The 144,179-nt window shown below is 35.4% G+C and overlaps 1 protein-coding gene across 1 annotated transcript; it reads right to left on the bottom strand.

The window, feature by feature from the left end:
• Nucleotides 1-26,347: 26,347 nt before the first annotated feature.
• On the bottom strand, nucleotides 26,348-121,345 carry St8sia4 (ST8 alpha-N-acetyl-neuraminide alpha-2,8-sialyltransferase 4). Its single transcript, XM_057762708.1, has 5 exons — nucleotides 120,929-121,345; nucleotides 114,957-115,088; nucleotides 105,688-105,945; nucleotides 74,796-75,089; nucleotides 26,348-30,604 (listed from the first exon to the last, which is right to left on the bottom strand). The coding sequence occupies exons 1-5, from the start codon at nucleotides 121,039-121,041 to the stop codon at nucleotides 30,322-30,324; spliced, it is 1,080 nt and encodes a 359-aa protein (XP_057618691.1). The 5' UTR covers nucleotides 121,042-121,345; the 3' UTR covers nucleotides 26,348-30,321.
• Nucleotides 121,346-144,179: the final 22,834 nt, after the last annotated feature.

The raw sequence follows: 144,179 nt of genomic DNA, 5'->3' as shown, positions 1-144,179 counted from the left end.
GTCTCCTTGCCATATAATAATCAACATGAAAAACATACAGAATAAAGAAAGAATAGTAAGAGCTGCAAAGGAAAAAGGTCAAGTAACATACAAAGGTAGACCTATCAGAATTACACCCGACTACCCAATGGAAACCATGAAAGCCAGAAGGTCCTGGACAGTTGTGCTGCAGACAACAAGAGACCACGGATGCAAGTCCAGACTACTATACCCAGCAAAGCTTTCAATCACCATCGATGGAGAAAACAAGATATTCTTTACAAAAACAGATTTAAACAACACACATCCACACACCCAGCCCTAAAGAAATTTCTAGAAAGAAACCCCCAATCCTAGGAAGCTGACTGCACCCACAAAAATATAGGCAACTGATAACCCCCCACCAGCAAACCCCAAAGAAGGGAAACACACAAACACTACTACCGAAAAATAACTGGAATTAACAACCACTGGTCAGTAATATCTCTTAACATCAATGGGCTCAATTCACCTGTAAAATGACACAGGCTTAAAGAATGAATACTAAAACAGGATTCAGTCTTCCACTACATACAAGAAACACACCTCAACCTCAAAGACAGACAGTACCTCAGAGTAAAGGGTTGGGAAAAGGTTTTCCAATCAAATGGACCTAAGAAGCAAGCAGGTGTAGCTATCCTAATGTCTAACAAAATAAATTTTAAAGAAAGCTAATTCTATCTTCCCTGTCATTTCTTTAGAATTGAATGTCCCTATGTCCTCACATAAAAATTACATTTCCCACCTTATACTTATATGATTTACTACTTTAGTTTCTACCTTATTCACATCACTTGTTACTGAATAGTGTATTTTCTTAGATGAACTTGCTTTAAAAATTTCTATCCTTGGATGGCCTAAGTCACTTGACTGGAAATGAATAAATATATTGATGTATTACACTGACCATAGTCCTACACTAATGTCACATAGTTACAGTCATTCAAGCTATCATATGATAAAATTATTGATTTTTTTGTTCTCATACTGACTCATTTAACATAGTCTGCACACAGCTTCCAAAACAAACACACAGACTTTATTTTTGCTTCAGATACAAAGTCACTATAATCCGCTCATGACTTACCACACCTTCCATGTCTTTCCTCATATTAACACACAGATTTCTAGTTTCCTCATGTATTTTTATCTATTCCACTATCATGACTGCAATTAGATTGTATCTTCCTTGTCAGTCTCTTTATGTATGTGAAATTCTGTTCTCTTTTAAAATTCTAAGATTTGATTGAATTCTGGTTTACACTCCCCTGTGATCACTACTTGCCCTCAGTTTTTAGTTTCTAAGGAACTGCATAATGGTAAGTGCATATGATTGGTTACACCCACTTTACCAGCAATTGACTCAAAACAGGAAGGACATAATGAAGGAAGGAAGGAGTGTAGCACGAATAATAATAACCCAGAGACAGATATGGGGGTTCAACCTGAAGATCAGAAAAGCAAAGCAGCCAGTCAGGCCGAAATGGCGATCCTGCCTCCACGAATCCTCAGAAAGAAACTGAGCTGGAACCTGTCTCTTCCTGTCTTATATTCTTCTCCAGTGCTGGAATTAAAGGTATGTACCACTATCACCTGGCCTCTATGTCTAACTAGTGTGGTTACTGGGATTAAAGATGTGTGCCACCACTGCCTGATCTGCAAGACTGACCAGTGTGACTGCTTTACTTTATTTATTAGATACATTAAAGTTTTATTTACTAAAATACAAATGAAATATCACTGAAAAAAGGAGGGAGGAAGGAAGGGAAGAAGGAAGAAAAAAAGGAAGGAGTGAGAGTGGGAGAAAGGGAGAGATGAAGGGGGAGGGAGTTAAGGTTAAGGATAGGGATAGGTAAGAATAGAGTTACCTCAAGTTTCTTTCTTAACTGGTAATTATCTCAGAATTGAATCAATGTAACTTAAATTGTATCGTTATCTATAGGACCACCCCTTCAATCTTCAGTCCCGCTTCTCAAAATGCTATTACTCCCATGATAAGAATCTAGTGCTTTTTTTCTTCTCTATTGGAATTAAAAATTTCTTTAGTCAGAGACCATTGATTCATTCACTCAATATTGGTCTGTACTCTAGGGTCTAGGAATAGTGTTGACATCTCAAGTTTCACATCAATTGCTTCCAGTATAAAACATACAAGATATAAGATGTTAGTATTTCTTAATAACCCAAGGGTATGTTCTACTTTTTATTCTAGCACCATTAATAATGCTCTTCAGATACATAAATTCATAAATTCAGCTACAGGAATTTTGTAAAAGTAAACTTTCAGTTGTTTATGTTATAATGCAGGTTCAGGAGATGATAGATAGATAGATAGATAGATAGATAGATAGATAGATAGATAGATAGATAGATAGCACCCTTTCAAAGAAAAATCCACATAAAATATTCAGAGGTACAGCCAGTTTTTAGTACTCTGTAACCTATCATATAAAGTTTAAAATGGATGGCATGTTTAACAGTATACATCATAGAAGGTCACACACTAGTTCAGAAACAAATCAGACACACGTCAGTAATAGTGGGATAAGAGGCATGGTTTTCTTGTAAATGAAAGAGAGGGAACTGAATGGTGCAAATGTTCCCAAAAAAGCTACCTTTCTGAAGCTTGAAAAAGCACTGTAAAAATTTAAGATTTCCTACGGGTGTTCTGAAAGCTCTTTCCCATCCCCTAGTATATGCATATCTTGGAGAGAACAGACAGGTCAATCAATATGTATGATAACAGAGGAGGAGGTCACTATGTCTAGCTAGAGTACTTGGTATAGCTCAGATTGTGGAACTACAAAACTTCCTGAGAAGGATCTCTAGTAGATGAGTCAGTCATCCATGCTTCAGAGGGTTTCATTACTCAACAAAAACAATCAGAGCAGGCAAAACAGTCAGAGCAATGTAGACAATGTTAGAGGAATCAGGAGCGCTGTGTTCATCAATCTGTTCCCAGACAGCTGCTTAAGTAATCTGTCTATTGGGGTCATGGCTGTGTTGATTATACTGTTTATACATAGCCTTACCATCTCTACCTTTCTTTCTCCTTTACTCTGTTACTGTTGCAGAGAAGGAAGTAGTCCAAAAGGTAGGGGTGATGTTTGTGAGGGTCAGGACAGAGTCAGGAAATGTCTGGGCTCTTGTCCACTGGTTCCCACTACAGCATGATTTTTTTTCTTGTCACCATGCCAATCATATGAGAAAGAAAGGCTCAGTCATGGCAAAAATAAAAATACAGACTTTGCACATTAAGCCAACCTCTACCTCAAATATTTAAAGCCAGGCCCAGGAAATGAGAATTCCTTTAGAGACCACACATCCAAAACACTTTCCCAAGGCTGGCCCTGTCTAGATTCCCAGTGACCTACTGAGCCAGAATTTCTCTTTGCTGTCTGCCATCTAGCAATTTCTGCTGACACTTTATTGTACTTCTTCTCTTAGTGATTCCTGATTCTAGCTATGTCTGCTACTATCAACGGTCTGGTCCTTGGAATACCTTATAGTGAGGACTTAGAACACAGTTATCTCAGCTAGTGCCACTGTGACAGTCGGATGTCCTTCTTTGAGTACATCAAAACGCTAAATATTAGTACTGCCAAAGAGAGGGATTGATATTTAGTTTCAAGTGAAATGGACTCCTGTACTTTGATATTTTCAACTCATATAACATAATTTCCCTCTAGTTTTATGGTTTTTAATTGCTTCTTAATTTTATTTCTTATTCGATCTTCACCAAATTATCTAAACTGAAGATTTTTACATACCTATTTAGTCAATCATTTCTAACTAAGTGAAGTAATAATTTAATAGTAAGCTTATTAGTTTTAATGCTGTGTATTATCAATGATTGGACAGACATTTCCAGAAAAACCTATTGCCAGAAATTTAACCCTATATCATTATTACAATAACTATTTCTTATGAGGAGTTCAGTGGATTATCACACATTAATTTTACTTACAATTCACATTACTTTTATGTTAAATGTTTTTAAGTGTTGGAAAAATATTAGCTTCTGGCTTCTCAGGAAACCTGTCAGCTTCTGGTTGACCCTTATGCGGTAGTTACATCCTGAGCATGGGATTGAACCTTTTTACCTAATTATGTGATAAATCTTTCTGGGGACAGAATCACTCCATCCCTAAATCATGACTAAGCAGCCTGCTCTCAGATGCATCCTGTGTTGAAGCTACATTTTCCTCACTGAAATCGCCCAATGAAGCCATAAGTCTCTGATGCTCTAAGGTTTATGGTTAAAATGGTTGATGGCATTCTGCAGCTCAGTGTGTTTTTGTACATTGCAACCTTTGTCATGTTGTAACTTCACATGAAGGGACCAGATGGAGAGTATGTTGACCTCGGCTGTGTTCTCAAAAATGATCAAAACAGTTCTCTCTGTGAGAATCACATCTTGAATTTTCTAATTCTACTGAACCGAGCTACCATATGCGACATACTTCCCAATTACCTTTAGACTTGCAAAAATGCATCGACAGTTGAGAACTAGCAGTAAGAAAAATATGGTGTATGAAAAGAAGTCTTTTTCATACTGCTCCTTATAAAAACCCAGGCTTAAAATAGATTGAAGTAGATTTATCTTTTAATGAAAATCGCTGAGAGTTTGAAGTTAAATGTTCTTATCTTCTCCTCATGCTACCAGTGCAGAGTTGACCTTGCAGTACCATCCCAGTGAGAACTACCATGGCTTTTCAGATTGACTTACTTCACAAACTATACTTGAAAGAGAAACTGAAGCCAGCATGCCTCCTTTAAGGTTGCATTGTCTGGAGCTGTGCATGTTGGCTTTTGCAGAAGTCAGAGGACAGGAAAGTTCAGGCAGAATGTTTAGGGAAATAAATTTCAAAAAGTGAGTTCCTAGGACATTGCTAGGTGACTGGCCTGGCAAGCTCAAGGGTCCCTCTGAGCTACTTATGCGGGTCCTTAGTTGGTATTTTCACCTCCAGGAACTCTCTGAAATCTACAGATTGGGTATGTGTGTGCAATTGACTTCATTATTCTCACTGCCTAAATACAGCCAAGCAGTGATGCAGCAGAACTCACAGAAACATGAATTCTTAGCATGCAAGTCATATAGAAACATTTCTTTATTTTCATAGCAGGCTTGAGACACTTGAGTTGATCTCTCAGAACCTGGAAGTGACACGAGTAATTTCAAAACCAGATTCTCAGTTTAGTGTCTTCTTCCTCTTCCTCCACTTCTTCTTCTCCTTCCTCCTCCTCCTTTTCCTCCTCTTCCTCCTGGTCCTCCTCTTCCCCTAGATCTTTCTCTTTCTCCTCATCCTCCTCTATGTCCTCCTCTTCCGCCAGTGAGGCAATGATAATTGAACCTTTCTTTTTCTTTGTTTTTGGTTCATCCTTGTATATATTTCAAAATCCATAAAAGAGAGAAGAGCTGGTGCTGGAAAAAAAAAACCAATGTGTTAGCAAGAAGTAAAAGGCAAAACAATTAAAAAAAAGAATATGTTCAGCTAGCATTTTATAAACATATGTAAAAGACCACACAGGGAAGATACAGTAATGAGAATTTAATGTCAAAATGATTGTAATTTTATGCTTAAATAGACTCAACACAACCAAGAAATATGTTCACTTTAATTAAAAACAGAGGCATTTTAGGAGCTTTCTCCAAAATTTCATAGACCCTGAAACTAATACCCTTCCTAAGAACAGTAATTGATGAAGAAACATGAACCCCAAAGCAGCAATGATGCTCTTTGAAGCAAGGGATAAAGGTTCTCTTGGATCCTTCCCTCTCCACAAAGGTAGAAAATAATAAAATTCTGTAGTTGTAAGTATATTATACAGTTCTTCCTATATTAAGTCCACATGCAACAGGCTAAGAAAGTCAATTGCCAATAATTTAGGGAAGTATGTTTTATATTTACTCAAATGAAAGTCTTTCTGAAATTGTGCCACATAGTTTTTAAAGATTTTGTAGAACAGTGAAGGAAGCTGTGATGGATTGAATAAGAAATGTTCCCCATACTCACAGCATTTGAACCTTTGTTCTCTACATGGTGGCACTGTTTCAGGAATTGGGGCCTTGTTGAAGAAAGTATGCCACTCGAAGTAGACTGAGAATCTAAAAACTCTTGCCCTTTTTATTTCACTGTCTATGCTCTGTGTTTGCAGTTCAAGATGTAAGCTCTCATACTGCTGTTCCAGCTACCATGCTGGCCACTTGCTCCCTCATTGTCTCTACCACCGTGGACTCTGACCCTCTTGAACCATAAGTCCAAATAAACTCTTTCTCCTGTACGTTATCTTGCTCATAGCGTTTTAACACAGCAACAGTAAAGTGAATAACACAAAAACAGACTTGCCATATAGATATGCATATGCAGGACTCGCTTATTGTATTAAGGTCTTCTTATTATCACTATTTCCTGCATTCGTTTCTCAGTGCTTTACAAAAAAATGTTAGAGGCCATGGGATTTTGCTAAAGCTACATAGTGCTACAGTAGATGAACCTCAAAAATATTTTAATATTAATTGGAACATATAATATGCTTGATCAATTCCACCCCATTCCCCCCTTTCAATTATTCTTCCAATTATCCAATTATTAGTCCCTTACCATATTTCCATTCTAAACTTCATGTGTTGTCTTTCCTTCTTTAATAGTCATTGAGCTTCTTTTGTTTTTTTCCTTTTTCAAAAAAATATATTTTTGATTGTGATGGAGGAAGGTCATTGGCTAATAAAGAAACTGCCTTGGCCCATTTGATTGGCAAGCTTTTAGGTGGGTGGAGTAAACAGAATAGAATGTTGGGAGGAAGAGGAAGTGAGCTCAGATGCAGGGCAGCTCCTCTCAGAGCCAGAAGCGATGAAGCTCCGACCCAGGATGGACGTAGGCTAGAATCTTCCTGGTAAGCGCACCTTGGGGTGCTACACACATGAATAGAAATGGGCCAGGCAGTGTTTAAAAGAATACAGTTTCAGTGTAATTATTTCGGGTATAAAGCTAGCCGTGCAGGAGCCGGGCAGGATGAAAAGCAGGCCCGCAGCTCCTACTACATGATTGAAATAGAATTATATCAGTTTCCACCCTCTCTTTCTTCCCTTTAACCCTTCCCAGCATCTATGACTCAGAGAATACTAAACAGGCAGGAAAAGTCATAGAAACCAGAATATCAAGAAGCATTCTGGGAAATAGTTCCTTCTAGAATTGGCTGCATACATGAGCAGAACACTGACAATATCAATGGACATGCTAACTAATATAAAAAATGGTCAATTTCATGAGGTTCTACCCATAAACATAGAACTAATGACACCTATTTACTACTGGGAGATTTTTATTTGTTCATTTGTTTATGTCTGTTTATATTCATTGAGTTCATTTAGTGTTTCATATTTGTGCATGGCTGTGGAGCCATCAGATGGAATATGGGTAACACTCCTCTGTTGCTGATAGGAATGCAAACTTGTACAACCACTCTGGAAATCAGTATGGCAGTTTCTCAGAAAATTGGGAATCAACCTACTTCAGGACCGAGCAGTACTGCTCTTCAGCATATACCCAAAGTATGCTCAATCATACTACAAGGATTTTTGTTCAACTATGTTCATAGCAGCATTATTTGTAATAACCAGAACCTGGAAACAACCTTGATGTTCCTCAACTGAAGAATGGATAAAGAAAATGTGGTACATTTACTCAATGGAGTACTACCCAGTGTTACAAAAAAAACCAATGAAATTCTGAAATTTTTATGCAAAAAGATGAAACTAAAAAAAAATTCTGAGTCAGGTAAGCCTAGCCCAGAAAGATAAACTCATAAAAACATACAGGTTGAACAATGGAATCTAATTGAAGACTCCAAATTTGATTCACAAACCTATGAACACCTAATTTTAGACAATTAAGCTAAAATTATACAGTGGAAAAAAGAAAGCATCTTCAACAAATGCTGCTGGAATAACTGGATGTCAATATGTAAAAGAATACAAATAGATCTATAATTATCCATGCACAAAACTTAAGTCCAAATGGATCAAGGACCTCAACATAAATCCAGTCACACTGAACATCATTGAAGAGAAAGTAGGAAGTAACCTTGAATGTGTGGGCATAGGAGACCATTTTCTAAATGTAACACCATCAACACAGACACTAAGAGCAACAATTAATCAATGGACACTCCTGAAATTGAGAAGTTTCTGTAAGGCAAAGGACATAATCACTAAGACAAAACAGCAGTCTACTGTTTGGGAAAAGATTGGAAAGTGAACTCTTAGCCACTGAGTCATCTCTCCAGGTAAAGAACATTTTACCATAAAATACAGATCACGTTTGTCTCTTGTGGGAAGCTTTCACCTGATACTTATTGTACTTGATGTACTATAACAGTTTTCCTCTTATCTGCAATTTTCATAGAAAAAGTCAACCTCTTTACTTTCCACCTACAGGTATTCTTGAGGATATGCTGAACACATTGTAGACATTCTAAGGCTTGATTTTGTATTTTCTTTTATATTTAATCTAACCACTGTACATGTTTTAGTGTGAAAATTTAATCAGTTTTCATTTAGTACAATTATTGATCAAAATTTATTAGTTAATTGTTTTTGATTGTTTACACATACCCTTTATACTTCTTTTTTATCTTTGTAATTACTTTATTTCCCATAGCACTCTCTTGATTCATTGCTCTTTATAATCAGAGTATCATTCATTTTATAGCAAACATGAACTTCACTTGAAGTATTCTAAAAATATGGCACTTTTAAATCATAGCAATCTAACTTCATTGTATTAATATCTCTAGTCTTTTAGATTCCCCTTTATAAATTATATTCTACATATTATAGCATTTTATATTAAAAGTTTCTTCAATAACTCATAACTATGTTGGTTTTACTTTTTGATGTTTTACTATCATGTTGGGGACAGGTATGACTTCATAATTATTCTGTGCCACACACAGAATTTAAAGTACAGAGTATAGTTAAATTAATAATTTTAGAGTATTCTGGGTTTGACTGTATGTGTGGTAGTAAATATCATGTTTCTGAATGCTTTTATGTAAGTAATTATTGTCCTTTTTTCTTTATTTCAGAATTCCCTTAAGCATTGCTTGTAAGGTGAATTTAGTAGTAATAAATCTTGCTTATCCCAGATGTCATTGCCACTTAAACTACTTTATATCATGAGATTATATTTATAAATGATCCTGTTTGAAATGTTTTATTTTCTTCATATTAGTCAAATGTGTGGAATCCTTTCATCATACCTGCTTCAAAACTAAAATGATCAAATTAAAACTCAAAAATATATTTACCACAATGATCAGTGCAGGCACTGAAAATTTTGTACCTATACACCTGTAGAATCATATATCATCCTGATCAAATTTAATTTGCCTCTGTTATTCCCTTTAGAAGAAGATCTAGAAAGGGATTACTTTTCTGTGTTATAGGTCTAATATTAGGAAAGAAAGAAAAGAGAATAAGATGAATAATTGTTATTTTGCCTTATTTGTGTAAGGGTCTAAAACTTTGCAAAACCAGAAAGCATGTGACATATTGTTGTTTCTATAAAAGCTTTTGCATGATAAGCAAAACCAACTTCATGGCACCCTAAAAGTGTTAAGGATATTGGTCATCTCATAATCCTGCATGAAAAGCATAATGCATGGGAAAATAAATCAGTTCAATTATAACATAAAATTATGTTAGTGATCACCTGGCAAATGAGTTTTAATTGAATATTTTTATCAATTTCTTAAGTGAATAGTCAATGTTGCAGTAAATTCCAATGCATAAAATCAACAAACTCTACTCATAAGTAGAGGATTTGCGGAGTTAAACGTAAAACACCTAACTACCATTTCAATCAATTTGTCAGTGGTCAAAATTAAGGCTTGAATTTTGTGGTAATCCCGATCCTTGATTTAATTTTTTTCTCTCAAAACTATTATATTTTATTGTTTGTAATGTTGATAGACACTGAAATTCAATGGGTAGTTCAATGAATAAACTCAATCTTTCTCTTCTAAGGGAATTAGACATGAGTAAACTATTATTAATGAAGCTAGTACAGTAATGAGTATTGGGGAATAGTGGGATAAAATGAGAGGGGGTTGTTTAACTTCAACACAGTGTTGAAAAGATTTACTGAGAAGGACATATTTGATCAAAGTACAGAAGATAAAGACATGGACCATGGAGACCTTCAGGGGTGGTACTAAGGAAGACAATAGAAGTTCAAGGGCCCTGTGGCAGAACCCTGACTTTTGAGAAGAATGTTTTGGAAGCCAGTGTGGTGCAGTGAGATAAAGGACAGTATGTGGGAAGCTTAGGAGTGACACTGCATAAGTGACTTAAATAACTCAATCCACAAATCTGTAGATTTCATTTCATGTCAGAGTAACTCATTTGAGAGATTTACTTTTTCAGTAAATTTTCAGCATGAACTCAAAACAAGGGAAAATCCTGGAACTTCCGCTTACTTCTTGAGCAGTGAAGAAAAATGTAGAGTTGTATTTTGTCATCAAACTATCTATATTGCCAACACACATGAAGCAGATAAAAACCAATAGCCGGAAAGTGCTGTAGTTGAGTGCTAAACTATTCTAAAATGCCTAGATGTGATTTTCATCATGAAAAATCTCTCGAGAAGTTTAGGTGTGCAAAAGGCTGATAAGCACAGTGGGAAGCTGAATATGGGAGCCCAATGCCTTATCAGCAGGTCTTAATCTCAGAGCCAGATCTTTAGGAAAACCTACAGGCCAAGGAATAAAACACCCCTTGACAGTAAAACTCAGAACAAGGAGTCTAGCCCTACCAATCCGCTGAGCTATGAGAGTGTGCATTTTGGGACAAAGGCCCATGTCCCATTGCTGCCAAAAGCAGAATTTGGCTTCAAAGGAAGTCTATGTTAGTAATTTCAGATGCAATTATATGTTCTAATCTTTTGTAGGCTATTATGATTCAACACGCATTCAAATACATGCACAGATACACACTAAAAGTTGAAATAGTTTAATTTAAAATACACCATGAAATGTTCTTTTCAACATTGCCTGGGTATCGTGCTCAGATCCTCATTACTTAGGACAATTATTTATCATATTTAATAATTGAGTTTTTAAATGAATAAACACATTGTAGAGACTTTATTATTTTACTACAGAGAAGTATTTCCAGCTTTGATTATATGTTAGAGAAAATATTATCTACTTATACGGACTCTAAAACTTTGACAATACATCTTGTTAACGTTAGTTTGATTTCCTGTTTCAAGATGCAAGATTTCCGGGTTATATTTGCAGATAATTTCTGTTATCAACCTATTTGTATAACTTTGATTAAATTTTAGTTGTGGCAGTTGGCACTATTGAAATTAAACTGAATAAAAAATTCAAATCATTTGTCTTGGGAATAAAGATGAGGTAGAGATGTTTTGGCCAAAAACTACTTCATGATTAATAGTTAATAAATATATTTTCACATTATTATTAAGTTTTTTTTTTTTGATACAGGGTTTCTCTGTAGCTTTGGAGCCTGTCCTGGAACTCCCTTTGTAGACCAGGCTGGCCTCGAACTCACAGAGATCCGCCTGCCTCTGCCTCCCAAGTGCTGGGATTAAAGGCGTGTGCCACCTCCGCCCGGCTCACATTATTATTAAATCCAAAACAAAATAAGCAATACGTAATTCTAAACTTCAAACAATCATTATCATTTACTGTTATTTTTAGGTAAAATTAAGAAAAACCAAAAACTTCAGTTATGTCATTACCAATATTAAACAGCACTCTCTTTATAGAGATGTATAATTTTTAAAATACGTGAGCTTTGGAGCTAATGATTAAATAAATCATTCACCTAAAAGTATCAAGCATTCACCTTATTCTATATGGTTTAATAACTGGTATTTTAGTCACAAAATTTATCCTCATAAAATACAGTTTATATATCTAAACTATGTGCAGGGTTATGAATCAGACAGATAACTGTTAACAATAGGTCTGGACAACATGGTGGGAGAAGAAAAGGTTGATCCTGGAACTAAGACTCAATTGCCACTGTACATCAACTAGACTATATGCTGGGAGTGGGTATCTGGAAGGATGTTCTAACTTAAAGAAATTAACCAGAGGCAATCAAGAGATTGTGGAACACTAAAGATCTTAAAACAGAGAACTATGGACAATACATAATACTCAGATGTGATGAAATTTAGAACAGGTAACTGTGGAGTACTGGGAACGTATGAGAAGGGAGGTCCACTGTCCTTCCTTGAAAGAGATCATAAACCTTTAAGGAACCGTACATTTTTTCCTCTCTAGAAGCAGGCCATGAGTTTCTAATTGAAAGGAATCTTTTCTATTCTTAGACATCTTATCTTTCAAAATATTATGATGAATAAAATAATAATCTGAAAACCTGAGTTGACCAAGTTTCTCCTGTACTCTTTGTAATTACTTGTTGAAGCTTCTCCGTGAATGACCATTCACTCGTCACCAAACCTAAGCATGAAATTCAGTTTTCTTTATTTATCTGAGTCTTTATTTCTAAAGGCTACTATGTCACATGACACATACATTAAATATACTTAATTCATTTTCTCTTGTTAATCTGCCTTTGTTTCAAGGTTCTCCGGTACAAACCTGCTTACAGGAAGCAAAAAGCAACTTATTTCCTTATAGCTCATAAAGTTTAGGCACCAAGAAACACAAGTAAAGAGACCAAAACAAGTTTCTGAGAAGTGATGGGCACAGAGTAACATAAAACTACATTTAGATCTATAATAGCTATCATTTAATACAGTCAGGGTCCTTGTCACGGTGTATTTATCCTTAAGATAGCCAGTTTCCTTTGGAACAAATAGATTTCAATTCTTGCAGGGAGAAAAAAAATGCTTACCTAGAGTTTCAACCTATAATTAACAGAACTTTTTGAGATGTGCAGGTGCATATATGGAGTTCATTTTGACCCACGCAGAGAGATGGGTGTCACATCTGGAAAACTGGTAGCAGGGTATCACCAGAGAAACATTCTCTAATTTGAGTATTCCAACAGAAATACATTTTGAAAAGGTTTATTCATGGACTAGAATATCAAATAATAATTTAAGAATATGAGCAGTCATAGAAATACTATGCAGAAGGATAGTTATAAGAGAAATATCCAATAGTATATGATGAGTCATAATTCTGTTTTTATTCACTGTAAAAACATGCAAAATAAGCCACATATAATTGAAAAAATACAAATGTGCTATTTATTACCAAAAGAAATTGAGGATTCTAAATTCTACCGTGTTTTAATTACATGTTAATATTTCCACATTGTATAGGCTAAGTTATTATAGTTTAATATCTAGTTCTCTCGGTGAAATATAAAACTTTTCTCAACATTAGCATTATATTCTACCAATTATTGAATCTCAGGCTTGTCAAATACTAGATTTTGTGATAGTGTTACAATTTTCTGCAGTCACAGAGGAAGCAGTTGGAGCTAGGAATTTCTGCCAGAGCTTCAGGCATTTGGACTGTTTATCCCCAGTTGGTGCTCTGTGGAGGTTAAAGAACCTTTGTAAAGTAGAGCCTGTGGGAGGAGGGACGCACTGGGCTGCGTTTGAGAGTTGATAACCTTGCTGTGCTTCTGGTTTCTTCTCTGCTTTCAGCCTGTGGATGAAGATATGATTGCTTTGCTAGCTTTCTTCTCTGGCTGTCTGATGTCATGTCTCCTCTGCCGTCATGAACTATTTTTCTGGAACAATAATCCCAAGTTAATCCTTATTTCTATAAATTGCCTTTGTCAGGTTATTTTACCATGGGAACATGAGTTGAAAAAGCTGATTTCAAGGCAGACCTGTGGTCTGTTTCTGTCACTTGCTTATGCACATCTTGGTTATATGTAGTGAAGGTGCTCCACAAGCTACCAAAGAGATCTATGTAGTCCTTAAAACGTGCTGCCCTTAGTTTAACATGAATGTACTTCAGAAAAAATACACAAATTCAATATTTGGGAAGTTAATTCCCTATATATTAGATACTGTATATTTTTCACTTCCAGGACCTAAATTTGATGAAGCAATCTCCTTTGTTAGAAAGTTTTACCTTTTTAAAAAATTGATCTGTTATATAGGTAACTAGGTAATTAGCCTGATATACACATTTTTTGCCATTTTGATATACATACATATATATATTTACACATACACTCATAATCATTTGTAAGTATAATCTATATATACATAATATATAACATCTATCTATCTATATATAATCACCTACATAGCAGTTAGATCAGTTTTTTAAACAGGCAAATTTTCTAACAAAGGTGATTGTTTTTATGAAAATTAGGTCCTGGAAGGTAAAATTATACAAGTATGATTGTATGTTTTATATATATTATATGAAATATATATTATATACAAAATATATTAATATATATAAAATGTGTGTTAATTGAGGTTATTTTGTGGTTGATTTTTAGTGGTATTTTTTGTGTCTCAGCTGTATTTTGTACTTTAACAAGAAAGGCTTTGTATTTCTTTGCACAGTCTCTTTGTTATATTTGTTATCTTTCTTAATATATTAATTGCTGTATTTTCCTTAAGTTTATGATGTTGGATATGAAAAATTTAGACTGCTTATATCATGGGATATTTTTCTTTTTCCCTTAGCTGTGGAGGATAGTTCTGCTGTGTATTTTAATCTATGTTGGCATCATGGTGTCTAGGACTTGGAATGCATTGCTCCTGGCAACTCTGTCTTTCAAAGTCACTTCCACTGACAAATTATGCTCTATTGTGATGGGGTTTCTTTTATATGTAACTTCTTGTGTGTTCTTTCTTTTTCTTAAGGCTTTGTTCTGGATACTTATTATTTTAATCAGAATATACTCTGTGCTTTTCTTGCAAAATCTTGTCTATTTTGTGTTCTGCATGTTTCTTGTGTCTGTAAGGTTGTGTCTTTACTTCAGCTTGGAAAATTTTTCTTTTATATTCTTGTTGACTATCAGGTCTATGTCATTGTCTTTTGTTTGTTTTCTTTCCTTTATGTCTTTACTTTAAAGGTTTGGGCTCGTCAAGTTTCCCATATGTTCTTTTCCTGTGTTCATTTTTAAAATTTCATCTCTTGCTTATTTGTCTAGAACCTGTGTCTCTGAGTCATCTATCTTTTAGTTGATCTATTCTACTAGTAAGACTTACCTCTAAATTTTTCATTTATGATGTTGGACATTTAATTCCATCGTCATTTCAGTAGGAGTTCCCTTCAACCCTTCTATCTCTTCATTGAATTCCATTCTCAAATCCTAAATTAATCTTTGTCATTTTTATCCACTTTAAGTTTGTACTTTCTTGGGCATCACTCGGATATTTATTTTTCTTAAATTCTTCCTCCTTAGTTACATTAGCTGTGTGTGTGTGTGTGTGTGTGTGTGTGTGTGTGCATATGTATGTGTGCTTTCTGAAAATCCCTTGATTTTTTTCATGGAGGTTATGACTGTTCTTCTAATTCCTTATCCTGGGATTAATTTAGGTAATTTTTATTGGCAAATATGTCTATGGAACTGGCATGTTTTGAAAAGAAGACACTATTTTGATAATTGACATTGTATTTTTCCCATGAGAAGTTAACATGTGAATTTTTTTTATTAGTTCTAAGTTTGATATAGATAGAACAGGTTGGAGCAAAAGATCGGATGCGTATGTAATTTGAGAACACAATTTACAAATGGTGTAGGTGGAATTAAGTCAGTGGATAGAAAGGACTAGGCTGGTATACAGGGTGTGTGCCCTCCTCCAATCATGGAGACATAGGTGGAAAGCCTTGATGTGTCATGAGGTAGGAGGCCATCTGTTAGGTAGAGGCAGTGTATGTCCTGGTACAAGCCTAGAGAAAGCTTTCTGGGCAGACAAGGGTGACCAGACTAGGTCTGGACACTGGATATGGTACTGAGGTTAGATATGGCATTTAGGGAGGGTGAATGGATGGGAACTCAGACAGACTCACCTGGTTTGACACAAAAGGATGTATAGGATCTAGATGAATGGAGAGGTTGGATGTGGTGTGGGAGGGGCTTGTTTATCTGGTCAGGCAGAGTGAGTTCTGGTGGAAACCTAGAAGTTCCTTGCAGAGCAGGCAGGGGTGACAGTATTAGGCAAAGGGCACTGGATGGGGGACCCATGCTGGATCTGGTGACTTGGGGAAGGTCAGGTAAACTCACAAGACTAGTTCCTGGAAAAGTAAGTGCAGAATTTTGGGATGTGGGGAGGTTGAATGGGGCATCACAGGACTCTATGAATGAAATTTTTTTTAACAGGTCAATTCTAGTTTATGCCTAGAGATATTTGTGTATCACCTACTAAGAACAATGAAATGGAGCCTCTTTCCTATTAATTAACATTCTTTTGAATTTTATTTCTCATCTACCTACAGCACCAATTGTAATCTAGATTCTTTTGAAGCAGGCATTGCAATCGAGTTTAATGCTAGCTTGATGGGGCGATAATGCCAGTGAACTATAAAAGGAAGAAGAATGACTAGACAGAATGGAGTTCCACACTCTAATGGAGGTTTCAGCTAGTATCACGAAGGTATAAAGAAGCTCAAAATGTATGGAGTCTACTTAAATTAGCTTACATTGACACTGATATAGAGATTACATATTCTAGTCTCAAGCTATTACTGAGTATGGGAGGTCCTGATATTTGGCAAGACATCTCTCTCCAGGTGAGACAAACCTTAAATCACTGACAAATGTACCAGTCCTCTACAATGACAGTTAAGTGGTCCTATTTTCCTCCTTAGGTTCACAGTCATATTAGTCATCCTAATTTTTTCTTCTGAATGCTTAGTGCAATGATGAATCATCATCCTTGCTTCACCTACATCTCTCTCTCTCTTACATCAAAATTTCTATCAAAAACAATTGACGCCAAACTTCTGTTGTGCATCTGCTATCTAACCACATCTCTCCTCAGTTACCAACGGTCCTAACTTCTGTGTGAATAGCACCTCTTAACTGGAGTGGGTACAAGAGTTTTCAAGAGGTCTCACTGGTTTCAAATTTGCTCAACATTGTGTGACCTCAATATTTGTGAGGGCTTATCTTGATTGTCCACTGAACATGTGTGGAAAGAATAGAATTCTTGCCTCCATCATATTTGCTTGTCAGCATGAGCGTGTTACATATTCTTGATTTCTATTTGATTTAGGAGGCTCCAGTTCACTCTGGCCAATACTATCCCTAGGTGAGTGGGACTGAGCTGTATAAGAAAGTAGATTGACATGATTTGAGGAATAAGCCAGTAAGCAATGTTTCCGTATGGTTTCTGCATTCATTTATTGCTTGAGTTCTTCCCTTGGTTTTCTTGATGATGAACTGGTATTTAAAAATATTTGGTTAAATAAGCCTTTTCATCTCCAAGCTGCTTTTGATCAGAGTGTTTGATCATAGCAGCAGGGCACAGAGTAGAACAGCATATTAATTAAAGCATTTATTTGCTTCACAAGAAATTAGAAAAAGGAAAAGAATGAGAAAGGAATAAAAAGAAACAAGTGAGATTCCCAGTGTAACCCAATTATTGTTATGTTTGATCAGGTAATATCAGGCTTCTCTCTATTTTCCCACCCAGTTGCCACGTTCTTAATTTAATATCTCATTATTGTTGCCATTCTTCATTCTGTTCTCACTACTCAGTACCGTTGGTACCGCTTACTGTTACTTTTCCATCATTCACTACAGTCATCTGACTACCAGCTACTCATCTTTTTGCGGTATCAACTAAGATCAGCTAGAAATGTCTTCATCGATAGTTTTAGTTTTTTAATTAACAGCCTCCTTTGCTCTCTCTTCATAAAGAATGAACAAAGTTTCCTTGATCTTATTAATAAAGACACTTAGTTTATTCATGAACTCCTATACTGGTGAGGAGGGAACTATGGATAGATCAAACAGTGAAGGTTCCCTCTTTACTCCCGTTGCTGAATGGTCAAACTGCCAATGGCTCTAATCTGTGTCAGGTTCCCGAAGATGATACAAATACAAATTCAACAACTTAGATGTATGATGGAATGTGTGAGAGTGGATTATATTGGACCATTCATGTTGGAGGAGGTAATAATTAAACCTTATCAGAACTAATGATTCTGAATGCAAATTTTATATATGAACATAATGCAACTGCAGGCTTATCATGCAAGCGCTTACAAAACCTCCAACTCATTGGAAAATGGTTCTATATTTTATTTTCTAACATAAATTGACAGTTTCTTCCAAGCAGGGAGAGGCAAAAGGGTATATTACCTCTGCTGTGGAAAACATTTCTCTCTTAATCAACAAAAAGTGTGCTAGCCTAATGTAATGAAACGAAGTCCTAACTGCTCAGCAGAATGACAGGTCAAGGATGTGCTTTTCAGTTTAAATAAGCATTTTACGATCAGTCTCAATATCTAGTTTCAGTCTTACAAAGTGCATAAAAGTACCGTTTACTTATCTTCTGGCTACTTTTGATAATTACTGAAAGTTCGTTTCTTGCCTTCACAATTCAAACACTATTAGATTGAATGGTCTGATATTTTTTCAAAACACACAATAAATATCTCATTGAAGTTAAATCTAAGATTGCAGCTTCATTAAACTGGGTTTCTTCATGACAGAGAGTCATTAGTCAAGGAAAAAGAGTTCTCATCCTGGCAGAGATAATCGACACTGATGGTAGCAAGAAGGCAGTTTACATTGTGAAATGCTTACAGGGGAGAGTAAGTCTGAATCCCAGAAGGTTCATTTAGTATCTCTTGGTGACTCATTCTAGAAATAAATCTTAGTTCACAGTTGTGGTAATCGATGTCTAGAAAATTAAAATCCAGTAACTGCTCAGACTCTTGAAGAAGTGTGAGATCTCAAGTGTGGGAGAAAAGAACAGAGTGAATAGTAACACATTCGAGATGGTTTGTCGGTAATGGGTTTATCATTTCCAAAAATCCATCTTTAGTGTTCTGTTAGTTTGACATGCTTGTACCAAATTAGAAAGTTGGTTATTAGATTAGATTTGGTAGAAAGAACAAACCTATTGAAAAAAAAAATGCCTTAAATTTATCATTCGGGAGCCTGAATACTGTTTCCTTTCCCCTGACTCACCTGAGATCCAGAAACTGTCTTAACAAACATAAAAGAATAGATGATAAGAACCTCTTAAAATTTACACTGGCAAAATGGCAAGTGAGATATTTAAGGGATTATTGAAAAATATCCAATAAAGGGTGTAGTCTGATGCACAATTTGTTGTCTCATTCCTTGAATCAAAATCTTATCACAAATCTCCTCAACTTATTCAAGTAAGATTGAATCCCAGCATACAGAATCAGACAATTTAAAACATTTATTTATGTGGACTTTATCTCATATCTCTCAGCTTTACCTGACTCCTCATTTCACATTTCAAGGAACATTTGTCAATTAAATTATCTTCCTATAAAATCTTTCATGCTATATTTTAGGTGGAACCTAAAAAATAGAAGCTTATTTATTTATTTGTACATTTTTAATACATTTTATCTTACTTGATTTTGCTCTGGGTAGTCCTTAATCTTTCAAACTTTACAAATTTTTTAGAACTGATAAGATCAATAAAAGGAAAATTATAGCTCAATGAAATCAATAAAAAAATCAATAAAGGTATATAAATAGAAAAAGAAAAAATTAACATGGTCTTCTAACACTTTAGAGAACATATGTAAGAACATCTACATAAGAGAAAGGAACATTGCTTTCCAAGTCAATATTAATAATAACTTACCCCTATTCTATATTCTGAGAGTTGGGGATGTTGGATTTTAAAGCTCAGTGTCTTCATAAAATATCACTTTAAAATTACACCAGAAGGATTAAAAAATTATTAAAAATTTTGTTAGTTAGGACCAAGAAATTTTTTTATCAGTACATTGTTTCAAGTTGGTAGCATAAAATGCATACTAAAATGGTTATGTTGAAACTTGAATAATGGATAATTTCAGTAATGATGGTAATTACTTGTTTTAGATTGGATTTTGATTTTATTTAAACTTAAAATTCAAAAATAAATTTAGGAAAGTAATGTGAGGATGGAATATGTAATTTTTTATAAGGAGAGACTTAATGAGATTGCAGTTCTCCAAAATAGTAGTTATTTCTTTTCCAAACTCTACCACTTATAATAATGGAAAAACATCCACTCTTTTCTTCTGTGTTAACAAAATATCTTTGTCCTTTCTCTAAGATCTTGGCTTCTGCCCTGGCTATCTCAAGCTTCAGAAGTTGTGCAATGCATCTCTCCCAGAAACACGGGTCCTGATGTACTAGTCTTAGATTGTTTCTGAAGGTTCTTAGTTTCTTGATTTCTCAAATCAACTGCCATACTGTAGATGATCAGTATTCTATGTTTCTTGTTATTTCAACAACTAAAGTGACACATATAAAACTATTAAAATGTCGTTATTGACATAATCCACACTTACTGAATCATTGTCATATTAACCCTCACTGAAACAGCACTGGTCAGGAAATACAACTAATGCTTCAGAGAGTATCTCAGAGTATTATTATACCATAAACATTGAATAAATATAATCACTGTATAGAGAAAGTAGCTTTTAAATTTTTATGAAATAAAGATTTACAAATACATGCATTGAAAATTAGCTAATAGCTCTTAGAAGGACTATATGTTAACAGAATCTGTGGAATAAAATAATGCCCAGAAAAATATCTAGCTTTTTGATACTCTAGAGAAAGCTAAATTTAGAATTATTAAAACAGACAAGTGTTAGACTATCACAGAAAAACACAAACATGACTTACACTACTAATGCACAAAAATATAAATAATTATTTTCCTTTAAGTAGGATTTATATTTTGAAGATATTAGTAAATAAGATTTTAAAGTAGCATAAAATTTTATTAAAACAACACAGCAATAATAGACCTCGACCTAAAGGGAAAAACTTTATACAAGTTTTCATGTACTTGTGCCTGATGAATATCAGGTGAACAAGCCTACATCAGCCCTGTTACTGTTCTAGGCCTATGAGTGAAGGATCTGTTTGTATAGAAGGGCCTATGTCCAAGCATAAAGATTAACTAACACAGAAGCCCGACCCGAACAGCACTGATGTTAGTGATCTTTCCCGGAAAACATCTGCTCCCAGCTGAGTGTGTTTGTATCTAGGCAGCACTGGCAGATGTGCTTAGATTCAACCCATCTGTGTGGTGTTGAGAGCCTGGGGCTGAGGAAGCAGCGCTGAACAGAAACTGGAGAGTGAGCGTACTGTAAAACACTAAGTTGTAGAAACTGCGAATTAGCACCTCAGAAACCTAATCTGTCCTGCAATAATACTGTTGCCTTAAGCTTTGTCATATGTGTATCTAAGTTAGCATGAGCAATAGTTGAGAAACAATGCTTAATAATGGGATTCTTCATAAACGGGGCTCAGTCAGGAACAGTTGGTATTTTTCATTTTGTTCTTTTAAAATTTGAAAATGGATTCTTTTCTTATGCAATATATCCTGTTTCTAGTTCTCCCTCCTTCTACTTCTCCCAGTTACTCTTCACTTGCCCACCCCTCCAGGTCCATCCCTTTTCTTTCCTTAATTAGAAAAGAACAAAATTATAAGAGGAAGAAACCAAACATGACAAAACAAAATATAGTAATAACTATCATATCAAAATTGAACTTGATAGTCCAATTGGAGGAAAAGAGTTCCAAAAGAAGGCACAAGAGTCAGAGACCCACTTTTTCTCATAGTTGGGAGTCCCTAAGCTATCAGCTAAAATATATGCTCAGAGGACCTGGTGTAGACCCATGTAGGACCTGTGTTTGCTGCTGCAGGCTCTGAGAGATCATATACATCTTACTTAGTTCATTCAGTGGGTCCTTGTTCTCCTGGTGTCCTCCATCCTTTCTGGCTTTTCCAATCTTTCTGTCTCCTCTTACACGGAATTATCTGAGCTCTGAGGGGGAGGAATTTGATGGAGAGCTCTCATTTAGGCTATCTTTCTGCCAAGACTATCTTTCTGACTGTGGGTCTCTGCATCCGTTCTCATCTGTTACCAGAGGAAGCCTCCCTGATGATGACTGCATAAGGCACTGATCTATGGGTATAGCAGAATATCATTAGGAGTCATTCTATTGATAATTTTGTGTATTTGGTTTAGCATAGATCTTGGGGCTATGTAGTCTCTGGTTCTTAGTAACCCAAGCATTGTCTGTCTTGGGTCTTGAATTCCTTCTTGTGCAGTGTGTCTCAAATCAAATCAGATATTGACTGATAACTTCCTTAAGTTTTGTGCCACAATTTCCCTAGCATACTTTTCAGCAGGACAGATTTTTAGGTCAAAGGTTTTGTCTTTGGCTTGGTGCCCACATTTCTCTCTCAGTAGCCTGTAGAGCAAAGTATCAATTTTTGTGGTTATTTTGTTTTTTGTTAGTTTGTTTTGTTTTGTTTAATGAATGAGAATAATTTATTTTACAAATATAATTTAGATAATAAATTAAAACATTATTAAGAAAATGCCTGGTTTTTGAGAAAGCAAAACACTAAGTTAAACTTCTGGCTAGATGATAATTTAGAGTGTAAAGCGTTTCCCGAGAAAGTATGAGTTTACAGACTTGATACACAGAACACTTGTTATGAAGTTGTGCATGATAAACCTACATTTGTACTTTCAAATCTGGGGAGACATAAACAGGAAGATTCCTAGGACTCTGTGGTCATACAGTCTAACTTAACTTTTGAGCCCAATTCGGTGAGATCCTCTATCTCAAAAAAGCAGAGCATAACCATGAGAAATGACACCTGGAGTTATCTGTTGGACCCCATACTTACGTACACACACTTGTTTATACATAAGCATGTATCTATACCCAAACAAATGTACATACATGTTTTATCTTGTATTAAAATTTAAATGATGATGTTAGAAAAATAATTTCAAAGCTAATATAAATTATTAAATATTACCTGATTCCTGAAACTAAAAATTATGGTTCTCTGTTTTGTAAGATACCAGTTCTTTTACTGTGTTACCAATTCAGAATTTTCTGAGTTTTCTTGGAGAATAATAGCATCATAGAATTGGATTTGGAGAAACACATCATCATGGATTTCTTTAGCTTAATGAATACTTTAGAAATTCAGTATTGGTGATTGTGCCAGAAATCAGCAAACTATCAGAAATCTGTAATCTGAGAGCAAAGAAATAAATTAGCTGTAATTATACCAGCATTCAATATTTTCATTGAATTTATTATTGAATATTTTAGTGACTATTATCTTGAATTTCTTAGAATTAAAAATAGCCTTATGTCTATTAGCTGATGAGTGGGAAATCAAAGTTGGTATTTGTAAAATTTGATATTATTGAAGTATTAAGAAAAATAAAATTGTAAAATTCAGAGTCAAAGGTATAGAAATGGGATTAAAAAAAAGATTCTTTTCTTCCTTCAGTCAGGTCCTACAGACACAGAAGGACATGTATTTATTTATCATTTGCTTATATTAGCTTGGAATCTTCAGATATGTGTGTTATTGGGAATTAGTAAGGAATTACGAAAGCGAAGGATTTTCAAGGAATGGAAGATAGAATGTACTAGTGTTGAAGGAGCTGCAGGCCGCTTCCTGGCACCCAGCTACCAGCCGCCTGGTTAGCTTATGCCCCAAAATAATGACACACACACTGTATTCATATAAGCACTGCCTGGCCCATTATATCTAGCCTCTTTTGGCTAACTCTCATATCTTGTCTTAACCCATATCTAATAATCTGTGTAGCACCAGTCTTACTGGGAAAGATTCAGCATGTCTGACCTGGCTTCTTGTTCTATCGTGTCTGCCCTGGAGAGGAGAGGCATAGTGTCTGTCTGAGGCATCTTACCTCACTTCCTCTTCCTCCCAGCATTCTGTTCTGTTTGCTCCACCCACCTATGTTCTAACCTATCAGGGCCAAGCAGTTTATTTATTAATTAACCAATGACCTTCCTCCATCATACTAGCATAAATAAAACAAAGGAAAGAATTGGAGGGGGATTGTTGAATTTGGTTCAAGGGATAGAAGGCCAGTTTAGAAGAGGACTGGAGGGAGACACAAATAGCGTTAAGGATTTTCAGGGAAGTCATGAGTTAATCTACTGCTGTAGAGTTTCCAAATATATTTATGTGTGTGGGGGACTAGTATTATTTTAAGTGGAGTTTCCCTTAGTTGGGGTGAATATGTTTAATACTATAAACTAACAGAAAAAACCTCAGATAACAGGCTCAGTATAATGAATGAGTTGACTCTTTTGGAGTTGTTCATTGAGGTTCCAAGGACTCCAAACATCATAGATTATAGACCTTTGGTCAAGTTTTGAGAAGGCAATAGAAGAACATATCACTTAAACATCAAATATTTGAGTCAGAGAACATGGAAAATCTAAGCTTGTGCTGATCTAGGCACTTCAAGTCAACCCTCTTCTTCCCTATCCATAAAATTTAACATGCTTTTATTCTCACTCATCAAGTCTAATTTGTACTGATGGCATTTTCTTGGACATGTGGCTTCCCAGTGAACCATGCTCGACTTATTATGAGCTAGACCTTTAGAAGAAACTGATTCTCCCTCAGCCAGCAGCTACCAATCAAGAGTTGCTTGCCTTGGAGTGGGACTTTGGGGTAACATAGTGTCTGAATACTGAACTGTGGTCTAGCTTGAACTTGCATGGATCTTAAGTTTGTTGCCATAATTACTAAGAGTTAATATGAGCAGCTGCCATGCTGTGTCAGAAGCATCCGTTTTCTTGTAGTTGTGCACTGCCTCAGGCCCTAAGATTTCTTTCCTGTCCTCTGACACAATGACCCCGATGCTTTAGGATGAATGACTGTGACACAGATGTCCCATTTATGCCTGAACATTCTGCAGCCTCTTCCTCGCAGCACATTGACTAGTTGTAGGTCTCTGTATAGATCACTGTGTATTGCAGAAAAATAATTTCTAACAAAGGACATCACTGCTAGTGATGAAAAAGCTTTGCTGATGAGAGGAAAGAATCTAGAGTCAAGAGAGAGAGTAGACTGTGGAGTCAGTGAGTTCAAGTCCTGATTCTCTTACTTTTGAGTCCTAGATGACATCACATAATCTATTTAAAAATATATGTCAAATTTGAATATTTGTAGTACCTATGTCTCATACTTTTTCTTCAAGTTCTGTCCATTTAATATGTGTAAACTAGTTGGAACAGTATTTTGTCCGACGAGTGGACAATTTAAGTACTATTAATATAAGATAGGTGAAAGACAAATTGGCCAAATAACTGGTGAGATACTATAAGTGTTTATTCAGTCTGTTTTTCAGTATAAGTATAATCCATTGCAAATTAGTTTAGGTTTTGCTTTAGCTTCCTAGTTCCTCAGAGTATATATCATATTATAATGTTGTATTTTCCTGTGTGCATACTGAAGCTCTGTGAGGGCATGCTGTTCAGTCACTTGCAAAGCTAAACAGCATATGAAATAGAGTGATGATAGGCTGGTTAGCCACAATTTCAGACACTCAAATCTATTGTAAATTAAAACACACGTTAATATTTGACTGTAAAAGTAGTACTTTTTTCAGCATGATGTGCTTTGACCATATCTCAGGAGCACATAGAATAAACATTATTTATGATACTGGAAAATAAATTTAAGTACAAAAGCATGCAGAACAAATAAAGTGACCTCTAAGCTTATCAGGCATCTCTTATGATTCCTTGATGGAGTCCAGCAAAGATTCAAAATTGTAGAATGTTGAAAGGGAAGTCATAAAATTATTTCTAAAGTGTTTTCCAGAAAAGAGAGGCTATGTTTGAAAACATAAATTTGAAAAATGCTTTAAGTAACTAGTCCTTCCAAATCATCTTCAAGAAGTCAATAAGCAAAGGGTCGCGATTTGTAGATGAATTCACAAATCAGCAGGTGGCCCTAGAAACTGTTGTGTGTTCAAGTCAAGCAGCACACTAGCCATGGACATTAAACCACACAGCTATATTTGCTGGTGCAAGTGTAAACCAGAAAGAAATTGCAGTGATCTGTGTTGTGAAATGTTCCAGAGTCAAAACCACACACAAAGTATTCCACCCCAAAACTGTTAAGGACTTCCCAATATTAATGTTGGTATGGCAATTACTCATATATCCGTGAATATTTTTTAAAACGAATGTTTAGATCAATTGTTAATCAGTGAGGCTGAGATGGAGAGGATCCCAGCAGTAGTAAAGACTTCATAAAATCAGCCACCTAAACATTGGCATGTGAAGGGAAATCGAAGGTGCAGATAGCAAAGATTAGAGGAAAAATTGGAAAAAAAAGTAATTTAATTTATTTTACAATTGTACAAATGATAAAGCAAGAATAGCTAATTACTATACACAAATGACAGGGAACAGTGTTGAACAGGATACCTACCGAAGAAGCTTTATCTTCCCATTCCACGGATGGTATAAGAAAGACTCAGTAGCAACGATCCTATGCAGCAGAGCTATCTGTAAACACTTTTTTCCTTCCTGCTATATACATTTAAAACACTTGTGCTTTCAGCTACACAAAGAAACAGTATTTCTTAAAAGGTGCTACGTATTGGAGAAACACATGGCCTAGACCCACAATCAGAAAAATTGCAATTTAAATACATTGCCAGCTTGAAGATATTTTTTTTCTTTACTTTTGTTTGGAGAGATTTGAACATACTAGTCTCTTTACTATTACTCTAGGAAAGAACAAATAATTCAGCTATAAAGTAGGTCTTCCTTAAAGCAGAGTAGTAAATGAAGTCTCAAAAGAACTTCTCTTTTTAAAGTGGTCATGATCTCCAGGGAAGATCACAGTGCAGACCCTGAAGATATGTATAACACATCTAGTTGTGCACATATTACAGACTCAGTGTGTACACACAGATATACATATATAACATGGTATATATGCATCACACATGTCTATTTGTACTATATAGATATATTTATAGCACATATATAATAAAATATCTATTTCTAGAAGGGTTGTATTTGGAGTTTGTTTATCAAATACAAACAATTACCTTTACCTTTTATTAAAACCTTGGTATATTGACAACATTTAATGGGTAAACTTCCAAGCTTGTAGAGATAACAGCTAACTATACACAACGTTTCCCATCCCCCTTCCAAAACTATAGATAGTCCTGACAGTTATCACATGAAAACAACTCTGGGAACCAAATATCACATAATGTGTTTTATGAATAAAGTGTCACAACTAGAAAAAAAAATCACTGCTCACTCCTTCTTCAGTAGTAGCTGAGGAACTTGTATGTACACTACCCTTGGCACTTCTTAAATAAAGCATTTCTGTAAGCATATATGTAGAGGATTTCAACAGCAATCCATATATAGTTCATATGATGTACAATGCATGAAGACATTCGAATGCCCAGCACTTTCCCCCAGAAAGAAAATCTTCCACAGTAATTCCATTATTCCCATGGGCTGCATCACTGGATTGGCCCTGAAAATCTGTTACTGATTCACATTTTCTTCCAGCAACTTGCGATTAAGTACAGATCATACTGAATAATAATAAGAAGAATATTTCTATGGTCTCTTCATGTCAATAGCACAGTAGCAACCATGTGACCTCAATGACTGGGATGTATCGCAGTCATTTGCCTGGGCCTTCCCAGGTGCATGACTAAATCATGAAAAAGGAAAGAAAACAATAAAGCTGTGGGCATATCATATAAAGGAAAACACAGGTACTTCAAGTATATACTTATAATTTGATTCTGTTATGATCCCTCAGGCCATCGTGTGTGTTATATTGTAACTCTTTTCTTCACTTGAACTATTAGCCTTTATCACTCTCTGCCTTTTCCCTGTAAGAAGGCCGTGATGGGGACCGAAGTGTGAGGGCGAATGCAAAGGTATATGTTAGAGAATGAAATTCTCTCACGCGGCATTTCCTCTGTGAGCACTAAATACCTTCAATTGAATCCGCTCTTCTGCATTGAAAGTTCCCTGAGATGAACAAAAGTAGTTTTCTTTCAAATCTGAAGCCCTTTGGATGCTGAACATTTTGCTAACTGGGCAAGTGTTTACAGAACACAAAGCGGGGGTGAAGAATCGATGTGAAGACGTTAAAAAGGCACTACCCAATGCGGCTAAGGGGTAAACAGCGATGCAGGGAATGGTGGATGGTGCGGTCTGCTTACTGGGGACTGAGTGTTGTTTAACCATCTATTTCTTCTTTCTGAAAATGCAGTCAAATGGGTATGTTGCTGCTTTCAAATACATACTTTGAATAAGTGCCAAGTTGGTATATCCTTGTTAAAATATACTTGTGACTTCTAAATTTCTATGGAATTCATGTTAGGTGCTGCTGGGAAGACTTATCTGCACAGAGTTCAAAGTAAATTTTATGTTACCCACTTTTCAATTGTCAAACAAGTTAGACTTTAAATATAGCATTCATATACCATGTATCTAATACTTTCAAATTTTCAAGTAGATAAGGATTTTAATGATAAAAGCATATTGAGATTATTCATAGTATTTAAAAATCTTCCGTATGCACTCAGTTTTGTTTTGTGATAGATACACAGATTCTCAGAAAGTGTTCCTTTTATCCCGAGATTCTGCAGATTTTTAAAAGCAGTAAAAGTTATTATTAAAAATAATTGGTAACTGCAGTACTGTGACAATTCTTTTCCATAGTATGAATACATATATGTATACTATAAATGTATACTTCCCCTACTCTCTTCATTCATTTTGAGATTGCCTGTCCTACAAAAAAACAAAACATTCACAGTTTTCATACTATTTCTGCTTTCTTCAGAGTGCCTTCCCCAAGAAACGAGAAGTCATATGAAGTTGCTGTGGGCCAAAGCAGAAGTGAGACTACATAGCTTCTGCTTTCAGAAGAAACAGAAAACCGGCCCACTGGTAACTTCAGTCATGGATCTAATCATTCTAAATTGCCCCATGAATAACTTTATGTTTCTTTAAAATGCAGTAATAATGGAACTGTCCTTAACTGCAAAACAAAAAAAATCCTTGTCGATTGAATTCATTTTAAGTGCACAATGCTGATATATTATTGTTAAACTGCTTTGAATTAACCATCTCTTCTGAAAACGAATCTCAATTAGTCATGTTACTTTGTAGAGAGAAATCTTAAGATTGTGTTAAGTGGTGCACATTGATCTTTGCATCTGAATAACCAGGATAATATCACAGAACTAGTAGTAACATCTCAGTTACACCAACCAATATTTGTTCTACAGGGCAATGTGTTTCCATGAAGTTATTAGAAAATATCAAAGGTATAAATTAAAAATATTTGAATTTGAAATTTTTTAAATATTTAGAGCCAAGTTTCACAGCAACGATGTGCTCATTTTAATAATGTATCCCTTTAATGTAAGGAGAATGGCATACTGTGTAGGAACATGATTTAATCTTTGGTACCAAGAGCAATTTTGCAATTTTGAAAATATCATTCCTTCACAATAGTTGACTATTATTGAGCGCTATATTTTGGCTGGTACCTGCCACACCGTTGATGCATAATCCAGAGATTTATAGCTGTGCAAAACAAAACAAATAAACAAAAATTTGGTGTGATTGCTGCTTAAAAAGCAAAAGAATTTTTTGAAGGACTGTTTGATGTTTATTTTCCCCATCTATCTGTGTTTCCCACTTCTATACCTCAAATAAATTTCTAAGCACCCTATACCCCAACCAAAATAAGTTTCAGAAGACAAACACAAACACAAGCATAACCTAAACACGATCATCATACTCAGTGTCCTGACTAAAGGTTCCCTCAAGTTGCTTCATCTCGTGGATTTTACTCTTTGAACTCGTTCCTTCTTCAATTTGGTGAGTGAGGATGTTTTAATTTCCCAAGCTCCGAGTCATGCTCCATGGTTCCTCTTCCAGTGTGCTTGGCATTACAGTGGCTGCTCCACAGTGATGAACATATTTGCTTTGTTGATTAATGATGAGTGTACTGTTGGATCTTGTAAACACTACCGAAAATACATTCAAACTGTATTCTTCGTGGAAGTGGCACTTACTAGGACCCTTGCAGTCAGAATATTTGCTAGGTAGAGAGCACTTTGCAGGTATGTCATCAGCTGGTGGTGGGTTCACACGGATTTCCATTTCAGCTATTCAGTCAGTTGGTGGAGGCAGAAACCCAGCCCTGTTTTGGATCCCGTTTCTAAATCTCCAGAAGCATCTTTAGAAAAAAGTTTGCATCCAGGTTTTACCCTTCAAAATGTGCTTTATTGCTTCATGCACTTCCCCGTGGTCAGTTTTAGCGCGCCTCTATTGTGCAGCACATTCAATGTTTTAAATTCTAGTGGCATTCGGTGAGGACTGGCGTTGGAAAAGTATCTATATTTTAAGTCGTCATAGTAATGGTATTTGACAGCTTTTCCGTTCAAATCCTTAGGGAAGGGCCAGAAGCCATACAGGTGAATTTCATCACAGAATCTGGTAGCCAGTGTGTACATAAGGAGGCCTGTGCTGGGTCTCTTGATAGGAACTTTGTTGGTCAGCCAGTAACTAGGGGAAACAAAAACAAAAGTAAAACAGAAGAAAATGTACAGTTGCATATGACATATTCTATAGAAATTACAGCCTATAGCAAACAAAATGCACATTTGTCAGTAAACTTTTCAGTGATTAATGCAAGTAGTATTTATGTACTTAGAAAAATTTATACTTTTATGTTTTCTTTGATATTTATCATCTAACAGATTTTTAAGTCCATAAAAACAGCCAGAGGACTAAAAGCATAGATTAATTCTGTTCTATAATATCCAGTTCTAGATTGATTAGGGATAAACATTTATTCAATATTCAGAGTAGAATCTTCCAAGAAAGGTATAAGTATCACTGCAGAGGCACAGCATTAAAGATCCAACTTTTATTGTCAGCAATAACATTAAGGCCTGGGATGGTATGCAGAGACAGGTGGATTTAGAATGTCACCTATAACTTTGTGAGTCCTGATTGGTGAGCCATGGGGCCCTGGAGTCAAGCTAGAGACATATGAAGAAAAAGAAGAAGAAGAAGAAGAAGAAGAAGAAGAAGAAGAAGAAGAAGAAGAAGAAGAAGAAGAAGAAGAAGAAGAAGAAGAAGAAGAAGAAGAAGAAGAAGAAGGAAGGGAAAGATGGAGAGATGGAGAAAGGGAAAAAGATGTACAGACAGACACACACACACTCTCTCACTCACAGGCACAAACAGAGAAAAAGAGGGGGAAGGGGCATTCTTGAGAAGCAGCACCCACAGTGACCTTCTGCCTCAAACATACACATGAACAGCCTCAACACACAAAAAGAGCCAAATGAACGCTTAACTTGTATTATGTTAACTGACTTTTTCAACTCCAGTCATAAAACCGTATTTTAATCATGGATATTTCTTTACCTCAATCACTCACACACACACACACACACACACACAGAGAGAGAGAGAGAGAGAGAGAGAGAGAGAGATGAGCAATAAAAAATAAATCTAATTTTATAATAAACTAATGAAGAATTCATTCTTTATATAATTTATACTTTCAAATTTTTTTATTGATAAAATATGTTCCCAGACAACTTTTGTTTACTCCTACCCCACCTTTTCATCTTCCCCCACTACTGCCACCTATTATTCCTTCCTACAGGTCCCTTCCCACATTCCTGCCTTTTTGTTTTATTTTTTCACCCTTGGTTTTTAACCAGGACTGCTGTGGGACCATCAGTTTCTTTTTAAATAGGCAAATGCATCTCTACATTGAACATTTTTCATAACATTAACTTGTAACCACAATAAGATGCTTCAGAATGTTCAGATCCATTGTCAAATTTTGCTGGCCGTAAACCCTGCAAATCCGCAGTTAACCATCACCTTTAGTAGGAAGGGAGTTTCCAACGCTCTGGACACACTCATTTCCTTAAAGAAAATGGTGTCATGAGAAAAACAACTAAAAGGGGAAGAATGTGACTGTCTCGTTACTTTAAACTGGTTTTGCTTAAAAACAGTATACTTAATATATGTATGTTTTTAATTATTGTCTTCACCATCATCTCAAACTTTGAGAAATATCCCTGCTTTCCAAATGTAAAGAGGTGATTTTAGATACTGCCCATTGCTTCTTCTACCGTGTTACCTTTGGATTTTATGCATTATCTTCTCTTTTTAGAAGTTTTTATTTAATTTTAAAAGTATTATGAGTGTGTTCATTTATTGTTTTGTTTTGTTTGTTTTTTGCTTGTTTTGCCTGCATGTATGTCTGAGTATTACATGTATTGTATACATCTTTGGTGACAGTGGAGGCCAGGAAAGGGCATCTGAGGCCCAGAAGCTAGGTTACAGACAAGTGTATGCAGCCAGGTGAGTGCTGACAATTGAACACAGATCCTCTTGAGGAGTGGCTCATGCTCTTGACCATGGAGCCATCTGCCTGGGTCTCTTTGCAGACAATTTAATGAAATGGTTCAAAGAAGTTCAAATAAATTTTGAGTACTAACTATGAAAACAATCAAGAGAAATTAAATGCTATTTTACCCCAACAGCTTATCAACATAATTGCTTTCAGAATTGACCCAAAACATGCAAAAAAGGGAAGACATATCAGTCTTGTCAGTCTCTTGACTTTCCTACTTTTTCCTATTTATTTCAAGTACAATTGGTGTGATGGTCAATTATCAGCTCCAACTAACTGCACTTCAAATCCCCGAGGACACTGCTCCAATCCTCTCTGGTCTGTTTGTGAGCATTTCTGGAGCAGACTTCCTACGTCTGGAGAACTCATACCTCAGCTGGTACTGCACCATGGGCTAGCAATCCACAGAGAAAAAGGGGGAAAGGAGAAGATGAGCAGATCTCAGACTTTTCCCTTTCTCTGCTTCCTGAAACCTCATGTCATGAACTGATTTGCTAAGTCCTCCCTACCATGGTGGACCCCTGAAACCATAACTCAAATGAATCTCCCCTGCTTTAAGTTGTTAGAAATCTTTGTCATGCTGACTGAAAAATCGATATAATTGGTCTTACACTTTCTGCTGTTTCTTTGCTGGTGGCATTTAACTCAGAGCCTTAAATGTGGAAGGAGAATATTCTAGCACAATACCCAGTTCATAGAAATTTATGTTTTTTTTTTAATTTTTTTTCATTTGATAAATGCCAACTCTAAACATTTTGAAATATGTAAAATGTGTTGCAAGGTTATATCATTACAACTGTGCATCCCTGTTTTCAAAATATATGAGTTATAAATATTTTTTTAAAGGCAGACTATCTGAATCCTCTTTTGATCAAATAGTAGATAACTGAGTAAAACTCATAGCCTATGTGTTGTTAAATTCATTCAGGAACCAGAGTGAATCTGCTATTAAATGCTAATGTGACCCTTTTGAGAGGCTGGTTATAAGTCTCTGTGTGTTCTAGTAAAGGAGAGGTTTTACACATGGTATAATTATCACAGGAAAGTTTAGATGATTTGAGAATCATCACAGTGGTCAGGTAATGAAATTGGTAGTTTTAAAAAGATGCCTGTGTTATTTACAACTGTCGAAGTTAAGCTTAACAAAGCCAATACAAAGTCAATCTGAGCAAAAATATTCCCATCAATGGTACTGACTGCAAATGTTTGGAAGTATAATAAAAGTTATATAGAATCATTTCTACCATATTACCAGCAGGGAATAATGTAGTAGTTTACTATTTCTGAGAATTCATGTCCTTCTTATCAATAAATATGTTCTATTTTATAAATCATAAGGAATCCTAGAAGTTCTTTAATTATTTTTGGACAAAAATATATGAGAAAAATTATAAGCCACACAATTGTTAAGTGCAATGTCAGCAAAAAATGCTGAAAGAAAATTATCTACCTAAATGGTTCAAAACAGGGTAAGAGGTATAAGAACATCCAAAAATTTTTGACCCATGGGTTTCTTGGTAGGACAAACAGAATATAATTGTAGCAAAAATCCTAAAAGTGTGTTTTATCTGGAAATAGTTTTGGAAACTTGTAATCCAAATAAATCGATTTATGTAGTTAACAATGTAGACTAAATAATTTAGCATTAGCAATGCTAATAGAGAAGCAACTTCATTAGTAAGGCCTGGCTTCCTAATGAAGGCACAGCTATGTCTCCATTTCCTGTCAATTATAAATAGAATAGCAATGAACATGGATGAAGAGCAATGAAGCAGGTATTTATATAATAAGATGGATAATCCTTTGGCCATAATGCCCCAAAGTGCTGTAACTGAATCATGTGTTAGTTCTATTTCAGGGTTCTTTTCAGCAACCTTCATATCACACTGATGTCTATAGTTGCTGTAGCAGTTTTCACTAGCATTGAATGACTGTTCCTTTTTCTCCACATCCATGCCATCATCTGTCCTCATTTGTGGTTTTGATTCATAGCTTTTCATTTTGGTCATTAGGAAAGATGAATTTTCAACGTGGTTTTAGTTTTGTTTTTTGTGAAGACTAAGAATTTTGAACACATCATTTTTTTTTAGCAATCTGTATTTCATCTTTTAAAGCTCTCTGTTTAGCTCTGTGCCCCATTTGTAACTGGATAGTTTCTTTTCTTGATGATTAGTTATTTATAGTCTAGACGCTATCCCTATGTCAGATGTATAAATGATAGTGCTTTCTCCCATTCTGTAGGCTGTCTCTTCACTCAACTGATGGTGTCCAGAGAGAACTAACAAAACAGGAAGGGTTCGTTAAAGAATATGTGGACTGGGAGAACCAGGTAGAGGAGGACATATGTGTTGCGGGAAGTTCTTCCACTCCTCCAGCCAATAGCTGCTGAGATACCAGCCCATTGGGGCGTGGTCTCTCTCCCTTTTAAAAAAGCGGCCACTTCCCTCCTCGCACTCTCTTACTTCCTGCTCTGCTTCCGGCTACTAGACTCCCTTCCTGATTGCACAGAGGGCTGTTGTCTGGGAAGGTGATCTGTAAGTTTTTTCCCCTTTAAATAAATAACCATTATATTAATCATAATTCCAAACTAGCATGGGATTGTTTGTGACTTAAGCCTTCGCCTTCACATATAGAATGGATAAACTAGGTAGAAAAGGAAATATGGGACAGATAAACTAATACTAAAGAATTATTTTAAGCGATATGAAAATCTAATGTTACAAAAGCTTCCTATAATACATATATAAAATATATAAAATAGACTGAGAGAACAAAATAATCCTCTAGTGTGATGACAGTACCCCTACTAGACACAACAGGCCAAGAAATGAAAAGCCCAAGGTGAAGGAATGGGTTACATTTTGGAATTTCTGACTAAAGTGGAAGTGGTTCATAGACCCCCAACATTACAGGTCATTGCCATTGTTCTCTACAACCCACCATAAATTTATAGTAAATACAACTTCTGAAGACCAGTGATGGAACCCAACAATATAAAGCAGTTGTTTCCTTAAAACCTAATCCTACTGGCTAGCTTTCATAGTGCTGTAATAAACTCCATTCACTACCAGAGGGGGATGGTAATTGTCAACCTTACTAAGCTGTGAACCCTAGGAGTTACAATAGCAAGCATCCTGAAAAGACATGCCCAACAAGGCAATAATGACACAATTGTCATGGGAGTATCCAATCAGTTCTTCCTAATTGGATTTAATGTCTGCTTCATAAGATAAAAATTCACACATGGAACCATTATTGGTGCCCAAGACCCATGACGAGATAAATCATAGATCATCAAAAGGAACTTATTATTATTATTCGGCTATAGAGATACAGTATTGAACAATTCATGGCCTATTGCTATACTTATAGATAAGTACACCTCTCAAGCTGCATTGTAGATTTTGCTGTTGTTTTGTTTTGTTTTGACCCCATGTCTAAAACCTGTGCAATCTCAAGTCAGATAAAATTCCACCACGGTGGAAGGGAGGTTGGCAAGAATTCTCACCCCCGAATGAGAAACTATTGACAGCTGCTGATAACACAAATTGGACCCAATTTGGTTTTTGTTTGTTTGTTTCTGTTTTTGTTTGTTTGTTTTTAAATGAGGGCAAAATTTGGGTGATCATGAAAAGCGGTGAGTAGCCTCAGAATACAAAAAATAAAGTTCTCAAAGATTTATCAAAATATGATTAATTTTTAAATGCCGGACACACATTTAGATTCTACTGGCTTACATACTTGTAATGAATATGAAAAACAGAAGATTCCTGCCAACTAATTACCACAATGATATCAAAAAATTTTGAGACTAATATCCTTTCTTTTCCCATCACAAATGGGAGTACGGTGATTGCCCCTTGAAGACAGCAGTCACTCTAGCTGCACAGATCTAGGAACTGGAAGAAAGCATTGCCTCCATCTGTCCTCCCTCTGGGCAGAATTAGATGGCCATCTGTACTGTGGTTTTATATCCCCTAATTTATAGTCCTACTCAGTGCCCAGCTCCTCCATACATTTTGTCACCCAGGTGATCCTTTAGGCTAAATCACCCTATGTGAAATTTCCTACCACCTTCTGAAAGGATTTAAAGACTCTGTTTTGTTTAGGTGGATTTCTTAAGGTGAAATCTGGACCAGTGGTCATTCAGTTCACGATGGTTACCTCTCTTACTTTTACTGTTCCCTATCTCTCCTAATGAAGCTTTTCTCCATCTTTGAAAAGATGCCTCTCCAATCATTTAAGACATCACTCACAGCTCTGACACAAGGTACTATAACTTTCTAAAGATCTCATACCTCAAATTCTGTACAGGGAAAGCTTATCCAGAAGGGTAAGATTGTGATAGCACCTCTCTGGAAACAACCAACATGCTACTCTACTATTTCCAAATTTGGGAAACAGACTGACAAGTGAAGTCGTAAAATCTTTCAATTTACTCCTCACCTAAGCATCCCAGGAAAAATAAAAACAAAACAAAACCCTACATTTGCATATGTACTTGGCTCTTCGTGTAGAATAGAAGACAATGGGCTACTTTCTTTATTGTTGTGCATTTCTATATAAATATTAACCTTATCAAGGCTATCAAGCATTCCAGTACTTGCAACAATCCTGATAAGAAAATTATCTAAGTAAATAATGAGGTCTATGGTAACAGGTCTGTGAAATTAAAAAAAAGTCAGAATCTTAGATAAATGCATATATTAAGTACTATACAAATCTAATGGCATGCTTGAAACTGTATAGACCAATCTAAATTACTGATTTGCTACTTCTCCAGAAGTTAACTTTGTTCCAGAAAGAACAAGCACAGGCATTTTTTAACTCTGTTTGCATGGTCAGCTAGATAATATCTGTCAACTTTGCAATCCATACCCCAAGTACTTCTTTTAAAATCACAGCCATGAGGCGGTAGTGGCGCATGCCTTTAGTCCCAGCCATGAAGTGATGGTGCACGCATTTAATCCCAGCCCTTGGCAAAGGCAGGTAGATCTCCCTGAGCTCAAGAACAGCGTAGTCTACAAAAAATTTTCCAGAACAGACAAGTCGGCTACACACAGAAACCCTGTCTTGACAAAACAAAATGAACAAATAAAATAAGTAAATGAAATCATTTCTGATGTATTTATCCACAAATACACATGATGACACCTAAAAGCAACTTTCTTCCTTCCTCCCTTCTGTTCCTTCACTTTGCTTTTCTACTATTACAATGTAAAGCAAATATGTTTTAATATTGCTGTGCAAAAATTTCATTAGAAAGTTAAATATGACTTCTACATTCTTTCTAAGTAGAGAAACTGTTATAGGTCCGATATAATCCATATAAACATGCCTCATCACTGTTCCATACATGAAATGTCACTTCTTACTAACTAGAGAGCTATTACTCTTCCTCCAATACAGTATTCACATTCTTCAAGTAAACTAAAATCTGGAATACTACGGAAGGCCATATATACATGATTATAAAATCCATTTCCATCAATCCAGGAAGAAGCTGCTTCACCTGTCTGGAATCCAGTTAATAATATTTGGCATGTTGTAAAGAGACAGCAAGTGTGAAGGAATACAACACGGTGATTTGTACATAGTGAACAATATTTGTTGCCTCTCAAGATGACACAAAGGAAGCTATTCTACAATATGATGCACGAAACATCTTGCTTAGAAATTATCTCTTAGAATTACATATTATCCAAACAATTGTGATGATGTCATTTCACCTCAATGCACATGTTTCTTATTCCAAGGACCATAAACATTTTGTTCTGTGCCTTAGGATTTGCTTGCTCTATTAATTTCCACTGCAGAAGAAAATATTTTTCATGAAATTGTGATAAATATCCTAAATATGGTTCCATCTAACCATTTAGTTGTTTCCTTTTTCAAATATAACATCCCAAGTAATGTGTATGATTGATGAATTATTTTGATTTTAAAATGGGTAGTCTTAGATTTTTACATGGTAATTATATCAAATAATAATCACCTGATAAATGAAAATATTCGCTAACTTCAAAGAACAACAATTTCAAGAAAGAAAACAAAAATGTGTTGTTGAATTTTACTTTTTAGTGCTTACCTTCAGCAAATAAGCAAGTTACGAGTAAGAATTTGATTTTGTATTTAAATAAAGAATTTTAAGCATTTTGATATAACAGAGAATAACCTAAAATTCTGTATAATTTTGAAACTGTTAGAACTAAGTTCACTATATTTTTCAGGATTATAAGATGGCTTAAGTTGCCCCCAAAATTACAGTTAATAATAAATCCCTTAAAAAAAAGAAGCAAATGTTCTTGCCTTGCCTCAATGAGAACGATTGAGTCTAGTGTGGATTAATCCTTATTCTTCACCTATGTGGCAGGAATGCATAGATCCTAAACCTGCTTCTACTGCAAGGAAACAAGGAGACAGAAAGGGGGTTTAGCATGATTTACAAAGCTAAGAAAAGTTGATGAGAGGTACCAAAGTACCATTCTATAGAGTTTCTAGAGGAATAGAGACTGTGCTACACTCTCCACATAGGAGTTTCTGAAATTACAAACAGCTTTTATTTCACAGAAGAGACCTCTCAGGCTTAGGGAATTAGGAAAGGCTAAATAAGCAATGTAAGCTCCTGTAGAACGAATGTGGTAGAGTCTGAACTTCCTTTGCATTTACAATGACCTCAATTTCAAATAGCCAGGACTTGGATTCCCCAGATTCTCTAGATCATTCAACTTGGGATAGAATTGATGGAGAAAATGAAAATAAGGCATTATGGTGACTATCAGGTTAATTTTAGCAGTGCTCTGGTTTATGCACGGGGCTGTTGTAAATTACGTCAATAGTAAATAGAACCCAACTTTATCAGTGTGCCCTTTCATGTTAGAAGGCGAGTTTCTAGCCGGGCAGTGGTAGCCTCTGCCTTTAATCCCAGCACTCGGGAGACAGAAGCCAGTGGATTTCTGAGAGTTCAAGCAAGGCCAGTCTGGTCTACAGAAATAGTTCCAGGACAGGCTCCAAAGCTACAGAGATACCCTGTTTCAAAAAAACAAAATAAATAAATAGACAAATAAATAATAAAGGTTACTTTCTGATTTAAGTATGCTAATATTTATTCAACCACACTGTCACTATGAAGAGCATTGTCATTGTACCAGAGGGTTAGAATTTCACAGTGGATCTGAATAATGCTTCTTAAAATATTTTCAAATTTTTATTAAAATGAAAGGACAAATTTTTAATTTCTAGAAGTCACATATTAGTGCCATTTCTTTTGTGTCCTTTCTATGCAAGTTCTTTTTTTTTTTATGAAGGAGGATTTTATTTTAAAAATAAAATATTTTTGTATAGAAGCCCTTCGCATAATTTAGAAAAAGTTGATCAAACTTTAGAAGCATAATTCGTGGCAAGCATAAGGCACTCATGGGATGAGAAAGCATGGCAACATGTTTGAGGCTCAAAGTCTCTACATAATCTTCAAGTAGAGTAGCTCAGAATAATGATGCCAACAAATGGTGTATCCTATGGAATAATCTTTCTTCTGTATTCCATGTGGTCTAAGTATGTTATGGAATGTCCTTCTATATATGTGTTGCTTTTATTGGTTAACGAATAAAGAAGCTGCTTTAGCCTATGACAGGGCAGAATAGCCACAAGAGGAGAAAGAAGCCTGCGTGCTGGTACCCATAAACCATTAGCTTTGTGATAAAATATAAAATAATAGAAATGGATTAATTTAAGATGTAATAGTTAGCTAGAAATATACATAAGCTATTGGCCAAGGAATGTTGTAATTAATACAGTTTCTGTGTGATTATAACAGGTTTGGGTGACTGGGAAACAAATGAGCATTCTCTGTCTACATAAGTTCATGAGTTTGACTTTAAATGCAGTGTTAAGAAACTTTAGATCAGATTATATAGTGTTGCATTTTCTTTTGTGCCTCACGGTTTATTAATAAATGATTATATTAACTACTGGAATTTCATTTCATATTCAGGTTTAAACTGCTACCTGATATTCACAATATCTCATGGTGAATACTACTGTACATGAAAGGCTATCATGAGAGATTAAATTCATGGCTCCAGAAGAAAATATGTCCTGTCTGATCTGTTCAGTTGACAAATTGGCGATGTGTATTCTGTTGAAGATTAAGAGGAGTAGATCAAAGGGAAGAAGAAGCCACTGCTGTCTTGTATATTGTCAGTATCTATGGTGGAAATATTCCTCAGGTTATTTATGTCAAGATAACCTCCTAAGATCATTAAATATTTAACTGGAAAGACATGGTTCAATCATCTCTCAACAACAATACAGTTCAACTTCAGTATATGTTTGCAATACAAGTGCAAGATAAAAATACTTCTCCATATACACAACACTATTAAATCTACATTTCAATAGTAATTAAACAATGCACAAGAATTTCTAAAAAAACAAACTGTTTTCCTTACTTCTCAAGATAGGAATGGATGTAGACGATGTTTTATGCTTCTAAAGGGGAACTAACTGTGTATGGCCACTTTCCTAAACAAGTATAATTCCAAACTGCATTCTAAATACTGATCCTTATGTGCACAATTAGTGTAGCTTTTATCTCGCACATAAGAAGACTTCTTGTCACATCATACAGAGTCTATTACAGAAATCCACAACTAAAAAGTGCGAGGAAAATTGGCCAGGGTGGACCCAGTCCTCAATGTTATATTCACAACACAACCTCTACATCTGAGGATGAGTTAAGATCATAGAATGACGGATCAAGACTTTCGCTGTAAAATTATACCTTCTATAAATGACAGGGAAGTTGCCCCCAGAAGTCTCAACAACATGGCCATGTGAACAGGACCTGAATGTTGACACAAGCTTATATATAACTTGAACAGGAGGAATTCACAGGGCCCCAACTGTAGATGAATATTTATAGACAATCAACAGCTGCTGTGATGGGGGAGAACTAATCTTCACTAGGGATGAGACCTCTTAGTTGTTAAATACCAAGTGGTCAGTCCTAAAAACATATACAGACATGCCACACTAAACAAACTCAGCAGATTTTACACAGACACACTCAATACACTAATATAATATTACACATATTAATGATATGTACATGTATATAATAGAGAGTATTAACTTGATAAACAGTGCTTGGGAGGGAGTGGTGGCAGGGGTAATGATCTAAAGGTATGCTATATGACACTTCAAACATTAACAACAAAATATCCAGAACTACCTAGATATCAAAATTCTGAAAGTAATAATAATGAACTTATTCAAAGCAACATGAATGGCTCAGATCATTACGTCTTGATAGAAAGACATGAATGAAGGGGAGTTTTAAAGAGCAGTTATCTATAGACAGTTTCCAATTGTACTTAAAATCTTTTAGGGCATCTTAAAGATAATACTTGAAATTTGAAACTTGAAATCTATAACACTATTTAGAAAGATGTCATACAATAAAACCATAAGTTTTACAAGCCCTTTACTTTAATCCAATTTTCATCTGGGAAAACCTGAGTACGTAATTGAAACCACACAATGAGGAAGTACTGACATATAAGAAGTGAAATAGTGGACAGAAATGGGACTGTCATTTGAATCATGAGGGAAGAGCAAAATGAGCTTAATACTAAAGTCTCTTCTCAATGACATTTATGGGATCAGTATTGATAAACAAAAGTCACAAAAGCCTTTCCTCCGAAGGCTGAAAAGGAGGAAAATGCAGACACTTATCTTGGGACCTGAAATTAAAAGACAAAAAGGGGGGGGGCGGTATTTGTCAGGAGTTAAGCCACCCAAATATTTAGCAACATTAGGTAGTGGGAAAATGGATAAAAGTGATTATGCAAATGTTTCCTTCACATTAACATTTAGCTCAAGAAACAACTCAGAGACTACACTTTCAGACCTCAGAAGGACTTTCCCAATGAGAGCCAACTTTACTATGAAAACAGAGTAAACAACTCTTAATGGCTTGTGGTTTCTTTTTGACTGCACTGGACTGTGTACAAATGAGCCAACACAGTAAGTTGGGTGACATTAAGCTGCTCACAGGAGCTGAGCTGAAACCTATTTCAAAAAGAACAAGGACCAACAAATGTGATCCTTACTGCTTTCATTCTTGCATATTTTTTACCAGCAAAGTTCATACGTTCTTAAAGGTTTTCCCAACTTTAAAGCTTCCTGTCTAAAAAGGCTCAATTTAAGCACAATTCTCTATTTTTATACTTTCCATAAAGGACTACAAGATGACAGCAATGCTCACTTAGGCAACTTTGCTGTCCGTTGCATTAATGTATCTATAAAGGACTATCTATGAATGTATAGATTGGAGAAAGGGTTTCTATTGAGAGAAAACCCCATGAAGGAGGAACCATGTGGCCATGCCAGGGGTGCAGGCCTTGACATCCGATGCATTTTGCAAAGATACGTAAATCTCTGGGAATGTTATTGCTTCACATTCTACTCTGCAAGATGCATGAAGGGAATCAGCTAGCAGTATTTTACCGCTGCAGTTTTGCCAGGTTATAAGACAGCATCCAACAGTTTTATTCTATCACATGTTAAATTAAAGTACTTTTTCATGTCATTTGCACATCGTCAGTGCTGAGGTGCCAGCCTCGTGGAATCAGCACTCTGTTAGATGGAGTCACTTCATTTACAAGCCGCACACTGTTATAGCTCGTGAAAAGTCAAACCTTGCTATATAGAAATTTGAAAACCATGTTCCTGTGAAGAAAGAAAGCAATAAGAATTGTAGCTGAAAGATAATTGCTACATAGCATAGGCTGTCTTTTGCTATGGAAAGCCACAAAGTAAAAATAGTGCTATAAAGTCAGGCGCTTCTGTGATGAACTGTATACTTGGTATACTCTCATTGTGAGGTTTGTCATAACAGTGGGGCAAAGTATATTATTGAAAGGCAAAAGTTGAATACCTTCACTACCGTATAAAGAAAATTAAGTGACTCAGACTAAAATTTAAGATTTCAAACACTAAAACATTTTGAAATTATTTTTAAATGTTTTTATTATATGTGTGTGTGTGTGTGTGTGTGTGTGTGTGTGTTCAGGTGAGTACAGGCATCAGTGGGGATCATAAAAGGGCAACTGATCAAGAGAAAATAAATAAATGGAAAAAACTCACAAAATATATAAGAAAGCTAAATCACACATCTGGTGATGAACTTTTATCTAAAATACTTAAATATTATCAGCAACTCAATAATGAAATATGAAACAAATTAAAAAATGAATAAGATCCAAATGGATAATTTTCAAAGGAAGATATACAAATGGCCAGTGTGTGCATGAAAATGTTTTGTATCTTTCTCATCGAGGGAATGCTCGTGGAAATCTAAAGAGATAGTAAGTACTGATGATGATGGAGTGCCTTTGTATATTGGTGATGGAAAAGCAAAGTAGTCAAGTCCTTTGGGAAACAGCTTAGAAGTTTCTGAAAAGATTAAACTGCACTGCTACAATATGTAGCAACTGCATTCCAAAGTATATACTTACCAAAATTTGTTCCTTAACAATGCTAAGCTCCCATGAACCTTCTTCTGATGGAAGGCCTACTTCAGATTCCATGTCCATCCTCACAGAGTCTAGCTTCAGCACATATTCCCCAAAACAACAGTGTGTCTCCCTTAGTAAAATTTCCTTCTTCAATATGCTCCCTGGCTATGAAATACCATTTGTCCCTTGCTATATTCAGAAGTCAGCTTACTTATGTTTAAATTTATTTTTCATCTGTTTTTAAACACACTGAATAAAGTCTATTTACTGTTATTTTTAGTCTTCTCTTGAAAGACCAAGAATTAAAAAAAAAAAAAAACTATGTGTCCAAAAATTGTTTACTTTAATGGTCCCAAAATAGATGCAACTCACATTTCATGAATAGACAAAGTATAATATGTTCCACAAGAGAACATGATTTGCCACTTAAAATGAAATGGTGATCCTTGCCATAACATAAACCAATCTTTAAAACAAATATGGTAAGTAAAAGATGGCAATTACAATGAAAGTAATCGACATATGAATCCATTTAAATGAAAAGTACAGGGTGCTGTAGTTCTTTTAAACAGAAAGTTAATTACAGATGGCTGGCCAACAACTGAAGTTGGGAGCACACAGGATTGTGGGGAATGGCTAAAGATACATAAAGATTTTATTTGGGGTGAAGAAAACATCCTAAAATAGGTTGTGATGATGGTAAAGTAATCATATCAAAATAAAAACCATTTGATTTTATTGTTTAAATGTGTCAGTAAAATAAATCCAGAAAAAGCTGATAAGCTGTTATAATAAAAAGGTACCACCGAGTGGTCATACCGGAAGGTTCTGTATCAAACACAGTACTTTCTCACAGTGTCAGAAAATGATCTGCTGCACTCAAGAACCGCATGGGAAATATAATTCTAAAGATACAGAACTGTAACATTTTTATAATGGAGGTTGTATAACTATCAGTACAGTAATCATGTACATGTCTATAAATTGTAGCCAGAGTTCTATGTGTCATGTTTCTCAGACTGAGAGTTTAAAAAGCAAATAACTCAAAAACAAGAGTGAAGTTCAGTGTGATGGCACATACCCGGCAACCCTGGACTTGAGATGTGAAGGCGAGAGGTTCTTAAGTTCAGGTTAGCCTGTACTACATAGGAAGACTCAGTAACTAGTAAAGGGGGGGGGGGGATGATGAAAAAAATGTCCATTTTCTTGAATAAATGGGAAGGTTTTGTTTTGTGTTGTTTTCCTAAGGGGGTCACACCATGTTTCCTTGGACTGCTTGGAACTTGTGGTCCTCCTGTCTCTGGATTTCTGGTATGATAGGTCAGCTTCACATTTAACTTTGGCAGTTGAGTTGCAATGGAAATCAACCCAAGGCAATCTTTAAATGAGGCCCTTATTCCTGGATTTCAGATTCGTGACTTCATGAGGGGTAAATATCTTACTCCAGGAATGCAAAAGGGACTGAACCCTATACTACGAATCATAGTCCAGTGAATTATGAACTTACAGACAAGTGAAATACAATATGCTGTATTTCTATAACTGCATTATGAAGGTTCAACCACATTATTAAGTCCATGCATGCATAACCCCTAAGTGTAAGTCTGAGTTGAGTTTAGCTCCTATTTTTGTTTAGAATATTTAATGAATCCTTGTCTATATTATACAACTAGAGCTTGAAAATTATCTGGCAAAACAAAGCAAAATAAATGATCAAAAAAGTCTATTGTTTGCTTCTTTGAAATTTGCGAAATTTTTAAAAAACTGGGGAAAAAAGTCGTGAGATAGCCATCCATCTTCACTGTGAACTATCCAATTTAACTTAATGTGCCAATCATGAAATTCATGGGGATTTAAATCACTAAGAAAACCACAATCTTCATACCATTTGATTCCTTTTAGCTATACGGATATAGTAAAAGTTCAGCGTAGAGAGTCACAAACTTCTTTTCAACAGACACTTTGAATAAGAATATAAGCTGATGGAGAAAATTAGCTCAGATCTCATAACAATAAAAACTTGAAAAGGGTGAAACAAGGCTCTCTTCACAAAGACAATGTGATTGAAATGGCCTTTTGTTATGATTACTCAAGAAGAATATTTCCATGATAAAGCATCTCTAATTCTTTGTTTAAGATTGATTTTACATGGGGAAAAGAATTTGAAGACAGGCAACAAGGAGGTGTTTCTTTATAAGGACTATGTACAATATTTTTGACTATCTTTGTCTCTGTTACTAGACCATGGAATATTGTTTTGTACGCTGTCTCGAATTCCTTGTATAAAATTCTATAATGCACAAATATGTATCATGTACAGAAAACAATAGATGAATCCTGGTTGTAGAAGGAATTAGAAAATATTTTTGACTGCCACTTAAATATTAAAGGTGAGAAAAGCTTAAAATATTAATAAACCACATATTGAAGCTGTAATACTCTTACTTAATTCATATATCTAAAATGCCTCCATGGTTATTATAAGATCCATTACTGACAGAAATGATAAATGATTCACCACTAATGAAAATCCTTAAAATTTTTGGGAATTCCAGGAATTATACAGAGTCCTTCAGTTATGAAGCTATAATAAAGAGATGGCTCTGATTAAACTCTGTGGGTCACAATATAAATAAATATGATATGAATAAAATATAAAAAGGAGACTGGCAGTAAAAACAGATGATAGGGAAGAAGACAAGAGAGGATGGGGTAAAGAGTAATCAAAGTCATATAGTTGTATAAAATCATTTAAAAAGGTTTTCCTTTGCCTCACGAGTGCTGGGATTAAAGGCGTGCGCCACCACCGATGCAAGCGGATCTCTGGGAGTTCGAGGCCAGCCTGGTCTACAAGAGCTAGTTCCGGGACAGGCATCAAAGCTACAGAGAAACCCTGTCTCGAAAAACCAAAAAAAAAAAAAAAAAAAAAAGTTTTCCTTTTCTGTTATATTGACTGTGAATTAGAGATAACTCAAGAACTCATCTTGGATTTGATGTTGAACCTATATAGATTAACAGAACCTAAGGGATAAAAGGCCAGGAAATGAACAGTCATTTCTTCGTGTGGATTAAACTGTAAAACACACAGAAGTATTTCTTAACATGGCTGTATTCACAAGAGACTGGGGCCTGGGGCGGGGATGTTGAAGATAAGAACATACCCAGCATGTTCAAGATCCTGGGCTCAACCCACAAACAAAAGGCACATAGGTGATCTCATAACATACTATTATTTCTCTGTTATCATGTCAACAAAACTGCCTGTATTTTCAGAGTTGTAGTCTATCTGAAGGACACTATAGCTAAAGAAAAATGAACCTGGATCTTTGGTGGGTACAGAAAAATTTAAAATTTGTATATATGCTTTATATAAACTAAAGAAACTGGGACCACATTGCAATACTACATGGCATTCTATCAGCTGTGGCTGAAGTCTGCAAATATCTTTTTTTTCTTTTTCCTTTTTCCTTTTGGCTCTTAAATGTAAATTTGAGAACTGAGTATATATCCCAGTGTGGGAAACATTACTGCTCTCCAAATAAGTGCTCTACATAAGTTTCAATCTTTAGTTGATTCATCGAAACAAAGCAGGAATATTAAGGGGAAAACTACAAATCGCTTACATCTGTTCAACATAAAATATAATTCCTTATCTGCCAAGGTTGATGGTTAAGTCTTCTAGGGAATATAATACATGCTCAAGCAAAGTGATTCACAGTGCAGTAGGAAATGGTATGTAAAGTTTCAAGGTTATTCCATGGTTCATGGAAGTTTTCACCTAGTTTGAGATACACAATCTATGTTGGCACACACACAAGCTATATGCACTTACCACTGAACAATTGTTCATGGCAAAGTTCAATATGCTGTTAAGTCAATTAGTTAATCAATGACTTCAAGAGTTTCTGAGATGCAGATATAAAATGAATGTTTATATGACAACATAAAGGACATGACATTCAAACTGGTAAAATAAATAAAGGTAAAATACATATCTCAAGCAATGTCTTTCAGATGCTAAAGAACTGATGCACATGTGAACTCTCAGAGACTGTGGCATCATGCACAGGCCTTGCACAGGTCCAAGCCAAATAGGGTTCCAGCACTGAGAAGGGAAGTGAACTTTACACCGCATCTTTAACAAAGGAGGTATTTCAAACTGATAACTGTTCACAAAGTGAAAACCAGTTTTCTCCAATTGAATCTCGCTAGATTTAGAAACCACACTGAAGAGAGTTCCCTTGCCTAGCAGTAGATGACCAAAATGTGGGTGTGTGCACGCGCACGCATGCACACACGCACACACACACACACACACACGTACACACACGAGAGAAAGAGAGTAATGAATAAACAAATAACATTAAATAGACCAGAATGAGCTTTATATAAAGGAATGGATACAAAATCTTTCTATTAAATTTGAAAGACTAAATAGTGAGTGCTGGAGAGATGACTCCGCAGCTAAAATTACTGGTTACTTTTCCTGAGGATGCAAGTATGATTCCCAACACTCAGATGGTGGCTCATAATCACCTCTTGTTGACCTCCGTGGGAACTGTTTACATGTGGTACAGACACACATGCAGGCAAAACAAACATAGGACTATAGTGGTTTTTTTTTTTAAAGTTTAAAATATTAAATCCAAACAGTGAAAAACTCCTTTTCAGATGTTCCAATGAATTGACTCAGAAGTTCTGCAACTATTTTGTGTAGGTCGATGAAAAAACAGTGTTAACTTCAGAGCTTAAATATGCACAGCATCAGATGCTCCCCCTCCCTTTCAAATGACTAAGACAAATCTACTCCCATAAAGTGCCTGGCCATTGGACAGAAAAGGTCCTGGGGTCAGCTCCACTCATCTGCATATGTAATAAACAGCATTCTGTAGGAAAAATGTCACAGTCGAGTTATTTTGCTCTGTACAGTTGTATTCATCCCACGACGGGAAGAGTTTTGAGTGTTTCTCTCTGGGGACGCACGTATCTGTGTGACAGCTGCACTGCCACACTATGCTGAAGAGCCTCAAGTTGACAGGTCACATCCTGGCTCTCACATGCTGAATGGCAGCTGGGAGATGCCAGAGGGTTTTCGCACAGTGGGTCAGCTCGGCATCTCATATTCATCTATTATAGTTCTCTTGGCCTTAGAAACAAAATGGGTTTGTACACATGACTGTAAAAAGCCCAGCTCATATCCTTATCACTCTACTTCTGCACTGAGTACCAGTGACATTCTAGGCAGAAATAACTACACCTCCACAAACACAGCACAGTGCCTTTCAGGATCACCTCACCCTCTGCTTTACTTGATCACTGTTTACTGATGCCAGAAACAGGGTCAGCACTGTGCACACAGCAGCTACCACGGATGAATGCTGGTTAGGAGCACAAGCCTCAGAAATCTCTATATACAGTTATGACTGTATGTTTGTATGTGTGAATGTGTTGTGCATGTATGTGCGTGTGTAAGTGTGTGAGTGAGTGCATGTGTATGTGTATGTGCATACAACACTAAGACAGATATCCTTTGAATGTTTGTATTATTGGTGTCTCTAGTGTACAAGGGTATTCATAAGTACACAGACAGGGCAGACACATGCATAGCCAAGCATAAAATAATCAACTTAAAAAAGAGTTAGGAGATAATTTCTACAGAAAATTCAATATATTATTATAACTGAATTTTAAATCTAATTAAATTAGCTAAAATTTGCATATTTTAATATAAATATTCTTGATTTTTCTTTACCGAGTTCATAATTCTATCAAGCATTTTATTAACTGCTTGTAAAAGTTAGGTCTGGTAATATTTTATGGTGTGGGAGAATTGTCTTTATTCTGTCAATCATGTTTTAAATAAATGTTGATTGACTAGGCAGGAAGTATAGGCGGGAAAACCTAACAGGAAGTAGAATTGATGCAAGGAGAACAGGAGAATTCTGGGAAGGAGGAAGTTGATTCCTCCCACTCCTGCCCAGACCAGCGAAGCAGCAGGATTTGATCTGCCCCACTGAAAAAGGTACTGAACCACATGGCTAACATAGATCAGAAAAATAGGTTAATCAAGATGTGAGAGTTAGCCAGTGAGAGGCTAGAGCTAATGGGCCAATCAGCTTATAATTTATGGGACCTATGTGTGATTTTCTTTGGTGCTAAACAGTTGTAGGGTACTGGGCGGGACAAGAACTCCAACAAACAACCAACTAGGCCCCCTCGTGTTGCAATTTTATGTCTTAAAGTTTAAATTTATAATGTTCAAAATAAATCTATATATAGATATTTAGCTTGTATTTAATATCCACTGATGATTCTCTTCATAAGTATTCATTAAAATGAAGATTGTTGAATAGTCCTGAAGAGATATGTAATAGATAAAGACACTTTCTCACAAGTATGTCAAGCTAATTTCAATGACTGGGGCCCATGTTAAGCTGAAAAGAGAGATTCAACTGCAGGAAGCCGTCCTCTGACCTTTATGTGTGTGTTATGGACACACATACAGTAATAATAAATAGATTTATTTTAAAAAAGATTACTAATTTACTACAGGATTTAGTAACAATATCATTATATTAATCTACATAAGTAATTTTGGAAATAATTTTATTTTCACTTAATTCATGTAGTTGCCAATCAATTACTTAGATTTGAGACTTTTTATTTGACTCTTCTGCCAAATAAACAAAGACCAGGACAAACAGAGTTCATAGCCAATGCTGTTTCATCAGTGAGATTTCTGTAAGCTGTCGGGCATGGACAGAGGAAAAGACTGTGGGTTGTGCTTGAATGTGCCAATAACAACATCCTTCAGAAGGGAGCTAGAATAATGTGAGAATTACAGCTTAAGAAATAAAGCACCTTTTTTAAGTTACCCACTTCCTCTCTTGGGTTTCCATCTGTTTCCTTGTGGCTACTGGACCTCAATTCTTCTCCTCTTAATAGGAGACTCATAAAACCCATTGTTATAACATTTAAATAACAAGTGTACCAATAACAAGTGTATGGTTGATCGGGTTTGTGGCTCACAGTCCTATGATACAGACAGATGGCTCTTCACCATTTCCAATCATCTTGACCCTATGTCATCGTCCATACTCCTTTCTTTCCCTTCTATGTTTTCTTTCCTCACTCGTAAATGCTCCATTGCAGCTGTAGGCCAGTCTAGCTAAACTGTCCCTACAAATTCATGTCTGATCAAGACTCTTAGAATCCAAATAAAAGGTTGTACTTAAAGAACTTTCTCCATGAAACTCTTGGTCTAAATTGTCCACCCTATTTTTTTTGAGCAGTTAGGAATGTATAAACAGGTGGTAGAATATTAGGAAGTAGAGGATTGGTAAGGATGGGTGAAGGATAAAAACAGTGGGGTACAGTGTGACTAGAGTGTATTATAATCATGTACAAAATTTCCAAAAATAAATTAATATTAAAAAAGAAAAAATATGGACATGCCATTATTGTACCACTTCTAAAGAAGATAACGTATGTATTTATCCTTAATCATATTTTATCTAATTGTCAATGATAAAAAAGATTTTTTATCAATAAAATTATATATTCATAATAAAAATTAGGACATAAAGAATCCATAGATTTATGTCAAAAACATATGACTGCATTACTCAAGTCCAGAACCAAAACTGTATTTGAAACATCGACCCTGGGAAATACTTAGGAACAGTTTTTCTTTGAATTCTGCAGAAGATCCCGTTTAGTTTAAATTCTTTTGAAATACTGTTTTAAAAGTCACTGAATGAAAAACAAATAATTAAATGCATTATGTTTATTTAGACTTAATGCGGGAGCTTGGACAAACATCCGTCCATGGTTTAGGATTCATCTACTTTCCCGTTAATTCTCTATGAACCAGTCATTCTTTGTAGGGTCTCGTAAGACATCACAATCCTTGCAATTATCACTGAAATATAAAGGAGTGTATCTGGGGCATATGCCCGAGGGAAGCCTTCCCAAAACCTACAAAAAAAGATTGAAGATATTTCAGTATCACAGATGCTTCCTATTGAAGATATTTCTGTATCACAGATGTTTCATTTTCAAACATGCTTTAGACAACAGAAACTGAAACAAAAATTAGAAAGATTTCCTGTCTCCATCAATGACATAAAGGAAGGAAATCATTCTTATTTTCAGAGTTTGATGATCTTTTTCAGTTTTGTAGGTTTTGCCCTAAAATGTGTTCTGGAATTCTAACTACTCCACATACCTTTAACTAACACCCTACCCCCTGTATTTTCCTTCTGTTTATGTTTTTATTTGTCAAATGTAGATCATCAATGATTTTTGAAAAGTTAAATAAATATTTTTATAGGCACCCAATAAATATTTTTATAGGCTCCAGTTACCCAATAATATGGAAATCTTTTTAAAAGCACAGCTCTGATCTTGTAACTTCTAGCTCAAATATCTTTAATTGCTAACTTTCCATTTTTAAAAAGAATAAAGCTCCCTGATTAGCAAATGGAAATCTTACAGTAGACAAACTGGTAGGATGTTCTCATTGTTCTTGTTTCAACGTCTAAATGTTTTGATGTTTTCATTCATCCTCCCCCACGTCAAGGCTCATTTATGCTTTCATCCTGTATTAGTGAATTACAGCCTGCTCTCCAGGTTCCTAAGTGTCACCTTTTAAAGAAAAACTATTGATTTGCCCTACTAAAACTAATTCTTCCATTTGTACTATTTTGTGGTATTTAATCTGTAGACCCCATTGTACTATAAATTTAAGGTGACTGCAATGAAACCTGTGCCCTCTTATCATATGCTTGTTTCAATTTGTCTGTCTTCCATAAGTATTATATATTATTAGTTATATACATAGCATTGAGTACAAAGTTTTTCAGCAAGTTAAGTCAGAGTTGAGAGCAATGTATCTTTATATCTTTGGTTTCTAGCACAGAACCTTGAATACCAAAGACAATGTTGCTAAAGTCAACTGAATGCCAAATTGTGTTGCTAACTTCTGATTTATGAAGAATGACATGCAGGACTTTACTTATTTGCTTTTTGGTTACTGAATTATTTTATTGATTAAAAGTTGGTATCTATCACAATTTTAATTGCTGTTTTGTGTTGGAAAAGGAAGCCTACTATAATGAATTTATTTTGCATTTCAGTGCCTTTCTAAAACTTTCATACTGAAAATATTGACAATATATATAACAATAATCAAGTATTATGTTACAAAATTATCTTAGGTGTCATATATCCTTTTCTCTGCCTAGATGAACAAAGTTCCCAGTTACTAATTATAACATGCCAATAACTTCATATCTAGTAGTAGATAGAATTTAATTAATTGTACAAACATTATTTTTCCTTAGGTTATCATGTGCTGTTAGTCACTTGCTCACAGAACTATGAGATATTATCACGGTCAAATATCATTAGCTATTTATTTTGAAAAGTAATTGGCTTTTTTCTCAAAAGAAAATGAATTATGTTATACTTACATAAATATAGTCCAATTAACAGAAATACACACCAGATAAACTATTGCTATTTTAATATTCAAATAAATGTGGTCACTTGAAAATTGAAAACATTCCATTCTGCAAAAGATAAACATTCAGCAACCATCTTTTTATAGTACAGTGTTACTACTGGGAGTTGAGATTAGTTTTTCACTAATTTACTCAAAGTCATGGCAATTCTCATCAAAAATTGGCTATCAGTCATGGAAAAGATTTAAGTTGAAATTCAAGATTAAACCAAGCCATAATTGATACTGTGATTAACAATAAATATTTCAGAAAACAACTTGTGTGGAAACTGTCATGGCTCACCAACACCAACACATCACATAGTCATTGAATCTGCTGAGGTTAAAATGGATGCATTCTTCTGGGAAATATTAGGCCAATTTATCTATTATTAACATTTACCAGAGTGGAAAAATAAACACCAGTTGTATGTTTTCAATCCAAATTGAGAGAGATACAGAAATAAAACAGAAAACAATCACAGACATCCCTCTTCTTTCTGAAACCAAGGCAGTTCAAAAGGTATGCTCATTAGGTCTTCCAATCAAGGTCCTCTATATTGATTGCAAGGCACTGTACTAGAAATAAACAATTGAATTTACTGAATCTATTCCAATGACATTTTAATTTGTGCTAAGCCTTCCTTCCTAGTCAGTATGCTCTAGAAATTCTTCCCAGTAACTTGATATCTAACTTGGTGTTGATCTCAGCAAGCCCTTTGAAGTAGGGACTCTAATAGCTGCATATTAGAAATCTGAAGACTGATGAAAAAAACGACAGTCTGAAGTCATTGAGTTGCCAAAATGTGAACTAAGAATTCCCCCAGAGTCTGTGCCCTAAACAACTGTGGAACTAGGTGTCTCTGCATTAATATTAATATAACCGTGTTATTTTCGGTGCATTGTATTATTTCAAAATCAAATACTTAATTCTTTTAATGTAAGGTGTGATAAGTTCTAATTGCAGAATTTTGTGATATTCTAAGATTACTTATCAAATACATTGTCCTAAATGATAAGAAATAAAGATAGCAATAGATATGCTTCTCAAAACCTAAAGCAATAAAGTACTTTCAAAATCAAACGTCGTAAAGGTTAAGTAAATAGTTTTCCTTACTAAGTGTAGCCTGGGCTTTATTAAATTTCACATTTATATGATCAATGTGAAATCTGATATTTATATACTAAAATTGCCAAATCAAAGGTCTTATTTTGAATCTTCAAGAGGAACAACTAATACTTAGAAATAAAAATGATTTAAGCTACTTATTTGAAATATGTGTAATTAGAAAAATACTTAAGAAGGTAACATCATTTCTAGTTTGTATTTTTGCTTAGATTTGACATAGTATGTTACTACTCTGAAAAGGATAAAATTCATCAGAGCAAATTGCTCTTGTTTTATGCTGACATGAAAGGAAAAACTTTGGAGACTCACATTACAGTTTAGAGGTAAAAATAACCCCAGGTCACTCACTATCATTATTGACTTTACTCATAGGAGTTCTAAAGAAAGCTTGGGAATTTTCTCATTAGTGATAACACACACACACGCACACACACACACACACACACACACACACAAATAGGGTCTGAGAGAAATCAAGATTCTGAGAATTGATTCTACTACCCACTTATGAGATCCAAATCTGTCAAAGACGATGTGAGGAAAAAGTAGGGAACTGTTTTGCAAAGAAAGATGTAGGGAGAGTGAGAAGGAAGAGAAACAGGCTATAGGCATGAACACTGCAACTTTGTTCATCAGAGTCTTTATAAATGTTTTCCAGAAATATGCAACCAAATAATATTCTAGTTTGTACCATATTCTTGGTTTCATAGATCAGTTTCAAATTCAGCTTCATAGGCAAATCTAGGACACTGGCATGTAAACTCTAACTCTTATGTCTTTGCCTTTTCTCCTACACTGTGGAATCCAGAGACAAAGTCCTAACCCTTTCTAAATCATGGTCATGGCAGCTGAAACTGAGCAATAATTTTATTTTGTGGATGAGAAATTGTCAACAAAAAACATGGCATTTAACAACTGCTCAAAGTACATATGCACACACACACACACACACACACACACACCTCTTTCATTTTGCAAATATTTCCATAGACAATATGTAAAATAAATCGAGATTCGACGAGTCTTGCTAACAGTAGCAACCTGTTACTATCATTTCCACGGCCATCAACAAGCCCTACCTTTTGTACTTCTCCTAAATCAAATTCTATAGTTTTCAATTATAACCTGGCTTATTGTCAACAGACAGTGCATTAATAGAAACAAATAATGCATATTATTCATCTGTCTGTTAGCTTTAATATTTGAGCAACACAAGGTTAATCTGCTAATAAAAAAGTGATGTACATTAGATGTGAGGGTTGCCATGGACTAGTATTACACAAATATGAAACAGCCAATGTTATTAGCATAGTCCTGAAAAATCATATTTCAGACAAAAATCAATTAATCATATTTTTGTTTTAAGATTAGAACTGACCAATTTGATAAAGGGTAGGGGCCATTGCAGGAGTCAGAGGACAGGAGAAGTTAAGTGATACGGGGTGTTAATGGCTTAAACCCCACAAAATATTAAATTAAACAGCTAATAAAATAGGGATGATAAATAAAGATAATAGGAGTGATATTGAGCTATCTTTGATTTTAAATATTACAGAAAGGAATACGGTTCTAATTCACTTTTTTATGAATAATTTCACTGTGGAATAAGGAAGAAATGCTACTTAATACACAATTTAAAAGTTCCACAAGCAGATGAGAACCATAACTAAACACCACAGTGAAACCAATAATTATTTTCTCCTAAAAATGTTTACCATACGTATTAGACACAAATATCGCTTCCTTCTGGAAATGGAGCTTATAAAATTATCATTAAAGTTCTTAACTTAGAAATAGTTAGATGTATATTGCCTAACTTGTACAGTAATTGTAATATATATGTATATATATGTATATATATAAGTGTTTACATGTGCAAACTATGCTATGAATATTTGTCATTTTAATATGTATTATTATTAATTGAAACATATTTCCTTGTATAGAATTTTATTGAAACTTATTTTTCTCTCAATATACCTAGGTGCAAGCAAAGAAAATGATTTTATTTTCTCAGGTAATTTGTAGCCATATTTATTAGTATATGTGATGTCATACTAAGTCCTTAAGAAATTTAAATTTTCAACTATGTAGGCAAATTTGCATCTTGTGAAAGTTAATGTCACAACAACCATGCTTTCAGAATAAAATATAAAAACATATCCAAAAAATCATCTCTCAAATATTTACAGTGGAATAATTATAATCTGAAGTCTGTGTTTAAGAATGATTATGAATCCTAAGATTTTTATAGCTTATAAATGATTTAATTATTTACAATAGGATTAGAATGACTATCAATTTCTAACAAACACTGTAAGATTTGAAAGCTATTTAAAAGCATGTACCTAGGACAAGCTCAATAGCAGAGGGAAAAAATGTAAGTACCTTTTCTTTGATCAATAGCACTTAAAATCTCCTCTTTAAGGGTTATTACATAAAAACTCCATTATGTATGCTTATATTTGATTATCTTAATAAAATAAAAGACAGGCATTAAGTAAAAGTGACTAAATTTTCATTCCCAGACCTTATTTGGCCAGTGCTTTCGTGCTAGCCAATCTAAACTACGATGGCAGACATAATAAAAGGAAAATATACTACTACATGAAATAGACATTTCCAATAGAGTGCCCAGCATTAGAAATATTTCATTTAGTAACAACATACATTAGTGGATTCAATTTGGCTTCTCCAACACCACTCAAGACTCTGCTTGACATTGATATCTATTCTGGTCCTCTTGCTTGCCTTCATTCATACATAAAGCAGCTGTCAAATTATTGGTAATTTGCAAACTGTTTGGTATTTTGTCCTTAATGTGAAGCCAGATATGCTGAGCATTTGAAGTATGAAGATGAGCTAATATTATAAATCCAGATATTTTTATTTCTGCAGAGAACTCATTGTTGAACAGTCACTGTCATACATTGCTTGAAATAAAATTCCATGGGTGAATGATGATGCCCAATTTTATGTAACCCATTTACCATCATGTTTATTAACTGCAGTTTATTAATTGAAACTTATAGTTTTTGTATATAAGAAGTAGATGATGCCTAACTTTCTGTAAGCTGTTTAAAATCATGTTTCCTACATTTGTGCCCAAATAGATGTACTATAGACAAAGATGTATTCTTTTTTTAATTGATTTTATTGAGCTATACATTTTTTTTCTGCTCCCCTCTCTCCCTCTCTCCTCCCCTTCAACCCTTTCCCATTGTCTTCATGCTCCTAATTTACTCAGGAGATTTTGTCTTTTTCTACTTCCCATGTAGATTAGATCCATGTATGTCTCTCTTAGGGTCCTCATTGTTGTCTAGGTAAAAAGTCACCCACTATCCTAAGGAAAACTTGATGACATTTTTTTAAAAGGCATAATTACAGTACATACAGTCTTTTTTCCTCTAAGAACATGTGAATTAATTATTGTATATACTTATAACTCATTCTAAAGTACCAGAATAATCAAATGCATGGCTAAAGAACTGTCTGAAACCAGAGAACTGGCTGAGCGACTCAGTTGGTATTACAATGGGCCAGGAAGTTGTGTACACCAACACCAAAAAAATATCTTGAAATTTATTGTTTTATCCTGTGTCACTGGTGTCATGAAGATATTCTTATTTTATTAGACTACCTAGAAACTGACATTTCTATTTAAAACTACAGGTTTCTCTAATGTCAATAAATTCATTTCAAATATCTGTGTTGCTAAATGTCTGTAAATGTAATTAAATTGTTAACGATTAATATGTTGTTCTATAAGTAGAAAAAGCAACAGAAATGTCAGTATAAAGTTTCTATGCTTCAGTGAAGGAGATTATATCTTAAACTGCTATCAGCTAGATATATGGTGAGTAGACATTGAATAATATATTTTTAAAGTCTTGATCAGGACTAATAGCTATGCCATAATCAAGTCTAAGCACCTGTTTCTTATAGAGATAGATTAGTGGCAAAAACAAAGAATTCAAATTAGGCACTAAACTAGCTATCCCATCAGTAAAAGAATTTTCTTACAAAAATGTACTTAGCTTAACACAACTTGAAAATAAAGATTATTTTTTTTGTGTGTGTCTCAAAAACTCAGCTCCAAGTCACTGACTTAGATGCTCAAATTGTGGGTATTTACAATACATTCTCTAGGAATTTCCTCAATTATACAATGATGAATATTTGCTTTGAACAGAATACTATATATTTGCAAGAGAAAATAAAATTGTCAGTATGAACAAATATCAACAAATCAAGAAGGTGATAGTTTCCTTATACAATACCATACATATTCAATTCTCCATAAAAATCATTCAACAGGAAAATCACCTAAATTATGTTAAGGCATATGCCACAAACAGAAAATATTTATATACTCCCTTAAATCTTGACTGACTTACGAAGTATAAGAATTGCTATACATTTAATATATAAAATTTACTTGTTCTCTGGCCAAGAACACATGGCAAGCTTCCTTAGTTTGTCTTAAATTTCATTTACAGAAAAATATTTAAAATGTGGGTGGTTTGAGCTTTGCAAATAGCACATCACGCCATCCATCAGATCTCTAAAAGAGAGCTTGATTTCGCTCTGCAGACGTCAGCTGAAAGTCTGAGCAGATAAATGAACTTGGATTTAATGAAACGCTTCGGAATGCAGTGATCAAAATTTTGCTATTTCTTTTACAGTTGGAAAAAATAACCATTGAAATTCTATTTTAGAATTATTTGAAAACTTGGGCTTGTAGTTTGACAGTTCATTTAGTTATTTCTTCTCGACTGTAAAAAAATTACTGTTTAAATCTGTGTCCAACAAGCAAACTCAAGTCATAGATTTAAAACTAGTGTAACTCATATAAATAAAGATGCATTAACTTTTAAAATATTATTTTAACATGATACACAATATTTGCATCAATGGTATTATATGAAAAAAATAAAGAGGAACGATAGAATGGACAATGGCTGTGATGCTAATATGATGCTATATTGTTATGTAAAGGGCTTGGTACAATATAGACCTAGTCCCCTAAACTGAAACTCTGGCAATGCCACTAAATGAGGGTTTGTAGATGGTGAGTCAGGCTTAAAAACCTGGTAATTGAAATAAGAGACTTAATTATATTACCTCAGATTTATTTCTTTAAAACTCCATATAAATTTATTAGCTATGCAAATGAGGTTCTTATAAAGAAACTATTTTCAACTTATCTATAAGTTTAAAACTCCCCATTCTCTATACTGAGCTTTCATGCTGAAAACAACTCATTTAATACCTAAAATAAAATACTGTCTTTGAGTGTGCTCAGATATTCAAATAGTTATGCATTTTTCTTACCTGATATAGTATTTCAAGACATTTTCACTTGTTTTTGTGGAGAACAGTACTTATTTCAGGGCTTTTATAAACTAAGTTTGAAGTAGGAATAGAGAGTATGATTTTTCTGACTGTGTACCCACCGAACGAAACTCACACACATGTGATCAATCCTTGAGCTTTCCTAGGGTAAATGATGGGGGAATTCGAAAGGTTACAAAACTAGTTTCCAATGTATGTTTATAATAAATAACAAGCTATAGGAATGTGCCCTAATATCATTAGCATTAGTCAGTTAGGAAGTCCCATCTCAAAAGGTTGAGATCATTCAGAAGATAGCAAAATTCCCCCAAGCAATTCATGTCATTATGAGTCAAAGTGGTGTTCTAATACAAATTTCTGGAGAGGTTGCTGGATGGTAACACAATATACTCCCCAGTCTTGGAAGCATCAGCTTATAATAAATTTTTGTCTAAATAGATTCTATTCAGTTATGTTGGAAACTTTTCAGAACACTGGGAACTATGTTACTTCAGGGAGTAAAGCCCTAACCTTTGTGAGTGTTCTCATTGTATAAATCCCAGAGAATACAACAAAGGAAAACAGTTTGTCCAGTTTTCCTCTTTACAATGACATCTGCATGTGCTATTCAGGAAGCTCCCTTCCCTTGGCATTGACAATGTTTCTCCTTATCACACTCTGTAACAGCAAGAAATACAAGTACATATTTCCTGAGTCCCCAAAGTTAAATGAGAAAACCAGAATGGGGACATATCAAACCTACCATACCTCACAGCTGAGAGAAAAGAGGCATTCATGAATCTGTCTTGGCCATATTTTTTTCAGCTAGAATTATTTTTTTTATTTTATTCTTTTTTAATTAAAATTTCTGCCTCCTCCCCGTTTCCCATTTTCCTCCCCCTCCTCCCACATATTGCCCCCTCCCCCCTCCCCTCCCCCTTTCCCCACTCTTCTCCTCCCCCCACTCCATTCCCCCTCCCTCTCGATACTGAAGAAGAGTCCAAATTCCCTGCCCTGCGGGAAGACCAAGGGCTAGAATTATTTTTAAAGATGTTCCTTATTTCAGTAGTTGTGTAATCGTTCTTATTGTCTTATTACTCTTTGCACCATAGACTTTAACACATAGAATTATAGAGCTTGGGTCATGAACATTTTAGTAAATTTGGAATTTTAGTAATATGTCTAGTATTCAGTACATTATTATTGGTATTATATTATTAGTGGTATTGTAATTGATATTATTGGTATTATAATTGGTATTATTGGTGTTATTATTGGTATTATTATTGGTATTGTATTATATTATTATTGGTATTATAATTACTTAAAATTTTGGTTTGTACTGCTTTCTACCCTTTAATTCCGGAAACTCCTCTGTGATCCTCTGACTAGTTATAGCTCACACAGCCCTAAGGATGTAACTCAAGTCCTTGCCTGCCCCACATCTGCTCTGTCAGTTGGCAATTCTGTCACTTCTGAAAGCACATAAATTTGTTTTCTTACTTGCAACTAGAGACTATTCGAAGCTCCTTACCAAAGAAGCCATCTGCATCTTCATGGGAAAGGAATGACCATGCTGTATAGCTGGCCTGTTTATTTTCATAATATATGAATGTTTGGAACTCAAGAAATTCTAAGTATTATTCTGCTGCAGTAAATTTTCTTAAAGAAGATGTATTTTGTGTTTTAACAGTCTGTACATTATAGGAATATTTTTGGGAATATAGTATGTGTCAGTTACTTCCCATAAAATAAAAATCTGAGCAAATTTTCTGGTATAGGAATGTTTTCTAGAAAAGAAAAAAATAAAAAAAATGTTACATGAACAAATTAAAAAAGAAAACAATGTTAGCAGTGTTAATTCTTGCTGGTGGGACTTTTCTTAACGATTATTCATGGTGGGCTAGTTGGTCTCAGCATACACCAGTTAACTCCACAAATCTCTAAAAGAAGACTTCCTCTTAACAAATAGAAATTAAAGATTAAGAGTTTTTCCTCGAACATTTATGATTTCTACACAACAGTTTCAAGCACCGATGAGAAACAAATACTTTTGGTGCAAAATCAGTGTGTTGGATGAAGATGTTTTCTATGTGCCCATGAGAGTTCAGTATGCTTGCAGAATTCTACTGAGAGCAGTAAGATCATCCATGGAATACAATGTTGATTAGAAATTTCATGCAGCAAATCATCCTACTTTAAGTAAAATAAACTTGAAAAAAGAAGAATATGTTATTCTCTAGACTAAAATTGGAAAATATTAATAGCAGTAGAAAATGTCAATTGGTAGCATCAACCCTCTAGTTCTGAATGCTGAACTATAACCAGTTACCATGTAGTGTTTCAGTTATTCACCGTGATTCGCCTTTGCAGTTTGAACAAGTACATTTTGAATCTTTAATGACATTATTTGAGTCTAAGCTCAGTTTTAGGTATTAATGTTTAAATAGTTCTCTCGTGTCGTTAAAATTCACTGCCTAAATGTGAACTAAGCAGGGAGACACTAGCAAACATGGTGATCAGAATGGGGAAAACATCCTCAGGAGGCCTCAAACATACAAAAGGAACTACAGGCAATTGAGGAAAATTGGCAACAGGATAGGTAGCCCTCTCCAGGGAGGAACCACTCTAACTGATTGTCCAATAACAATTGTTTGGCCCTGTAAACATACAGGTAATTTTATATGGGCTCAGTAGGTTTATTTATGAATATATATGCATATACAAATGCATATATGCATGTCATAGCATTAATGAAGAAAGGCTGTGACTTTGAAGGAGTATAGAGGAGGGTATTTGGGATGGTTTAAAGAGAAGAAAGGGAATGGAAACATAATTAAAGTACAATCTCAAGAACAAACAAACAAAAGTATTGTTACAATGACCAAGGAATCACTGTCCATACAATTGATTAATGAGAATCTGTTCCAACAAATTCTTAATTACTTCGTGACACTATCTCTTTACACCTTTATGTTCTGCAGAAGAGGGAATGGATCCTTGCGCCGATGTCATCTCTACAACAATGACAAAGAGCAATTTATCTCTATAGCAGCGTGCTTCAAGCAACACAGTCTGCTTTCATTATGAAAACAATCTGACCTTGACAGCGAAAGTCTATACTCTCGGAAACAAAGGCAGTCTACGTTCATAAGAACTGACTAGCAAGAGCGGTACAGTCGGCCTAGACCTTACATAACAGTCGGCTGGAGTCACCCACATGGTTTTTCTGGGACAGTATGGAGGATAGAAGTTGAAACGGGCTTTGTACTTGACAGTTTTGATCACTGGCATTTGATTGATGCTCTCATCATAGACAAAATTCTTAACAATGGGAATAAAGCTAGGCAATGCCATGGCTGTGTTGAAACCACCTGTGGAAATAAAATGCAGCATGTGTTTGCTCAGTTTCTCTGAACAGAGGTCTGATTTATCACCTACGTGCTTTTGGAAGTGAGTCCCATTGTGCTGCCTTTGACACAGTTGTGTGAGGTGGACAGTTTCAGAGCTATTATGAGGAATGGGAATCTGAAGTGCTGGGACCTCATCTTCTTACCCCCCAAGCCACACAAAAACATCCACAAAAGCCTTGGCGATTGCTTTTTGTCTTTTGTGGTTTTTTTTTTTTTGTTGTTGTTGTTGATGTTTTACTCCAACCACTTAATTACTCTTAACTGGGACAATTTATAAGCTATTTACATTTCTCTATGCAAAGAACTCGTTTTTTAATATTGCTCATATATTTTAAGGTACTAATTTCATAATTGAGACTAAAAGACTTCCGAGTTACATATAAGCAAAATATTTTTAGGGTTAGAAATTCATTTCATATAAGAGGTTTCTAACATGTTATACAATATTTACTTTACCCACAAGAATTTTATTATTTTTCTTCTCTGTGTTTTAAGATGCCTATTTGTTTTCTAATGAGAAAAAAATAAGGATATGAATTTGGGTGGGCAGGAAAGTTGGGAGGATCTGGAAGAGTTAGAGGAGTGAAAAAATAATCCAAATATAATGTATGAAAACTAGTTTTTCAATAAAAATAATTTTGGTTCATGACAGGGTCAGAACCTCAATTTATATCTTGAGAATTGTAGTTGTTAGCTATTGGCAATGTAAGCTCTACAATATCAGTAACAATAATAAAAATGGTTGATCATGATCAGTCTCCCAGGAATACCTCTAAAACCTACTATTATCCAACTCAACCGCAGCTAACCCACTTCAGAAACAGAACAAACTATTACCTTCTTTTAGTGTTAAAGGATAAACCAGGGTCTGTGGCAGAGGGGACAAGGACCCTGTCGCTGAGCCATCTGCTAAACTGACACTTTCAAAAGACTTATTGGATGTTTTGAAAAACACTTAGGTAGTGTGTGCACATATTCACTGTGTAAGCACACTGTTTGCTTGAAGTCCATAACGGATGATTTAATGTGCATTATCAATGATCCAAATAAACCAAATATCCATTTCCTTATATATAAATTAGACTGTCTTAGTGCAGATTAGTCCAATTTCAATTAGTATGTAATGTTCCATTTTCATCCTGAAAGTTCAGAGAAACAAAGGAGTTTCTGGAGTTAGTTGTGAACTAGGTACCCTAACTAGAAGAGTGAATTCTATATGGACAAAGATAGATTGGTTTGCTTTCTAAAGAGAGACAGAAAGAAATGGCTGGATTTAGATGAGCCAACTGGAAGGAGTTGGGGGGGATGGGAAACCACAATCACTATACTTATGCTTTTTTTTTCTTCAATTAAAAAGGAAGAGCAAACTGCAGAAATGGAGAAACATGGAATAAAAACCATTGTAATGAATATAACTTATGAACCAAATGCATCTGCTTCCTGTAGCTTTTATATGTACATATATATGTATATATAATATACACTTCTGCTGTGATTACTAAATTGCAGCATGGCATTTGAAAGATTCTTAAAATCAGAGTATTTTCCCATGCGAAAATGTTTAGAGAAATTTTGGAAAGTATCACAATCATAAAATACCATTTTAAATTATTAAATTAATAGAGTAAATAAATTGCTTAAAAATAAAATGTTTAAAAAGACACTGGCAGATAACATGCAAAAGAAAAATAAGTAACTAAATTATATTACTCAGTTGCTTTTCTCCGACCATAAGGCAAATTTGTAATGGTTGGTCTTGATATTCTAATTAATATACTCCAATTGCTATTTTTAAAAACTATGTATATATTTTAGTTTTGAAATTACAATATAATTATATCTTTTCCCCCTTTTTTTTACTCCTTTCAAATTCTCCCATCTATGCCTCTTGCTACTTTACTATGTTACATATTTATGACCTCTTTTTCTGAATGTTGCTATATGTGTATGTATGTGTGTGTGTTTGTCATGTGTGTGTGTGTATACATGTGCATGCATGTGATTGTTCCTCAACACATACATACAAACAACCCACTCCATATGCAAGGTTTTACCTCTGTGTGTGTTTTCAGGGCTGATCATTTGGTGTTGGATAACCAATTGTGCTCTTCACTGAGGAAGGCTATTTCTCCCTCACTCAACCTACCTTAGATGGCTGTAGTTGTTTATCTAGGACTTAGGACTCATGAGCTTTGACCCTTCTGGGTTACCATGTTTATTGGTGTCATTGCTCGGGTCATGTTTACACATATATATTTGTGAGGTTTCAAATGTTGTAGTTTTTGTCATTTTTTAGGAGATATTGTGGAGGTCACTTTTCATCACAATTTGCGCTTAAATTTTATCACTACACTACTATAAGAAGGTGAAATTTAGTAAGTATCTACTTTGCAACCTAGTAGATAATGGGAACAAGCTGATACTTATCTGCTTTATTCTTTTATTGACATAGGATATGTTATAAGGCTGTGTTTTCATTACCTGGATTTGAGCCTCGAGGAACAGCTTTCCTCTTCATCATAATTCCCCAAGGAGAACATAATTTCTAATTAGTATATAATTACCTCACTTTCATTATTTTCTGTGTATTTTCATTTGCTCTACAGACGACTCCTAGCCATACTTTATAGAGCTACTTGTGTGTGTGTTTGACCTTTTTCAAGAGTGCATTTTCCTTTCTGCTCAAATGTGCCCCCATCCAGCAGAACATGTCAAGAGACCTTAGTGCTTCCTATTACGTATGTAGAGATATCAATACATTGATCCTTGCTGTCATGAAAAGTAGGGACACATTTTAACAACTTACAATAGAGAAGCATACGACTTGTGAGAAGAACACAGAGAAACAGAACTCAAGACATTTTTGGAAAAAGAAAACAGAGACAGAACCTGCATGCAACTTGAACTTTTCAACTGAGATTGAGAAAGAAAACGCAAACTGTACACAGACCACAGGGAGAACGCCTGTCCAGGAAGTAACCCAGTAACCCACATTTTAAAATGTGTCATTAGCGTTTCGATTACATTGAATTCACTCATGCGAAAGTCTTGAGTTATGAGCCACCTACATGGTCATATTTCTTAGTATAGTGTAAATAATGAAAGCCGCAAGGAAACAATATTGTGACTAAAGTTTAATTCATTGGCAAAATGATGCTGCCTCGGGTTGCTCATCTGAATATTCTCAGAGACATAGAGAGAAATACTCTTTCAGAAAAAAGTTGCCTTCAATTTGAAACAACTACTATGCTTCATTGTCTTGCTAATCAAAAAGATTAAACTAGGGCACGTGCTTTATAGAGAAATATTGCAGTTGTACTGCACATAGGTCAAAATAGAAGCCATATGGCAATGTTTGAGAACAAGCTGAAATCAAAACAATTAAGCCATCTTCTGATATTACTTGTAATAAATATTTTTCCTTTTCCAAATCTTTCCATTTTGTCCTTTTGAAAACACGAGTTTGAGTTTATTCAGTACTCCAACACAATTTGTTTGAATGACTGTGACAGACGCAATTTCCTCAAGTATACCTGGGAGATATTTCTGCCTATGCTTGACTGGACACTCTGCACTCTGCTGGTATCTGGCCTGAATCACACTTCTGAAGGGTAGTGGTGCACACGTGAAATTTTCCCGAGAGAAATACCTTACATTGACACAGCACTTTATCTGTCTTTGCACACGATTATGTAGGCAGATTTCCACATCTGAATGACAAACTCAATAACTGAAAATTTAAATTTGTATTGTGTCATTAGTAAAATTGAAAAAATGCTTCAATCTATAAAGCATGCAGAATTTTTGTTGTTGTTAAGGTCTATAACTGTCACAGGATCTAGCACACCAAGTACTCTACAGTTTCATTCTTTTTATAGAAACATTTCTGTGTCAAAGTAGAAGTCTACCACACAGAGATACCTCCTGTAGAGAAAAGAGGGCAGAAATTATCCATGTTTAGTTCCTTCTAATTTAATGTATCTCTCCTACCTTAGTTAAGAACTATGCTTTTAGCTGGGCAGTGGTGGCGCACGCCTTTAATCCCAGCACTCGGGAGGCAGAGGCAGGCAGATATCTGTGAGTTCGAGGCCAGCCTGGTCTACAAGAGCTAGTTCCAGGACAGGCACCAAACACTTCAGAGAAACCCTGTCTCAAAAAATCCAAAAAAAAGAAAAAGAAAAAAAAAAAGAACTATGCTCCTGTGGAATCTGTAAAGTAATAATAATACATATAGGTGCTTTTAAGAGTAGATGACAAGAGAATATATCAACTGCTCAGCAAATTTCTGGAAACTTTAGCTCAAAACTGCATTCTTCACCATAGTTTTATTTGAAGGATAATGTAAAACAAGAAAAAAAAATGATGCTATCTACACAACTGTAGAGCAGTTAGGATATTATGTTGTATGCCGGATGGAAGAGACAATGAGAAATTTAGTCACTTGAATAACTAATGCAGAAGAATATGTTTTCAACACAAGGTGAAATTACTAGAATAAATTCAAAAAATACGCATCAAATAACAACATACTTATAAAGTAGGGGATTTTTGTTATATATCTGATAATGACAACATGTCATTTCTGAGAACTGCAAGACATTCCTGGTTTCGTTTGAGTCAGGAATGTATCGAGAGTTAAGGGAATTCACTGTATGTTGAAAGTGTGGTTTGTGTGATTGTTTGTTTAGGTAGAACCACATTTTGTTTCCAGTACAGCCTTATTGTGTAGCACAATTCATCAAGCTGAAGCTCCTTCTACCTCAGTTTTCACAGTGTTGTGATTATAGGCCATATTAAACCCTGGAACTTCATCTCATGTGTGAATAGATAACAAACAGCATGAATGGAATAAAACAGATAATCACTTTTCTGTTATATAAACTACAATTAATGCATGAAATATTAACATATTATATGCACTTGCCAGTATATATTCGTATACTTACTAGCATACCAAGTAAGCAATGCCAATATACACAAATGTATACATGATCATATATAGAATATACATGTTTATGCTATTACCAGCTTATCTTTTACCTGTACATTTACTTTGTGATCATTATATTAGATTTTAAACATTTTGTGGACTTCCAAATATAACATTAGTTATTGTATTTTCTAAAAAACATCAGAGAAAAAGTCCAAAGTAATTCTCTAATATACTTAGTATAATGTGTTATGAAAGCTATACTAGTATACAAGCTTTCTGTGTATATATTATACATAAATAATATATAGGAAGATAAATGAATGTGTATTTAGAACATACATGTGCTTATTGCATTTTAATATCCATGTAAGCCACAAATAGAATATACTTCATGACTTTTCAACAAATTTATATTTATTAAAAAAGATATGTATTTTAGAAAACTTTACTTTTATAGAAGTACTATAAAATTTAGAAGGACTAAATCCAGCATCAACATGTCTATCTATCTGCTTGCCTGCCTGCCTGCCTATCTGTCTATATCTCTATCTATCCATCCACCTATCTACATATTTATTTACTTATCTACCTACTTATCTATTCATCCATGCATCTATATATCAACCCTTACATGCATGCACACAAACACAACTTCGTATACATGTATATGTGCATAAATACATCTCTTTAACTGTGGGGAATAAACATTCAGCTAAGTAGTAATGGTTTTAAAGTGTATGGACATTTTTTTGTTCCAAAATATACTTTAAAGTGGAACATTCATGAAGGATGTGTCTGCTTTCATAGTAAACAAACAAGCAAAAAATTCAGTTAGTTTTTAAGAGACTGTAGACAAGAAACATCTGAGAATATTTAAGTAAACTTAGCACAGAAGTGAGCATTACAGGAGAGTTTTACATATCCTGTGTACACAAATTTACAGTTTTGAATCAGTAAAATTCAGAGGGCAAAGAAATGTAATTGTTATTAATGTCTTAATGTCAACACTCATAGTTTAATGATTAGAAAATGTGGCACATTTACACAATAGAGTACTACACAGCAGAAAAAAATGTTATCTTGAAATTTGCAGGATAATGGATGGATCTAGAAAATACAATATTGTCTGAAGTAACCCAGACCATAATAATACTCATTCACAAGTGACTTTTAGACATAAAGCAAAGAAAAACTAGCCTACAATTTACAATCCCAGAGAACCTAGATAACAAAGAGGACCCTAAGAGAAACATACGTGGATCTAATATACATGAGAAGTACAAAAAGACATGGTCTCCTGAGTAAATTGAGTGTAGGGATCATAGGAGAGGATGCAAAAGGAGGAGGGAGGAAGGAAGGTGATGTGAGATTCCCCTCTCTATTCTATGAATAGGTTTTATTGCCATTGGTTAATAAAGAAACTGCTTTTGGCCAATGGCTTCACAGAATATAGCAAGGCTGGAAGAGATATATAGAGAGAGTGGGCAAAGTCAAGGAGATGCCATGTAGTTTTCAAACCTTGCCGGTAGGCTTCAATCCTGTGGTGATGCACAGATTAATAGAGATCGGTTGATTTAAGATATAAGAGTTAGCTAGCAACACAGTAAGAGATTGACCAAGCAATGTTTTGATTAATACCGTTTCAGTGTGATTATTTTGGGTCTGGGAGGCTGGGAAACAAACAAGCAGCCTCCTCCTACAGGGAGGAAAGTGGACAAAAAATATAGCTGTATAAAGACAATAAAAAATAAATAAACCTGAGATTTAAACCTGTAAATAGTTTTATCCCAAATTAGCACTGCAAATTCCTTAGTAATAAAATTCCTCAAAAATTCTTGCCTCAGTTGAATGTGTCAGGCTTTGCTGATTTCCCATGGGAGACCTTACTTTTTCTGAGGTGTGGATGGGAGGGGGTAAACTGGGGGGAGGTGTGGCAGAGTAAGAGGAGGGAAGAAGGGGCAACTGTGGTTGATATGTAAAAATGAATAGAAAATTTTTAAAATGGGAAAAATTCCAACAAAGAAAAAATCGATAAAAGTTAAATTAAATTTTTTTTAAAAAATCTAAAATAGTCTCTAAAGAAAAGGATCAGCAGACCCAGGGGAAATAGGGACAGCATTAGAACAAGGCAACAGAATTGACCGAATGGGACTCTTGGGGGCTCACAGAGAACAGTGAACCTGTAGGAGCCTAATCCAGGTCCTCTGCTGAGCAGTTTGGTGTTCTTGTGAGATTCCTAACAGTGTAATTGGGGGTTAACTCTGACTTTTGCATGCGTATGGGATCCTTTCCCTCATACTGGGTTGCTTTGTCCAGCCTTGATATGATGGTATGTGCCTGGTATTATTGTTAACATATTATTCCATATACATTGATGTCTCTGGGAGGTCTACTCTTTTTGGAGAAGAGACCAGCTGATGAGGGAGTGGATCTGAGGGAGAGTGGAAGTGTAGAGGAGAGACTGGAGTTAGGAGTTAGGGGAAACTATGATCAGGAAGAAATATATATGAGAAAAAAAATGATACTAAAGAAATTTCATTCAAAAATGTACAATGACTTTAAAAGGCATTAAACAAACTTTATCTCACTATTCAGCATGGACATACGAACTTCTATACATACAACACTATGTTCCCTGGGTAGTGACAATGAAGGAAAGCTGGCAATTGACCAACCCAGCTACCACCCAGGCAAAGAACCAGGGCTATGAGTCGGCCCACTCCAAGATCCACAGAATCTATGAACTGTTGGAGCATGTAAAGGGGACTAACCTAGAGATTTAAAAGTGCAGAATCTCCATGACACAGGACAACAGAATATCCCAAAAGAGCCCCAGTGAGAGCCCATTAGCAGTGGCGTACCAGAAACCAGAAGCCTCTAGACCCACCAATGACTCAAAAATGCTTGCGACTAAGGATGAATGGATGGGATATGAGAGAACGAGGAGAGACGTGGGACCCAACGCATGATGTAAAATCCACAAAGAATCAATAAAAGTTAGAAAAACAGTAGGATAATCATGCAGCCCATGCAGCATAGAATTTGTACTATTTCCTAGGGCTTTCAGAACATAGACAAAAAACCCCACTATGTAAGTTAATAAATGATGATTAAGCCTTAAAATGGAATATCTGAATTCAGTGAGATGTAGGTTATTTTATAGTCAATTTTTCTTATTCTTGCTCCATATTTAGATTTTAAGCCCAAATATTCGCCAGGCGATGGAGGCGCACGCCTTTAATCCCAGCACTTGGGAGGCAGAGGCAGGCAGATCTCTGTGAGTTCGAGACCAGCCTGGTCTACAGAGCTAGTTCCAGGACAGTCTCCAAAGCCACTGAGAAACCCTGTCTCGAAAAACAAAACAAAAAAAAAAAAAAAAAAAAGCCCCAATATTCGTTTTGTATACCAGGTTACCTTTTGCTATTTTACAAGACTTCTCAATTTTTTTCTCTGGTTTCACTTCATATGACTTTCAAAAATAGATCATACATTATGATAAAACCTAAGACTTTCCTGAGTTTGGGGGTTGTTAATTTATTTTTTTAGTGCCAAAAAAAAAAAAAACTAAACTAAAATTAAGTCAGAGTTTAAAGTCAGAAGTTTCATTATTTTCAGATAACATAGTCTGACTGTATGATAGCTTCCAATTGATCCTTATATTCAGCAACCTTGATACCCTTCACTTTGTCAACATTCTGTCTTTGACTGCAGCACTCAGAAAAGCCATCATGTTTCAGCCAGCATCATAGTGGTACTCTATGGAAAATGTGTGTTCTGCTCCCTTAACCTTTCATCATTCAGTCAACACCAGTAACCAATAGAGGACCTGAAACTATTTCGTTAAACTGTTTAACCACAGGTTTTCAGATGAAAGAGCCAGTAGGACTTACCGCTCTAAATATGTAAAACTTATCTTTTAGATTTTGATCTTGTTAATTTCAGATAAGTCTTGTTTTATCATTGCCTTTTAATCTTGTTTTGCCGGTGTTTACAGTTTATTATTCTCTTTTAGGATTCCATCTACAGAGAACATGTTGAAATGACACGACACACTGCCTGTAATGTTAGTTTTATAACTCCTTATATGCATTTGCTTTTTGATACACCATGTCTACAACTTTCAATCTCATTTGAAAGATGATTGGCTACCTCAGAACTATTTTTTATGCATGCCACCTTTCAGGATTCCATCTCTTTACCTTAGAGGAAGCTATACAATTATTTGAGTAAGAATGTTATAATACACCTTCTAGCAAAGTCAAGAATCACTCTGGTCAAAACTACAGAAAACATGGTGACCACAGTTTAACATGTCACACATTATGGCTATTGGATTTATCTCAAAGCTCTTTGTTTTACAGCACTTACTAATTATTGAAATGGTTTTCAAAAAATAATTATGTGAGAAATATAAATAAGATGAAACATAAAATATTGACAAGTGAAGGAAAAATAATTGATTTTGTTTACACTTTTTTACAAGGTGAAATAAATATAACTGTTGACTTAGTTACTATAAAGGCAAGGCAGGCAATTCATTTGAGTGTCCCAGGAGTTAGTTGCCTGCCTGGGAGGGAGCAGATGCTTTCAAGCACAAAAAGAAAACAAAATAAGACATAAAAATGTCTATAAATCTTTCATTAATATTTTGTTAAGTATATTTGTTTCTAACTGGTTAATAACTTCAACTGTACAGTTGAAGTTTCAATTTCATAATTTGTCTTGGTATTTAACTGCAGAATATTAGCTAGAATCTAGTGAACATATATCAGTTCACATATTAAATTTGCTTTATGTTTGTTCTAATCAGGAGTTGAGGATGTGGTTTCTAGTCCTAATCATCTATCTCTGGAGAATATATGTCTAAAATTAGAAAGAGATCTATTTTTAAGAACAATGTGATAGCAATGATATGAGTTTTTAACATAATGCATTCAAACTGTAATCTCTGTTTGGAATATATCATTCTTTTCAGTCAAATTTAATTAAAAGGATACTTGATAATTTAGAAATAAATGCTAAATTAATTATAATCTAAATGAATATGTATATATATGAAACCTCTCATCAAACATAGTAATGAATATTGAATAATTTGATCCAATTATAACACTTAATTGTGAAGAAGATAGTACCACGTAAGAATTTCTGGAGGCTTCAATGAGAAATGGTAAAGATTTTCAGGAAAATGTTTCAATAATAAAACAAAACAAAAAACTTGGAAATAGTTCCTATTCTACAAGGAAACTATTTTAACTCTGGACTTGGATCATTTGTTTTTCTTTTAGGAATTCTATTCCTGTATTTATTTGTTCTCCTAAACCTGGTATTTATGTCCCCATCCACCATGTCTAGCCTATATCTTTTTTTCCCTGTGAGTAAATTAATTAAAATATCTGTTCATGTGCAGGATGTGACATCCCACATTCAGAAATATTATTGTACTTCACGCATAATAAAGGGGATTCCCTCCCAGCAAATTCCCAAATTACTTTCCCAGCCTGTGCTTTAGTATTCACAATGGGCTCGCTCTCTCTCGCTCTCTCTCTCTCTCTCCCTCTCCTCCTCCCCTCTTCCTCCTCTCCTCCAAATCCCATGATATTTGTCACTCCAGTCTGACTTTTATGCACCAATCCGTTCTTTATTAATCATTACAATTATTATTCCCTTTTTAAATCTAGTCAAATAATAAGTCTGCATTTTAAGCTTTTGCGAACTTGAGGAAGAAATTACACATCCCTGCCAGTATGCTCTGCTACAATGTCGCCGAAACATCACATGCCTGTGGGTCCACCATACAGCCTCTGCATTTACCAATGTTTTCTTCATATTTATATGTACAGTATTTAATACTTAAGATACTTTCATAAACAAACAGAAATATTTATCATGAATCAATTTATTTAACACACTTACTATGTGCATAATACCACTGACCTTTCTGTCATTTCTGATTTTTAAGTAATGTATTATTCCTTATACAATTTTTGTTATGAATTCATTTTCTTAAAAGGGAAATGGTACCTTAATTTGTAAAAATGGCAAGTGTGACACTGGTATGAACCATGAAGTTATATAGTCTAGGTTGAACTCCTGTCTTACTGATTGTCCTCTGACATGTAGATAGTTGCTCTTTTAACAAACCTAACACTTGTTTGCCCATCACATTGCCTAGTAGACATTTAGCATGTCATTAGTTTTACCACAAATTCTTATTACCCTCAGTCACAGGAAGAAATAAAAATGAGTACTTTGCTCATGAGCGGGCATCAATGTCAAATTCAACAATTTGCGTTTCCAAAGCAAAAAAAAAAAAAAAAACCTAAGTACACAAATAAAATTCATATTTGAAAATATAGAAAGCACTATAAGATAATGAAAATGTGTTTACTGTGGAGGTCTTCCTGATTCTCCTTCCTGGCTAGAGAAAATCTTTAGTTACGCGTTCCATTGTGCCAAGGACAGACTGGTCCTTTCCAGCCACTTACCCTCTGACAGCATGAATAAGTCTCAGTGATGGATAGGCAGTTCGCACTTTCAGCTTATTCTTAAGGATTAATGCATTAACCCATTCCACGTGCTTCTCTCCTCCTTTGACCATGAAAGCAGGAATCCAAAGGACACTGTCATTCAGCATGGAAAGTCTATGCACAAATTTCTCTCTGTCACTCTCATTCCGAAAGCCTCCAAATGCTCTTTGCACAACTGATGGATTCATGGTAATAAAATCTGATTTAGTCCCCACATCCGCAGCAAACTCCACCACGGGAGCTAGATTACACCTGAGGAAAAATTAATGGAAAAACGAAAAATAAATATGAAAAATTCACTCGTAAAATAATGTGAATGAAAAGAATGAGGAACTAGCATGTTTTTTATCAATAAGCATATCAAAACAAAACAAAAATCTTCCCCAATAAACTTCCTGGCCAAATTACATGTTCAATCAAGCAACAATATTATTAGAAATATAATATTAGAATATTACTTTCAATAAAGAAGTTAACTCCCAGTAGAGCTCCAGTTCATCTAATCTGCTAGATTTTTCTTTTGTTTTCACAAATCTGTATAATAGAGTTTATAACAAATAGACTTATAAGGCTAAATCTACGAGGACTTTGTTGTTATGCAGCAGGAAATCTAAGCAATATGTTGTTCACATAAAGAAAACATAATATACTTTCTGGTCAATTCTGTCCTGTTTATTGGGCTTGAGTCTTTTCAACACCTTTATAATTATTTCTGAATAGTTTGACTGTTTAATACTCTGCGCTAAGGGAGCCTATATCATTTGTGCAATACTGTCCACTACCTTCTATAGACCTATACAGTGAATAAAATAACAAAATAAAATTATCTTTTTTAGCTCGACATTCCGAGATTTTAGATGTGTAGGAGAAATGTCCTCTCTAATCCTTCTTAGGTTACTCTGTAGATTCTTGCATTCCAGGGCCTTCTGCCTGGAATAGGATATGTGTTTCTGATTTTCCCCATGAAATCAAGACGCTTTAGAAAGAACCTACACCTAACTTTATTCATGCAGCATGATCTCATTCTCATATTGAAAGACAATGTAGGAAAGTATCTTCAATACATGCCCAACTGATTTGTGATGCTGTATTGAATATTTTGTATTAATCATGAATCATGAAACCCTTAATACACTTATTTTAGCTTGTTGGCATGCATGTTTCAATTAGTTTGTAACACTTAAATTTTCTTCAAACAAGGCTTTTTATTCTGTAAAAGAAAAATGTCTTTTAAATGCATTCCATCTATGCATTCATGAAAACACACCTGCTTATACCTAAAATACAGCTTCACGCCTTTTTTGTTAATCCTTCGAAAGAATGAATATAGATCTTATAGTTCATTAGTTTTACAAAATTCTTTATTTCTCTTCCATGAATTTGCACATCAATTAAATTCCGAAAAACTTAAATTTTAATTAAAATGGAAATTGTGTATCCTATTGCAGAAACATTGTCTTAGATATAAGTCTATACCTCTCTTAATTAATATATGTTATTTCATAGATCTCTTACAACTTTACCTATAACAATAGATATTTTATATCTTACACTATTAGGTAAAGTCTTTAATATCCAGAGTGAGCTATTAAAAGGGGAAAGGAAAAATATTGACACTTAATATTTGCATATTAGAAATTAAAGGTTATATTTTAACATATATCTTTATGCACGCTGTGTCATGTAACAGAGGTTTTACCTTTTCTTAGTATGTGTCACTAATTTACTAACTATAAGTCACTTCCTTTATAATGTAGACAGTCAGAATAAGAAAGCCCTGAATGGCTGTTGCACTGAGAAACGCAGAAATTTCCAGGATGGTGTACAAAAGAATAGAAAGTATATTTCACCTAATACTCTAATGTGAACCATTGTCAAAAAATCTGTCATGAGAATCATGGCATACTTAAGATCTAACACCTGATATTATTTGTTTGAATTTACTGGGTAACAGGGTCTCCATGTAGCCCAGTTTTTCCTCAAACACCTATAGATAGTTTTAGCCTTATATGTCTACAGTCTACAGGGTAACCATGTGCTCCAGATCCTTCTGCCCCCACCTTTCAACTGCTAAGACATCAAGTGTCCACAGAAACATATGAAATACTAGCACCTGCATTACACCAATATTTAAAATATCTAACACGTTAATCAATCTGATCATAATGTGAATTTGGATCATGTAGGAAAAAGGCTATTCTAAGGGTTATTATTATAGATGCTACTTTGAGTAACATGCAAGATCACAAATTAACAGTAAAGCTGACAAGACCCTGTCAAGATAGATGACACCATACATATCTTACTGCTAAACATAGAAAAAAAAACACCCACAAAACCTCAGCAGATGCTTTCTCTTTGTAGATAGCATCTATACTTCATACCAATAATATAAAAATAATCAGAAACAACTCTGCTGAAGAGAGGGAAAGTTTTTACTGCTGAATCATCTGCTGAGTGAGAAAGAGTTATGATTATTATGTTTATATTCCCTTATAATCCCATAATTCCTTAGCATGCAATATTTTAACATGAACTAAACATAGTTCTGACACAAAATTGTATGGGCATGTACGTGATAAATGAACATAGTATTTAAGTACCTATAAATTCTTACCCATAGACCCACATATTAATGCATCTCTCACCCTCATTGGGGAAGCCTCAATGTGAAGTAGACAGTCATTAACACAGAGACCCACTTTGGGACAAGACACACAGAATTAGAAACTGTGGTATCCTTAGTCCTAATGGATCATGTATTCAGGTATATCACACCCCTCCCTCCAAGTCTTAAGGATCATTTTGAAAGAAAAAAGGCTATAAGGTCTAGAGACGATGGGTAAATATAAGGAGGTTTTGTCCTGCTGATACAGCAGGGCAGATGCAATTATGAAGTTACAGGAATTTTAACAGCATGAATAAGCTCTATGAAAGCTCAAGCCAGATCAAATCCCAGAGGAAGAGTGGGCACAAATTCCTACCCCAGGAGCTATTGCCAATTGATAGCTGCTGGGGGTAGGGGTGGTTAGTTCTTTTAAGAGTATTGCACTTCCTAAGTCTACTGCCCTGCAGTGGAAGACCACATATCCAGGGATGTATGAGGAGCACAAATTGGACTTGATGGGTGGAAATAAAGAACACAAGGTTGGATAGTCACTGAAGGAGGATTAGACCTGTGAGGAGTGGAGAGGGGTCTGAATGATCAAAATTATTGTTCAAAATTCTCAGAGGACTAATAAATAATGAAAATTAAAATTTGGCAGAACCTTAAAATAAGAAGGAAGAGTTAAAAAGAAATTCAATAATTAGAGATCAGTACTAACTGAAGACATTTTTAACTTTGGAAGCATAAAGATTCCTCTATAAAGCTTTTGTTTGTTTGCTTGTTTGAGAATAGGGTTGATCTTAAAGAAAAAACAACATGTTTAATGCAAAAAAATGAAGTTCAACGAGGATGATGATGACATAAAGAACATTGTATCTCCTATGAATGTCAAAAGCTGTATCTATAAATTCTTACTAGCTTGACTGCCAAAGGGCATTTAGACCTGCTAACCTGGGTGGAAGAGAGCTTATCCCATAGAAAGAGCGATAGGAATGCAGAGAGAGAGAGAAAGTGTTCTCTGAAAAGAAGCACTTCAGTTGGTAATCCAGTTCCAAATAGTGAGCTCTGAACACATACATATGAGTACGCATTATACAGACTGAGAAGGTTATATCGAGGAATATATGTGCATATGCATATATGCACATAAAAATTAACAAATAAAATAGGTGTTATGATATGAAAGAAAAATAAGGACGGTTATATGGGAAGGTTTGGAGAGTGGAAAGGAAAGGGTGAAATAATGCCAAATATTATAATCCCCAAAATAAAATTAAGAAAAGAACAACTGGACATGGTAGAATAAAAAATAAATTTAACCATGGTATTTTAACAGCTTGGGCATAGACCAGTCAGGCTTCAAGAAGAATGGTAATAAATATACTGAAAATAAGGAGACAAAAAGATACACCATAAAACGTAGCTTATGTTGGCCATAAAAGGCCATTTTGTCATTGTTGTGGAAGTGAGTAGACTGTTTTTGCCCCCACTGGAAATAAAGAATAGAACCATGACTACATGTAGCTGGCAAATTCCTATACAGTTAAGTCAGATATCTAGTCATATAATTAGGTGAACCTCACATATTCAAGTAAAATATTAAATAGCTACTATAATGAACCAGCAGTGCTTCCCTACCGCAGTGCAGACAACTGGCTAGCCTAGATGCAGTAAGCAGCAATGTTGCTGATAAAGCAAGACTGTAACTGTTTCTCAACATAAATTTTCAGTCTTTCTAAATATCTTCTTTGAAAGTGAAGAATGTGGGGTTAAACAGAGTGTCTCAAAAAGTTACGAAATGCTGTTTGGTTACTCAGTTTCTTTTTAACATTGTAAGACAGAGGTGGCCAATTTCAGAATGATATATCTTTAGAAGCCAAACTAGTGTGAAAATATGAGCAGTTACAGCGATGAATTCCTTTGTCTTTAATCAAATTAATTTTGTATTTTCAAATTATTCTTAACAAATAAAAAATTTAAAAATGCACAAACTTGGAAGCCTTGGCAAGCTTATTCTTAACTTATAAATTCTGTAATTCCACACTATTGACAGAGTTTACAGGAATGAGATGGATCCAACATCAATGAAGTATTGAAATTTCTTTTGTGACCCCATACTGTAAATGATTGTTTTTTTATAATCCTCATGTGAAGTGAAAGTGCTTCTTTTTTTCAAGACTATATAAATTATCTTATAATCCACAAAGAAAGTAATGATTGCTGCGTGTATGAATTCTAAAGGATCATGGAACTCCCAAGCAAGAAATTACTTATTGGATTTATCATCATTCTCAACATTTCTCTTATATTATGTTTCTATATTCTAAATAAATAGGATAGCTCTCATTCATTCATTCATCGAGAACTCACTGTCCAAACAGCACTATTTTCAAAATGCTTCCCTAGCTGTTCTAATGGTCATGTTGTTCTTCAAGGATCTTATTAATCCCAAATATAATGTGGACAGATATTATCAATACTTTCACCAAAACTTGGCCATTCAGTTATTCACTGTTTATTCACTCAAGTGTTTTTTTTTTCAAATTTATACTATATATATACTTATTCACTGAAGACTCTTTGCTGAAACATGATGATCTGTGTATCTGGAGGGTGTTAGTTAAATACTTATACAAGATATATTAGATTAAAAGAAGTGGCTCTGAGTGGGTTGTATTTGGGTATTTTCCATACCTGTGCTTGATATCCAAACAAGCTTCTATATATATATTTTCTGCTCTGACAAAATCCACCTACCTTTCTTTCAGTTAACATTAATCTCTCAGCCATAGCTAGTGTTAGCATTTGTCAAACCATATCTGTCCCATAAAGGAAGCTTTTCAGGCTTTCTGCAATCTTCTATCTTAGTTCTCAACTTGAAGAGTCAAGCAGAAGAACAGAGACAGTCTTCCACCTGTCATATTTTAGACTTTATGTTGATCTCGGTATTGCTGATAACATTGGAATATATGACTTGCCAGCCAACTGCATTTTCTGGGTTGAAGTTCTGAGGCTCCATATAGACGTAATACCAATCAAATCAAATGCATGAAAGCTTTTGAAGAAAATAATTATCATGCATTAGGAAAAATATCATAAACCATCTGATAAAACTTTTTATATATGAAACAGAAATCCACCTACATGCAGGTATTTCAATCTGAAAACACGGTGGAAGAAACAAAACAGGAAAGTCATTTGCTTGTCACAGGGCAGGGTGCCTTGTCCTGTCTTAGGATTGGAGGGGGGAGGGTGGAAGGGTGTGTGGAGGGAGTGGGAGAATGGGAGGGAATGGGAATTTGGACTAGTATTTTTAAAGTAAAAAATAATAATTAAAAAAAGAAGAAACAAGAAATATATGCATTTTTCATAAGGTGTTGCTATACAAACATACAAACACACAGAGATAACTACCACATGTGAATGTTGTTATTGTTACAGGCATTGATGAAATCTTCAACTGGATATAAATGCAGAGATGTCGTCTCATGAAAACACTGATGAGTAAAGACATAAGAGTTTTAAGATTTTTTTTTTTTTTATTTTTACAAACTCAGGATCTTTTGCGTTACTAGAAAGTGTGGAGCGAATAGGGATCTTCAATGTCTAAAGAAATCCCATTCTAAAATGGAAGTTTTATGCACAAAGAAACTTGTTAGACTGCCATTCTTGTACTTGAGTTAAACAAAGAAGGAAATGTTCAGAAGTGCTCCAATCACAAAGATATTCTAGAATGAATGATTTAAGAACCACCTATGAGTGAGTACATGTGATAATTGTCTTTCTGTGTCAGGGTTACCTCACTCAAAATAATATTTTCTAGCTCCGTCTATTTTCCTGTAAAATTTAAGATGTCATTATTTTTTCTGCTGTGTAGTGCTCCACTGTGTAAATGTACCACATTTTCCTTATCCATTCTTCGGTCCAGGGACATTTAGGTTGTTTCCAGGTTCTGGCTATGATTTAAGTCAAATAAAAATGTTAAATACGCCTGACATTTGCCCAGGCTTGTGTTAAACTTGAAGAATTAGCAGTCAGTCAGCATCATTTCTGTTTTCATCTACCTCTACCAGTATACTCTAACTCAAACCTATGTGACTGATGATAAACTATTTTAAGTTTAATTGTTCTCTTTTATATTTTCTCTCTTTGTAGATGTTCAGTTTAGAAACAGAAAACATCCATGAAATTGTATTTATGTGCCTATATATACATATATTCCATTTTGAATAGAAAAAAATATTGTTCAGTAAGCAATAAGGCAAGTTTAAAGGTTCATAGATATGCCTAATTGTACATAAAAGATGCCTAATTGTACATAAAAATGAAAGTACAAATTGAAATATAATAATCAGGAAACCAAAGAGATCACATTGAAACTTAATAACTCATGTATGATAAGTAATTTATTATGATTATAAAAACTATTTATGGACCCTGATTATGTGCCAGAAATCTTATTGTCTTTGCATATAGTATAGTGTGATTCTAAAATAGTCACATAATAGAGACACCCGTGTTAAACATTTCCATTGACATAAAAATTGAATCAAAGAAAAACTGTCCAAGACTTCATGTCCTATAACAAGAACAGGCAAATGTGAAGCTCATGCTCTTTCCACTGTTCTTAGGCAATAGGCAAGTTCTAGAGAGAATTTGGTCACAAGTTTTGTTACAAGTGATGTTGAGAATGACTATGATCGCCATCACACTACTGATTCCAAGTGTGTTGACTAAAGAGGAGTTCTATTTTCCTCACTCTTCTATGTACTCCTTCCCAAAAATCAGGTGATTTTTCAATAAGAGTTGGCTTAGGTGAGAGGGATGTGTTAATCTTATTATGGAGTTTAATGAAAAAATATATATAACAAAATAATTATGTTTCTATTCCTCTCTTGCAAAATTCTATCATATTAAAAGCATGAATATTATTTAAAAAGCACAGGAAAAGGGACTGATGAAAAATAATGAATTAGTTTTGGTATACATGTATTTCTCCGATAAAAGATAATAAAAATGTCAAAATACTCTATAAAATGTATTTAATAAGTATATGTGTAATAAAAAAAATCACATTATCTGGGACTTAAAGGAAGGCACTTTAGAAAGACAAACTATCCAAAATTTTAGATAAGAAAAAAAAGATTCCTTCTTATTATATTAACTACCAATAGACAAGATTTGGAGATCAGGACACCATTATAGAATGTTTCCTTGCAAATTCACAGTTTTAATCAAATTCAAGCTTCATATTTATCAACTTTCTCTTTAGGTTCTGGTTAATATTTAGTGGTGTGGCTAATTCAAGTCAGCATTTGTTTTTCAAGAAAGATTCAAATAAGGGGGATGGGGAAGATTGAAATGCAGCAATAAACGGGGGGGGGGGAAGGTGGGGTAGACACCACATGGACAATGATTGGCAAGGATTATTTTCCTTAACTAAAACCTAACTGTTTAGTAATCAAAGATTGTGTACTAAGCTGTATTGGAGACAAGGAAGAGGTCACTTCCATTTCCTCTGTGTCTTTATATATTTATAGATGAAAATTCTGAAATGTCAACAGACTGCAGAACTCAAATTAGGGCACTACTCATCTGGTTCACAACCTAGTCCTCATTACCTCAGAGTCTCAAGGTATAAACTCAGGGAACATTTAAGCTTTCGTCCCTCGCTTATTAATAGTCATAAGCACACATAACTGCAAGACAATATGTAACAACAAAATACCAAACTGTTAGAATACTCTTCCTAGAAAGTAAGCAACACCTAAATAATCTTTAATGAAGTTGGCTTCCTAGGATGTCTGTGTTTTATAATTCAAGGCTGTCCTTTTTTTTTCTTTCCTTCTTCGACTCTCACCTCTTCTGTTTGTGGAAAGCAGTTAGAAACCAACTCTAAGTAACTAAGATGGGGAGTTCCTTCTCGAATGGATAATAAAATTCCCATAGCTTTCTTAGATCTCTCAAGTCTCCAAAGGTCTCCTGCCAGAGCACTTATAGACATTTGGAAATCTCACTGTATTCAAGCCTTCCTCTCATTGTTTAAGACCACAAATAAGAACATCTGTTTAGATCGCTTGGTCACTGGTCCTTCCTTTGTTGTCAGGGACAGAATTAAAGTAACTGCTTTGTTTTCATTTTACAAATGACAGCAGGCCCTTTGCTCAGTGAGTAGACCTATTCCAGATAAGAAGATTGGTAAGTCAGACTTCAAGCAGTTCCAGAGAGCAACGAACGTCCAATTAGTCACTCAGCATCCATATACAGTGGCTACCAGTTTCTAGAGATTTGTACATGCCTTGCCCCTTAAGTGAGCCCAGTGATGAGTTCTAGCCGTCCAATTTGCACAATATAAAAATTACCACCTATCATGCCTTTTGCGTGAACTCCTGTCTCCTACTGAACTCCTCCTGGGCTGTCTCTGAAACCCTTCAGATATGTATGTACACAGGAAAACACTGTAGAGCTCTCTTCACTCCTCTGAGTCATTTCCTATTTCTTAACTGTTACTCCTGCTGCCCTGACAAAAGCAACATCTTGGAGTCTCTTTCTACTCGTTTGGCCTCCGATGGCGTGTTCTCAATCATTCGTCCATACCCTTTCTTTTTACTCAGCACTTCTCCATCTTGGCTACATCTTGCCTAGATTTTTCCTATAAATTCAGTGAATTTGTAATTTCTAATTTCATCTTCCTCTCATCTTTTGTTAACATTTACTATTTGTGATCATTCTCATTTGCAAGGCTTCACATAAGTGAGATTTTAATACTTATATTCCAGAATTTATCTCAGATTTTTTTATATAAATGACAAATTGATTAGTTAAGATTAAGCATTCATTGGCAGGAGTAGACCTTCAGAAGTAAGTCTCAAATCATAGGGTAAGCAAATATGACGCTTGGACCAGGAGCTCTCTTGCTTTCATTTGAGACAATAGTAACAGTCTCTCTCTCTCTCTCTCTCTCTCTCTCTCTCTCTCTCTCTCTCTCTGTCTCTCTCTCTCATATTATCATTCTGTTTGCTATGTCAGTTTTAGCATTAGACTATGTATTCCTCAGATCGTATCTATTTTTTTCTTTGTGTCATTCACGCTTACCAGTAGTGAAGTAAATAATTTGCAAAAAAAAAAAAGAAAAAAAAAAGGTAGTTAAATAGCTTGCGTGGAGTGTATGAGATTTGAGTTTCATTCGTAAATCCACGTGAAAATACCAAGTGTAATAGTACACATATATGACTATGTGATGTGGAGGCAAAAACACAGGATCTCTGGGGCTTACAAGTCAACCAGTCTAGCCAATTCAGTGTGCCTCAGTCCAATGAGAAGCCCTGTCTAAAGGAAAGGGGTGGTATTTTTGAGGATGCCACTTAAGTTTGTGCTCTGATTTTCATGCACACTTGAACACAATTGCACACAAACAAACACAAAAATGTGCACACATGTACATATACTCATGTAACATATTTGACTAAGTATATGGAAATAGTTGGTATCCGTAGATTCTGAAATTCATTGCAAACACTCAAATATAAATGCAAACATACACATACACAGAACTATAAACATTGAACTTCTCATACACACAACAAAGTACAAAAGTAACGTGATTATAAGTCTACTTCCCTGAGGAGCAGCCTGGGTCACACAGGGGCTCTGAGCAGCCCTTGGTCATTTGTCTCAGAGCCAGAGCAGCAGAGCTGTCAAAGTACCTAATCTACGCTAAAATATGTTTCAGATTTGAAGTAAATAATTAATTAAATACATAGTTATAAAAATATGTGTTCAATTTTATACTCCTTGTTATCAGTGCAGAAATGTACCATTATGTTAATGAATATGACCTTTTTATTCCACCATTTTCATAACTCTCTAAACACTATCATATGACTAACTTTTTGTCTTTTCACAAATGTGAACACACACACACTCCCAAGGCCAGCTTTAACTTGAATCATTATAAATATCATATTCCCTGATGTTACATATAGTCTTAAGACAAAGTGTATCTGCTAAACTCATTCACTGTCTTTGCCTTAAAAATTTATTCATAATTATTTTAAATCAAACACTGCACCTGGACTTTTGCCTGATTCTCAAACTCTGGGGTTCCTACAGATATATAAACTAAACAATAAAGGTCACCTAACTCCCCCCACGCCACACACACACACACACACACACACACACACACACACACACACACTGAGATGTCTGCTATATATGATTTATTTAACACTGTGTCCAGGAAACTCAATATAATTCTCAGAAGATTCAGACAGTCTCTTACTATCTAAGCCTCTAGGACACTATCAGGTTATCAGTGTGTAAGCATAGACATCTCAGGTTCTTATGCCAGAAGAAGGAAAGAACAACTGCACATCATTACATCATTCTTATTCCAATAGCATGTGGCGTGGGTCTTGTCAACAGTCACACGATAACATGACTGAAAGACCTCTGTCCCTCCCATATTCTTCTTGCTCTTCCTACCTCATTTTTCACAAACTTCTCAAAATTCCTTGAAAAAAAAAAAAACAACTTGCCTGAATACATTCTGTCATCTCTAGTCCTATTGATAATTTCTTGGGTGAGGTACCACCACATTCTTTGAACTATTATTGCAATTAATTTCTAATTAATTTCATTAAATAAACTAGATTCATTGGTGAGTCATGAATTAATTTGGGGTCATGAATGAGCAAGCTTGGAAAACTGGAGAATACAGTAGATTAGGATAAAAAAATGAGAGTATTCCCATCACATACTTTATGAAAATTTTGTGTAATCATTTTAATTACTGCTCATGTGTCCAAATACAGCAATTGCAGTGGTAGGAGTGACAGCGGGGGTAGATAATGATGTAAAATGCATTATTTATTATTCACCATTTGAAAAAGTTATTCAAAGTCGTTGCTCGCAAGGACTTTCCACCTTATGTATTCGGCTTTTGCAGGGGCATTCTGTGGTAAAATGCACATTTTATCATGCTGTTCTCGCAACTCAAAATTGAAATGGCTGCAGCCAAGATTCTAACAGTGGCTTTCATTACAGACCTCCTATTTCCCAGAGATTTCTTGTATATGTACTTTCTATACCTTATACTCTAGTGGCATTACCTGACACATGGACCATACAGTTTCTACCACTCTATGAATGCCAATGTGTACATGAACCATTAACTTGAAAATGTCCTGTGTTTTTTTTTCTTAAATAAGGGGTAATACCCATTTACAGTGTTTTAGAGAAAATCGATAGCATTAATTTATTGGCCTACTCTGAAGTATTTATTTATAATAATAAGTATAGTAAATTATGTAGAAGAAATATGTTCAATGAATTAGGAAAACAAAAGAAAATGATGACCATTATCTAATGTACTTTGTATGTGGATGTATGTGTTCATTGAACAATCCACAAATACTCATCTTGAAATTTCAGAGGTACTATCTATGTCCCAAGCCATATCCTAAAAAGTTGAAAAGTTGCAATCATATGTTAGCATACCTCTTATAAAATAGTTTTCCCTAGACTCATGGTTTAAGAGAAACACGTATCTTTGGCATTGTGTTGAGGGCACAGAAAATAATACTACCACATTGTAGGGATTCGTAGAATTTCATTTTACAAACCCTGTAGCAACTCTATTCATTATATACACTATCGCATCACATTTTTAAGATTACTTTTAATTACATGTAGATGTATATGTTTGTACATGGGTATCGGCAGATGCATGCAGGGTCCATGGAGGTCAGGGGTCTCAGAGCTCCTGAACCTGCAGCTACAGACAACAGTGAGCAAGCTGACATGGGTACTGTGTTTTGAACTCAGATCCCCTGGGAGAGAAGCAAGCACTGTTAACCATTGCACCATTTCTCTAGCCTGAGATTCAGGCTTCCTTTTGTTTCCACTGTGTATTTCTGTGCTGTGCAGCCAGGGCGGAGGAAAGCACAAAACGGTGCTCAGAATAGTGTTAAAATAGTCCAACATTCTTCTAAAAGAGCCTAGCACCTGGAATTTGTTTGACTTAAAACAAGAAATAAGGTCTGACAGACCAATGTGCCTATTTGAAGTGACAAGTTGTTTCTATAGGTGTGTGCAGGATCATTCAAAGCAAGTTGGGGAAGCTGTGAGGATGCTGAGGGTTAGTCAAGGCTTTCCCGCGAAATAAAACAAAACAGAAACTCTAAACCAAAATTCGTTTTTAATAAGGGTTGGCCTCAAGTACTCCCAAACACAGTCTAGGTGTGATGATAAGTAGAAAATAAACTGTAGTGTTTAAAGTAAGTCTAAATTTCAGGATTCCGCTTTAATTAAATTACAACAGGTACAATTTATTCTTTTTAAAGGTGAAAGTGCAAATTATCACTTACTCAATAAAGCCTGTGCTGTGCCAAAGACCGGATGTAATCTTGAAATATGGTAAATGTCTATTATATAAGAAATTGTCCAAGACATGGGAATCTTCTTGGCATATGAATAAAGAGGTGAGAAAGAGTTTCAATATAAAGGACATCAAATTGAACATTCCAAATAGGTGTAGTTTTCCTAAGTTGCATATAAAATATTGCATCTTAGGAGTCTAAGAAAATAGAAAGAGACCAAAGCATGTATTTGCAAAGTTAAAATTACAGTAGTTTTGTGATGTTTTTAATAATAAAAACTAAAAGCATTAAAAAGTGTATGTATTTGACAATACTTCATCAACATGGCATGCATGAAGCACAGCAAACAATAGAAACTGAGCTTGTGAAATCAATATCCTTAATTTAAAAATGAGAGCAAGTAGATCACGAAATGTAAGTAATTTGTTTAAATGTCATTTTTTCCTTTTTCTGTCAGAATCACCATCAAGTATGGAACTCTCATTTTTATAATGGATTCCTCTGCCTCATTTCCTATAATCTTCTATTCTTATTTCAATTTTTGGTGTCATGGTATTCATTTATTATTCCTCTATACATATATGACTCTTCCTTTTAAATCTAAACTCTAAATACAACATACCTTTGTTTTTACCTCTATAATAGTGGTACAGTGATCTAGAACTGGGTACCCAGAGGATGTTAGGTAATAGTTCATTCAACAAACAAAACATCACTGAATCAATGTAACAAATGAATAAAATAATTGCCTATATTTTAAACTCAAATATTTCAATATGTTAGCAATATTGAAAAATAATTCTGAAATTCAAATTTCAAATTTTTATTGAATCATTGTACAAAATTTAATTTATTTCATTTTTCAGATATCTTTGTTTTTGATTCATGACTTCATTGTTTAGTCTGATCACATATGTAAGTCACTGAACACAGCGGTATCAATTATTACTTCATACAAGATTGTAAATCTGTGAACTATCTAGATCTTAAAAATCATAAATATGATGAAGAATTAGTAGTAATGTTTTAATAAGGAGGAAAGATGTCCCATTGACATTCAAATCTTAGAAACTGGATTTAGTCTATGTTCTGAATTAAAAGCACTGAATCTAAAACTTATCTCCCAACATTACAATTTTCAATGGTTGTCGGTAATTTAATAATACATTTTTCCTCACAAAAAATAAAAATAATCAATACAGTGTCCATAACAGTGCTATAATCCAAGGATGAATACATAAAATGGTAGTTCATGAAATCTTAAATGTTCAATATTTAATTACAAAGAAGTTCTTTAGACTAGATAAATGAATGGTTCAGAAACTTGTTATTTACCCCGAGGGCAAGTTCAGTTCCCAGAATCAACGCTAGGGGCTCACAAACACCCATATCTCCTGTAATTCCTGAAGGACTCAATGCTTTCTGACCCCTGCTACCACCCCTCCCACACACACACACACACACACACACACACACACACACATATGTACCTACCCCTCACTCTCCCATAAACATATATTTAAATAGAACATAATTTTTAGCAAAAGAAACAGAGCTCACTCTTTCTCTGAAAGTACACTGTTCATATTTTTAATTGAACTTTTCTATTAAAATTAGTAGTTACAATTTTTAAAGTTGAATCCATATTCATTGAATGGAGGTCCATGTATTCATTTTATATGCATAAACACACACACACACACACACACACGAAGCCATGAAAACTCTGAAATCATTCTACCCAAAAGAAGGAAGTTATGTTTTCAAACATAAACTTATTGTAAATGCTGTTAAAAATAATCACTGTTAACATTTGGCATCATGATGGCTATTAATTCAAACTTTATGTTTCTAGTAACAGATGAGTCGATTGGCATTTCAATACAGCATTTTGTCATACCAGGAATTTTGATGGTTGCCAGTAAAGTGGCAGATACAGGAACTAGGTTATACCCCCCAAGAAAAGTGTTAGGGTCTTTTCCCTAGGGCCATCCTGAGTAATGATGACATAGGGATACTACTCTTTCTTTCAGTAATCCTAACAGTTACTTGGTTCTTCTTTGCACACTTCCTATAATCTATGCATTCCCTAGAACCTGATCTCATCACACTAACAGTCCTCTCTGTGAATCATTAAACGTTAGGCTTGTTTTTCTTCAGCTAAACAGATGTGCTCATCTCTTGATTTTACATCTTAGCCAGCTGACTGGCATTCATCAGAAGGAAATCAACAATTTCTGAACCAAAAACCAGATCAGAGAGCCCAGCAATGAGTGTTGGTTTCACAACTTCATTGATGAAAAGAATTTGGTCTATAAACTGTGATAACTAGAGGGTAAAAATTCCCAACAATGTAAGTCCACTGGCCTTGTTCCAAAGACATCCACAAAATCATAGGAAATACAGTTACAGGGTTTAAGAACCAGAGAGGGGTACAAGAGACCGTTGAGCTCAGTTTCCTCGTTAGGCAAATCAGCTGGAGAAAATGAATCCCAAGGTGTATTGTATCATTTGCACAAAGTTAAGTGGCATTTAAGTGCCATACCAACAGTAGAATCCTAAATCCCTTATTGTCAAATGACTGCCTTTTCAACTGTTATTTCCCAGGAGTGGGCATCTCACATAGCGCAAAGGGACAGTTAACTGCAAATGCTAGCATTTTCTGTGTGCATAGCCATAGCTGGGATGCTTACAACACAACTGAACTACATATTACTCCTGAGTCATCAACGGGATATTATATATTTATTGAATAACTGTTCTTAATAACTATATTGTACTACAATTTTGTACTAGAAACCTTTATCTTTCTTTTAAATACAGACAGAATTATTAGACACAAATTATTTCTTCAATGTACTTGAAAATATCTGTGATTTGGTTTGAATGAACGTTAAAGAGGTAGTCCCTGAATACTTGATTTAAAATTTTGTATCATTTTGATTAAGATGATAAGGCACTTAATGTAGTAACTCATGAGTTTCCTTGGTTACTTGTCTTAAAGATACTCAAACATATCTTTTGTTCATAGTAAGAACTTAATTGAAAGAAGTTCTCATAGTATAGACCATAGACCGTAAAAATCTATTCATCCACATACATTTCAGCTTCGTGGTTTTTACTTTGGATTTCCTTGATTTAAAAAAAAAATAGAGTCTTAATGTAAACCTGGAAATTCTTGGTACCTTTGAAAGGTATCAGACATTAAAATGGGATTCTCCCTTTTGCCCTTCATGGTGTCCCTGAAAGTTAGAATATAACTTAAAGATGTCCTTAGTTTTCTAATAAACATTCAGTTAATTCTTCTCAATCTGGAACAACACTGATTTACCTTTACCAGTGAAAGTTCTATGTGTTTTCACATAGTTCTGTGTAAGAATATTATTAAAATTTGAGTTGGAAAGAAGTATGTGTCGTTCTTCTGTCCAGTCTCTGAGCACTTACAAGAAGGCCCTAAACTTCTTGTTCTGTGAAGAAATGTGGAAGATTAACCTATGTATCAAGCACCTTAGAATTTTCAGCTAGAATGAATTCACATTCTCCATGATTGGGTTTGATATATCATAAAGACATCGAGCCTTTTCTTAGAGTTGCATACTCATCTTGCCATTTGTGTTTTTCTCATTATGCAAATTCATAGTATTGCTACATTATTTTTTTTGGTTTGTCCTCAGTTTCTCATCCCTACATCTTTCTTTTAGTTTCTCTCTCCTCTTGGAATGCTCACACTATTTTCAGCATTACAGTTTGAGCATCCCTCATGTGAACATACAAAGCCTACGTGCTCGTATCTGGAAGCTTTCTGACATTATCATGATGTTGCTAGTCATGAGTCAGAGTCAAAATGCTATGCTCTACCACTTCACTAAAAATACCTTCAGGCAATGTCGAAAAGTAGTATGTGAGACATAAGTATCTATGATTAGACAGGATCCAACCATGAAAATAGTGCATATGTGCAAATATCCTTAAATTTGAGAAAAATTGAATGTAATGGCAGACTCAGTATTAATCATTATTGTATGATAATTCATACTTATCCTGAATCAATTTTATTTCCTTTTCATTAATCTATTGTTTTAAACATCTTATTGAGCCCTGACATTTATTCCTACAATTCTTCAGCTGAATGTCTTCCCAGAACTTGTGCAAAATTAATCTCAATCTTCTTAGGTCCTTTCACTCTGTATAACATGTCCCACCTCCCTTTTCAGTCTTACTAACTCTCATGAACCAATGCACTCTTGTATTGACCCATACAAACATTATTCACCATGTCCATGGATGTTGAAAAAGATCACATAATTTTGTTTGTTCCCCTTATATATTTACCTCTTTACAATTAAACTCACACATACCCAACTTCAACAAACCTTTCTCAACTGGACAGTGGTACCTCCTCTACTTTTTCTCATCACGGTTGTGTACTGTGAGAACTTGCTTATACATTTTCTTCCACACTATTTGCTTCATGAGCTACAGTCCTTCCCTGTACTCTGGTACGTTCAACAGAAGAGATTTCTTCTCTGAACTACTTCAGGATAACTCAGGTCACTGACAGAAAGTTATTACAAAAAACTTCAAAGTAATTATGTACTCAAAATGCTGTGTTTGACTTTGCATCCAAAAATTTAAATATAGCATTCATGTACTAGAGACTTAACAGGTGACTGTTTAACTTTACATAAAAATTGACACCATATTTTTAAATCTATGGAAAGAATAAGGAACTGGTCATTTGGTGGCACTTTGTGTAAGAAAAACAAAACAAAACAAAACAAAACAAAACAAACAAATATAACAAACTCTCTGCCATGATGAGTCATGCTGCCCCAGCACAATTTTCTCTCTTCTTCTGTACTCTGACCTAAAATTCAAGTTTGCTTCCTCTAGACACCCTTATTGAGAATTTTTTTCGTAACCACTTTTTATAGCATTTTTCACTCCATACTTATTTCTAGAATTTTAAATCTATTTCTTTTTGTTTAAACAAACCAAGACTCCAATGGGTATTTCTTGAGATATTTGAAAATGTCACGGAAATAATGAATACCACATGATTATTCTTCAACATATATGTCCAAACTTGACATTTCCTTTTGCTTGTAATTTTCATTATGAACCCAAACTGAAAGCAACCCAAAACTCTTATGTTATCTTATGACCCTGGAAAACACTTGTATTTTGTTATTATTGGATCTTCTATTTCACTTCTCCACCTAGAGAATGATTAGTTATATAAGTGTCCAGTGATTTCTTGATTGTTTTTGTGCAAAGTAACAATGCTTTTGTGGTTAGGCAATTGTTTCCATTTGGCAGGATTTCTATAACGGGAAAGGACATGTAAATGAACATAAATATTTTAGGGCTCTTAGAAGGCATCATCAATTTGATTTTTGGTCAAGATCTATCTATTTATATTTCTGGATTTTTTTCACTGAAATAAGAATATCAGTGAAGCTTTTTAACATCATATATATATATAATATTAGTAAATATGTTTTAAATAGATTTTGTATTTTCCATTTTCATTTTGATTATTTTTTATTTGCAGTGTCCCTTTGTCTTAGAACTAACATAATTACAAGAACTAATCTATTCATATCATGCAGCAATCCACAATAAACTTCCTATTTAGCATTGTTAAAATTTAAAATGTTTGATCATAATAAAACTGAAGTCTGAGTTGTACACAGGACATGGATTTTATAATTAAACATAATTTTATGTATGTTAAGTTAAATTTAATTAATTAACTATAATTAAATGTAATTAGTTAAATATAATTTTATGTAGCTAAAACATACAAAGGTAATTATTTTAAAGCTGTAAAATTCTATTAGGATTAAATTATGAAAAATATGTTAAGCAAAAAAATAATGTAAAATAGAATGGCCAAATCTATTTAAGACATGGCCCAGTCTCTGAAACACAAATTGTTATTTGAATTCATACAAATGCTAAACATTCTCTTCATTTTCTGAACCGCCTTTCTGTTACACATTTTGTGGGTTTTTAATTGCCATTAAAAAATGTGTGTGCACGTGAAAGAAATAAAGATATCCTTTGCAATAACAAGGAAACCTTGTTTCTTCAAGCAAATAGTCTTTTATTTAAGTTTTATTTTTATAAATGATAGCATGCAGTAAAGGTCAGTTGTGTAATTTAATGTTTGTCATAAGCTACACACCAAGGGAAAGTCAAAATGTTTTATTCTCGAGGGAATCTGATTCTTCCATATTTCATCTCTTTCTTGGGTGAAACATCCCTCTTCTGAGACAGACAGGCCATCTTTACCATATTACTTCACATTCCCCAGGACATCTATACCTTCATGACATTTAAATCTGTCTTTAGCTATTTGTATTCTATAGATACTTCTGTCTACTGAAGCAGTGTTCCTTTGCCCTTTCAGATGAGATTCTTTCACAGCTTACTCTGTCTCATCCAGATTCTCTTACCCAGTGTCAACTTTATATGTATTTGATAAATTTAGGTAGTGAATGTGTGATTTATATTGGACAATAAGACTTTTCAAGCCTAGTCATTGAGTTTCCATGCTCGGCAAGATATTTGCATATTCGTTTTATACAAACATATATATATATATATGTATATGTTAATATACATGCATATGTAAAATAATCAGGCTGGTGGGACAGCTCAGTGGATTAGAGTATTACTAGGTGTTTCTTCCAGGGAAACAACATTTGATTCTCAGCACTCCTATAGAAGATCACAGAAAACTGTAACATAGTTCTAAGGTTTTTGAAACCCTATTCTTTTCTTCAGTTGTACCAAGTACAAACAGTGTACAGATATATATGCAGGCAGAACACACAGAGACATAAATTAAAAATAATAACATTTTTAAAATTTTTTAAATATATATATATATAAATATATATATATTACTTCCCTGTTCAATATTTTTACTTTAGACCTCATGATTATTTTACTGAATATAGATGACAATATAGAAAGGCCTAATTACTAATTTTGAAACTCAATATTGCAAAACTTGTATATAAACATATTTTAAGAAAAACTCAATTGGAGATACAGAGCTCCACAGTCAACTACTGTGCTCAGCTCCTGGAGTCCAGTTGAAGCAAGGGAGGAGGGATTATATGAGCAAGGTATGTGGGGTCTAGATTATGATGGGGAAAAACCACAGAGACAACTGACCTGAGATAGTGGGGGCTATGGACTCTGGACTGACAGTTGGGAAGTCTGCATGGGACCAAACTAGGCCCTCTGAATGTGGGTAACAGTTGCATGGCTTCGTCTATTCTTGGGGGCTCCTGGCAGTATGACCAGGATTTATCCGTGGTGCACAAACTGACTTTTTTGAGCTAATTTCCTATGGTGGGATACCTTGGTAAGCCTTGATGCAACAGGGAGGGGCTTGGTCCTATTTCCTATCTCAATGTGACATTACCAGGCTTTGTTAACTCCCCATGGGAGGCCTTTCCTTTTCTAAGGAGTGAATGGGGGGTGTAACAGGGTGATACAGGAAGCAGGAGGAGGGGAGGGATGGGAATTGGAGTTGGTATGTAAAATAAATTTTAGAAAATAAAATAAAAAAAGATTACACCAACACAAAAAAAAGCAAAATTTCATCAAATTTACACTTTTTCCTTATTGGTCTTTTAGTCATTTAAACTATGTAAAATTCAGTGCTCCAGTCTGGTTACTAGACCATAAATGCATAAGCTAGAGAAAAGAAATATGATGTTTAGCTCCAGCTTCCCTACGACACACCTCAAGAAACACCAGATCACATAATACACATTCTGACTCAGTAGGCCTGACTCAAGTTTGAGATTTCAGTTTTGTAAGGAGCATCCACTTGGTGCTGGAATCCTGACCTACAGTGTAAGATCAAGTATTTTGTATCTCTGAACCTCCCTTGTTTTTTGAAGCAATCTATTCCTTAACAATGCAATCCAAGCCGACGACGAGGGTAGAGGCGACTAAAGGAAAAAAAAGAGTACATTAAGAGAAAATGATTTAGGCTAAAGGTAAGAAAAAAGGTTAGAATGGATAAAAGCAAGATTAATAAGGAATAAAATGACAAAATTAAGCAGAAACAGTTACTCAGAATCCATGGAAAGAGTGTTTCAGCGCGAAGGTAACAACTTCTTATGTACTCACATCAGGAATACAGCAGTTGCAGCAGTTTTATTTTACAATGCACTTTTGGCAGACATAAAAGATGGTAAAGTACCCTACAGAAGAAGTTGTATTGGACTTCAGGAAAATTCAAATCACTTTAAAGATTTTGATGAGTTTTTTTATGAAAGCCCCAAAATAGCTTTAACTACTTCATCGGCTTGAACATATTAAGTACATGGCTCCAAAGTGGGGGAAATGGAATGGAAATGGTACCATAAATAAACGGCAAAGGTTGGTTTCTAACCCTGCTTTCCATAGAGTGAAATGTAAGTGGAATTTTCTGCTATAAACTAAATTGAAAAAAATTGCGCAGAATTTATTTACATACATAAGTATTCAGAGTGTCTTCGACAGCACTTCAGTCAGGGTTTGGGAGGGAGAGATTATGATTCTCTGATTGTATGAATAGCCAAGTTGCACATTCTCCATAGAGAGAAAGCATCTCAGGTTCTGAAGTAGGAAACAGGTCCATGAAGGCTGAAAACTTGTATGAGTGTGGTATAAACAACTCTAAACCCAACACTTAGGTCCTGGAGGAAGTGGGATCAGAAGATCAAGGATTTCCTCAGAAGCAGAATATGTCTGAGGCCAGTCTAGCTCTTGTCTCATGAAGACAAAAACTAGAAATGTGGCCGGGCAGTGGTGGCGCACGCCTTTAATCCCAGCACTTGGGAGGCCGAGGCAGGTGGATCTCTGTGAGTTTGAGACCAGCCTGGTCTACAAGAGTTAGTTCCAGGACAAGCTCCAAAACCACAGAGAAACCCTGTCTCGAAAAAAACCAAAAAAACAAAAAAACTAGAAATGTAAGACTAGACACTTTATTCAGTATCACTGAAAATAAAATTAATTATACTCCAAAAGTCATTATATCTACTTACAATATCTTAAAAATTGGATAGCACAAATACTAAAATAACTTTATGTTTTAACTTAATGAAGGTTTCTGTTATTTCTAGTTATTTGTGTTGTGCCAAAATTAGATCCAATTGAATTAGATTTGGCTCTGAAACACAGAAAACTTCATCAATATTTATAGAGAGAGGTTAAAAGTGTGTTCCCCTGTTATACTTTGTACATAGCCTTTGAATATGCTTTGCACATACTGTTTGGGCTCAGCTAAATAGTGCATACCACTTTGCAAAGGTAACTGTCTACTAATAGTGTGACTAATTCTGTAGCTGTATGCATGTTTGCTATATTCTGGTTGGTTTGACCTAGTTCATGGTACCCTAGGAACATCAAATATTATCAGTGGTTACCAAAAACACGTGATTAAGATATCTAAAGGTTTCTCATCTATCTAGCCTTTATCTTACCTTGTAGTATCTAATAAACTACATAAAATTCTAAGGTTGAATAGCTATATTCAATAATAGAGCTACCATTTATTTCTCTAGAACGTTTTATAAGTCTTTCTCCATTCTTGGCTATAACTGACATGGAAAACTACTTCTCATTCACCAGGTATCTTCAGAACTTTTGCCTCAGTGACTCTTTCTGACCTTTGCATCCTCAGTCTCCTGTAAAAGGATTCTGTAATGAGATCTGCTTTTGACTGGACTGTGGTATCACATATCAAGTGTTACTTGAAACTAAGTACTATCATGATTTATTAGTGTTTTTCTAAAATAAACTAGTGTTTTCCTGTATAACAGATTACTTTGAATAGGTACAAAGGTAATATAAAATTGAACTGTTCTAATTAATAATTTTATGCAATGTGAAGAACAGTTTAATGTAAATTTCATAAAATTATTTCTAGCCACCAAGTATAGTAGCACACACCTTTGGAAGGCAGAGGCAGGCACATCTCTGTGAGTTCAAGGCCAGCCTAATCTACAATGCAAGGAATTTAAACAGAGAAATCCTGTCTCTGAAAAACAAAACAAACAAAATAAAAAACCACAATAAAAATGTTACTTCTAAGCATGCTAAATATAATGATATTTTGAATATTAAGAGACAGAAATATTTCAGGTTTTACAATTTTAATATGACATACTTCTTTTTATGTTTGCACACAGTGCTGTTATTGGTACTAAGAGTATAGGTAGACTCAGAAAAGTCAATATTTGTGATGTTTCCTTTATTAGTTAATAAAAAAATCTGAAAGGCCTCAAATTAAACCTTGCTGTACTTAACAACATCAGAGACACAAATGTTTTCTGAACAATAGAAGTGGTTATCCTCAAGAGAAAAAAAATATTAGATATGAAATCATACATAGAGCTGAATTCTTTCGTATAGATCACAGTCTGTGCCTACAACACCAGTGTAGAATCTGAGATACAAAAGTAATAACTTACTGCAGTTTAAATAAAGGACATCTAAACTGAACAAAATTTCCTTGAAACTTTCAAGAATAAGCTTCTGAGATAAATAGCTGAAATAATATTTTATTCTATGCTTTTATTTGCTCATATTTTTAAGCAGGTAGGGGGTGGATGCAGCACATAACTGGTGTATAAGTGCCAGATTAAAATAATCAGTTTGTCCTCTTGCCCAAAATGACAAAATAGCCCATGCCAAAGGGTCCCATTATTCCCTCGGCCATCTCTATCAGAGGAGCTGTCAGGGCAAGATTGTTTCAACCTGAAGCGGGGGCTGGCATATTTTTGTCTTAAGATTTCTTTATTGAAGCATCAGAACTGCTACATAAGGAATCGTGTACAGGTATATACATGAGGTATATACATGAAGAAATATTAGTCATAGTGCAGTTGACAGTATTTTTTATTTATGGTTTTAGAAATGCTTATTAAATAATTTCTCTTTGCTTTTCATATAAATACACATAGTTATAAAACTTTTATATAGGACATGGTTGAATATTTAGTCACTCAATGAGAATAAAAAAACATTATCGGGTTAAGAGCCTCTGGCTAGACATGTTGCAAGCACAAGGAGGAATTACAAATATTATGCTACTAAATGGATATAGTACTAAGCTGAATCCTATTGAATTATTACTGTACCCATGGATTCATAGATACATACAGCTTTCAGCTATCATCTGAGATACCTCTGCTTGCAGTAGATGGTGATCAATAAAGTAACTCACAACTAGACAAGGTTCTGGGTGTGAGAGACAGAATGCTCATTCCCAAAGGGAACACATGTAACACACCACACCACCAAGACTTGGGAATCATTGTGGATGAGAGAGTATAAAGACTGTAAAAAGTCTTTGTGGTGGATGAGTCCGATGAAACATTATCTTCTGTATACCTCAGGGAAGCCATACATATGAATTCACTGTGGTTCTGGAAGCATGCAAAAACTGGTTCAGGCCGAAGCTAGAAAACTTCCAGAATGGAAAGGAAAGTTGGACTCACAATCCAACCCTTACACCTCAAGCTATTACAAGCTTAGATACTAGGAAAGGGGGAGGCAGTTTTCTTTAAGTGTATAGTCTCTAATTGTGTAAGACTATGTGCTCTAGTAGAAGGGCACACATCCAAGAATATTTGGGCAGGACAAATTAGTCCTAAAGGATTTTTTTAAAGGCACTAATTTGGGTGGGCCTGGGAGTGGTAGGGAGGGTTGAATATGCTCAAACCCGAGGGAAACTCTCAGTAGCTTTTTTCACTCTTATGTTTTAACTTTTATTTTGACACCTCAAGCATCATATCTTGATATGATCATAGGTTTCTCTTGTATACTATCTATCTGAAATGATCTTTAATACAATTGATTGATTAATTGTACAAATTAGTGCTATGAGTGTCATATGCATAGGGAAAAGAATGTGTTTCAATGTGTTCCATGCTTATAAAATGATTTGGGTGTTTTCTTGTGCTTATCTCAAAATTTATGGGGACATTAAGATTTGTAGTCCTCATAAGTAAATAGACAAGACAAGAGACTTATACCATTTACACTCCCCTAGCTTTCTTCCAAAAGGAAACTACTTAAAGCAAAAGATTGCCATTTGCATGTCGTTTTATGTACAATGCTTCATAGTCTAGATAAATGTCAACATACTTCTTACTATGACTGTTATAAATGAATAAAAATGTGGTTGATGTCAAATAATTATCCATCATTTAAAAAGTTTTATTATCTTTAGAGTTATACAAGTTAAACATACTACTTGGACAAATTCAATCTTGTGAATTCACTACAGTAGTTGGTGCCATATAAAAGCAGACTAGACATAATTCATCTCTCCCTCACCGTATCCAAAAGGGCAAGTGGAAAACAAATAAACAGACTGGAAACATAGGTTCCTCAAGAAACCATTTAAATAATAGTCTGTGCGTATTTGCAGGTGTATAGTGCATTTTTATTCACAAGTGACAATGATTTATTTCTCTTATATTATTCTTGCTTACTTTTAACTTCTTTTTATAGTTTTCTTTCATTTTTTCTTGTTTTGAGTGATAGATTTTAAATGATAAACCAACTTTGGCAAAATCAGGTGGTATTTAATGGTAAACAAATACTAATGTCTTATCTATTGCTTCATTCAACAAATGACGATTTTTAGTTCCTGAGTATTTAAGACAAGTTCCAAATATATCCGTTCAACTATCCTGTACAGTACAGGAAATGATCACTCAACAAATCCCTAATAAAAACCCAAAAGAATGAACTGAACTGCTACTGAATAAAAAGCATTTCTTCAACTAATTCAGAATAATAGCTTCAACTAAAGCTTTCTAAAATGGACATAGTTAAATTGGATCTTGAAAAATAAGGTGTTTTTTATCTCTTGGGAAAACAGAAAATCCTGACAAGATTTACATAAAATACACTAAATTGTAACACACCAATTTCTATTCTTTTAAAGTAAAGAAAATGTTCAAAAAGTCAAAAAATGATCATTAAGATGTTTCTTAGCAGAGAAAAATATAGAGCTCAATAAAAGTCAATAAAAAATATTTATGATAAAAAACAACGGAAAAAAAGATGTTTTTTACTTGCTTTCTAAACAAGCCTTGTTTCCTATATAACACGGATAAAAGCTTATATACCTTATCATTATGAAATTTTTATTAAACACTAAGTAAACATAGGTTCACATAGTATAGAGATGTTTCTAAAGTTCTAGAGCTAAGGGTATTGACCAGCTTCAAACACTCAAAGAGCAGTCAATTATTTCTTGTTGACAGCCTGTTTAAAACCTTTGTTCAGTGGTAACTTAATAGATGCTTGGCTTGTACATCCCAAAAGATTTGGCCCAGTTTATCATGTTAAAATATTTTGTGACATTAAGGGAATAATATAACAGATATGAGAGCAACTTAGGAAAATAAATTAGTTATGAAAAGACTACAAATATTCACATACACATTAGCCTCTTTCCTCTAAACTAGCTATAGGCTGGAGAACATTTAATTTATGCTATTTCAACTCATTACAAAAAATGTTTTGTAACTCACACTTTATAAATTTTTAACGAGAAATAATTTTACTGTAAGTTCGAAAACGTTTTCATGGGAAGAAGGAGTCGGTCAGCAGAGGTTTTCATGCACTTATTTGCGAACAACCAAGTTAAAATGATGACAAGAGATACAAGCTCCATGACCGTTTACCCTTGAAAGACACAACTTACGTAGACAGAGGTTCTCTCTTGCATGTGGATGAGAAGACTATCAATAAAGCAGAAAATTGATAGTGGGTTTTTTTTTTAATAGTTTATAGATATTATATAGGCGTATAGTCAGCCCAAGCGATATAACTTCATTTAAGTTTATATTCATGTGTGTGTTTGTGTGTGTGTATACATACATATAAACATATATCTATGTTTCTGTTTTTTCTTGTTTTTGGATCATTTCTCAGCAGCTGAAGGACTCTACTGATGTTCACACCAAGTCGTAGGGCATGAGACTAGAAAGATCTGGCTGGCTCTAACCTGAAAATCTTTTTTCTGCAGTCTAGCTTTCTTGGTACCAGAAAGTACTATGCAAGCTGCCAAGAAAGACAAGCAAGATAGTCCTATCCATATGAATCAAAATAATGATTATCATAGCAAGGTATTCTAAAGTGTAGTAGTGATATTCAAATGTTGGTGGTAACCAACAGCTGTCTAACTGGACTCATGGAACATCAACAGTATGAAAATCACACTGGAAAATAGAAACTTAGCCAACTCCCTAGTCTAGTGAAGTCATGGATTTCCAAAGAGAACCTATAGAGTACTGCCTTGTTAGACTAGCAGAATTTCTTACTGCACTCTGAAAGGTATCTATATGAGTATCCATATGAAATTGAAGCTTTCCTCCCTCATCAAGGAAGAATATTACAGAAAACCACAACTGATTTTTTTAAATATCACAGATACAGAACTCTGATATTACAGAGATAAACGGGTTGTGGGAGCCCAGTTCCATTGGATATGTCTACAACATGGGAACAGAAAGACTGTAAGAGGCAGAGGGAAAGGGCTGTTGTTATTTTGTCTACTAGCAATGACAGGAATGCTACACCTCTGATACCTCCAGTGTGGCTAACGACATAATCCTGAACATTTACAATATTAGTAAACATGCGAACATGAGAAGAGGAAAATCTCACTGGGTCCACCCCCAGGAAAAGACTACAGGCAACCTAATGACTGCTGAAAGAGAGAATTAGCCTCTCCTAGGTATGAACTCTCAATTGGTTATCCAAAACAAAGTGGCGAGTCCTGGAAACATAAGCAGCACAGCAATAAAAATGAACTTGATTGGTGGTATTTATGTACTTATGTATATATATGCAAAAATAATAACAAAAGGCCATCAGTTTCAGAGGGGTGGGGAGGCATGGAAAGAGGTGGAGGGAGGAGACATCACAGAGCTTAAAAGGAGAACAGGGAAGGTGGAAGTGATGTCATTATATCTTAATTAGAAAATTATAAAGTGGAGCACAGCAGCACATGTCATTAATCCCAACACTTGGGAGGCAAAGTCAGGCAGATCTCTGAATTTGAGGCTAGCAGGACTTACAGAATCAGTTCCATGATAGCCAGGGCTACACAGAGAAATCCTGTCTTGGAAACATACAGACAAACAAGCAAACAAAAGACAAAACAACAAAAATTAAAACTTTACAAAATAGATAAGTAAAAAAATGTAAATTTAATCAAAACAAAAAGACAGATATATATGTATATATACATAATATTGAAATTTAAGCATCAAAGGCAAAGAAGCAGAGACGATTAGAATAGCAATAATGTTTCAGATGCTGCAGTTAAGGTGGAGTCTAGCTTCAGAATGAAGGAGAAAGCATGAAGCTAAGGAGATCATTTAAGGACTAATCTCTAAACAAAAAAGGATGGTAGCAGGGTGAAAATGCCATATCTTTCCATTTGAAAATATTGTCTACGAAAATTGCTGATACGTTGACAGTGTAGTGCTAAGGGTGGTGAAGGAACAAGGCTACTTTATGATAAATATAATTTTTCCTATGTACATTTGAGACAAAATGGAATTTGAAGCTTAAATAATAATACATTAGTATTGTGCATGTAATATACAATTGATGCTGTAATAACATTCTGTGGCCTATATCTACATGTAATAATTTATAATTTAGTCCATCTAGGTCCTTTCTCTGGGAGAGAAAGCAACTGGAAACCTCCAGGAAGAGAAGCCATTAGTCAATGAATTATTTCAATCTCATTGTCAAAGTTTTTAAAGTAGTTTCCTATGATTATTGTTAGCTATTGAAGCAATGAATGGTGCCTTTTAATCTTTGCAGGTGAAAGCAGAACATTTGTGAATTCATAAGTAGACAAAACACTCATCTGCTATCCATACAAGATTGGAGGGTCAAATATAGCCTGATTCAAATGGGTTCTCATGGAGGATTTTTACCCAATTCTTTTATTGTCTTTCGGGTGAGAGACAACTCTGTTCCAGACAATAAAATAAGTCTCCACATACACGTGCCAATCAGTACTATAGCAAATCAATGATAATGAAGACACAGACTATAGAGTTCAAATATGAAAATATCATACTGGATGTAACCAGAGTTTGCTTTCCTTAGAAATGATCAAAATGTATTTGATGGTTAGCGATCAGAAACAGAATATATGAATTGTAAGTCTAAAAGTTAGATGCCAAGTTAAGTGCCCAAGTCATTAAAGGCAGAAAGGAGACATTAGCCAGACCTCTGCTTCTCAACATTTATCTAGGCAGAGTAGCATTATGATCTAAGTTCTACTTGTCCATAGTAGAACAGTCTGGGGATTGATGTTGCCTATTGCTGCTCTAGACTAAGAAAGAGAATTTTTTCTCTACAAAACACAGACGTCAAGATTCTTAGACTGAAAATTGTAATCATTAGCTGATCAGATCCTAGGGCTCTGCAAACGTACAAGCTGTTACAAGAGAATGAGACCGGAACAAAGATGGACAATTTCTAGGAAATCAATGCAAAAAAAAAAATAAATAAATGAAAATGAAAGGCTGTGGTTTGTAGTAACAAGAGTCACCAAATGATCAAAGAAGGTAGGGATTTGCTTATTGAAGGAATATTGCAATATAAGATACCAGCATTTTTAATTAGATTAATAATAATAATTTAAAAATTACAGTCACTGTAAGTGGGTAACAAAACCAAGAAAGGAAGTGTCACCAATGAACTGATATGAAGGCCATCAATACTGATTACAGCCCCTGTCACATGGAAAACAGTATTCTTATCAGCATCCAAAATAGGAGCGAATCTATCAGCTTAGTCAGCCTGTAATGTTTATGTTCCAAGGAGGAAGAACACGAAGTGAGTCCTGTTTGGTGCAACTACCGTCAGGATTAGTCCCATGTTGAAATCTACTTCTGCATGTTGCAATACTTTCTGACACACGCTGGTGCTTGCACTGCCTTATCTTACCTGCCCTGTCAATGTATGGGTGTGAGAGTGTTTAGAATCACATGTCATCTAGACACCAGTGTTTAAAGCTACTGTGGACACTCTTTACCTTCTCACTGTATAAATATTTTTTCACATAATAGTAAAATCTTTTTATTCACTCACCTAAGGATATAAGACATGACAAAAATTGTACAGATGCTAGAACTGAATAAAATTGCTTAACATCTTCAGATATGATCAGTTGTTTACTTCTTGAAGTTAATAAAAAGTTAACCAAACACATGATTTGTCAGATATGTTGATCACTAATGGACAACAAATGAGTGTGTTCAATTATGTGAGAAAGCTAAACTTAAAAACATATCACTCCGTTAGCACAAATAAAGAACAATGAAGACAATTTGACCCAGGATAGAAGATACAAACTCACTAACTTAGCTTTTTTTGCAACTGCTAAGTAATTATTAATAAAAATAGCAAAATTAATTTATGTCTTTGACAACACTACATAATAATCTTCATTCCAAAATTAAGTTATATGAAAATGATGACTAAAAGAAGAGGTATAAGAAACTAATGTTTGTCTCTGTATGTAATAATATAATTAACATAATCATTGCCTCTGTCTTTAAAATCTGTTGTGAAATACTACTCCAAGGTAATCAACTTTTCTTCCAATGATAGAGTAATTAAATTTCTAAACCAAAATAAAGGGTTGTTTGTGAACAACACTGCAAAGGATATGACACATAAATGGTAGACTTATCAATAATTCCTAATGTTAATATGAATTTCAAACAGGTCCTACAGGATTCTAAGTAAAATGTTGTTACCACACTTACAATCTCAAAAAAAACAGAAGGATGCTCACCTTATTACAAAATTGTGACTGTCAATCTCCTTGCCACATTCACTGTCTAGCAGGATGCCAGAATTTCCAACAACGGCACAGGTCTTAAACCTGCGGTTTTTCATTGGGGAAACTTCAGGCAGGAGGCTGTGCAGATCATGTGAAATATTAAGTGTCCGGCGTCTGTCCAGCACATAGTGTATGACATCACCAGGCTTAAAACTGCTCTTGACAACAGAGACATCGCGTTCGGCATCTAAGAAACGGAGGATGTTCTTCCTATATTTGGAATGCAAGCAAAGTTTTATATTAAGAATTGTGTATCTACCTGATGGGGCTATTTAGACAAAACATGCACAATATAAACTGGTAGGTACTACTGTTAAATCTTCAAGTGGTATTTAAATCAAGTAGATATTATCAGAAATGCATTTTTAAAAATACTGTGTAGGGAGTTTAGAAAAATTCTGTAAGTAGATATAGTATATACTTATATATCATCTAAAGTGAAGAAATCACTCCATTCATTAAAAATACACTTAAATATAATTCATTGAATAAATACAGTTCGTACAGTTGGGCTTTGTACCAGTAGATAGTTGGTTAGTGTTTTCAATTATCTAGAGTCTTTGCTTTTATTTAATATTGTCCTGTGAGTTGAATAGCAATACTTGGAGTAATTTTGAATTAGATTATAGACAGAAATACTAAATCATTGAGAATCTCCCCAAAATACTTTTACCAAAATGGTACATTAAATCTGTCTGCAAGTTTTCACTTATGCTTAAAAGTCCAAGAAGTAAGATGGTTTCGGTACAGAAAGTCCTGAACAGACAGAGCAATAATTTGATGTGGGAATTGTGTGTGTGTGTGTGTGTGTGTTTGTGCACATGCACAACACACCCTGGATAATCAGTAAGAACCTTTCTAAGTTTTTAAATGTACATCTAGTTGTTTTGGCTGTTGAGTTGATCTTTTCAAATTGGATGTGAATGCATCTAATGGAGGAAAGTACAAGAGAAACAACTGTAACTCAGCTCATCACTGCATTTTAAAGCCCACATTTTCATTTTTAAAATGTATCCCATCCTACAGCTATGCTACAAGCTAATGATAAGATATAGGATGCTGTGCAAATATAAATATGTGCATATTCTAAGTCAGTAACAGAAATGCAAAAATAGACAGGAGGGCAGGTGAAATGGTGCATAAGATAAAAATGTACCTGGTAAAGTGGCTGGTCTTTTAAACTTTGGAAGTTGAATGTTGTACACAATAAATTGATTGCTCATAGAAAACTGGTATAAAAGTATTTAATTTTGTGAATTAAGGTGCAAAATAGGAGAATCATACATAAAATAGCCAAGTGGCAATCAGTGAGGCAAAGGAATCTATCTATTGGAAGGGCCTGCAATCCAAAATGTGAAGTTCTGCTGTATGTACTTCCCATATTTGACTGCACCCTAATTGGTAAGGAATGAGAGCATAAATCATAGCTGTCCACACAAAAGTGATAAAATTCTATGTAAATCTATAGATTTGAATTATGCAAACAGGTATGGGTGATCAAATCATGGAATGCAGGACTATATTAGAATATTTTTTCTCTTCTTTTTTAAATTGATTTTTTTTATTGAGCTCTACATTTTTCTCTGTTCCCCTCTTTGCCTCCCTCCTCCCTGTCCACCCTCTCCCAAGGTCCCCATGCTCCCATTTTACTCAGGAGATCTCGTCTTTTTCTACTACCCGTATAGATTAGATCTATGTATGTCTCTCTTTGGGTCCTCATTGTTCTCTCGGTTCTCTGGGATTGGGATTTGTGGGCTGGTTTTCTTTACTTTATGTTTAAAAACTACTTATGAGTGAATACATGTGATAATTGTCTTTTTGGGTCTGGGTTACCTCACTCAAAGTAATGTTTTCTATGTCCATCCATTTGCCTGCAAAATTCATGATACCACAAATAGCATAAAATATCTTGGAGCAATCATAACCAAACAAGTGGAAGACTTGTATGACAAGAACTTTAAATCTTTGAAGAAAGAAATTGAAGAAGACACCAGAAAGTGGAAAGATCTACCATGCTCTTGGGTAGGTAGAATTAACATAGTAAAAATGGAAGTCTTACCAAAAGCAATCTACAGATTCAATGCAATGTCCAACAAAATCCCAGCAAAATTCTTCACAGACTTTGAAAGAATGGCACTCAACTTCATATGGAAAAGCAAACAAACCAGGATAGCCAAAACAATCCTGTACAATAAAAGAACTTCTAAAGGCATCACAATTTCTGACTTCAAACATTACTACAGAGCTATAGTACTGAAAACAGCCTGGTATTGGCATAAGAACAGACAGGAGGACCAAAGGAACTGAATCATAAACCTAAATATTAATCTACACACCTTTGAACACCTGATCTTTGACAAAGAAGCAACAAATATCAAATGGAAAAAAGAAAGCATATTTAACAAATGGTGCTGGCATAACTGGATATCAACATGTAGAAGAAAGAAAATAGACCTATATTTATCATCATGAACAAAACTCAAGTCCAAATGAATCAAAGACCTCAAAATGAAGCCAGACACACTGAATCTCATAGAAAAGATAGTGGGAATGCATTGAATGCATTAGCACAGGAGACCATTTTCTAAATATAACCCCAGTAGCACAGACACTGAGAGAAACAATTAAGAAATGGGACCTCCTGAAACTGAAATGCTTCTGTAAAGCAAAGGACATGGTCAACAAGACAAAATGACAACCTGCAGAATGGGAAAAGATCTTCACTAACCCCACATCCGACAGAGGTCTGATCTCCAAAATACACAAAGAACTCAAGAAATTGGTCATCAAAAGAACAATTAATCCAATAAAAAAAAATGGAGTACAGACCTAAACAGAGAACTCTCCACAGAGGAATCTAAAATGACTGAAAAACACATGAGGAAATGCTCAACATCTTTAGTAATCAGAGAAATGCAAATCAAAACAACTCTGAGATTCCATCTTACACCTGTAATAATGACCAAGATCAAAAACACTGATGATAACTTATGCTGGAGAGGTTGTGAGGTAAAAGGAACACTCCTGCATTGCTGGTGGGAATGCAAGCTGGTACAACCCCTTTGGATTTCAGTGTAGCAATTTCTCAGAATATTAGGAAACAACCTTCCTCAAGACTCAGCAGTACCACTTTTGGGTATATATCCAAAGGATGCTCAACTATGACACAAGGACATATGCTCAATTATGTTTATAACAGCATTGTTTGTCATAGCCAGAACCTGGAAACAACTTAAATGCCCTTTGACTGAAGAATGGATAAGGAAAATGTGATATATTTACACAATGGAGTACCACACAGCAGAAAAAATAGATTAGAGTAATTTTTTAAAGCATAAAAAGGGATCTTCGGAAGAATTCATTCATGTTTATAACTAACGTTAAGGAAATAGACCAAGATGTACTAACTTTTGAAGAAATTATTTAGACAAAAGCTTAGGAACATGGCGTACACAAGTCCAAGATTTTTTAATTGAACAGCAACCAAAAGACAATCAGAGAAAAACAATAATAAAATGTGCAAAGTAGATGTTATTTACCAATGTGCTCTTAATGCAAGCTTTCAATTCCACAGGGATAAAAGCCAGTGCCTGGTAGAAATATGTATGATAGAGACATATTTTTCTTTTGTACTAATATTGTCTATGCTCTATGACACTGGGTAAGTTTCATTATTAAGAACCAAACATTATGAAGAATCCAGTTATTCTCCACAAACGTAGCTCCTACTATCAGAAGTGGCACCACAAAAACCATCTATAAACATTTATTAACCACCACTGGATTGCCTGAGAGGACATAGGTAGGGCTTGTTGTCTATATTTTAACACATCTTTTCATTAGCGGTGAAGATGGCAAGGTTGTCTTGGAAATAAAGACTGAACGGATGTGGTTTAATCATCGAAGTGGGTGATGCTGCCATTTCCCTTTGAAGAGACCCAAAATGGGTGGCTATCGATGCATTTAAAGATTGTGCTCCACAGTAGCGTGCTTGGCAGCTTCAGATGAGATGATCAGAGTCGCACGTATAAAAGACGTTTTTGTAGCTTAGAAATCCAAAAGGGAAACTCCCTTTCACGGCATCAAAATGTTACAGTTACACACATGTAAACTAAGAGGGACTTTCCAAAACTGATTTCTTTTCTGGTTAATAGAAAATTAGAAGCAGATTCATTTCAAAATGTGTCGTCAGATGTCCAAGTAAGCAATACACATGGACTTTAACTACCCCTAGGAAAAATATTTAAAAGGTGTTTTAAATGTTTGAATAAAATTTACTGATGCTTAGGCTGGCTAACTTTGGGGAGCCAATAGCAGTCAGTGACAGAATCAGATCCTAAGGACAGTACACGTTTAAAGTTGTGTATTCTTCTAATGCTGGGTTATATGCTTAGCAATCATTTGCTTTTACAAAGCAGTAGTTAAGAAAAGAAAAGTACCTTTAAAAGCCATAAAAATTCCAAATCATATAGACCAATTAAAATTAAAAATAGAAAAAGCTTTTAGATAAGATTTAAAGCATTCTGAATGCAGAATGTGCTATTTTAAAAAGGAAAATTAAAAGGAAAAGATTTTGGATGAGTTTAAATGATTTTTTGTTTGTTTTGCTTTTTATGCATTTTTTATACATTAATTCTTACTTTAGGGCTGAAATTATGCATAGGAAGTTATTGGAGATAAGATGGTTGGTAGAAGTGCACAATATGCTGACAATAATTATTATGGATGAACAATGTTGTGGCCTAGAAGCACAAAGCTCCTTTAAAACCAGTGGGAAATGGTTAGTTTCTTCTCATTTTTAGAAGGCTAAAGCCATCTTTATCAGATTGTAGATGCAATGAGACATAAGAATTCTCATGGATTTCCTATATGTAGTGGTCACAGACTGTATATACAGAGGGAGAATATTTAATTAGTTGAAAGTCCCTGAAAACAGGAAATGTACTTCTTAGAATAAATTGAAAAAACTTTTAGGTTTCATCAGAAAGACATAAATGGTTTACTTTAGAACATAATATGAATTTAATTTTGCTCAGCAGCAGAGTAAGCAAAATTGCTTCAGAATAAACGGAAACCCAGCTTAAACTCTAAAGTTACAGACTCACAAATCAGCAAAAACTTATATTGTACATGAACCAAAACTTTGCAAGCTTTCTTGCTATGTGTTCAAGCCACTACAGTTACTTAAAGACAGAGACTGTGTCTGACTTAAAAGAACAAAGGCAGGAGATTACTCAGATCTCCAACTGTCATTTGGTCATTCTAATTCAGACCTTCAAACGTCTTTAGTTAAGCCAACACCTACTCACGGTGGCTGTTTTAATGGAAACTGGAAAAAAAATTGAAAATGTGTTTCATTTTCAGTGAGACTGAAAATCTTAGTCACAAAAACCATTTTTTTTCCAGACAAAGCTGGCTTAAACCAAAAGGTTGGTGAACTGTTAAACTGACAGGAAAGATTTTACACAGAAACTTCTCAACTGCAGTTTCAACCATAACTTCCCTTTCCACACCACCCATCAGTTGTCAGAGCAGCTGCAGAGGCCCGGGGGACTAATTTACTACATACTGTTTTCATCTGTGAAGTGTTAAATATAGCTAACCCACCATCACATGCCATTCTCTCTTCTCTGTACATTTTGTCAACAATACGCGTCGTAGCAACTGAAATTCCACTGGAGTTACATTTGTGCCACCAAAAAGGACTGAGTGACATTCCTTACAGCAGGGAAACATTAAGTGGAAAATCAAATTAGCTTCTGTGTATAAACACACACACACATCATAATGAAATTGATATCAATTTGTTACAGTGCATAGAAAAAAAGAGAGAGGAGAATCAGTGTTAGAACTTAGAAATTGGTGAGTATATGGTTTTGCCTATAAAAGGAAAGATATCCCTACAAGACTAATGTGTCTAAAAGCTATCTTCTGAAGCATTTTGCCTCAAAGGTCTAAAAGAACGAAGTCCCTTCATTACTTAGTAGTTCAGAACTTAGGAACATGTTACAGGGGGATGTTTTAGTACCAAAAAGAATATCCTAAGCAATCACACAAAATGAAAACTAGAATCACTCCAATATGTTGAAGACACTGGTTATGCACTTCAGCATTTCACACTTGGCTATAAATTTGGAAAAACTGGATGATGACAACTTATAATTTCTGTTAATTTACATCAAATAAATATCGTCTACTCCGTAAAGGAATACTATACATTTAGTACTTAAATAGTGTCTCCTGCAATTTTTCCATTAAAAGATTGGCTCAGCAAAGCTCTGAATTGGAATGCCAACTCTGGCTAAATGAGCTTCTTAGGCCACAATTAACATTCTCATCACTGGTTGATCACAGTCCATATGCGACGGTTGTATGTGGTGCTTATCTAGAAAAGAAATCTATAAATGTAACAGCAAGTTATTTTACAGAACTAAACACACAAATGTGCTCTTCTGCTGAGTTGAGCTGTCTTATATGATTAAGGACTATGACAAATTAAAATAGCTCACTAATTGTTGGTTAGGCTGTTTTGCGAGAGTAGCTGAGCTCACTCATTTCTCCACCTTTATTTGGCATTTGCACTTCTTAGTGCTTTGTTTATTTAATATGTGAAAACTGAGAAAAGAAAAAAAGAAACAAAATATGTAAAATAGGTCAGGAGAAGACGCTGAGAAGAAGCTGACATTATTAACAGTCTTATTCACAAGTAAGGAAACTGAAATGGGTCACTTCTGAAGACAACGATATAAACAAACTACTGTCGATACAGCAAAGCCTTAGAATGTGGTAGGCACTTTGATTGTAAATTTGCTTGTAAAGTTCATGGACTCCTTAAACCTTGACTCTTCAGAGCACAAGGAATTCAAATCTCCTTGGACAATTTTCTACCATACAACTGCCTGGTAGGTCAACACCTGATGTGTTAATGGAAGCTGCAGACTAAGGGATGAAGGACTGAACACTAGAAACAATTCATACCCCCAAAATATAGAGAAGGCTCCTATACAACTACTGAGCACTTTAATGTAAATTAACAATTTATTAGAAATGTCATTATATCATTATAAATAAAATCGTAATTTTGAGGAAAACTAAAAAAACCTTAAAACACAACTCAACTATTCAAGACAAAACTAATTATAGGTAATGGACCAATCAAAGCATTCAAAGTAGAATATTTGTAAAACTTGAAACTTTTACAGTATCCAACTAGCCTGTCACAGATGTGATTATTACCAACAGACTTGTAAAATCTAAGTCAAACAACAAGATGTTTTCTTATGCTAAATCTTTTATTACAGGTGCCAAACTGATTAATACACAGTAGTTATTGCTGCTAGAAGCAATTGTGATTTTTACGAACTGTTTGCACATTCTGCAATAATGAACTTACAAATTATTACTTCCATGCAAATTTCTATGTATTATTCAATATTTGTTCACTGTTGCATTGTTTACCTCTTTGACTGTTAAAAGAAAAAAATATGAGCATAGCTAGTACTAGCATTTCGTTCACATTATCAGCTATTAACTGAAAAAAACTCACCTTCAAAACTACAATTGCAGCCTTCATTCATTTATAAAGTTTCAACAGAGGACTCACAACAGTCAGTTTATATTTAACACCTTAAAACTGGCTACCTTAGTAAAAAGTGAAATGTAAAATATAAAGTCCTGTTTTTTATATATATACATAAAATCTATTTATTAAAAATGTCAGGAATGCATGTACTGAAGTATTAATTATGGAGGTGTACGAGGTGTATTATTCATTTAATACACTTTTTAGATTTTCATGGACATGACACATTTTAAGCATGGCTATGTATGTTGGTTAAACTATTGCAATTTTGTTTTGTATAACTCTTTATGGCTTTCTTTTACATCATCTATGTAGCATTACCTAAAATAAAGGAAGGTTTCCTTTCTTTTTTTGTTTTTTGTTTTTTGGATTTTCGAGACAGGGTTTCTCTGTAGCTTTTTGGTTCCTGTCCTGGAACTAGCTCTTCTAGACCAGGCTGGCCTCGAACTCACAGAGATCCGCCTGCCTCTGCCTCCCAAATGTTGGGATTAAAGGTGTGCGCCAACACTGTCCGGCAAGGTCTCCTTTCTTGCCAGATAATTTTTCTTTGAAGTCATGATTTTAAATAACTTTTCTTTTTAATCATGTTTTTTTTCCTCTCTTTTCTCTTACAATCAACTTCTGAGACTTAATGTAATGCTCCTCTATAACCTTATTCCTAATAATTAGTTCATTGCTAACTTGTATTAGATTCCAATGCAGAGCTACCTAGGAGAGACACCAAGAGAGATACTCTATAGGAATTACAAGATGACAAAAATGCCAAGCTGATGAATAGATGAGACCCCTACTTTTTAATCAGTTACTATTACAAAATTTTGATGTTAGTATTTCATCAATGAATAATTAGCATTTTGAAATTGCAAACTAATGATTTTATGTATATGGATATGTTCTCTTAAACTTCTTGAGTTCCTAATTACCAAAATGTTCTAGTTTAGGCATACCAACCACAGCAATGGTGCAATGGAAGTATAAGGAAAAATGAGATTCTTACTTCCTCCATGCATAGGAATGTCTAGCCCAATTCTCTCATTAACTTTGGGCTGAAAGAAAAGAGAGTGTTGTAATGGATATAAGGAGTCATTGGAGTTTGCTTCAATAATTCATCCTGGCTTAAAATGTCAGTCTCGTAAAGAATAAGTCAGAACTTCAGAAAGTTTATTTGCTGATTTTATACCCTTTTTCACATGAAATTATGCAGGTATGAACACTGAATAAATCAAACCAATCTATACTTAAAACAATAGGAATCAAGGAGCCTCTGTTCTATGCAGTTAAATGTCAAATCAGAATGAAGTCTCAATAAAGGAAAGTTGTGAAAATGATTCCTAAAATGAATGTCCATCCTGATCAATTGAGTGAAAACATGCTAAAGGTTAGTACTTTGCTCAATATTTTACTCCACTGATAATAAGATAGTGTATTTGAAAGTCCATCATCCTTGAAAATTTGACTATGCAAAGATTTTATTTCTTGGTTCCACATTCTTCCACGAGGAACATTAAATATAACTGATTCACTTTTTCATTAAGGATTCACACTTAAGCCATAAATCAAGTGTCCAATATAAGTTTGCCAAACCCAACATATTTAAGATCACGATGTGAAATTTGGGGGGCTTATTAAAGAAACTCACCTTATCTCCAGGACTAAGGAAGAATTGATTTTCCAGCCTTGTACAGAATGTTGGAAGATGGTTGAGCCAGCCTTCCGAATGATTTTATCAGAGCTGTTGACAAGCGACCTGCTCAAACACAGCTCACCATCTCTGAAAGAAAACAAAGAGGCAAGCTGTGTGAGAATCAGAAGCACTTTGCTTAAGTGTCATCAGACACAATTATATTTACATTAGTGATTAAAGATTGTATATTATTTTCACAAGTTAGAAGGGAGGAGAAGCATGAAGGGGGATATTCTAGGAATTAAGTGATGGATATTATCCCAGCAAACTTCTACATAATATTTTAGAACAGAATCTGTCTTTCGTATAAGACAGACCTCAGGGCATTTGAAGAAAAACAACTCTCATCAAAGTTACAATGCCACCTAGCCCCACTGTCTACATAATAAGCAGTGTGATATTTGGTCAATGACTCTGTAACCCTAAGACTTTGGCCACCAAGATTAATTTTGTTTCAGAGAAGGTAAAAGTAAAGTTTCATATAAAAGAACTGAAAATACTTTTTACTGAGGACTACAGAGAAAACCTTGTGCATAGCAGATCTGTCCATGTTCTTGATGGCATGCAGTGTTTGCTCTGTATTCTCTAGGTCACTGTGGTCTTACCTTAACAGCAATAACATTATTTAATAAGCAATGACTGTGGAGATTGTGCATTTTCTCTCTAACAAAATAGCTTTTCAAACGTTGTTGACGTGCCAATTTAAAAAGAATTGTTTTCTAACATCATAAGGATGAGATTCCCAGGAGATAGAGAAGAAAACTCATTCTGTTCATACATCTAGTGCTTTTGTATTTTTATTTTTAAAAAGCAACCATCTCTTTTAATTAATATTCTCTAGTGAATAGTTTTCCATGTGAAATGGTGATTTTAGGGGTTTGGTGGCGTTACAATGGTGATAGACAGTGTTTTGTTTTGTTTTGTTTCGTTCAGCCATGAGGACCTGTAGAACCAAGCAGTTCACTATTGAACAGACATTTGTCTTTCTGATTCTGGTAAAGGATTCAGAAAATTAGAAGGACATTCACTATCGCAGAGGAAGAAAAAGCTTAGCTCTTTCAATATTTGTACTGGTTATTTACTGTAACAACAGAGCAATTTTTTTTTCTTTTGCCTCTCAATAGCATTACTAAAAAGCAACCTGATTGTTAAAATCACAAAGTCTGAATGTGTGTATATTGCCTAGAGAATTTTCTCTACCAATAGAAACACAGCCTTTAACAGCTGTTGGAGGATTCTCAAACTGGAGGCTTGTTGTTTGTTTCTTGCTTTGCATGATTTTGTTAATATGTAGTTTTCATTTAAAGCAACCCACTGTGCTGTTTTTGAAATCATATGAAAGCCACTCCCTCTGAAATTTGGAACTCTATAAAAATTAATATTTTACACAGTTCTACTGATGAAAATGACACATTTGCATGTCTGTGCAAGGATAATGATAATCATTTTGCAGAGGTCACTTAGGATGTTAGGAAACAGAGTATATTTTACTAAGCAGTGATCCAGTCATTAATTTTCATATTATACTTTTAAATGATAATAATTACATGTGAGTGAAAATGTGGATGTGCACAAAAGTTAACCTTAGTACTTTGGCATGCACCTTTAAGGAGGCATAAATTATCATTATTTTCGTGGGAAAAGACAAGGATCTTCACTCCATTAATAGCTGTCAATATCTCTTTTTTCTACTACAGATTGCAAAGATTAGGGTAATAATTTTTCCAACCAATATGTTTTCATAGAAGGAAAATTGCACATGAGATTGAATTTTTAGAATTTATGTATTATTATGGCACTTAATCACTGGTGTATTTCTACCTGTTCAGTGGTTTTCATAATGATATACTTGGTTCGATGGAGCCTTATCAGAACTTCTAAAATCAAAATTCAAACAGCAATTTTTAAAATGTAAAAATCTGCTTTCTGTGGACACTATGCCACTACAGTGCTTCACTGCTTGAACTGCTTCTGTTACCTCGGTGATTGGCCACATATCAGGTTTTTGTCATTGGAAAGAACCTTGAAGGGAAATGGGTGGGTACAAGTCCTCAAACTTCTCTTTTACGCTCAGAAGAGTCATCTGAGCCTAGAGAGCATACTTTTTCTTTTTTTCTGCAAAGCTAGACAGGTCCCAAGGGATGTTTTTGCACATGATGTTGGTTTCACTCTGTCTTAGCACAAAATACCATCCCATGAACTCAAGGCATGATGATGGATATTTCCACCCACTGCTTGCTTCTCTTTCTAGTTTGGACATGTCTTCTGAACAGCTGCACTGGAAACATTTTTTTGTTTGCACAGAGATATCTCCCAAACATCCAACATGCAATTTTAAAAGAGAAGAGTCTAAAGATGTCAAAAAAATCACTCAGTTCTAAAGATTGTAATTTTCCAGTATTCCTGCTTATCGTACTGCAAAAAGTCAACAAAGATAATATATAACATCCACGGTTAAGGGGACACTCTTACTTTTATCACTTAATATCTACAAGTCTTTTGTTGGTGTTTTCTCCTTGATATGAGTTTCCAGACTTTGCAAATCTTTATTTCTTCAGTTCTGTTATACAGGATATATATGTGGTTAAATATGCTTTTGGATATTAGGTCTCTACATCCAAGTGCCATCCCACTGAAGCTCCTAATGACTACTTAGCTTTGGAATGAATGTGACTAGATTAAGCTTCCTCATTATTTTAAACTTCTAAAAGTAATATCAAACTAAGTTTGAATCCAAGCAGGGGGTATTTCCACGTTTTATTCTGAGAGTGTCAAATAAATAAAGGTAAGATATAGTGTAGTGTAATTATAAAGATAATCTATGCTGTAAAGTGGAAACCACTACCTTTAAACAAATTGAAACTCGCTTGTCCTATGCATAGTCTAAGCACCAGTGCTTAACTTTCCTCTCAGCTTTATGAACGCCAGAAGTCATAACTGTTGATAATTTAGTAATCTAATATAAGCAGACTCAGGGGGAGGGGGGAAGATGTGCAATGGACAAGTATGCTTAAGTCTTATTTTAGTCGGCCAAGCAAGTTCTGGGGAATCTAATCCAAACGGACACCTCTACACCATTTAACTTTGTCACACTTGTGAATTCCTTCCTCATTAGATGGCCATGTGCATATATTGCATGTGGAAATCTGCAAAGCCATTTCCAATGTATTCTGACAAACATTGAAAAGGAGGGAAAGTGGGACAAAGAGTGATGTGGCACTGATTGCTTGGGGTCTGCTACAGGAGGAAGGGCTGAACAGACACTGCCTGCTAGGAGATTCTTATGGGAACGGGGACATTGAATATGAACCCAGAGGAACGTAAGGTTAAAGGACTGGGTTGACACCATGGCCCACCTGCAAGGCATGCAGTGCCCCCCAAAGGCTGTACACTGCCTCTGTTACTTCACTTCTAAATGAAGCTTTGGTCTGGGTTCCAGAGCCCCTTGGTGACACTTTTGAGTCACCTCAAAAGTGGTCTCTCTCATAAGCTTGCAGGGAGAAGAGAGATGAGTTAGATGAGAGTCAGCTGTTCCACCAGAGGCACGGCTGGGGTGTTGAAAGAAAAGCATGTGCTTTTCTCCCGTAATGTTTCATTCTGGAGGAAAGGGGAATGAATGTCCAGAGACAACAGCTTCCCTGCACTGCTCCTGGCAACACTGGCTCCACCTTGTGCTGGAACTCCTGGGAGTCAGAATTCCTCCAGCACGTGTATGCGGGGGGGGGGGGGGGGGGGGGAGGGAGTGGGGTGGTATCTCCACAACCAGATCCCTGTTCTGTTCTGAAAGGACTGCAGTTGCCGGCTTTATTTAAAGAGGAGGAGCTTTGAGCGTGAATTTTTTTTGTTTGTCACAAAAGGTTCACTCCTTTCACAAACGATGCACCCTCCAATCCGTTTCCTTTTATCCTGCTCTGGCTGCTAGTTCTCTGAGAGGAAAGGCTAGACATGAGGCACACCTCTCTTCCTGTTTTGTTAACTCAAGTAACTGCCTCAATCCTTTTCAAATGATCTGGGACCAAAGAGGGCAAAGGGTGCAGGCCACGGCTTAGTAGAGCTACCCAGCCACGGTGCGGGTGCTTGAGGTTACCCACCTCCGTTTAGAGCCTCCCAGAGCTGCGCCCACCCGCCAAAGGTTTCCAGAAAAAGGCCACAGAAGACGTGTCACTGTGAAACGCGGAACGTCCAGGATCTGTTATTTCCCCCCAGGACACTGGGGTGCATGCCTTCCCTCAGGAGGCAGTTTACCCAAGCTAGGAAATGATTCCTTCCCAGTATTTGGAGACCCTGCTCGTCGCCACGCCCACTCCTGCTCACCAGGGTCTCAAACCATTGGAGTCCTGGGGAGGCTTGGATGCTTTGTCTAGGCTGGAGCTCATCTTCCTAACCCATCAGTTCAGAAGGGAACAAAGAGCCTCTACTCACAAGCCCCAGCCTCCGCCTCTCCCAGGAATTCCCACGCGCGAGTTCACCACCTTCAAGACCCCTTTGTCTGCCTGGCAAAAACAGGTCTGCTGGGGATGCCCACATCCCTCCCAATTTTTTCTTTCCCACCACTGACGTGGATTTTCAAACCACCCACTTCTGCGTAAACGACCTCACATGGGTCTTTTATTTATTTATTTATTTATTTATTTATTTATTTATTTTCTTTTCTCTGATACAGACCTTGAATAGGTTCGCTGAAGCATAAGGACCATTCAGCCTACTCCTTATTAGCTTTCCTTTCTCCTACAGTCCCCTTTGAATGTGGTACTGTTAGGCTAGCTTTGTACAAACTAGCAAGTCCTTCCGCTAGGATACACCTGCGTCTTGCTCACTTAAATGCGACTGATTACTCATAGAGGAGCAGGGATATTAAGAAAAGAGCTGCGTAAAGTTTCACAGTGTGTGTGTTACCAGCCCCGTGACCCCGCGCAAACAAAAATGGCAAGCATACTTCTTCGTTTTAAAAATGTCAGAGACAATTTAAAAACAGAAGGAAATCTCAGCCAGGGCAGTTTCTTTCCGACTGCGGAAACCTCCGGGCTTGGAAGGATTTCCGAAACAGGACTTTTAACAGAGTTGACAAGGAGGATCATATCCTCAGAAAAAAAGCTTCCAAGTCAGTCAGAGACACGAAGTTACAAGGAGGTCTGCTCTCCAGAGACTTCAAAGGCTGAGAGGCCAGAGGAGAGAGGAAGGAAGTGTGATATTTACAGAACTTAATGGGGCGGAGATTTTGAACCCATCTTGACAAACTCAAGAAAGAGAAAACAGACTGTGAAGGCATAGTGCCCTTCTAAAACAGAAACCACGAAACCCAGGAGTTTTATCCGTGGAGGAGCAAGTAAGGTATCATCCTTATTGGCACTGTAATTGCTAATTAAAAAAAGAAAGAAGACAGATATTAAAGACGCCTCCCACCACCACCAAAATCAAAAACAAACAAACAAGGAAGAGTAAAGAAGAGCCATTTCCTCTTCTGTGAACTTAAACTTCTGCCTTTCGAGAAAGCCGCTTTTTATAGTATTTTCCTAGACTGGCAGGACCCAGAAGGGAGGAAAGACAAGAACTCAATGAATAAAGACATCTCCTGAGTTCTGCTCAAGCATTAAAATGACAAGGGCACACGTTCTTTGTTGACACTTCTGCAGTGACTTCTTTGGCAAGCGGCACCCTGTGCCAATATATCTGTCATCACCACCACCATCACCACCACCACTACCACCACTACCGCACAGGACAGGACAAGTTAAACTCATACAAGAAACAGCATGGAACCCCTCATCTCCACACACACACACACACACACCTCCAAAGAGCCATTGTTATTTAATTCATGGCACTAGCCATACAGAAGCTCAAACCAACACACAAAGCCATCCAAACATCACTCTGTGCCCATTTCACTATGGCTTGACTGTGTCATATCCTGAACACGCATTTACCCGATGAGTTGCGTCTCCTGGTGCTCCTCAGTTCTTGCTATTTCTTTTGTCTTATAAAAGATCAGAAGTAGACTTATAGTGCAGATGGTCCAACGTTTTCTAATGGAGCGCATCTTGGGTGCCCGGGAAAGTCCTGGTTGCCCCAGCTCCGGCACCTTCTCCTGGTATAAAGGCTCCGTTTTGGGGAAATAAGCGAGGGGAGAAATCTGAAAATTGCGAAGGGAGCGTGGAGCCGAGATCCCAGAATCAGGTCGCTAGGATGTTCTGCGGTGGAGCTCTCTGGGCTCCTCAGCGCTGCCCAGCGTCCTGCCGCGCAGTTTGCACAAGCCAGGCCAGGGTCGCTAGGCGCCGTCTCCCCGGGGCTCAGGTTTCTTTTCAAATGTGACACCTTGTGCATAGGAGGTGGCGGTCGCTTCTGCAGCTGGGCTGGGGGCGTCACTGGCCCTTTCCTGGCCGTACCAGGGAACTGATAAGCAAGGCCAGCCAATCACCGGGCTGAGGGGGCGGAGGCTGCTGTTGCCTTGCGTTGCTGGCGGCAGCTAGGAGAGTAACGTCGTGGGCTCGGTCTGCACTATGCCGGGGGAGGAAGCTCACTGTCGCACGCGCGCGCGTTCTCGCGCACGTACTCAAAAACCCAGAGGCACACACAGACACACTCCTACTGTTTCCTAGGACGCCTAAACGACAACGCCACGGATCCACGAGCGTCCGGACTATCTGACTACATCAATGTAAAGAGTGTGTCGGATCGGAGAAAGAAGAGACACTCATCCCACCGGAGGAATGCCATGGATAAGACTAGGAGTGGGATGAGAAAGGAGCCTGTTATGGAAAACGTGTTTGCAAAACATACATGATCGCACTAGCGAATAAACCTGTCCGATGTAGAGTGACATCCAGCAGGGAAGTAGAAGGAGGGCGTTCATTATTTAGTGCACAACTCTGTCTAGAAAATACAAATATACACGGGAGTCAATGAGCTGGTCTTGGCCAGTATGGGTGTGTAATGAGGAGCCCAGCTCGAGGTTTGCGGTAAGCCAGTGATGTCAGAGGTGGCCTTATGAACGTTACGGGTATTTGTTTGACCCCTCGCGTCATTTGGAAACTACTCACGAAGAAGCGTAGGGAAGTCCACTGCCATTTAAACTTAACTGCAGAGAACCAGGATTCAGAGAAAAAGCAGCGACCTCTGGACTGGACTCAGGCACACCCACAAACATTCTCAGTCCAAGAGAAGAAGAACGGAAGGGTTGAAAGCAGGACCGGACCGGCAGACACGTCTTGAAAATCTAACTCAAGTGTTTTGGCCTCTGATTTTCACCCCTCCTCCCATTTTCCTTATCCCTATTGTATTGTGCAGCTGGCGCGCTTTCTGAGTTTCGTGTGTGTGAGCACCTCTTCTAGCTAGTTTCCGGCAAATCCAAGGGAGCTGACTGCAGGGGCTTATCACACGTACCATCTGCACTCTTCCTCAGCAGGAGACAGAGCCTGGAAGCCAGACTCCTTCCTATCTGTGTGCCTTAGCCCCTAGATCCCTGAGGCTCTGACATCTGAATTCCTGCTCCTTAAGACTGAGCATTGCCACAGGTAGTCCTTTAGGCAAGCCATTCAAGTTTGCACTTTTCTCATCAGGAAACAATGCGGCCCACCACCAGGACTTGGCCATCCTTGGACTGGAGGAGGAATTCTGAGTAACTCCTGGGGCAGCAAGAAACATCACCCTCTTTCTTAAATTCTGGGGTTCCAGAAGTTCAAGGATAGAGTTTGCCCAGCTGCTGAAGTTTATAAATAACACGAGAAAGCTTACTGTAAGACCTGGGTTCCTGGTTGATGCATATCTGTCCCTATTTGAGGTTTACTAAATTAAAAATCTCTCAAGTTTTGAGAGCCTAATCTCAGCAACACAGCCAAGCAAAGGACTGACTCTAAAAAGCACCAAAGAGCAAGTCATTATGAGCCTTTATTGACACTACAAGTGGCCTGCCGGGAGCCTTCCCAGTTTATTGATGTCTAGGCAAATCCTGCTTGCCTTAATGCATTTTTGTTACTCAGACTTCTCAACTAGCAGCAGGGAGAAGCATAAAACAGTTTCTTATTTGAGTTAAAGGGAAGAGGTATTGTGCGGATGTGTCTATGTAGCAATAAAAAAATACAATAACTATAAAATAAAAAAATTTCTGTTTATTGCAAGGCAAATTATTTTTACATGAAGAATATGTGATTAAACTTTTTCTATATTAATTCATTTTCACATAAAAGCCCATTTAAAATCTTTTATTTCTTGTTTTTTATATGTTGCCCTTTTGTTATTTCCATACATAAGAACCAAATATAATCTGTCCAATCAAGAAAGACCTTGACTTTAGCTAGAATGCAAAATCATAAATTTAGTTTACAAATCAACAAAATTCTATCATTGCTTTCAATTCATTATCATTGTTTCGCTGGCATAATTTACGTTCATGTTCTCTTGCATTCATCGCCATGGTTTGTAGCCAAGCATGGATGTTTTTTGCAATGGACAACAAATACTATCACTTAATCTTCAATTCATAATAGCTAATTTGAATGTCCCATGAGAGGCATCTTTTAGCATGTGCTGCTCAGAAACATGTTCATTTTTAAGAACCATTTTAACTGCTTAAGGTACACTTTTTAATTATCTATAGACCCTTGTTTCAGCCTAGGAGTTCTGTGGTTCTTGCTCTTACTACTTCTTATTACATAGCACTTTGAGATGTTAAAAATATACAGAAGCACTACCTCATCTGCATCTTGGTATATCCTACTCTATTACCTGGCTTTTTTCTTTAAAAAAAAAATGTTGTCTTTTTGCTTTGATTCTCTGATGGAGCATAATGACTGATCCTGCCTGATGGGAAGACAGTAGTGCCAGACCAACGCTCTTCAGTCCAGCTTTCTCTGTGAGTAGGGGAACTTCACTGGGTGATTGCTTGAGTCACTACCTCTAAAAATATCATTAATGGTTATATTTTTTTAAGTGTGGCTTTTTAATCTTCTTTCTTGTTCCTGGGCTAGTCTACTTTTCATTTCTTCGTTTATGAACTTTTCCCCTCACATTTCCCAACTGAAAAAAAAGAATTAGTTTCTTTTCTTATGTATTTCCTTTCCACATTATTCTCAATACATCATATTAAAATCAAAAGAAAAAGTTGTAACACAAAATCTCAATGCCAAAAGAACTATTTATTTCTTTTGAAATCTGAATATATATTCACATATATTATGACTTCTTTTAACAATTCACAATGAATAGCTTTGGAAAAAATTGTGTGATGTTTATACAATGTAAAATTACATTTCATAGTTTTTTATAACATAAATTTTGTAAACAAAAGGACATTTTAATTGAATTTACAATATGATTTGTATACCCTAATAAAAATAATATTATGGTTATTATTAGCTGGCATGATATTGATGGTATAGTATGCAAAAGACTTGCTCTCCTGAAAAGTGTGTTGAAATTAAATATATGCAATTGTGTGTATGTACACACCACACGTGCACACACACACACACTCACACACACACAAACACAAAGCAAAATAAATGTTACAATTAAGAAAAAAACAGATTCTCCTATTCTTAGAGTGACAATATTGTGGAGTTAATTAGTGGAGTTAACTGTCTTGTCTCATTTTTTATACCTTTTGTTTATTCCAGAATTTTTATTTTCCACTTTTATCTACTGAGGTTGGATTGGTTCTCATTTAAATGTACAAAGTAACCAATTTTATTAAAGGTTACAGAGTTTAGGCTTGGAGTGCTATTGTACTAAGATTCTGAAAATCTCAATTTTTGAAAAGTAAGTAATTGGACAAATGAAAAAAATCTTTCTGATAAAAAAGTTTGAATTTCAAGCATAGAAATGCCTGATCCATCAGTAAGGGAATACTGCTGGTGAAGATGGATCAATAGACACTCATTGGAGGGCGCCTTTGAGAATAAGAGAAAAATAATGAGTCCATTTTACATCTGACCTATAACTCCCCCACATAAAATAAATAATTGATCTTTCCTCTCTATTACCACAATCATAATTCCATATATCCCACTTGAAAATCTGTCAATAGCTATAGATATCATATGTATTGTGGTGAGGCACATTATTCTCACATCCATCATTTATGTGCTTATGATGATTTATATTAGCTGCAATAACAATCCTACTATTAAACAAGCATTATAAAATTGAATCACTATACAAGGAATATATAAATATCATGACTTTTAATGTATGACCTAAATGTAGAATTATTTATTTCTTCAAAACATGTTTTGGAATATGATGTAAATATGGTGGATTCATTCACTTTTAATCTTCTTGACAAGAGATTACATGTACATTGAATTCTTAGAAATGAATGCTTATTATGACATTATATGTAAAGTATTATTAAAATTGCCCTAGAACCGACAAAGATGTCAGAGTGTATGTGATCAGTGGCATGGAACCTACATGTTTGCACCAGAGTGTTTTGCAAATGAAGGTTCTTATTTAATCATACCGAAGTCTCTTGAAAGAGGAAATCAATGTCAGAAGTATCAGCAAACTGCTCCCTAGACAGTATTATAAGCTAAAAGAAACAGCATTCTGTATAAAAAAGGGGATTGATAAGAAACAAATTTCTGATATATTTTTGTGAAACCTGAGAAAAGAAAATTTAATTAAGACGTGTAGCATTGCTTGTGTCCTTGGAGCCTAACATTGATTTTAAGGAGAACTCCCACTGTGGGTTTGGGAACACAGCATTCATGGTAAAGGTTCCAGTCACAGGAAACATACATTCTTGTAATCAAGCAGTGTTGACACTGCCAGTTACTTTTGAAAAGAGAGCGGATATGTTCCCTAACAGGGCAATAAAACTCTTAATAATAAAAGAAAAACTACCAAGTTTAAGGTAGAAAAACAGAAAACAGAGAACTTCATTCACAAAATAAAAAATTCAGTGGAGTAAAGTCTCAGTTTTAATGGGAAACTAGAAAAATTAAGAGGACAAAAGCAACTTGAATTTCTGAGGTGCAGGAACAAATGGGGAGGTAAATTGAAGTAAAATCAAATTTGCTACAGGTGAGAAAGTAAATCAACGCAGAGACATTTGGGGTCACAGAAATGAGGGCAGGAGAAAGGACAGACAGTGCAAAGGACGGTTGGTTACTAAGAGTAAGTGTGTAAGTAGGGGACGGAAGTAGAGGAGGTGGAGGGGAACTCCAGTGGTGGCACTGCCATGGAAAATTAAAAGGATGCTTTCTTTATGCTTGGCCATAGCCTGCCTAATGGGTCCCCCCAAAAAGCCCCTCAGAATTGGGGGCTTCTGGAGAAGGAAAAATTCTTCAAATGGATGACGACAAACTAGTTGATTGATCTTCAATATCACAACAAAGGGACAAAGATATTCATTTAGCAACCATGGGTTGCAGAGTATTGCTTCCTTAACTCGTATTACTGTGAAATTCAAATAGTTTATTTATTCATAAATTCTCTTTATATAGCAAAGGTGTCGCCCAAAATATCAATTTAAGATTAATGAAAACCTGCAATTTGTACTATTTGTACTTGGTGTTAAAATACTTTATTGTAATTATTTTCTTTCTTTCTTTCTTTCTTTCTTTCTTTCTTTCTTTCTTCTTCTTCTTCTTCTTCTTTTTTTTTTTTTTTTTGATTTTCGAGACAGGGTTTCTCCCTAGCTTTTGGTTCCTGTTCTGGAACTAGCTCTATCTAGACCAGGCTGGCCTCAAACTCACAAAGATCCGCCTGCCTCTGCCTCCCGAGTGCTGCGGTTAAAGGCGTGCGCCACCACTGCCCGGGTGTAATTATTTTCTAAGCTAGCATTTGAGCTTCATTAGCTGGTTTTGAGCTAACAGGCAAACCCACCAGTGATGGAGGTTGCAACATCTCATTTCTTCTTCACGGCCTGTCGCCAGCTGTTTTCTACGGCTCTGTATTACTTGTCTTCTCATTCCAGAGTCCAGTCAGGAGGAGCACTCTCTCTGAAATAACAGCAAACGTCATAGCAGAACTCCTAATGCAGCCCTCAGTTTGTTTTCTCCTCAGATATATCTCAGTTTTAAGTTCCCTGCGTAGGCTTATCAAAGTTTGACATATGGTCAAGCTCGAAGTCAGGAAGATAGCTAAACGGTAGCACTTTCAGAAGTTTCTTCATTTCCTACATATCCATAAATGAGTCTAGAAAAGAGAGAAAAGAAAGAGAAACAAGAAAAAAGAAAACAGAGATTTAAGCCTGAAAAAGCATATTACAATAACTTCAGCACATTAGATAGAAATATATATTCAAAAATAAAAGCCACAGTGCAACGAGAGCATGGTTAGTGATAACTGCTAGAGAAGGGTCACTCTGCAGGTCAAGTCGACCACATCCACAGTGATGAGGAATTTAAGAAGGCAAAACTAATTTGTAAGTTCTTTAGGAAATATAAAAAAGCAAACAGAGTAGAAATATCACTGTTGGAAGGAAAATCAGCTGTTTTATATTTCTAACCTCCTCTGTAAAGAAAACCAAAGAGATAAAAACCAGGGGCAAATTTTCATAATCTAGTGTCTCACCGTGGACTCGACGATAGCATTCTATCATCATTTCCAAGTATTCTGCATACCCAAGCAGAAGCTTGCATTACTTGGCACATACAGGGAGCAGCCTTTCTTGTTCACCTCAGCGTGGGGGTACATATGCGAGTCACATCATCTGCTTTAGGGTTGTGGTCTAAGCTTCCATTTCACAAAGAGAGCCCGATGGGGAACAAACAAAATTATTGTTTCTTTGCTCTAAGGCACTGGTTCTCAATCTTCCTAATGCTGCTACACTTAACACAGTTCCCCATGAGGTAGTCACCACCACCCCCCCGAAACCATAAATATTTTCTTTGCAACTTCATAACTGTAATTTTACTGCTTTCGTGAATCATAAAGTAAATATATGATATGCAAGATATCTGATATGTGACCTCAAAAAAGAGTCACAACCCACAGACTGAGAATTGATGTTTCAGAGTTGCTGTTTTAATTGGAATCCTTCTCATTAGCATATTTATTTAGTTATTTATTTAGTTTTTTGAGACAGGGTTTCTCTGTAGGTTTGGAGCCTGTCCTGGAACTCACTTTGTAGACCAGGCTGACCTCGAACACACAGAGATCTTGCTTGTGTCTGCCTCCCGAGTGCTCAGATTAAATACATGTGCCACCACCACTCAGCTCACATTTATCCGTTAGAATAATCTATGTGTAGAGTTTATATGCAACTATCTTGACTCTCTCATAAATCTTGGTGTTTATTTGCGGAAACAACCATTATTGGCACTGCTTTCTAAACAGGGATTATTTCCTCCCTAGGACTTCCAGAGAACAAAGAGCACAGAGGCTGTCCTGGAGCCATTTTATTTAGTCACATATTCTCATTAAATTAACAATACTTTGGGAAATATTCCTCAGAAGTTTTGAACATCGAATCAAGGACCCCAAATATTTCACAGATCAAATAGAGGAACTTGGAGAGAGAAAAATTAGCTGTGGGCTTTTGGATGTTCAAAAAGCAGAAAAATCAACTTCATCTCATTGTCTTCTCAGAAAGGTAACTAGCAATTTTTACTTTCATTACATAATTAACATTTAGTGGATATTTGCAATACATTAGTCTTTAAGTACTTCTGGCCACTTAGATAATGTACGTAATAGTAATATAGATTTGCAAAGGATTTGGAGGTGTGGCCTTACAGGAAGAGGTGTATCATTCTGGGCAGGCTGTGGGCATTTGCAAGAGATGCACACTTTTCTAGTATTCTCTTTCTGTCTTGTGACTGTGGATCAAGAGGTGAATTCTTAATTGTTTCTTCGCTCAGTCATCACGAACTCTGTAACCATAAGTCAGATATAACACTTTCTTCCCTAAGGTGCCATGGTCATGGTGTTTTTCCACAGCAACCGAAGAGCAACAAGGCAGAAGTGTACTTATTTATGAACATCAGTGTTTTCTTTGCGTGTGTGTGTGCGTTACCCAAATGCCTGGTACAGGCAGAGAACAACACAGAGCAACAGAGCTCTTGGGACTGGGCCTACAACGTTGCTAACGCTACAACAGAAACTAACTACTCTATGTACTAATCTCAGGAACTTGTGAAATAGTTAATTTGGTAAGACTTTGTTGCCTTTTATTTTATCTGTTGAACATTTTTTAATTTTTGTCTTTTCTGAAATATTTGTCAAGTTTTATTATTAGACTTAAGTAAAATCATAAAATACATTTCAAAATACCTCTCTGATTTTAAGAACAAAATTTGACAAAAGTATTATTTTGTCATTATATTTGGATTGGATATAATTCAGCAGTTTACATGTAGAAATGTTTCAAATTAATCATTTTAAGGAACAACAAATCATAGTATGAAATTACAGCTAATATTGCTGTGTTTTTGCATCCATTTTATTTGGCAAAAAATCTATTGATTTCATGTGTAGAGCCACATTGTTACAGAATTGTATTTATTATGTTCTTTACTACCTACAAACCCTTTTTGGCATGTTATTTAATTTATTGGCTAATTGAAGAATGTAGGCATTCTAAAATTCTTTTTATGTACTTTTTTGTATATGTGATACTTTTTATGTGTATTTTTTCTTGGTTTTGCTTCATTTGGTTTATTTTTGAGATAAGATCTTGCTATGGAACACAAACAGGCTGAATAGAAGTTCGATTATAAATATCTATTACACTATACACTATAGAGCTGATATTTTCTTTTGATTCTAATTTGGCTAGTAATTCAATCATAGACATATACTTTTGCTTATGATTAATCTTTGTGTATGTGTATATATATGTATAAATACATATATATATAATGAGACTTAGATAATGTCAATGTGTAAAGTGCCGTGATTAATTTTTAGTCAGCTACATAAGAAAATTGTACACCAATGAATTTGAAATGTCATATGAAATGGTGATTTGTTTTCTGTGCCATGTGGGCTACATAGATAGTTTGCATTGATCTGCTCTTCGTCTGTTGGTTTTGTTCTATAGTGTCTGACATAGATCTGGAATTGGTCTAGACATCTATAAAGTCAGCACTTTCTAAATGAAGCTAGGGGATTATAATTTGAATACTGTCTGAGATAAATAGACCTTTTCCAAATAAATCCATCCATAAACCACCCAACCAATCAACTAAATAGTCTAATGCTAAGAAAGACAGTTATTACTGGCAACTTGGTACCTGTTGGTTTCCTCTTCTATGTGTTTTTTCTTTAACATATTTTAAAGTCCACTTTATAAGACATGAGAATATAGTTTATTTCTGTGTTCTTAAGATATCTTATTAAAGACTTTTCTTTTCAACTCTGATAATACCCATTCCTTTAATGGTTATTCTTTTTCTTTTATATATATATATATATGAGAGTTTTCTTTTAGCAGGTGTATGTGTTCAGAGGACAGGAGAGTGTTTGGATTTGGAACTGAAGCTATAGATTTCTTTTGATCTATCATGTAGGTGCTAAGCCTTGAGCCCTTGTCCTCTGCAAGAATAGCAAGTGGTCTTAACTGCTGAGTTACCTTTACAGCCCAACAACATCCCCTTCTGTGTTGTTTGATTTGTGATAGAGGTTTACAATTCTAAGCTTTCAGTTTTTTCTTCTTTTCCTTTTTAACTTATTGTGCTTTCACATTTAAGGAACAATATTTTAACAGTATATTATTCTGTCATGATTTGTCAAAATACATTTTTTTCTTTTTGATCATATCATTTAGGAAAGCTTACTTTAAGAATTTCCTTTTTCTTATAAGTCATACGTTGTTTATATCCTTTGAGAATAAGACACCAAGAGAGGATTAGATATAGAAAAGTTACTGGAGAAATGACAGTGAGGAACAATAGTTTGCAGCCAGTAGAAGTGGTCGGACAATCTGATACCCAAGACTTACTGCTGTGATGATCAAAGAAGGCTATTATAGGAATTGTAATCTCAACCTTAGGTATAATATAAATGTGTGTTTAAGTCATGCACACAGAAAATTTTAAAGTTTCCCAGCAGACAGGATACGTATTCAAGCCATGACCTGTAATAGGTGATAACAGTCCCCATGAAGTATAACACAAATGGAAAATGGACTCAGAGAATAACCTTGGGCTTCCTATCACGAATACTTCTGCAGCAGACATCTGAGTGGAATGTATCAGGTTGTGGACATTTGTGCCTTCCTCAAAGATATAGTTTGTTATATATTTAAAGAAGCAGCTCTTTTAATATTCTTCTCATCCTTGATGTATGGGGGAAACTTATAAAGTAACTAGTTGACTGAAAAAAAATATTCTCTTTGTCACTTCTTTATTACCATGAGGTCATATTTTATAGTTATCTTTTCTGTTTTTTATTGTGCATATTATCATATTTATTGGCCTTAGTAGCAGACCTTGCATTGTACTCAAACTTTTGTTTATGGATTATGATGTCTTAATTGTCATACTTTTCTGAAGATAAGTAGATGCATGTGTCTGTTCATAATTAGATTAAAAGATATGAATAAAAAGAGATGTCCAAATCTGTCACATAACTGACAGATACCCTGTCCCTGGTATCTTTATTCAAGCATATCATTATAATTATTATTTTAAAAGTATTCTTTGCTGTTGGGTAATATTTAGGAGTTAGGCCTTACCTTGACTGCAGGTCCTACACTTTGTTCATGTACATCCTGTCTATTTTCTACTTAAATATTAGTTCCAAATACTGATCTTGTTATCTTCTAATTTAGACAAACCTTAAGTACCACTTAAATTAGTTCACATTTTCTAAGAGGTAGATTAAAAAAGAAAGATTAGACCTTAAAATGTATATCGGAGAAAATTTTTCAAGACAAAGTAAGAAATAAAGAGAAGCAAGACATGAGAGATAAGAGATTCCAGTAAGAGTAAAAAAAAAAAAAAATTGAGTCACTGTTACCTGCTATTGTAATCCCTGCATAGAGTTGTTTGATACGTTTTGGTAAATTTTGCCATTATGAATTTGGAACACAGAGTTTGGTACTTCTTCAGATGGTACTGATTAAACCCATCACAGAAGTGACAAACACCAGAAGAGACTACTTCATCCCAAACTGAGGACAAGCCATGCTGAACTCTGGATTGGCAGCACTTTATTTTAAATCTTTCTATGGCTTGAATATGCATGCACCTCTTCAGTATACCCTGAACCTCATAGAGGATAAGTTTAATCCAAGATTATGATAATGTTAGAGATTGCAACCTCTGCAAGCAAGAGTATCTGTGTCCTAAGGAGAGCTGCCCCACGGAGCTAACTAACCTCTCCTACTGTCAATGCCTTGTGAGGACATAGGAAAAGGACTGACTTATATGAAGCAGTCAGTGTGTCCTCAATAGACATAATTTTCAGTGCCTTGATCTGAAATCTCTGAGTACCAAAATGACAGAAATAAATATTTGTTATTTATTTCATGTCCTTATTTTTAGAATAGCACAATAGACTTAGATATTTAAAATAGGTGCATGTCCTAAGACAATTATGAATATATGACTGATATTGGTGAAAGTATGTCTCCTGATATAATACTGAAAGAAAAGTGACATGCTCTGGAATTACAAATGTCTACCAGATTGTTTGTTATATTTATACATATGTATATGTTTTATTTTTTGAGACTGTTATATAATAACACATCTTTTCCCCTTACTTTCCTTCTTCTAATATCACCCATGTTTCTTCCAAACTCGTGACCACTTTTTCTTTAATTGTGGTCTGTGACACTGAACATAATTTGAGCATATATGAGACCTCAAAGGCTGCCTTCATAGTGACATACTTTCTCAAACAGGGCCACACCCATTCCAACAAGGCCACACCTCCTAATAATGCCCCTCCCTTCAAGATCCATTTTTATTCAAACCACCACATTCTACTCCCTGGCCCTTAAAAGCTTGTAGCCATTTTACATTGCAAAAATGCATTTGGTAAACCTCAAAAGACCCCTTGATCTATAATAGTCTTAAACTTATTTAAAAGTTTAAACTCCAAAGTCTCTTCTGAGATTCATGCAATCTCTTAACTATAATTCCTGGTAAAACTAAAATCAGAAAAGCACATCTCATACTTCCAACATATAATGGCACAGGATATACATTACCGTCCCAAAATGTAGGGAAGGAAGCATAGTGAGGAAATACTGGGCCAAAGCAAGACCAAAACCCAACAGGGCAAACTTCATCTCCATAACTGTTGTCAAAGAACCCTTTAGATCTCCAACTCCTTTCAGCTTTGTTGATTGCAACACACTTCTTTCCTTTGGGCTGATTCCATTCCCTGTTAAGAGCTTTCCTCATTATGCACCCAATACTCTGGCATCTCTAACATCTTGATTCTCAGTTTTCCAAGGCAATCCAGGCTTCAACTTCACAGCTGTGCACCTTGGCCTCTCTAGGCATCCATTCAGGGACACCCCTGAAACATGCCTAGCTTTATGGCTTTCCTTAGTCACAGAGGCAAATTCCATAACCCCTTTCTTCTATCCTTAATGCCAGAATCACTGTGGTTAAAGCTGCCAGTTCTGCTGCTCGCTGGAGATGGAACATGACCCCCTTGTTCATTTACATCTCTACCAACTTTCTGTTTTTGATCATTAGAACAGGCTGCCTGCAAACTCAGAAATCTGCCAGCCTCTGCCTCCCCAAAGCTGGAATTAAAGGCATGCAATGCCACACTGAGCTCTAAACTTTTCTTTAATTCCTTTTCCCAAGCTGGAAACTTAACTGGGTGTTTGGTATCTTACCCTTTGGTCAATACTCCCTTTATTCCCTTTCTTAATCTTTTTATCTTCTTGAGCATAAGACTTTGTTCCATTCTACTTCCTCCTGTTCTTTTTCTCATCAAATTTTACATTTTGTAATTTACCCTGCGAAGTTTGCTCCTTTTCATTATAAATGTTCACTGGAGTTACAACTAATCACTACTTTACAGAGTTTATAGGAGACTGTTTTGAGATTTCTTCTGCCAATGGAATTAACACAAATTTATTCATGTTAGCCTCAGGCAGACTGTTCAGGCAAGGGCAAAAGGCAACCATATTCTTCACCAAAATAACACAAGGCTTATCTCTAGGCCACATATTTATATTCTCCTCTAAAATTTCTTGGGCCAACCCCCCATAGTTCATCAAGTCACATTCAGCACCACTGTTTACCAAGCTCTTCTTAGCTTGACACATTAAGCAGATTTTAAAGTATTCAAATGCTTTTCTAATCCACAGTCCAAAGGTCCATATTCCTTCAGATAAAAGCATGGTATGGCCTATCATGGCAATATCTAAATCCCTTGTACCAAATTCTGTCATGTAAGATTTCTATTGCTGTGGAGAGACACCATGATTATGGAAATTCTTTATTAAGGAAAACATTTAATTGACGACTTATATTTTCAGAGGTTCAGTCTATTATCATCATGGTGGGACACGATGGTGGCAAGTTGGCAGACATGGTGCTCGAGAGGTAGCTGAGAGCTCTACATCTTGTTCAGGCAGCAGGAAGTGAACTGTTTCGCTGGGTGTGGCTTGAGCATATATGAACCTCAAAACCCATCTTCACAGTGACACACTTCCTCCAACAAGATGATATATGCTCCAACAAGGTCACACTTCCTAATAGCACCTTTGCCACAGATGCTGTTTTAAATTTTGAACTTTAGCTTCATCGATGATTAATCACATATACTTTTCAAATGATTATCGCTGATGTCACTCAGTAATAATATACAATTCTATACCCATTAGCCCCTAAAAGATACTGAAATATGAATTTGAAGTTCATTCACTTGTATCAGCATACCATCCCAACTCAAAAATAGTGAGAGTGTTAATAATTACCCTCCTATAAATTCAGTCTTTTACCTTCTGCTAATTACAACATTCTCCTTATCAATAGACACCCTTCCAATTTGTAGAAAAAACCTCTTAACATTGACTATCACTCACAACAATGGAGTACTCAAATTTGTCAATTCTCTTTTCACTGGACATTGATGATTGGTAGAATGTTTATCTATACTTTCAATATCAATATTTTTAGATCTTAATACTAGATTAGATGGATATAAAAAGTTTACCCTTAAAGCAATCACAAAGATAGTTACTATAGTTACATAGCCAGTGTTGCACCTGGGATGACTCTTCAAAGTCCTCTTGTGGTAAGACAGGAAAGCTATACCAATAAACTTAAATTCATGCAATGAATAGGCTATCATAATGGCAGGGACTTTGATCCAAGCATTGATGTTCTTTTAAAGTCAAGAAAATATCAAGACAGGAGCTGAACTTCTGACAGTTCCTGAGGTTAGGCAGAGAAGTTTCTCAGTGGGAGGATATTTCTTTACATATCATATTATCAATCATATACAGGTCCTGTAAATGACACAATATTGCTTATGCCTCAAAATCATGCTTATAACAATTTTAGGGTCTTTTATTTTATGCTGTCCATATAACTTTCATAAAGATAAGGACTGAACCATTCCTTTTCTTTAGCCTCCACTGATATTAATGGTGACACATATGATGGAAATTTTCAGAGAAAATATAGGATTCTGTTATTTCCATTTATTTGAGAGGTACATTATTTCAAAAAAATCCACAATTTTATGACAAAAAGAATTTCAGTCAAGTTTCCAACACCTAACTTCAGCTTATTGAACATCACTAAAGACTTTAGGAAAGTAAGTGTGGTGAATTGATTCTTGGAGGCTTACAGGATAATAAAATGAACTATAGGAAAAATAGCAGTCACTAGGAATTTTTATTGAGAAAATTATTTTATGCAGTAGGTTCTGATCACAGTTTTGCCCACCCCAACTCCTGATCCTCCGTGCCCCTCTACCTATAGAACTATGCGCTCACACTTTCTCCTCTTTCTTTAGAAAAGAAATAAGCAAATAACAATCAAATAAACAACTCAGAAAAAAATTGAGGAAAAACACAAAGCACATGCATGCATGTATACACACATACTATAGAAACACAAAATTAGAAAAAATAATTTTCAAGCAAAATATTAGATTAAAAATGCCAAAACAGAGTAATATAAAATCAAAAATAAGTATGCAAAAATACCATTGAGTTCATTTTGTATTGGCCATCGACTGCTAGGCATAGCATATATATATCCTTAAATGTGATTAATATACCCAGTGAGGCTCCACTGGAATAAACTAATTTTTCCTTTACAAGTAGATGTCAGTTGGAGATGGCTTCTTGGTTAGGAATGGGAGCTTGTGTCCCTTCCCCTTCTCAATATTTGGACACTATCTGGTTTGAACCTGGGTAAGCCTTATGCATGCTGCAAGTCTCTCTGAGTTCATATGAGTGTCAGTCCTGTTTTGTCTGAAAGATATTGTTTCCTTGGTGTCATCCAATCCTTCTAGATCTTACAATATTTCTACCTCCTCTTGCACATAGTGTCTTGAATTGGTTTTTGATAGAGACATACCATTTATGACTGATTGTTTCAAGGTCTTTTACTTTCTCCACATTATCCAGTTGTGGGTCTCTGTGTTAGTTCAGACTTATTGTGGGAGAAAACATTTCTGATTATGACGAAGGCAATCTATAGGTATAGAAGAATGCCATTTTGGGAGATCACTTTGTATCTATGTTTTTTTAGCAGAACAATATCATTTGCTTTTCCCTTAGATCCATGGCCTATATAAGCATAGGTTCTTGGCCACCAGAGCAGTACTAGATATGTGTTCTTCTCATGGAGTAAGCTTTAAATATAATCACAGAGTGGTTGGTTACTCCCAGAATGCTTGTGCCATTATTTCATCAGCATATCATGCAGGAAAGACATGATTGTAGGTCACAAGTTTTGACGCTGGGTTGGTGGTCACCTTTTTTCCACTGCAGAGATAGCCTGCAGAGTAGCTTCCAGTCCTTTAAACATGAGTCCATAGGGCTGAAGGCTCTAGGTATGAGCCAGCTAAATTTTTTCTCATTCAGTGAGTTATATAAGTGTTGTCTTCAGCCACAGGGCCTTACATCAGTTTGTGAAGAGCAAACTATAGCTTATGAAGTTCAGGAGTTTCCGAGAGAAACTAAACGCAACCCATTCCTGGCACTGGAGGTTTCAGTTGGTGTTGAAAGATATCCTATTAGGGCATTATCTTCTGCATGATTTTGTGACTCCATTTAGATTTCTTTCATATATGTATGTATTTAAGAGATTTCTACAATAGGAGGTTGTCATGTGATCACTCAAAGGGCCTTTACTGTGAATTGTCCCTCCATGTATTCCCTTCTTACTCCTGTCTTGCATCTGCCTCTCCATTTAATCCTCCTGCTCCAGTCTCCCCTGAGTCTCGCTATAACTCTGTATTTTATTTCTCATGCCCTGGGAGATCCTCCCCTGCCTGCCTTGCCTTTACTCTGTACATAACCTCTATAATTATATGGATTGTAAGCATGCCCATTGAAGGCTTGGAAGCGAACATCTAAATATAAGAGAATACATATATTTGTCATTTGCGGTCTTGATGACCTCACTTGGTATGATTTTTTTTCTAACTCCATTCATTTACCTGCAAATTTAATGATTCCATTTTTTAATAGCATGTAAGTGGAGACTGCTGGTTCATTTCCCAGCTGCCCAGACCTGAATAATTATACAGAAACTACTTTAATTACAACACTGCTTGGCCTATAAGCTCAGGCTTCTTATTAACTAACTCTTAAATCTTAAATTAACCCATTTATATTAATCTGTGTATTGGTGTGAAGCTATGGCTTACTGGTAAGGAGCTGGTATCTGTCTCCTTTGGCAGCTACGTGGTATCTACCTGACTCTGTCTACTCTCTATATATTTCTCTGTTCAGATTTCCCACCTGGCTTTATTCTGCTAAGCCATTGTCCAAAACAGCTTTATTCATTAGCCAAAAAAGCATCACATGTACAGAAGGGCTTCCCACATCAACAGCAGAACAACATTTAATTTGTACAAATGTATCACGTTTTCCTTCTCCACTCATCTCTTGATGGAATCTAGTTGATTTCCAATTTTTGGCTATTATGAACAGAGTTGCAATGAACATGAATAAACAAACATCTCTATAGAAGAATCTAGAGTCCTTTGAATATATATTCAATGGTATAGCTGGATCTTGAACTAGATCTATTCCCAGCTTCCTAAGGAACTGTCACACTGATTTACCTAACAGTTGTAAAAGTTTGTACTCCCACCAGCAATGAATGAGTGTTCTTCTTTTCCACATTCTTGCCAGCATGAGCTATCATTTCTTTTATTGACCTTGACCATTCTGACTGGAGTAAGATGAAGTCTCAAATTAGTTTTGATTTGCATTTCCATGCTGACTAAGGATGTTGAACATTTCTTTAAGAGTGTTTCAATCACTTGTGCTTCGCTTTTTGAGATCTCTCTGCTTAGTTCTGTAATGTATTTTTTATCGTGCTATTTATTTTCTTTATGTCCAGTTTTTAATATAATTGGTAAAGATCATTTCCTATTCTTTAGTCTGCCTGTCCTTTTCCATACATAAAATTTTAATTTCCACAAGGTTGCAATTATTAATAGTTGTTTTAGTGCATGTTCTATTGATGTCCTGGTCAAAACCTTCCCCCATGCTTATGGGTTAAAGACTACTTTCTCCTTTATCGGACTCAGGCTGTGTGGCCCCATATTGAGGTCCTTGATCCATTAGATTTCGGTTTGGTGAAGGGTGATAAATATAGATCTAATTGGATTCTTCCATTTGCCGCCATCCAATTTGACAAGAACCATTTGTTGAAAATGGTGTGTTTTATCCAGTCTGTACTTTTGGCTTCTTTGTCAAAAAAAAAAAAAAAAGAAAGAAAGAAAGAAAGAAAGAAAGAAAACGATTATGTAACCTTAGGTGTGTTGAAATATATTGATATCTTTAATTCAATTCCATTGACTAATATTGCAGATTTATGATAATACCATGTTTTTTATTACTGTAACTCACCAGTACAGCTTAGTAGTAGAATAACGACACCTCCAGCAATTCGTGTATTATTCAAGATTATTTTTTCTATCTTCCAATAGCAATTTTAAGTAAATTTTACTTACCTTGTTGTTAGAAAGATGTCACTGTTCGTTTTGAACTTGTTATGGAATTTAACGTTAAGATCTCCTTGAATGACAGTGATATTTGCTGTCTGGATGGAACAATCCAAGTAGGAAGAGTGCTTGCCTTCATAGCAGGCATTTCTGTTCTACTTTTATCTCTGCAATGGGTAATAAAACTCAGCTCCATTGATCGAAGCATCAGTATGTAAGAGCATCACATGGCTTATAGCACACTACCCTGAAGATGATGTGGAGAATCACACAGTAATAGGAATATTTAATAGCTCCATAGTAAGTTAATGTATAACATTATGATTGGAAAAGGAATACTTTCAGTGAGAGATTGCACAGGGAGACATTTTGAATGTTCAATATGGCATTTATTTGCATGAGCAATGAGGAATTCATATAAATGTTCACAAATGATCACATGGCTGCACATAATAGCTTCCAGTGGCACTTACCTGAATGTTTCCACAATGTTCGGAGACATTTCTACAGCAAGTCTGAAAGCACACATTATAATCTAAGAGAAATGTAAATTGGTCCTGTTTTACATTATTCCAGGATCATCTACCAGTGTAATTTTGTGTGGGTCTCTGTATTGTCTTTAAAAAAACAAAATGTGAAATGAGAGTTTTAAGAATGTCACAGGTATTTCCTAAAGATTTATGACACAAAAATACAAAGGATTCAATAGTCATTTTGGTACTTTTCATAGTTTAATGAACTACAATAATAGACTTTTATTTAATGTTTTAGAAATTTGTGGAAGCAGATATGACTCATTTACCTTGAAGTATCTGGAGAGTGCCAGTTATGTACTGCGCTGGGCATGAAATACAACTTCTGAATCTTTGTTTCCTTCCACTCCACCCATGCAACCTCCTATTTGGGCTAAACTACTCCTTTCACTGATTAAAACACGGAGGTGCTTTGGAGAGAATGGCTAGAACCAAGTAAGCACAGAAATTCATAAAAAAAAAAAATCCTGCTGTAAAGAGAATTCCTGGTAATAATAAAATTTTCTTTGTACTTTTCAGCTTTATTCATTATATAAGCTCATGATTTATCAAGTTAACATGTTCATCATCTCATGTGTTGTTATTGTGTGTGTGTCTGTTATTTGTGTGTGTGTGTGAAAAAGCACTTAGAAACAACGATTTTAGCAAATTTCAGTGTGAAATACAATTGCCAGTGAAAAGCTCTTTATTTTGTCCCCAGGACACATTCATTTGCAACTAAAATATTGTACCTCTTTACCACAACTATCACTCAACTCCCTGCCTCCACGCACTTGTATATTTAAGATATAACTTAGATTAGAAATTATACACTTTTCTATGTCTACTTTATCATATTTAGCACACGCTTTCCAGGTCATACAAATAGTTGCGTGTCAACTTCTGAAGCTGAATGGTGCTTCACTGTGTACTCACACACTACAAATCACATTTTCTTTATATCCAATTATCAATAAAGAGGTAGATTATTCTGTATCCTGAAAACTGTGAATGGTTTGTAGTATGGAAATCATTATATATCTCCTTGGCACACTGTTTTCATCCTCTTTAGATATACATCTAGAATGGTGGTCTCTGAATCACCTGCAAACATAAGAATTATCGATATGTTTTTCCTTTATGGCTGTTACCAATTTATGTTTCCATCAAAAGCATATAGGAATTCCTTTTCATCTGTGTCTTTACCTACAATGCACTATCGTTTGTCGGTTTTGATTTTAAAGCCATTCTGAGAAGCGTGTGGTGAAATCTGGTTTTAACTTTCATTTCTCTGACGATCTTGAACACCGTCCCATATACTTTGTATGATTTCTTTTGTGAAACATTGGTTCAGGCTCTTTGTCCATGCCATCACATACCATGATGTCAAAATATATAGTGAAAGATTATCAGTTCAAACAGACACAAAGTGACTCAGCAGTCACCAGGTAAGAGCACTTGCTGCTCTGGCAAAGGATCCAGATTCAATTCTCAGTACCCACATAGTGACTCATAACCATCCACTACTGCAGTCTGACTTTGTCTGACCTCCATGGGCACCAGGTAAGCATGTGGTGCACTAACATATATGTAAGACAAAATACTCATGGTCATAAGATAAAATGAAACTTAAAAGTAGTTTTAAATAGATTCATAAAACAATAAAAAAAGCTGAGTGCCCAAATAAATCCATATTTCTATGGTCACCTGATATTGCTAAGGTTGCCCCCTTCCAAAAAAAAAAGAAGTAAAAAAAGAAAAACATTTGGAGAAAAGATAACCCATTCAATAAAAGTTGAAGAAATTTTAATAGGTAGAACAAATTATACAGCATATTTTTACCATATGCAGAAATCAAGACAAAACAGATTAAAGACTTAAGTATATGCTTTGCAAATTATAAGACTATTAAAATACCACATATATGCATATATACTTGCAAACAGTCACATATATACATAAAACAAAAAAAAAAATGAAAGTACTGGGGAGGCAGAGTCTTATAGATCTCTTGAGTTCAAGACCAACCTGATCTACAGAGATAGTTCCAGGACAGCCAAGACTACCCATAGAAACCCTCTTTGAACTTCCTCACCAATATACATTTACAAATGAATAAAAGAGTTTCTGGGGCTAGAGAGATGGCTCAGAGGTCAACAGAACTGACTGCTAGTCTAGAGGTCCTGAGTTAAAGTTCCAGCAACGTGGAGGCTCACAACCATCTGTAATGAGATGTGGTGCCCTCTACTGCCCTGCAGGCATGCAAGCAGGCAGAACACTGTATACATAATAAACAAAGAGTTTCAGGATAAATAAGAAAATGAGTAAACAAATAATATTTATGCATCTTTGGGCAGTAAAATAGGATTGTATTTAGTAAAGTTCAATTGTTTAATTACTTCTACATAGAGTGTTGCTTTCTTTTGTGATGTTTACGTCAAAGCATGCTTGAGTTGTTTCTTATTCCTTATGTGATTATAACTGTTAGTAAATTATCACATGCATTGTAGGGACTTCACCCATTCTTTTCTCTTTTAAATACCAGGGGTTTGTGCTCTAATTTTGTGGAATAATCCTTTTGGACACTGTGAAGATATGTTACTCTCATTGTTAATAATAAGCCAATTGATCAATAGCTAAAGAGAAGGAGGGACATAAGGCAGGAAAGCCAAACTAAGAGGATTCTGGGAAGAAGAAGGGTGGAGTCAGGTGGTTGCCAGTCAGATGAAGACAGCAGGTAATGTACAAAATGAGGTAACAAGCCAAGAGAGATGTGGCAGCACTTAAATTGATTGCAATGGGTTAATTTAAGTTGTGAGAAGTAATTAAAAATAAGCCTGTGTAACATGAACTGGGGGCCTGCTTGTTTGGGTTTACTATTGGTCAAGCATTTATAACTAACAATATGTCTCTTAATGGTTGAGGAAGAAACCTGGTCAGTCATCCTCATTAATATCAACATGATACCCAATATGGACAAGTTCCACAGAACCGCCATATACAGGCTGCCCATGCATGCTTCAGCATTGCCAGGGCATAAATTAAGTTCATTTTGTTTCTCTTTGTGGTTATTGGGAGCTTGCTGTCAGGACCAAAAAGTGCCACCTACATTTTGACATTTACATTCTCACTAATAAAAAGCATTTGGGACAGTAGCAAGCGCTTCGGGTTTACTAACAGAATACAGGAAATTCAGCCTTGTTTCTATAATCACAGCCTCCACAGTAGTTCACATCTGAATGCATTTCATCTAGTTTTTTTCACCGTCATCACCACACTCAGTTCTTCATTCAGACTTATAAATTTTTCTTTGGTTTGCCAGTCATATATTTCATAATTTTTAATACTATTAAATATTTTAGTTATTCATAAAGCAATAGAAGTGTTATTGTTAAGGTTCGTTTGTTAGCTTAAAGGTGTCAGTTTAAAAGGTGACTTTTAATGAGGATAACATTGAAGTTAGTCACCTTGAGTAGCACAGAGAACAATTTCTAATTGGTTTCATCAGGAGATGAATAACTGAATAACTGAATGTAACAGAATCCAGGCCCTGTGAGCCGAAGTGATCAGCAGCAGGAGCCTTTGCACTCTACACATCCTGATACTCAAGAGTTTCTATCTTGCTGGCTTTTGACTGCAGCTATATTATTGTCTCATTTGGGTCTCAACTCTCCCAGTTTGCATTATAAATTTTAGGCTTAGCAGCTTCAATAATAACCACATGAGCCAATGCCTAATGCTAGGTAAATCTATCTATCTTTCTACATATAATTTTTTTGTTTATTTTCACTCTGGAAATTGTAAGAGAGCTATCATACAAAACTTAGATTTTCACATTGAATCAGAAGTTGTATATGATCAGATTTCTATCGTGTCTCTTTGCCCGTTTCCTTGGTCCTTGGCAGAGAGTAGATCCTTTGAAAGGGAAAGATCAAGACTCTACTTACATCACCAGGAGAGGGTTATTATTATACACAGACTGTACTTCTCCAGAAAATGACAATGGAATCACTTTATTTTATATTTGAAATCCCATAATACAAAAGTATTATGGAAAATGGAGTGAAAAGATGACTAAAATGAGAAGTGATATTACCTGTTTTAGGAAAAGGTGACCATATATGATTATAGAATGTCTACATTAAAAAAAAGTCAGGATCATGGATTATAGGCTCAATGTCCTTTATTTATGGCTAGAATGCATTTATGAGTGAGTACATACTATGTTCATCTTTTGGGGTCTGGGTTACCTTACTCAGGATAGTGTTTTCTATTTCCATCCATTTGTATGCAAAATTCAAGATGTCATTTTTTTTTTACCGCTGAGTAATACTCTAATGCATACATATTCCACACTTTCTTTATCCATTCTTCCATTGAGGGGCATCTAGGTTGTTTCCAGGTTGTGGCTATTACAAATAATGCTGCTATGAACATAGTTGAACAAATACTTTTGTAGTATGATAGAGCATCTCTTGGGTATATTCCCAAGAGTGATATTGCTGGATCCTGGGGTAGGTTGATCCCGAATTTCCTAAGAAACCACCACACTGATTTCTAAAGTGGTTGCACAAGTTTGCATTCCCACCAGCAAGGAAGTCAGGACCACTAG

Source organism: Chionomys nivalis, chromosome 2 (genome assembly GCF_950005125.1).
Source record: "Chionomys nivalis chromosome 2, mChiNiv1.1, whole genome shotgun sequence".
Lineage (NCBI taxonomy): Eukaryota > Metazoa > Chordata > Mammalia > Rodentia > Cricetidae > Chionomys > Chionomys nivalis.
The sequence above is the reverse complement of the archived record's forward strand: the minus strand, read 5'-3'. Positions and strand labels throughout refer to the sequence as shown.

Coding starts and splice junctions, on each gene's coding strand:
- St8sia4 (XM_057762708.1), bottom strand. CDS start 121,041: ATGCGCTCCATTAGAAAACGTTGGACCATCTGCACTATAAGTCTACTT. Junction 75,090..105,687: donor AGTCACAATTTTGTAATAAG/GTGAGCATCCTT, acceptor ATTTTTCCTCAG/GTGTAATCTAGCTCCCGTGG. Junction 30,605..74,795: donor CTTATTCATGCTGTCAGAGG/GTAAGTGGCTGG, acceptor TGTTTCCCCTAG/TTACTGGCTGACCAACAAAG.